Source organism: Trachurus japonicus, chromosome 3 (genome assembly GCF_045865225.1).
Source record: "Trachurus japonicus isolate A0001 chromosome 3, Traja_1.0".
Lineage (NCBI taxonomy): Eukaryota > Metazoa > Chordata > Actinopteri > Carangiformes > Carangidae > Trachurus > Trachurus japonicus.
This window is the reverse complement of record NC_140909.1, coordinates 30,277,861-30,420,870: the sequence shown is the minus strand read 5'-3', so window position 1 is coordinate 30,420,870 and position 143,010 is coordinate 30,277,861. Positions and strand designations below refer to the sequence as shown.

General features: G+C 41.3%; 7 protein-coding genes and 1 pseudogene across 35 annotated transcripts in view; 5 read left to right on the top strand and 3 right to left on the bottom strand.

The window, feature by feature from the left end:
• Positions 1-8,436, bottom strand: part of LOC146990140 (uncharacterized) — an 11,309-nt gene extending 2,873 nt beyond the window's left edge. The window contains exons 1-5 of the mRNA XM_085769582.1: positions 8,196-8,436; positions 2,029-2,231; positions 1,362-1,499; positions 1,082-1,220; positions 159-993 (exon numbers count right to left, since the gene is read on the bottom strand). Of these exons, the coding sequence (XP_085625708.1) occupies positions 159-993; positions 1,082-1,220; positions 1,362-1,499; positions 2,029-2,231; positions 8,196-8,318 (1,438 nt within the window). The 5' untranslated portion in view covers positions 8,319-8,436. The remainder of the gene's footprint in view (positions 1-158; positions 994-1,081; positions 1,221-1,361; positions 1,500-2,028; positions 2,232-8,195) is intronic.
• An 8,998-nt stretch (positions 8,437-17,434) lies between these two features.
• Positions 17,435-61,758, top strand: ppfia1 (PTPRF interacting protein alpha 1). 26 transcript variants are annotated; one of them, XM_085769354.1, is made up of 32 exons: positions 17,435-18,491; positions 20,209-20,478; positions 35,841-35,942; positions 36,873-37,037; positions 37,179-37,253; positions 38,821-38,922; positions 39,522-39,755; positions 39,901-40,047; positions 40,537-40,671; positions 42,096-42,137; positions 43,640-43,723; positions 43,833-43,964; positions 44,146-44,208; positions 44,304-44,383; positions 44,465-44,615; positions 45,253-45,476; positions 45,571-45,802; positions 48,127-48,156; positions 51,271-51,395; positions 51,482-51,654; positions 51,741-51,834; positions 52,289-52,300; positions 53,477-53,558; positions 53,656-53,856; positions 54,136-54,198; positions 55,508-55,534; positions 57,001-57,176; positions 57,290-57,387; positions 57,637-57,812; positions 58,991-59,059; positions 59,412-59,583; positions 60,116-61,758. In XM_085769354.1, the coding sequence occupies exons 2-32, from the start codon at positions 20,209-20,211 to the stop codon at positions 60,175-60,177; spliced, it is 3,798 nt and encodes a 1,265-aa protein (XP_085625480.1). In that variant the 5' UTR covers positions 17,435-18,491; the 3' UTR covers positions 60,178-61,758. The 26 variants fall into 26 exon arrangements, with proteins under 26 accessions (XP_085625480.1, XP_085625494.1, XP_085625487.1 ...); XM_085769368.1 differs by lacking the exon at positions 42,096-42,137; XM_085769361.1 differs by lacking the exon at positions 52,289-52,300.
• A 3,086-nt stretch (positions 61,759-64,844) lies between these two features.
• LOC146990138 (retinal cone rhodopsin-sensitive cGMP 3',5'-cyclic phosphodiesterase subunit gamma-like) lies at positions 64,845-67,005 on the top strand. Its single transcript, XM_085769334.1, has 4 exons — positions 64,845-64,927; positions 66,063-66,177; positions 66,648-66,682; positions 66,773-67,005. The coding sequence occupies exons 2-4, from the start codon at positions 66,065-66,067 to the stop codon at positions 66,847-66,849; spliced, it is 225 nt and encodes a 74-aa protein (XP_085625460.1). The 5' UTR covers positions 64,845-64,927; positions 66,063-66,064; the 3' UTR covers positions 66,850-67,005.
• Positions 67,006-76,167: 9,162 nt separating this feature from the next.
• On the bottom strand, positions 76,168-78,759 carry LOC146990137 (retinal cone rhodopsin-sensitive cGMP 3',5'-cyclic phosphodiesterase subunit gamma-like; annotated as a pseudogene).
• Positions 78,760-81,045: 2,286 nt separating this feature from the next.
• Positions 81,046-83,783, top strand: LOC146990136 (retinal cone rhodopsin-sensitive cGMP 3',5'-cyclic phosphodiesterase subunit gamma-like). The gene is made up of 4 exons (XM_085769345.1): positions 81,046-81,215; positions 82,455-82,572; positions 82,675-82,712; positions 83,145-83,783. The coding sequence occupies exons 2-4, from the start codon at positions 82,463-82,465 to the stop codon at positions 83,219-83,221; spliced, it is 225 nt and encodes a 74-aa protein (XP_085625471.1). The 5' UTR covers positions 81,046-81,215; positions 82,455-82,462; the 3' UTR covers positions 83,222-83,783.
• A 2,907-nt stretch (positions 83,784-86,690) lies between these two features.
• Positions 86,691-89,574, top strand: guca1g (guanylate cyclase activator 1g). The gene is made up of 4 exons (XM_085773135.1): positions 86,691-86,955; positions 87,045-87,194; positions 88,159-88,255; positions 88,862-89,574. The coding sequence occupies exons 1-4, from the start codon at positions 86,761-86,763 to the stop codon at positions 88,981-88,983; spliced, it is 564 nt and encodes a 187-aa protein (XP_085629261.1). The 5' UTR covers positions 86,691-86,760; the 3' UTR covers positions 88,984-89,574.
• Positions 89,575-94,655: 5,081 nt separating this feature from the next.
• On the bottom strand, positions 94,656-96,562 carry LOC146990134 (guanylyl cyclase-activating protein 2-like). Its single transcript, XM_085773133.1, has 4 exons — positions 96,092-96,562; positions 95,648-95,797; positions 95,043-95,142; positions 94,656-94,931 (listed from the first exon to the last, which is right to left on the bottom strand). The coding sequence occupies exons 1-4, from the start codon at positions 96,290-96,292 to the stop codon at positions 94,807-94,809; spliced, it is 576 nt and encodes a 191-aa protein (XP_085629259.1). The 5' UTR covers positions 96,293-96,562; the 3' UTR covers positions 94,656-94,806.
• A 3,899-nt stretch (positions 96,563-100,461) lies between these two features.
• On the top strand, positions 100,462-136,269 carry LOC146990133 (uncharacterized). 4 transcript variants are annotated; one of them, XM_085769321.1, is made up of 31 exons: positions 100,462-100,600; positions 102,117-102,176; positions 103,260-103,418; positions 105,433-105,570; positions 105,884-106,000; positions 106,768-106,914; positions 106,984-106,989; positions 107,082-107,261; positions 107,377-107,499; positions 107,724-107,837; positions 107,974-108,277; positions 108,737-108,852; positions 109,087-109,204; positions 109,323-109,414; positions 109,519-109,669; positions 113,900-114,051; positions 114,915-115,038; positions 116,534-116,667; positions 116,848-116,895; positions 117,301-117,410; positions 118,205-118,373; positions 118,482-118,586; positions 118,728-130,229; positions 130,511-130,575; positions 130,966-131,002; positions 131,092-131,238; positions 131,908-132,030; positions 133,431-133,528; positions 133,633-133,725; positions 133,823-133,937; positions 134,445-136,267. In XM_085769321.1, the coding sequence occupies exons 2-31, from the start codon at positions 102,132-102,134 to the stop codon at positions 134,601-134,603; spliced, it is 14,991 nt and encodes a 4,996-aa protein (XP_085625447.1). In that variant the 5' UTR covers positions 100,462-100,600; positions 102,117-102,131; the 3' UTR covers positions 134,604-136,267. The 4 variants fall into 4 exon arrangements, with proteins under 4 accessions (XP_085625447.1, XP_085625428.1, XP_085625417.1 ...); XM_085769302.1 differs by lacking the exons at positions 100,462-100,600; positions 102,117-102,176; positions 103,260-103,418; ... (2 more) ...; positions 106,768-106,914; positions 106,984-106,989 and having other exon boundaries at positions 107,085-107,261; positions 113,945-114,051; positions 114,915-115,005; positions 134,445-136,269; XM_085769291.1 differs by lacking the exons at positions 100,462-100,600; positions 102,117-102,176; positions 103,260-103,418; ... (2 more) ...; positions 106,768-106,914; positions 106,984-106,989 and having other exon boundaries at positions 107,085-107,261; positions 113,945-114,051; positions 134,445-136,269.
• Positions 136,270-143,010: the final 6,741 nt, after the last annotated feature.

Below are 143,010 nucleotides of genomic sequence, written 5' to 3'. Positions count from 1 at the left end.
TTATCTTAAAATGAGGATTTGATTTGATTCTGGATGTCAGCATATTCTAATAGTCTCTACAGGCTCATGTAATACTACACATCAAGGTTTTTCAACATGACTAAATAATGTGGATTACCTCACAGAAATATTGTCAAACATGTAACAATAATACTTACCAAGTAAAGAGAACTGCAAAGGTAGTTTACTGAAAGGAGCAGTGTTTGCATACGACGTTGTGTAATGTGTCGTGGTCCTGGTTGGGGTTATCGGTGCAGTTGTGGTTGTTGTGAACCACCACCATGGTATTGTTGTGTAATGTGTCGTGGTCCTGGTTGTGTATGGTGCAGCTGTGGTTGTAGACCACCACCACCATGATGTTGCAGTTGTGGTTGTCGTTGCAGCTGTGGTTGTTGTTGCAGCTGTGGTTGTCGTTGCAGCTGTGGTTGTCGTTGCAGCTGTTGTGGTTGTTGTTGCAGCTGTGGTTATTGTTGCAGTTGTGGTTGTCGGTGCAGCTGTGGTTGTAGAGTGCCACCACCACCACGGTGTTGTGGTTCTGGCTGTGGTTGTTGTTGCAGTTGTTGTTGTCGGTGCAGCTATGGTTGTAGAGGACCACCACCACCATGGTGTTGCAGTTGTGGTTGTCGTTGCAGCTGTTGTTGTGGTTGTTGTTGCAGCTGTGGTTGTTGTCGGTGCAACTGTGGTTGTTGTGGTTGTCGGTGCAGCTGTGGTTGTAGAGGACCACCACCACCATGATGATGCAGTGGTGGTTGACTGTGGGGTTGTAGTGAACCACCACCATGGGGTTGTTGAAGTCGATGGTGCGGTTGTCGTGGTCCAGGGATTCCATACTTGTCTTTTTCTCCTCCCTGTCATCAGTGGACTCCTTGAGGAGTGGGATCCATCGGTGTAGGCTAGAGTGATGTGGCCTCGTGGGAAATCCTCCACCACCAACTCAAATGCAAAAACTCTGGGGTTGGAACTGGCGCTTTGGTAGTGTAATGTACAGGAGTCCTAACAATGAGAACATTTTTAAAATAAGAGAGTTATAGTATCACTCCAATATTTTGCAATAAATTCATAAACAGATTTTTCAAATGACCTGATCTAAGTGGAAGCCTGAAGGCAGGTGGCAGTTGGTGCACTCTAAACCAGAGACCATTCCGTATCGGCATCGAACTCGGTCACCGTCAGGATCATACGACATCAGGTTGTATGTCCGTGGGCAGTTCTGAGGAACTCTTGAACAGACACATGAACATGAGTTAATAAGAAAAAATATCAAATCAGCTGTTGGAGAAGTGTGTTTGGATCTGAATATTGCAGATTTCCTTTAAAAAATAGCCAGTGGTGAGTAGTTTCAGGGTCAAGAGGAAGCTTACCGGAGGAAAGGTAGAATGGCAATGTCTGGTGATCTGTTTGGTTGTCTGGTGTCAGATCTTGTTCCCAAATCCACATGAGTCATCAGCCTCCAGCTACTGACTGCGTTGCGTGTTGGGATCCAGCAACAGCTAGCTGCCCTGATATGTGTAGAAATGACACTTCAAATACTGAAAGATGCACGGCAGATGTGTAGAACTAATAACTAGGGCTGTCAAACGATTAATTTTTTTAATCGCGATTAATCGCATTTTTTCCATAGTTAACTCGCGATTAATCTCTATTAAAAATATTATATATGGCGCTTTGGACTTTCAACCCTCCAAAGTGTTATAATCTCTAGACAAACAACTTTTAGACCACATGTGCATTTGTTGACAACAAAAAAATCAATGGATAGAGCTGTGGATATATGTTAGACTGTGTATATTTGTGTAGCAACCAACTTGAAGGTGCCTTACCGCCACCTACTGGACTGGAGGTCCCACACTCCAGTCCTCCAGTCCAGCAGACAGAGGACAAAATGGGCCGCGATTAACCGCGATTAAAAAATTTAATCGCGTTAATTTTTTTAATTAATCTAATCGCGATTAACGCGTTAACTCTGACAGCCCTACTAATAACATTTACATAAATGAACGCAAAAAAGAGAGAGGAAAAAATACCAACCTCTCTTGAAAAGGTCTATTACTCCAGAGTTTTTTTGTAATGACTGTTTCTGTTTCACACCACTGCGAGTTGTATTGTGGAGCACTGGTGCTCCTGTCAAGCACACCCGTCTGACTTGTGTTTTGGCCACAGTTGTGGAGGTAACAGCTCCAGGAGTGGTGGTACTGACACCCATCGAACGTGTTCCTGTTTCGAATAATTACCTGTGGAAAATTATTAAATTAAGCATTTGTGTGGATAAAACATTGGGCCCTAGTTTCCTAGACCGAGCGAAGTCTAAGCTCAGCGCAGCTTCGCCACGCCAACGAGGCATGTTCAGGTCCATTTCGCAAGTTTGGTGAGCAGCGCAGTCCGATCCAGGCCAGCGCAAGCCCTCCCCTCGTCCCTCCTACCGGCGCAAACGGCAAAGGGGGAGGAGAGAGGGCGAGAGGGAGACAGGAGGAGGAGAGAAAGGCCGATTCGGATCTTCACCAATCAAATAAGCTCCTCTCCTCACCTTTAACTGCGCCGCGGGCGATGCGCGCTGCAAGTTTGTCATTTTTTATACTTTGACATGGACGGAGGAGACAGCGACGCCAGTGGCTGAACCTCTCCCCGGAGGAAACAGCTGTTTTGGTCCGGAGGTCCAAGCTCAGAGTGACCGAATAATGAGTTTACTAATATCCTTAATCAGGTTTGATCTGATACACTGAGACCACTGCCCAGTGTAAAAAACAACAACTTAATAAACTAATGAAGAAACTCACATTTATTCAATTCAATTTATCATTCCCTGTGTAAGACAGATGAGAGGTGTACACTAATCACAACATAAACAAACACCATGCGGGATGAAATCAGCGTAAAGGACGCTCTCTCTCTCTCTCTCTCTCTGTCCTCCTCTCTTTTTTTTCTGTGATGAGAGATGCTGAGTATCAGCTATATACTGCCTATCTGACACCGAGGATGTTGTGGTGGGCTAAGAGAGATGATGATTTGTGTTTTGTTTTTCATTACGGCTGCGTGACGACGCGGTCGCTCGCCCTCTAATAAATTAATAAGTAAATAAATAAATAAAGCGGATCATCACAACGGCACAGTGCGTATCTCAACACGGCAGCAAAATGCAGTCCTCCACCCTGACAGTCCTGCTCTTGGGACATCCACAGCTGCTTATCAGTGCCAGTTCGTCCCTGCTGTGTTAATTCAGGTGGAGTTTCCATTACGCGTGCCGACAGCCTTTGATCTCTGCTTTGATCTGACGTCAGATGTGACGGGACAATCTATATAGATATAAATTCACGTGTTGATTCCATTAGTTGCATTAAATAGTGGTTATTGTGGATATTTATTGCATTGAAATGTGCCTGGAACTGTGGAAATCTGCCTGTGAGGTCTTGGGGACGTGTGTGCACTGCAGGTCAGTCAGCCAAACTTCCACTGCACCTGCTGCGCTTCGCCCTGCACTGAGAGTAGACCTGGTTTGAGGTGGCGAGCTTTCAGCGCACCTTCGGCGGGACATTTTCGCACGAAACTTCCACTGCACCAAGCTGAATCTGTGACGCCTCCCCCTGCTGCGCGGCCACGCCTATCTCAGCGCAGCGCGATCTGCCAATCTGCCAATCTGACTTTGCGCTTGGCTGCGCTGGTTGAAACTTGCATTACACCGGCTGCGCTACCTTGCGCCACCTGCGCTGCGCCACCAAACTAGGGCCCATGGACTCACCAGTTAAATCACTTTATAATGCTTCTTGCAAATAGCTATTGATCAGCAGTGATGGGAATAACAGCGTTACTAATGGTGCTACTTTTATTATTTTTTAAAAAGACACACATAACACAATAATTACTTTTCCCGGTAATTAATTACTTTTATCATGTAGTAATTCAGTTACTAACTAAGTTACTTTTTGGGGAAAGCAACTAGTAACTCTAACTAATTACTTTTTTAATGTGTCCGACACTGTTGATCACAGAGTGATACTTTACAACACAAAGTATCTTTGAGTATACTTAAGTTATTTTATTTAAAGCAGAAGTAAGTGGTCCGGTCGTTTTCGCTAATGCTGCGTTCCAGGCAGGCTTTTGAAATCGTAAATTACAGCTTCAAGTCACAACTTACGACTTTGTAGCGTTTCAGGCAACCCACTCATGTTTTTCCGACCTGTTTTACCGGTGAAAGTCACTATAACGGCCACTCGTAACTTCCGACCGGTGAACTCGTACCAGATTGAACTGGTACCACTTCACGGTCGGAAAAATACGAGTTTCCTTGAACGCACCATAACAGTTCTCGTCCCTACGTCGCCACATTCACGGCATTCCTTGGCTGCACACACAGCCCTTCATGCCGTTCTCTCTCCTCATTGGATAAAAACTGTAGGATACGATAAATGTTTTCTCTTCGGCTCAGAGCAGAGCAGAGGGACTGAGAGACCCGTGTTTCAGTCCAAACACTCTATGTAAGTGATTGCTGTCGGAAGATATAACTATTTAAGACTTATATTAACACAAATATATCACTTACTTCTGCTTTAATGTAAGAAAAAATGTTTTTTTAACAAACAACTTCAACAATCAACCTCTGTCTTAAGCAATAGTTTAGATAACTTAACTAGCTTCTAATGTTTGTCTTAAGTTACAGTTTAGCTAGTTTTGAGTAAATTAACAATGTCCAAATCGATTTGTGCTGAAAACTAAATTAAACTAATTACCAACTGTTGGTATAACAGCTAGTTTGATGCTTCTGCCCCAGTGGTATATGTAAATTTATTGCTTATACTTCTTCCATTCTACTACATTCCAGCTTTAGGTAAACTAACAAGATAGTAGATACTCTATGGATGTTAACTTTTCAATCCGTATACCATGGGTTACTTGGTTTCCTTGCATATTAGGAAAATAATTATTTAGGTATTTACATAAGTATCTTTCCCCCCTTCTTAATCCTTGAGGTGCTTATATTAATGAAATTCCTTGTAGCAATTCAGGACAAATACTGTGTTTGCACTTAAAATTGCTTAAAAAAAATAATTCTGTTATATTCTGTTCTAACATATATAATATGTTATATGAATATATATATATACACGTATATACATTTGAAAATGCTAAACACAAGGAAAAAGACTTAAAGAGCATATTGCAGGTTCTAGTTTACAAAATAAATATGTAATCTTGTGTGAAAAATACCACGTGAAAAGTTGAGTGAGGATTTAAAATGTTTTTCAAGACACAAAGGCACAAATTTAACCGAAAAAGTGACGGTTTTGAGCACAGTGCCTAAAAACTGTCTTTTTTTCAACATCGCGTCATATTACATCACGTGAGGGAGTCGTATGCTAGCCGCTGCCATAGATTAGTGTGGGAGCAAATGGCTGTCTGTCAGAGTGGTCGTGTTATCGTGAGTCAGTGTGTTTACAGCAGGTTTGGATTGCGTTGATTTGTCATGGACATGGTAAATTATTGAGTTTGTGGTGGTTTCGCAAGCTCCAGCCTGTCATGACACCGAGTCCACCGGTTTCCTAACAGAAAAAAACTGTGCTATCTTCCGCCTGCCTGCGTGTTGTACAGCTGAAGAGACGGGGCTTCACCTCTGCGTCAGCTACGGAAAACGCGAGTCTGTTGTGTCTGTGCTCACTTTACCTGAGGATTATCACTCCAGCGATCTGCCCCCCCATACGGTGCCTTCGGTGCCGACAGCCTCGTCCGGACCGCTGTCTGTCATCAGCAGCAGCAGCAGCAGCAGCAGCAGCGGTGCTGCTGCCCCAGCAGACACACGGATCAGCAGAGACTCAGTTGGACATAAACGTCAACAGCCACTCGTAAGTCTTGCTTTATTTGCTAACTACCTGTTTACTGAACGTAGTGAATTAATTCATGAGAAGCAACGTGACATGTAGGTTGTTGTAGAGCAGCGCAGCTAACGTTAGCTTGCTAATAAGCGAGCAATGCTAACTGATGCTAGCTAGCGTTAGCAACGTTTTTTGCTCAATATAAACTTGCCTTGCCTCAATCTATCTTATGAAAAGGCACTCGGTTTGCCAATATAATAAGTGTCAAGTTTAGTTACAGCCCAGTGACCCTGTTTGCATCGTTAAAAAAATCCCTAATGCATTTTAATGTGCTATATTTTGAAGGATTTGGGAGGTGCAGCAACAGGCTTTCCCTGGCTCCTCAGTTTCTGATGGAAAAGTATCATAACTTGTATTTTAGTTTGTATGTCTTGTGTTATTAATGTACTGTAATTTTCTGCCTTTCACATATGTCTCTCAGGTCTGTCAGCGTTTTTGGCTCCTCATGGGTTCTCTGAGAGTGGAATACTCCAGGTCATCACAGACTCTACGAGAGTGCAACACTGTCCTGTCCTACAGGACGTTGATACCTGCACAGAGGCTTTTCATATTCATAACACTCTATATATTTTTTAATGGGTCAGATGGTATATTTTTCTTTTTGATTATTAATAACATTTGGTACATCTGCATAATAATTGCAGTGTTTGGTAAGTTAACACTTAACATGTGTTGTACAGGATGTGCTTAATTGTGTTAACTTTAATTCAAGAACATAATTTATGAAGGACATGTTTGTTAGCAGTCTTAGGCTGCTGCTGCTGCTGCTGCATGCAGGTTTAACCCAGGGGGGCAGTTGTCGGTCTGAGAAGTGAAGCTCACTTCCGCGTTCAAAAAACTGCAATCCCCTCGAATTCCTCTGGGGGCTGGTGTCAGAAGGGAGCATTCCCCATAGACCCCCATGTTAAAATCGCCGACTTTACATCCTCAGTAAACATGTTAAAAGCCTGGTGTCAGAACGTTTTTTTGTCTCAATCGATAGTTTCTACCCCCGCACACACTCTGAGGGGGGTGAATTTTTTTTAACTCTACCGTTTTACTGTTATTAGGTTAAAATTCTGGCCAATTAGGGCGCGGAAACGTTGAGTGACAGGTATATTTGAGTCACAAAAACGACTCCCCAAAACCAATGGGTGACGTCACGGACGCTACGTCCATTCTTTTTACAGTCTATGGTTTAACCGTCAAATGCAGATCTGACTGTTGGTACCCTTGTGTTAAAGAAAGAAAACCCTATATGGGCTCGGCCCAGTGGACAATCTGTCTGCTGTATGCAGTGTAATGGTATTCCTTTATTTTTATTTTTCTCTTGCACTAATAGTATTTTAAAGATATTTATGCTGTTGCAAAATGTTGTTGTGTTACACTTATGTACTAAATGTCAATAAAAGTCTTAAGTCTGTGTGTGTGTGTGTGTGTGTGTGTGTGTGTGTGTGTGTGTGTGTGTGTGTGCACGCGTGCAACTGAAAGTTATTCCTAATATTTTGTTCACTCTATAATCATAGGCCAGGTGAAAAATATTAGGGACACTAGTCAATAATATTTTGCACCTGGCCTATGATTACAGAGTGAACAAAATATTAGGAATAACTTTCAATATACTGCATCTTTACAACACTATCACGATATCAGTAATAAACATTCAGTAGAAAGTCATAAAATAGAACTCAGAGTAATAAACTATGTCTATTTATATCCGTAGCTAATGCGTATTGCTAAGCCACCGGTCTCTGACCAACTCTCCACTGACTGTCCTGACACCACAGCTCAATTTCTCTCTCCTCTGGCCATTAATTCTCCCCCAGGTCTCTCTCTGCTCTCTAATGTGCACAATGGACTCGTAGTTTTACGGTTGTGGTCCGTCATATTTGTAATTATACACATTTAAAGTTTCCTCGGGGTCAGAACCAGCACCAGAATCCTGTTTTTCTATTGTTCAAATCGACCGGTCTCCCTCCGCCTACGTCACTTCCGGTCAAGCGTTTTTCGATGCGGAAGTACGTTTTTCTCACAAAAACGGCCCCCAAAGCCTAAATAGTGTATTTATAAATATAATTTTGATAAAAACTTGTTCCTACATTATTTTTCGAAGCATTGGTTTAAAGGGGGGTCTAACCTGCAATATGCTCTTTAAGAAGCAGTACATTTTTAAACTTAAATTTACATATTGTAAAATCACATGTACTTACCATATTCACGATAACAAGCAATGGTAAAAATAACAATTGCTGTACAAAATCAGAGGGGGTTTCTTGAATATGACCCCCCCCCCCCCAAAAAAAAAAAACCTGTGTTCTCATCATCTGTGCTACAGAACATAATAATTTCACTCACCTTATGCGATCCATCTGAGTTTCTTCCTTTGTAGGTGAATGTCACAGTTCCACCAAAGTGATGTGATGCAGACACCAGTGAGACCAGGAGCAGCGAAAGCAGGAGAACCAGTGCTGAAGCCATGATGGCCAGAACTTACCTCTGTCCTCAGATTCTCTGCTGCTCACATCCACCTGCAGCATCTTTATATAGCTTACACCCGAGACCTGCAAGAGAAGCTGCACACTGTCCTATTCAGTTCAATGGCATGTAAACAATGTTTGAGAACATAGTTCCAAATCCAAAAACTGGTTTTCATTGAACAAGAATATATTGTGGTGAAAGCGCCTTTTGTCAAAAGACTCGAACTGAAAGTGAATGTATATTACATTGGCTTGGGTTTTGATTCTTCTCATTATTTGTTGAGTGCTTGTTGTTAGGAAAATGAAACATAAGCACAACCATTATATAATATAGGCATTTTCAGAGCACATTTCTGCACAAATCCATAATTTAAACAGGTGTTTCAAACTGACATCATTAATATAATATAATATTCTGCAAACATTCACATTTTATGGCATGACATTTTCTAAAATTGGCTATATTTCGGTTTCTGACATGCTAATATATATTTCAGTTTTTACCTCCAATGGGAAATAAATGTGAAAAATCATTTTGATTATTTTTCAAAGAAATGTCACCACTACATCAGTCAAATAATACACCTTCTTCATGCACCATAATACAGTGATGTTGTGTAATCATGCATTGATACTTTGTTGTTCTTGGTTGTCATAGGCAACAGCGTGCTGCAAGGAGACATTAGGGTGGAAGAGCAATTAAAAAAAAGTTACCTATGACCCAAGCCACAAGCATATACCTGCAAAATGAAAACAATCAAACATTTTAACTTCAGACCACCAGGCATGGTCACTGCAACCTTTATTGAAGTTTTTAAAGTAGCCTAATGTTGATCATGGATTAGATTGTAGAGCTGGCAGAACACCAGACTGATCATTTATAAAGTGACAATTCACATCTAAAACCATCTCAAGGTAAAACCTGAAATGTAAAAACTTTGGGCTAATCAAAGGTTGGGGCAGAAAATAATGTTTTAAGCTTGGTTTGGAAAGTGGGGTCATAGGGAGACTCCTCACAGCAAAGGAGCCCCATAGGTAAATTCATTGCAGCCAGCTGATGCTTTTTAACTCCAGGAATAGGCAAATGTCATGAGTCCTGAGAGCAAAGAGCAATAGATACAGTATTAAATTTAATCAGATCAGACAGGTAGGACAGAGTGAGTCCCTTTAGAGTTTTATACTGTATATCAACAGAAGCAGCAAGTCTGATCTAGTACGAGCAGGACCCCAATGAAGGGATGGTAAAATTGGTGAAATGTTATGAAATTTCCTGGCTTTGGTTCTAGCTGCAGTATTCTGAAGTAAAGACTTTGACTCATCACTGAAACTTGACAACTTGAAAACAAGGAATGCTTGGCAGGACAGACACGACAGACAAAACAAAAGGACTATTTATTCATGAGGTAGAAGAAGTCAGTAGGTGTGTTTCCATTACCCCTAGAAATACGCAAAACCTAAATATCGAAATTAAAAACTGGTAATGGAAACACCTAGGCCTACATTTCGAAAAAACTCTCAAATATTGCTAAAAAGTTTTTATGCTCTCATGGGGTGGTTTTTCAGACATATTGATATAAATGTAGCCGATGTCATATCTGGCCCTCTGCGTTGTGTTTCTCACGGCCTGCCCTAAGTGAGGTTCCATCCCACGACCTCCCGCACCGGAGGCGACAATGCTAACCTCTTCGCCAAGAGGTTGACAACCACTTGGTGGGTTGGTTAGCACGTCACCAGTTACGGGTTGCCTGGAACGCACCATTAATTCCATGGCTGCAGATAATTTGGCCAAGAGGTGAGATTAGAGAAAAGAAAAGCAGAGGGCCAAGGACAGAACCGTGAGGTACAACATACTTTACATCAGAATACGATGATATTGTATATTTCAAAGCTACAGTCGGTAAGAACGACGAAATTCCAAGACTTGGTTGGAAATTTCAAAACGGTACAAAGTTCAGGTCCCTCCCTCAACTGGTGGAATAGCTCCGTGAGTTGTTTTTTTTGTAAATACAGTACAGGCTGTAGGTGGAGCCAGACGAGTTGGATTTTTTATCACTTTTTTTAAAATCAGATTATAGGGACAGTTCCAGCAAATCTAAGGGTGCTTTCACACCTGGATTGATTGGAGACGTTGTTCGGAACACGGAGCGATTTACGTCAGAGATCGATTCGTTTGGTCAAATGTGAACACAGCAATCACGCTCAGATGCGGAACAAAACAAGCAAGCTGAGATCACTTGAAAAGGTGGTCTCGGCTTGTTTTCAATCGAGCCGTGGAGCGATTTGTTATACCGTAACGTAATTGACACAGAAACCGACACACCGCACGCTGCTGGTCTTCAGTGGTTCTTATCGACCAGGCATGCTGGTTCGTACTGGCCCGACTGGACGCACTGATTCAGGCCGAGTTGGCTTCTTTTTTTTTTGCCGTGTTCGGGTCGGATTAGGGCTGAAAATATAAGATACACTCGGATTGGGTCAAGTCTGGGCTTCAACCACGGTTCGGACCGGATTTTAATTTTCAGCCCCATTGAGACCTCTCCTACATGGATTTTATTTTATTCTATTAAAGGGACTACAAGGAGTTTCGGAAAGCAAAGTGTTTTCACACTACATTTCCCATGAGCCTCCACACGCATGGTGAAATTCTTGGACCGGCCCAAGACGGACGAAAGTGAAGGCATTTTCCAAGAATGTTTTCATTAATCAAGAACGCAAGTCAGAGGTTCAAAGATGATCAGATACCGTTGTAGTTAAACGATGCCAACTAGCGATCCGGTGGCGTTATTCCCATGACCCGCCGGGCAGCGTCCAGGAAACTGAAACTAGGAAATGCTGGGCGAGTCGACCACTTAATAATAATATCAAAATGCAGCGATGGGTCGGGTCCGGACTATCTTTTGGCAAATTTAGACAAATTCTGAGCAACAAACAGGAGAATAGGAAGGCAGGACAGTTGACCTTATAATGATCAATGTGCACCAGTTGAGGATTGAACCCGCAACTTCTAGAACCAAAGACCATTGTCTGTCACACTGAGCTAATTTGCAAGTGGCAGTGCTACAGTGGCTTCACAAATTGAGTAAGCCATTCACTGTCGTGCAGGAAGATTTGAAACCACTGTAAAAAGAAAAGTCAGTTTTTGAGGTAAGATTCTTTTACAAAGACCATCTGGTATTTTGATGTGTTATCATCAACTCCCTCCTTGGGTCTTGAACCCACATCCTCTGACACCAAGAACCAGCTCCTATACTGTAACTCAGTGAGCTAATTGTCTGTGAGTGAGACCTGCTGTGTGTCTTCTCAAATAGACTCAGGGAGTCAAACCAGAGTGATTTTTCAGCCATGGGAACCATAAAGACAAAACAATATATTTATCGAAAATGGACCCATTAACCAGTGTGGGTAATGTAGATTCATCCACATTAATATGAGACTCTTTTATAACCAAAAGCAAACTCCTCGGGGTCTCTTTAATTTCTGACCAATAAGATAAGAATTTGTTAGCACATGACATTTGTTTACAACTTGGACCGTTTAACCTGTGTGAACACAAATGGACCCCAAAAAAGAATGCAACAGTTGTATCAGTTTAGTTGCTGAATCGGAACAAAGCAGGTGTGAGTATGCCCTAAATAACTGTTGCCAGCCGTAGCTTTGAGAGACAGACTGGGTTCTGTTCGATACACCAAAAATTGCTGTTGCATTTAATCTGCAAATAGTGGGCTATAGACAGAATTCTAAGGCCACCAAATTTGATCCTCTCCTGCCTATGAAAATCACGAAACAGGATTGGTCACAAGTGTAAAAGCTATAGCTACTGTAGGGAAGGAAATATTCATCAATATTTAACAATATCTCCCCAATACGTGTCTTGTCTTTCCGGTGTTTAGATGAGGTTTTCAAAATAAAGTAAAGTAAATACTTGTTTAATCTGACTCCATTTAAAAATAACTTTACTCTTTAAAAGTTAAAAGTTAATCAATCATTTAAAATATAAACACTTTAAGAATCAATTCTATTGTTAAGAAAACAGGAATCAATCTTAGTTCAGTGATGGTATAGATTATTAAAACCACTCAGTGACCTTCTTAACATAGAAGAATAGCCTTGATGCCTGGGTTGAAGTATTCAGAGGTATAAGAACATGATACTCAATCTTGTCTGTCCAACTCAGAGGTTAAGGGTGTGAATAGTGTCCAGTGAAACTTACCATATAACTAGAGACCAAATAAATAACAGATTCTTAATTATTTAGAACAAAGTCTCAATAAGGCAATATTAGAAATGAAGGGTTAACATTCCAGTTTATTGTGATATACAAAATGAACAAACTATAGCAAATAGTAACAATACTTAAGAAACAGATAATGCAACACACTCGATGTGTGGGAGCTCTGGTAAGCAGATCAACTCAAAGTGAGGTTCTTGCTCTTTCCCTTAAATATTCAACCAGAACAGAAACACCTCTAATTCACATAACAATTGGGACTTTGCATGGAGATACCATTCGCATCTGGAGACCTTTGATCATCAGGGGGTCTTTTCATACTATGACAATGAATCACCTACACCTTTGTACTTCTCGCACTGAGACACTTGAGTGATTAGAGACAGTCATCAAATGGTGAAACTCTAACAAAGATAATTGATTAAATCACTAATAACCAAAAGGTGTAGATACACAAAGAGGTTACATCCAGGCTGAGGTAAAACTTCCATTGTTTCAGAGACAACATTTCAGGGTGGGGGTCTCACTGTCTTACACTATCAGTCAAATGGTATTAATAAGAACAACACACACCTCCCTCTTGCTGTAACCAGCCTTTCTGCATTTCTGTACGCAGGACACTGCTGCTGATTATGATAAGTATTTGTCTTTTGTTTCTGTTTCTCTGTTGGCTTAATGTGAACAGACAACTGGTTACACCAGCTCCTTTGTTTATCTTTTAGATAAATTCCAGGGATTTGCTGTCCACCACTTCATTCAAATATCCAATGGAAGGTTTCAGGTAACACAAGTGTGTATAACATGTACCCACTTTTAGTCAGTCAAAGGTTTATTGACAGGACAATCCATCTACATGGAAGAAGGAAGTAAAGTACCACTCAGTCCAATAGACCTATCAGTGATTAAATGTCTTTTCACATGAAATGAAAGCAGAAAACAGAAACCTGAACACACACAATTAGCTGGTTATAAGCAGGGTAAATCCTGCTCACGGTTCAGTTCACCTGAATATCTGAGACACATGCTCGAAGAGAAATCAAAAGAGAGGCAGGATCTCTAAACTCTGATGTTAAAGAAAGATAAGTATCAGTTGCAAAATGATGGTTTTAAGGGTTAAACCTCCCATTGTCTATGTTCTCTATAAAATCAATCAATAAATTTTTGGATGGTCGTCTTAATTAATTCTAAACACTGATAACACTTTCTGTCCAAAAATAAATTTGCCTCATAACTTGTATTACCATTTATGGACTATGCTGATGTTGTCTATGAAAATGCATCCCAACTAACCTTCTACCTCTCAATACAGCAAACAATAATGTACTTTCACTCTTGGATGTCCCTCAAGTAGGCTACTCATCACTGTATAATGTAGCCTATAACTCTGTCACATGGCCACTCAGTATAACTCAATGATTGGTTGTTGTGGTTCATCTATAAATGTGGACATACAATCCTCATGACCTACAACAGTTTCTGGAACTGTTGAAACACTCAAAATAAAACAGTCAGAACAACAGCTAGAAAGAGAACATTGATATGTAACTTGCCTCAGACAAGAATACATTTTAATTTTAATACCATCATTTCACATCTTCCTGTGTGTTCACCAGTGCACTTTTCACTCTGAAGAAATTGTCCTGGGTGAGACAAGATAGCACACAACATCATTCAGTGTGGTGAAGAAAAGTTTGAAAGTCATAAAACAGTATAATATACAGATTATACCTGAGTAATCATAATAATAGTAGTAGTAGTAATGATAATGTGTCATGGGAGCAAGATCAAAAGATTAAAGATGATGGTTTTGCTTTAATTCTGGCCACCACTCACTGACCGGGTGCTGCAGACCTGAGAGACATATGGGCATAACACATATTTCTGAAATATATTTAGGGCCCAGACCTGACTTTCAGATAAACTAAACAATAACTTTAATCCTGTATCTGACTGACTGGAAATCTGTGCATAGACGTGAGAACTGGATAAATATGTTTGCTCATCTTTGATTTATTGAGAACTTGAGCAGCAGAAGTAAGATTTCGGCTTCAGCCTTGTTTGTTGTTTATTGTGTATCTGTTGTTTTTGTGTGTTTTTTTCTCTTATTTTTACCATTGTTTTCACTTTGTGTGTGTCATCATGGCAAAATCTGTTCTGTTTTTGTTTTGATGACTTATGCCTATAGTATTCATGTCTTTAATGTAGCAATATTTACTGAGCTTTCATAAGCTTGAATGAGTTTAAAGGGAGTCAGACTCCTGAGTGTGTCATGTTGCAATAGTGTCACCTGCAGTTGATTTGCTGTAAATGTTTACAGCTGCACTTTGTACTCCACAGGTAAGCTCAATGTGTCAACGCTCTTGATTAGATTTCAATTTATTCAATCAACAGCACCACCTGGTGGCAGAAGCTGTACAGTCACAAAAATCTATTTTGCACAAAGTACTAAATTATTAAGACAACAGCACAGAATTAATTTCACCTGTAGGATATAAATGTATCTACTTGTTTGTGTTGTGGTGTTTGTTAATATGCTCTACCATGGACTCTCACATCGTCCATCCAAGGACTTTCTTAGAACTGAAAAAGCCTTTCTGATGAGAGGGAAATATTCTTCAAGAAGTCCAGTTGCCCATGATTTCAGCACTTAACGACTACGGTGACCTGGAAGACTGAGATCACAGAAGAAACAAATGCTGTACCTTGGAAGACTATAATTAAAGTATGATGTAACAGAAATCTGCCTGAAAGTAGTGGAATGTTGAAAACTACATACAAAAATGTGACAGTCACCTTCCAGGAATGGTAGCCTATTTCTAAATTAGGCCTATTTTCACTTTTTATTTTATTTACTCTGGTATGTTAAGTTACATTTTCCAGCCTCAAAGCAAACTTGTACATTCTTGTATCCAAAAACAATATCTTGATACTCAAAAGATATGTCCAAGTCAAATATCATGATATACTTTATTATTAAAAAAAAAAAATCATTTTACAATTGTGCATTTTAATTCTTCTTTTCTTTCTTACAACTTGAATTTCTTTTATTATCCTGGCAACTGTAAAACATCTCATCATTCATTACACAATCTGCATAATACAGTAGACCAGGGGACCCACAAAGATGGAGCAGGGATCCTGCCCCATTGTATAAAATTGTGTTTTCCATTAAAGGTCCAGTGTGTAATAATTGGCAGAATCTGAATATACTACTCATGAACATATTTGTATAAGTGTATAATCGGCATGTTTGTACGGCAGCCCAAACAGATTAATCCAGCCAGCCAGAGAGCACGTTTTGCGAGTTTCACGTTCATAAATAAACCAACGAAAAAGAAGGCAGAAGGAAAGAAGGAGTAGGAAACAGCAGACATATCGTAAAATGGTTTAGATCTTCACCTCATCGCTCCATGCCCCTGAAATACTCCCAGTCGTGGTAAACAAGTTTTTTTGCCCTCAGAGGCTACTGTCACTTTGCTGACAGGAGGGATGAGTGCGAGCGAGCGAATGAGCGCTGCAATCAAGAATCTGAACGCTGGATGTCACGGTTCTCCCCCCATTTTACACACTGGACCTTTAAACTGGGCCAGGTGGGCTTATAGTGTCATAAATGTACCTTGTTATTGTGCATTCAATACCAAGCTATTCAAATAATACACAGGATATATTCATGTTTTTATTTTAAAGGTGTACAGAAATGGCCGTTTGTCCTGTTTGTCGCGCCGAGTTGTCACGAGCTGCAACACGAGTTTACCCGAGTAAGGAAAACGAATTTGATTGGTCGTTATCGAGCGGGCAGGATATTCAAAGCTTGGGGCGAGCCCGAGCTCCGTGTGTGTGTGCGTGTGTCAGACGTTTGAATGACGGATTACGGATCCAATATCAGTGGCTGGTGAATCGTGTACAGGCTGACGTATAATCCGTGCGCCTGCATTATCCAATGCGAGAAAAAAAACTACACTAAAATACACACTTTCATCCCGGATTTACTCAAAAATAGAATTTTGCACAAAGTTTGGCCTACATCGTCTGATAGATGAGTTATTACACTAATTTTATGACCCAGAGTGGGCTTAAATTCAATTTTCTTTTCTGTACACCTTTAAACATGTAGGCCTACAGGTACAGTGAATAGGGTGGTTGTACCAAGCTGACCGTGTTAACTGATACCAGTGCCAACATCAACAATGTCTGTCAATTGCATGATAATCATGCAGACAAGCTGTTCAAATTTATATTTTTATTTCAAACATATTGTGGAAACGGAAAAATGTAAAAATTGTCTAATCAACCAAAAAATGTCGTCCCCCCTGCAGTATAGTTAGGCGAACCCCCTAGGGGTCACGAACCACCTCTTGAAGATCTCTGCTAGTCAGTCTTTTTATACACTTTCTTTGTGTTGATGTGTAGCTGCGCCACAAGATGGCGCCACTGTTCTCTTAATTAAGAATACATTGACATGTATTGTTTTGTCAGCAGTTTCATCTGCTCCAGCTGAATGTAGGTCACTCAATGAAATAGTTAAATTTTTGTGACTCTGTTAATTAGGCTGCTACATAAAATGAAGATGAAGTCAATGGGTGGTCGCCTAAACTAAATAAATATAAAATGCAATATGAAATCAAATTGTAACATGTAGCCTAGGTAAAGTTTTCATTCAATATGTTGTTGCATTGAACTGATCTATCTTCAAAAATTCTGGGAAAAGGTTTATGATAGTATGACATCACATAGTTAAAACTTTGGATATTGGGGAAAGAAAATAAAACTTTTTCTGTGTAAATGTGCTGTTACCTGTGAGAGCAATCAGAGCAGCGGCTGGTCGTCCCCCTTCCTCCTGTTGCCGACCTGGGACGCGCTCCCTTCCCGTGGACTACCAGGCTAATGAGAGGCGCTAGCGACGCGGAGCCCACCATTGGCTGTCCCGACTGCCGAGGCTGGCAGGCAGTGGCGACAGGGAAGGACCGGACCGACGGACCTTTTGGTGGAAATACCGAGAGAACACCAGCAACTCGGACGGAAACGAAGGGAATATAAGTTTTTATTTGCGTGTTGGATCGTTCAGACGGACCACAAGCTCACTATCGCTGAGTGTCGGCTGGAAGTTTTCGCTCCGTGGTGTTGGTGACGCGACTTCACCGAATCGACGGGGAGCTAACGTTAGCCGATGTGCTAACGTTTACTTGATAGATTAATCATTTCAACGGAGCTTTGGAGTTTTATTTCAGGGTTTTAAACCTATTTTTTAGTATCCTCAGTAATGTAAGATAACTGTGTATGATATATTTTATCGTGTTGTCTACTTTTATACACACTAGAGCGTATCCTTAGATAACTGCCTGACGTTATCTAAGCTAAGTTAGTATATGAAACTAGCAGGCGTTAGCCACCTAGCTGGCTAGAAGCTAACGTTTAAACTGACTTAAAGCCAAAGATCTCTGCTCCAAATTAGCTACCGCTAGCAAAGGCTACAACTGTTTCCACGTCACCTAACTGTATCGACACATGTCTACCTGTTGTGTAATGTTATTTCCACCGAGTTTGACTTAATGTTTGAGGATGGATGTTTGTTTTGAAAAACAAAGATAAGACACTTTACTTCCAAATCCAGATATGCCATCATCGAGTCACCAGCTTACTTGATGCTAGCTTGCTAACGTTGGGTTAGCCGGCCAAACTTGGAGTACTGCCCCCTGCTCACTTTACGTGGGTTTCGCTTTGAGGCCTTTAGGAAATTATCAATTTTTTCACCGGGGATACATTTTTCACAGCCTTAATACTTCCCAGCCCCCGAAAGGAATTTACATGTTCTGAATGACTCTATATATTTCTAAGCTTGACAAGGTTGTGACATAAAATTGGAGTACCTGGACTTTGTTTACATTTACTTGGCATCGCAAAATATCGTGGACTACAAGACATTGGGAAAAACGGTTCTCTTCAAAGGTGAGCTGTAAACGCATGTGAAAAATGAGTACATGTGAGCTTAGGTTCGAGTATTGAGTTTGAAGTTTCCAATGTATTATCAGATGTGTTGTGTGTGTGATTGAATTACAGTGAGCATCAGTGATTGAACTGTGAATGGAAGTACTCCATACTGAACTGATCTTCCCGTTACATAGGGACCCTTAGTACACAACTACAAGATCAAAGGTTAAAAATTGATCGTGTTGATGCCAATAAATGCCATCATCAATGCCCGTGTTACATCCCTCAGCCGTCTGTCTTCAGAGGCTTGAAGTGTCCGGCCTCCAGATCTTTGTCTGTCATTTTTACTCTTTGACGTATGTCCTGTCCATGCTGCTAAATTACACTGGACCCACCATCTGTCACTCTCGTGGATGCTGAGTGACCCTCCCCCTCACAAACATTGTTGAGCCTGAGTGGCTTGACCTCGATATGCAGCGTTGGTTTTGTATTTTTCTCTTGATAAATTAGGTTAAGTTTGACTCCTTCCAACAGAAATAATGTTTAACCCAAATAACGTACATTACATATTTGCAGTTAATTAAAGCTGGCAGGTACTTTTGTTTGGATAATTTGCATGAACTAAGTATGATCCATCTCATTTCATCACACAGGGATGTTACTGGAAGATACAGTTGAGTGTAACACACCGAACTGAGCACAGTGTTTTCTGAAAGCAAACAGCTTTTGTCTTATCTAGTGATGCAAAGAATATGATGAAGGGGTTGCTCTGGCTGCTACTTATTTCCACTTGTTCCAATTTGTAAATTGTTGTTCCTTGTAGGTATGTTAAATCCAGCTCACATGATTCTTGGCTTTTTGTCTAGCAGTCTGTCTACAGGACCTAAGCCCCTCAGTGTGGAGAGTGGTTCTAATTCCTCAGACCTCTCTACCCAGCTGCTGTTAGATCCAGCGATACTCAACAAACCTCAGACAACACAGCTTTGATTTGGCTCTGTTTTCCATCTAGTCAATAACTTCTCATAGTGGAAAATGCTTTGGTGTCTGTCTCCAATGTATGCAGATTAAATCACCTTGGAGGTCCACTTATAGGTTTGCCCACCATCCTCTGTTTCATCTCTAATCTGTCACATTTTTGCCAACGAATACTGAACAACATTTATACATCTTAACATCAGATTTAAAGCCACTTCCTTTTACATTGTTGATATGTATTGGTCAGAAGCTGCATATTCAAATTCACTCATCATTTTGAAAAACCTGCCACCTTAGCTTTGCTTAGGCAGGTGTATTATTCTGTTACCAAATTTGTTTTGTGACTAAGACATAAATGCAGATTTGTGTTTTATTGAGTAGAAATTCCAGGTGTCTCTAACATTTTCATTTGGCTTTGCAATGAATGAAGTTTTGTTAGTGGCTCTGAAGAAAAAACATTTTTTTTTCCAAAAACAAAATCTGGGTTTTGCGGAATAATCTATAGACCATATTGCAAATAGTTCTCACTGTTATAGGTTTTTCTAATTTTGATTGGCAGAAGACCATTTGTGTAAGTTGATCCTTTTTAAGTGTATGTATGGATAGAGGATTTAGCCCATAGCCATTCAAATGAATATGTTACAGCTCGTAATGTGCCTGTGCTCACAGTTCAATACTTGTCCTGTTCTCTACCCCCCTTCCCCACCCTTCTCTTCCTTCATCCCTCAAACTACTACTTTACCTACTGTCATGGTTGTAGATGATGTGCGAAGTTATGCCCACCATCAGCGAGGCTGAAGGGCCTGGCGGGGGAGGCAGCAGCGGTCGACGGGGGTCTGGTTCACCACTGCAGTCGGACTCAGAGGGTCACTTTGAGTCGCTGATGGTGTCCATGCTGGAGGAGAGGGATCGTCTTCTGGAGACTCTGAGAGAGACTCAGGAAAACCTGGGCTTGACTCAGGGCAAACTACATGAAGTCAGCCATGAAAGGGACTCGCTGCAGAGACAACTTAACACTGCCCTGCCTCAGGTAAGTCAGAAAGAGCCTTTTCTCCACTATCACCAGAAACAGCCCACCATGTTGGACCTGTTGATAATAGACAGCTGTCAACTTGCTTCTCACTGACAGAAAAAAATTTAACTGCATGAAGTCTGCTGTATCGCATCAAATAATTTACCGGATAAAAGTTCAGTGTCACTCATATGTCTGGCTATCTGTACACTCACCCTCCTCTGATAGTCTGTTTGACGGTAGATTGGCTAAATGATAACATCAGTTAAAACATCATTAGCATTTAATGAACTCCCATCCCTGGTAGAAATCTCATTTTAGCAGCTTCAGACTCCTGCCTGATCCGTACAGACAGACGGCCAACCCGAGCCTCACCCTCATCACTGTGTGTGTCAACCTGAATGAGGGGGTATCACTTTAGTAGGAAAACAACAGTGTCCTGTGAAGCACCTTTCTTGCCTGGGGTCCTTGCAGCTCTGGAAGCTCAAGTGGCAGTTCCTCTTTTGTATGACAGCCCTAACAGATCTTTGGCTCCCGCAGTGGACAAAGTGAGCCCATAGTCTGGCATGATTTTGTGAGTTGTAAGGTTGACTGACTGCAAGGTGCAATGGAGTGTGCACAAAGGCAAATTAAGTCCACGGTGACATGCTATAAGCTATTTTATCATGACTAGAGATCATTTTTCCTGAGTAGTTTAGATTAAGATGGCACAATCACCATCATTATTTGAGATGATCTGGAGTTTGTAAATTGTTTTGAAAGTCAAATTTTAAATAAGTGAAGATGATGAAATAAGCCGTGAAGAAGAAGATGAATAATGTAATGTCTGCAGTAATCAAAAAATATTTCATCCTACTCCTAACAAATTGTAATGCAGAGTGATACCACGTGTTTGTATATGAAGTAAATTGTATTTGTATGCAATTGTAATACAATGGCTCCTGTTTTTGCCATTTGTATAATGTGGAGAGGGGATCTTGATCCCAGCCTCGTCCATCTGCTTGCAGGTCTCTGTTGTAGTATTGACTCATGTTTCTACCCTCTCTGTGGTCTTAAATTTAAAACAAAGGGATCAAGTTTCCAGCTTTTAATGATGCATAAGAGGCTGGTAATCAGTTAAGGGTTGTTGTAGTTTTGGTTGAGCTGACATCCAGTTTAGTAAGTCGCCATGGCGTTCAACTCACATTTTATTAAAATGTGTGTGGAGGTGGGGTGGGGGCCGGAGAGGCATGCATGACTGTAAGTGATTAGAGCTCAGAATATGACGGATCACTGTGTTCAAAGCAGAAAGGTCTGTGGACTGTGAGGGGCCAATGCATGAAGAAGACAAAGCTGAGATAGATGCAGATAGATGCTCTAACTCACTGTATCTGGACTTTCCTGGAATATCACAGAGTAAGAAGTGATGTTAAACACATTTGTGGGATGCCAGGGCTGTTTCTCTGCTGCTCTGTGTTGTGCAGCCAGGAAAAGCACATCCCAAGTCAAACATTCAGATACTGTGTTAGGACCCTGAGTTGTTAACGTAGTGCAGAGCAAATATATGGTGTTCAAGATGTAAAAGTAAAGCATTGTCATCAGTAGGATTAACACAAGCTTGTGTGTTTATGGATGTTGAATTATTGCAGTATTGAAGATTTACTACATGCAGCGTGTTTAAGTAAGACTCAGACGCCACCAGGCTTTGCATACATGGCAAACTGTTATTCTATTAATTCTTCTGTTCACACATACAGTTAATAGTGAGGACAAGTTTTAAATACAACCTGTTAGAAATACATAAATTACATTTATAAAATTATTTCTTAAAGGAGTCAGTCCTGTAACAAAGTGAGTTCATACATGTGCATTTCTGTGTGTGCATGCACGCTGCTGCTTATGTTCCTGTGGTGCTGTCAGCTGATCACCTGGCTATCTGCAAAATCTCCTCGGATTTGTATTTGGAAGCAAAATAAATCCAGCTGTTAAAAAAGTTGACTCATTTTTGATGCATTAAAAAGTTTTAAGTAAATAATTAAGAAGGGAGACGCACACACATATAGTGGCATGTGGTATTACTGGTCATATGCATGTTTGTTTGTTTGTGTGTGTGTGTAGCAGTGACTATTACTTTGTTTTGAATGAGGGTGTATTTAAAAAAAGGTTGCCTGAATGGAGTCTAATTTGTAGTGATACAGGCACTTAAACAAAGATGCAGAGGAGGACACATGCAGATGTGGATTAATTTTAGGAACCATGATACAGTGAATGTAAATGGATATTGTGAAAGAGTCTTGAGCCAAACTGGAGTTTGAATACGATCACAGTCTCCCTCTGCAACCCTTCCCTCGTGGTCCATCTTTCACACTGAACTGACGCCAGCCAGCCATGCATGCAAGTAGATTGTATCTAAACAAAAGGCTACGCTGTTGTGTAGATGTGTGATATAGTTATGTAAACAGGTCCTAGCTGATATGTAGCCTCTATTTGGAATAATAGAGGGTTGTCATGTTTACTAGTATTGCAGTATGGCCAAGTGCAACATCCAAATCGCCATGGTAAAATGTGTCACATCTGTGCATTGTCAGCACCATAAGTGGTGTCTTGCTACAGAAGCACTCTGGCCAACAAATCATATTCTCAGATACATAAAGAGACATGTCTTTTTGGTACAAGACCCACCAAGAATCACATCATCGATTTTATGTTTTTGGGAAATGGAAAGCAAACTTGATCATTTGCACTGACATAGCCATTGTAACAACTGCCCACGTATTAGCAGAAGAAGCAGTTTTGCATACCATGCAGCCCTAGTGTTCAGAACCGATGAGCAGATCCAAAAGTGTACTTTTTAGAGCTACTTGGTACTTCTTCTTATTGGAACAGAACTTCCAATTGACCACAATTGAACTCAAGTCTAATGTTTTTCCGCAAAATCTCCCTTTAATGTGTTTTACAGATTTGAGATCACACTGAAAGCTCTTCTCAAAATGTTAAAAAAAGTTTTGTTGCATGTTTTGGTTTTCTATTGCTGGGGTGCTGCTTGTTCTGTTTACTCTAACTAGATCTAGGTTTCTGCCAGCCTTTTGTTTACGTGCTCTATAGAGGAGAGAAGAAGGAACGTGTTCACTTCAAGCTGACCAGAGACTCCTCTGAAATGATGTTGCATTATGTTGGTGTTGGAGAGAGTCTAGGTCTTCAGGCTGGAGTAGGTAGGTGAAGGGGAGGTGAAATGTTCTCCCTTGTTCCCTCCCCCCTGGTGAGATACCCTTCTACTGGAATGCACAAACATTCCAGGGCAGCTTGCTCACAAGTCGACGGCTTTCTCAAACTGAGTCGTACCCTGTTGGATGGTGCTTATTGTTTTCTTTTTGTCTTCTTTTTTTGGTCTATGCGTTATGTGCACAGGCCAACTCAGTCCGATGCTCCATCAATCAAATATTGTCGTGTGGAGAGTTCATTGACACCAGTTGGGTAGTCCAGTTTTAGGGCCCACATGTTGCGGTAAAGTAAATGTCAGAGCTTCTGTGTCAGCCGACGCTCGTAATAGTTTTGCTTGAAGTGGGCATTACTGGGTGTGTTGTTTGTCTGCCGGCAGTGAAGATCCAGCTGTGTTGTACAACTGTGGTGAAGGTTGTTTAGGCAGTGGGAGAGGTAGAAGTGGTGCTGTTGGCTACACACTCCATGTTCTTTCATATGTTACTCCCACACACTTGTAGAAGAACGAAGGTACCAATCAAAACAACAAAAGACTTAGTTGCTGTGACCAGATTGCACCATCAGCAAGTTCAGAGGGAGTGAAATGAGGGAACTGTAAATCTGGTGGTGATTAATGCATTAATTAAAAACAAGTAGATGCTTATCTGCATATCACATCTGCAACTGTATTGTATTGCGGATTGTTACCCAGCATAAATGAAAATGTACCTTTTTATAAGACATTGATATGATTTATTTTATTTTTGGTGCGAAGGCTGACCTCCTGCCAGTTGCACAGTAGTACATCAGCTTCCTGCCCCGCTTGATACTGTCAACTAGAAATGCTAAAATGGTGTTAGTGGCCAATCAGACAAGAAATGACTCTGCATTAAGGCTGTTGCTTCAAGTACCATTTGAGGTTGTTTTGGGTAATAGATCATCCAGCCAGCCTGTTACTCTGAGGAATAATTGTTTCTTTTAGAGGGATGTCTCCTCACTGTTTTTGTCTGCCTTTTGTTCTCAAGGGTTTTAAATGCACTGCACTGTACTGTAAGTTGATTTGCAATGTCAGTGGGTTTGAAGGCTTATTTGATGCAAAACACTGCACAACAGAAAGGCATCAAGACACAATTTTACATCTTTCTCCTTCACAATCATGGATTCCAGTACAGATACATAACAACATATCACACTAAAGTAAGAAGTGCAAGTAATCGACAGAAATTTTGTGTGCTTCTATTATTGTGATTTTTCAACTGCTTTGTCTGTAAATCCTTTAAAATTTAAATCAAAGTAGGTACGTCAAGTCAGATAAGTATTTAAACATGAAAATCTACTTAATGAACAGTTAAATAGCTAAAAATATTCTGTTTTCCATCTGGTTGAGACTATTGTGCAAGATAAGAAACTGTTTAATGCAATAACAGTCAAAAAGAGGAAGAAAAAATAAGCAGACCTCCGTTTTCAGAGTGCTTTGGCAAATATTTCATATGCAAATAAACTCTGACACATTTTTATTAGGGATGTACACGGTTACCCGAGTACTGGAGTACCCGAGTAGGCAGTTTGCTAATCGGTTATGAATTATTATCCGGTTAACCTTAAAAAATGGCATGTTAGAGCGCAGTCTAGTGTTGTGACGTTCACCAACGAACCGATTCTGTTGAACGGCTCGTTAACATGAACGATGGGAACCGAGTCGCAGCTGGGAACCGTTCCTTTTTGTTCTTCTTTTTTTTTACATCTCTGTGTGTTCATAACAGTCAATTGAAGCTGCTCCACCGGCCACGTAAGTGGCGTGCACCTGCACGGGCGTCGTTGTGTTGCACAGCTGGTCTATTTTATTTCCTCAATGCGCAGCTATGCAGCCCTCCAACAGGTATAAACTACATACTGTCACGTCCTGGTCGCGCCACGTCCGTGCCTGTTCCCAGTGTAGCTACACTTCCCCTGTTACATGGGGAGGAATGCAGACCAGCTGCGGTGCTTATTAGATATGCAAATGGAAAATGACACTACCTGAGTTGTGCATGCTGCCTTCACTTGAGTGATCCAGAAAAAAAAAAAAAACAGAAACACGAATGCCCCTGCCTCAGAGAGCAGAGCAGCTGCAGCGTCTTAATATTTATGATGAATCCATTTCAGACCTTAAAATCTAGTCCACACATGAGGTTATAATCAGTATTTCAGAATAATTCAAACTCAGATATTAGTGGGATATGTAATTTTGTTATTTTGTTCCAAATCTCACCCCATTATTTCCGAGATAAAATAAGTTACCACCAGGCTGGCTTCTTAAAACTTAATAAATATAAAAATCAGTCAAATGAGCCAGTTTTTTGAACGGCTCTTTGAAAGGAACGGCTCACCAAGATCCGGCTCCCCTCAAAGAGCCATAAATCCCATCTCTAGCGCAGTCTAGCGTCAGATCAAACTACATAATCATGCCATGGTTCGGCTTTTTGTAGTGTTAAACAGTTTCGGATCAAGCAACATGATATCTTGCGGTGTAGCATTTTTGGATCGAACCTCGAACTTTCAGACCTTTTACAAGAATCTGTATCGTTCCCTCGGCATAAGCCGCCGGGAGGGAGACGACAGGTGTCATCAAGTCTGTTAGAAAATCGTCTTTCAGTTTACAAACATTCTGAAACATTCCCAGTTATTTCCTGAGACGATGCGAGGCAGAGAGAAGCGTAGTCGCCAAAATGTAGTGTGGACTAATAAATAAGCACCGCTAATGACTGAGGGGAAAAAAAAAAAAGGTTTTCTCCTCCGAGGCAGCCGGCGCATTTATGCCCCGGCATAAAGATGCACATATGCCCCATATGCATCTTAAACTCCAGTCTCTACTCTTATTATCCACCTGATATTTTGTCTGACGACGCTGTGTGTCAGTAATGCGGACTGTGTGACGGACAGAGTGCATTTATGCCCCGGCTGCACTCTGTCCGTCAGACATGACGTCATTTTATTTTTATTAAAGTAATCAGTTACCCGGGTAAGACCAGGTTAGGTTACTCGGTTAGAAAATTGCTCGAAATACCCATCCCTAATTTTTATGCAGCAAAAGTCAAAATTCACTCTTTATGTCATGTAACTTGAATGTGATAGAGTGAGATGATGCTGCATTCAATACACCTCGTAAACACGGGTCAAACCCGTCCTGTACTGGTTGAAAATGGGACGCGCTATTTAATCCTCTGACATGATGGGTGAGAACCCTTACTCCAATGTGGCTCTCCCCACATCACTCCTCAGAGTTATTATTATTATTCCTCAGAGTAACAGGATCTATTACTCAAACCAACCTCAAATGGTACTTGAAGCAACAGCCTTAAGGCAGAGACATACTATGTTGCACTGTACAGCCCTATGTGATATGTAATTCTGGGAGTTTTGGCATAATTCAGATTTTGCAGTGTTAAGGTGCTGATTTATTTAAATCCACAAATCCATCAGTTATCTCTCTTACGGACATCAGATCCTGAATCTCAAATAACTTCCTGATGCTGAAAGATGATAAAACTGTAGTAGTGGTGTTTCTCTGGGTTTGCACGTTGTAATCTGAGAACATTTTTCCTAAATCACATCAGTCAGAATCTGTTCAGGAATCAGGAATATCACTAACATTAGATGTTTGTATCACTCAGTGATGCACAAAGTCCCGTCCATGCCTCTGTCTCTCCCCATCAAGATGACTAACTCATTATTAGCTGGACTGCCCCAGAAATCAGTCAACCTTGTGCAACACACTGCAGCCAAAGCTTTTACAAGAGCTACAAATTATGAGCACGTTGGCCCTGTTCTTGCCTCTTTGCACTGGTTATCTGTTTTTCAGAACTGACTTTCAAATCATTGCTTGTCTGTGGGGTATCAAATCCACCAGGCTTATTGTGGAGCCCTTACCCCCACCCTGTCCTATATATTTATTTGTTTATTTGATTTTTAATACTTCTGTGTGCTTTTTGTTTATACACATTATAAACTTGACATATAAACATGCTTCATAAGTAAAGGATTATAGTGGAACTTTGCTCCTTATTTTGAAGGAGCCAATTGACCACACAAACCAAATTTGATATTCCAGTCTGTGGCACAATGACATGAATTGAGAGTGCACAGTGGCAAGGCAGATACAAAGGCTGACTTGTTCCAACCAGTGACATGAAAGTGACGGAGTGCAAGTGTTGTCTTTTGCCAAATTTGAGCTGAATTAGTAACATAAAAGGAAATGGATAGAAGATGTGAGGGAAGGCGGTGCTCCTCTGTTTAGTTTGGCGCAAAAGCCGAATGCTTTCTGCTGTCACCTCCCTACAACCTTTACCAAGCATCCTACAACCAGTGTTAGCTAAAACACTTATCTTCAATGAGGAATTACTCTGTGATTCCTAAATTCCTGTATAACTCACTGTCTCGTGCTTTACTTACGCTAATCAACATACAAAATTGTTAAAACCGAATTTTTCATGGGAGTGTAAGTTCCAATTTATTTCCAAATTACTTCTTGGAAAGAAGCATTGGTACCAAGGTAAAAATAGTAAGTGATCTGTTGCTACCCTTCCAGTTATTTCTTAATGCTGGCTGAGCACAAGCTACAGCCATTTATTCAGGGTAGCAAAAGTAGGATAGGATTAAATCAGATGTCTATATTTCATGACCACAATGCAGCAGTCCAGTCAAATTCATATAGATTCATACAACTCAACATTTTTATTTTGCTAACCCCCTCAGAACTCGACTTTGGCCTTCTCTGCCACCCTGTCATCTCACCTGTCAATCTCTGATGGTTTTCCAAACTACAGTGAACACTAGGGATGTAATGGTACACACAAGTCACAGTTCGGTACGGGTTCAGTACAACAGACACCAAAAATGTGAACCTAAAAACCATCTTCTGTAAAAGTCAGGGATGCAAACAGCGCACCGAAAAGCGCAACTCGCTCTTTTCATGACCAATTAGGTGACTTGTTCGAGTTTTTGTTTGGGGGTGGGGGTCTCACCGTCTCAGCTCGGGTCAGTAAAATGTTTTTCTAACAGGCTGACAGTGACAATCACGTGAAACTGAGGCAAACTCATTCATTGTTGCCTCTGATTATACTGATAACAGCCTACCTCCAATGTAGATGCGCGACATGCGCGCTCGTTACCCAAAGCGGCGAGTAGCCGCGTGCATTCGGTGCGACAACGACAGCATTTTTTCCCCCAAGTGCATGTCCGTGGAGCTGTGCGCCGCGGACACGCACGGTTCCCTACATACGTTGCTGTGTCAGGCAGCTGTTTCCCCACGGAGCTCTGCCCCGTTTCAGAGGTGAAGGAAATGGAAAGACGTCGCCTCCGTGATGTAGAATGTGTTCAATTCAAAAAGTGAAACTAAAATTCATTATCTCCTAAATTGAAATATTGCAAAGGAATTTTTTTTTAAGCATTTTTAATATAGAAATGTTGGCCTTCTGAAAACTATGTCCATCTATATGCACTCAATACTTGGTTGGGGTTGAACTTGAACGCTTTCCTGTTAAGGCGGCCGCCTTAACAGGAAAGTGCTGCGGGAAACCCTGAATTATTTGTTAATGGTGAGACCCCCCCCCCTCGCGCCAGACAATTCCCCTCTTTTTTGGTCCTGACCCGTTTGCATCCCTGAAAAGTAAAAAATCAATAAAATAAGTCAAGTCAGGATTTATTTGTAAAGCACATTTTAAAACTACAGCAGTCAACCAAAGTATTGCACATGGGTAGGTACAGAGTTAATAACATAAAACAAGTGTGTTAGGAATGTAATAATACCATAAAAACACCCTGGTACTGCCAACTGGCAGCTATTATGAAAAAAAAGAGAAACTAACATCAATGTCAATGTCATCAATGTCTTTTTTTTTTACACAGTTAATGTATATGCGGGCTATATGCTAGTTGCTTCAATTATGTTTTTGGTCCTGTCTGTGTTCATGTCAAGAGGCTTAAAAGCAGCAGGGATAAGTTGCTGAACACAAGTTGTCTTTTTCCTTGCACCAGTGATTGACATATCGGGGTGATGCTGTCTTATATGTGTTAACATGTTTGATGCGACGCACCGCACATCCGTGAAACATTGCTGACGGTCTGGCCGACCACTCGTGTGCCGTCGCCATTGTGTCATTCACTCAGAAGCCAAAGTGTTGCCACATGGGTGATATAAGTGAGGTGGTAGGCTCCTTATACAGTCTATGCTCCAACTAGAGAGTATTTTTGCTCTCGTCACTTATCTTCTTCGTCTGTTATGACGGTTGCTGGCAGCTTTTAGGCTCATTACCGCCACTACTACAAATTATGGATACTCGGCTTGCACCTAAAATACACTAAAACCTTTACAGGTGAAGTTGATTTAATTCTCTAACGAGGTGATTAACCACAAAAATCATAAGTGTCTGATCCTGTTCTGGTTCAATGACAGTTTGTACTGAAAGGGTCCTGTTCATCATTCTGTTCACATTTTTGACATCATGAGACCAAGACGACACCTAACAATCCATCAACAGTACCTTCGTTTAGATTCTAAGAGTTTTAAATTGTTTTCTTTAATAATTAACAATAAAATAGAAAAATAAAATTACAAAAAACAAACAAACAAACAATTGTTTATATCCTCAGTGCAAATTCAAGCAACTTTCAAAGACAACATCAACAAAATAGACATTGACTCAACCATTACCAATTATGCTCTAAGAAAAGAAAACAAAAAAAGGCACAAGAAATCACTGCAGTACTGTCTCTCAGTGCTGTCAGTGTTTTGGGGTCAGACATAAGCCTGCTGCACAGGTGACACTGGTTGTCTTCACAGAGCCATTATCACTTGCTTCGGTCTAAGGGTGTAACACAGGTAGTGTTTAGGTCGACCCAGTTGAACCGGGTGCAGTCTGTTTGGGTAAGTGTGCACACGGCCGCACCCGGGTGCACACCAGCCTGGTGTACGCCACAAGTTGGAGCTAAGTTTCTTTTTTTTTAACAATCGAAAGTCACGTAAACATTCAAACACTGTGTCTTTTTCTGGTCAGTCGTCCGAGCCCCGTTCACATTTTCTTTCAAGGGAACATTTATTTTCTTTTTTACTGGCTGCAGGGTTGACGTGTTGTGACTGAGTTACTCCAATGCATGTTCTTATGCTGTGTGCATCAACCTAACCTGGTGTGGCTCTATTACAGCCACATGATTGACGGCTTAACATCTGGTGAAGAATTGTACCCGAAGGAAGCAATATGGTCATTTGTTACATCTTATGTGCAACAAGACGGGATATATCGAGTACATTTAATAATGATACATTTTGTTTGTATAGCCCTTTTCAAAATACTCAAAGTTGCTTGATTTGATATGTCACCCCCAGCTAATATAAATAGATAAAGCATCAAGTATCGAGGATTCTCTAAAATCCTCGTGGCATGCGTCAATAGGGAGACCACAGCATCTTTTAACAACACAGTCAGGATAGTTATGAATGCATTTGCCTCTTTGTGATGTGTATTGGACAACATGGTTGTGACAGAAGGAAGTCAAATGTTGATGCAGCGTTTTGATGGACATTAGTTGAGGAAAAGAGGTGGTGCAAACCAGCGTTCATTAGCTCCTCCTTTACGTAGATTGACTTTTTCTCCCTGCCAGTGTGTGTTAGCGCAGCAGGCTAAACAGCTCTGAATAGAAGCCATTGTGGTGCCTAATTAGTTTTTGACGGTGAGTCCTCCTCCAGGAGAACAGATGCCCTCTGCACAGTGTCAGATTTCAGCACACGCTATAAGCTTTTAAGAACGGCTAAAGTCATTATGTAGGAGGGAGGCCTATTGGTTCTGATCTCAGCTCCAAATACAGCACAGTCTGACGATGGCACAGTGTTGGAAAGACGAAGAGATTATTCTATAGCGTCTGTTGCCGTCCCGTGAGATATTGACACATTTTTGAGAATCAATGAAGTATACCTGTACTTTCAAGTGTTAAACAAAATGATCCCACAGTGATGGTAGAGATGATGTTGTGTGCTTTCATAACTGAAACTACCAAATACTATTTACGTACGTCAAGTACTGTATGCTACTCTTTGACATTTTTGTCACACACAGACAGGATTCTCAAGGTTTAAGATTTATTTCACATTTGAGAACATTAATACATTTCAGTCGGTTGTTCAGTAGTATGGTATTTATGTTGTGTATGATTCAAGAAGCATTATATAGTCTCCTTGAATTTTATTTTTTACTACACTATGTAGAATCTGTATTTTCTTCAAACTTGGGACTAGGAAAGTTTACAGTTTTATATGTTACTATGAATGAATATAAGATGACAATGAACAAGATTAAAAAATAAAAATAAAGAATTCATTCACATACAGATAGAATCTTTGAGAATCTTTTGAAAGTAAATGACAACATCTTTCCAAATAATTCTTATTGATAATCTACATTCTTAAGGGGTAAAATGTATGCTTTGTTGAAACGGGCAGATTTCTTCATAGTGGTATACAATAATACAGATGCTTAATGTGCCAGGATGTTCTTCAACCTAAAGCTGAATGCTGAAACAACTGCACGAGTACACTTATCCCTGAAAAGCTTTTGTGTGTTCTCTGTGTTTTGGTACACTGTTCCTTTAATAGGTTGGCACACATATTCATGTACCCCCCCCCCCCCTCCTAATCCCCTCCCCTGTTTCGAAGGCTTAAGCCCTTTTCAGATAGGATGCGGTGTGCGCAGGCTGCGCACAGCTTCCCATTCAATGTGTATGTGTTGCGCGCTGCAAGCGTGCCTTTGGTCCGCGCAGAGCGGAGAGGCGCACTATGCTCACGCATGCCGCTCTTGCGCAGAAGTTGAGCCAGACTCAACTTGGGCGCAGCTTGTACGCTGTATCCTGCAGTGCGCATGGTAAACACTGCGTTCTAGACTGAAAAGGGCTTCGTAGAGTAGCTCAGTCCACGTCTTACCAGCATGTCACTCATCTACTGAGCCAGATACCAGTGTCCCTGCTGTAGGGAGAAATGGGATCAGGCTTAAATGCAGGTGGCTGTATTCACATGTGTACAAGCCTCATGTGTGAGGATCAAATTCTTCGATGTGGATCTACAATAACTGCTGAGTTCATTGATTAATTGATTTGTTGTTGTGTTCATTTTCAGTTATTTTCAAGCAAAAACTCTAAATGGTCACTGGTTAAAGCTTATTAAACCATAAACACTGAGTAATGTCCCGGCTGTCATTCATTTGGTGTCATTAATACCGTAAAATTCGGAATGTAAATCACACTGGAATGTAAGTCGCAGTATATTTTTGGGGGTCTCAAACTGGGGAAACAAGGTTTTCTATGCCTATTTAAAAAAAAAAAAAAAAAAAACATTATACAACTTATTCCACAAGTCTCCAACATGAAGTTTCTGTGCTGCATTGTAGCGCTTGTTATTTTAAATTTAAAAAAGAAATAGAGATTGCAGGGTAATTTGAATAGGCTACTGTACATTTAGTGCAATATAGCGCACGTGTGTGTGTGTGTGTGCACTTTAGAGAGAGACTGAGTCCAGCAGGAGGAGGGGCTGACTGACAGAGATGAGAGACGGTGAAACAGTGTTAAAAAAAAACACAACAATAAGATTATTTTCTGTGAGAGACTATGGCGGACCTAGAGCACTGGAAAAGAGAGTAACGACACGCATTGGTTCAATGGAAGCGCCTCCTGATGGAGGAATATGGGTATTGCAAAAGCGCCCAAGAACTGACATCTCTGCATTGTTGGTGAATGAGCAAGTGTGGTATTTTCAATAATTTAAGAACATTTATAGATCACCCATGTTAATAGCATCATTGAGGATCCTTTACAGATAAATATTAACACATAGGCGAGTAAAAAAAAATAGTTGTCTACATTAATGTTTCAATCTACATTTTGTAATAAACAAATTATAAGTTTAATTTGATATGACCAAGACACCTAAAAACAAAAACACGGCCGTTTTCATCAATTTACAAGCAAGTGGGCAACACACATACATTGGAGTGAATGAATTTTCTGGGCGCTTTTGCAATACCCATATCCTGCCACTCGGGGCGCAAAACCCTTACCACGGGAGTCAATGGTGGTGTCGTTACTCTCTTTTCCAGTGCTCTAGGCGGACCCAAACGAGTCTTGTTAATTAATCGGGGAAAAAAAACAAAAAACTCCCGCGTAGTTGTATGTGGATACAGAACACATCACCGTTTACACCGTTTACACCATTTACACCGGTCACAACGCGTCCATGACCACCTCCGGAGGTGGTTTGGCCGATCGGATCACTGTACTTTCATGTGGTCAAGCTCCATCTGATTGCAATCTGATCACTGAAAACACGGTGTAAACGGGGTTGAAATTTACCTTGGTCTATAGGTCTAGTGATTTATACACCGAATTTTACGGTATGTAGAATAATACCAATGAAATGATTCATCATCTGCCGAAAAGTCAATGCATCAAATGGTTTGATAGCCACTGAGCCCTGTGTGAGTGTTTTTCTATCGTTTAATTTCCTACACTTAAATCACTTAATTGCATTTCCATCATGTAAGTTTACAACCAAGTACAGAATTCTCCCTCTTTTCTGTGTGTGTTTAAATGATGAGTCGAGGAACATTAGAGGAAAAGAGGAGGTTTCATAAATGGTGGGAGAGCCTCGGAGAGATCTTAAGGTTGCTGCATAAGTCAACCTCAGCGCCTGCTCTGGAATGTAGGAAGTAAGCCACTCTGTAATTACCCTGGGCCCGCCTATCATGGTCTGTCATTGGCTAGCAGAGAGTGGAGACCTTGGTCGGAGCCAATAGAGGACTCCTTCCTTGCTCCTTTAGCAGAGCGGAATCTGTGCCAGTCGCTGGAAAAGCTCAGAGGCTGGAGTGAAGGGAAGGGAGAATAGTTGTGGTAGTGACTGAAAAGAACGATCAGTTCCAGAAGCCCACCACCCCCACCCCTCCCATCCATCCAGCCCCTACGCACACACACATCTCCCACCCTCTGAAACGTAGGAAGAAGGCCTCGCCACTCAGGGTGCTTGTGCTACAGGGCAAAAAATCAGGATGGCACATTCTTTAGATCCAACCATGCATGTAATTCTTAAAAGCAGTGTGTGTATTAGTGTGTGTGTGTGTGTATGTGCATGCAACTGCATTTGTTTGAGGAGAACCAGAGCAAGACATCGGAGTAATTTGAGGTTTATTAAAACAAGTCTGGTTACATTTATAGTAGTATAATGTAATCTCATATGTCTCCCGGAGGTATCTCTGATAGAGCTCCACCATCTTTCCTCTGTACTCTTCCCAATATTGACCTCTGTCATCATTGGTTTCCTCGGGTCGAATCTGTGTTAAGTCAGTGCCGACAGAATCTCTGCTGGACTATCACAGCTGATGGAAAGCACAAAGGAGTTAGTTGCATAGCTTACATGCAGGAAATGGTTGTTGTCTCCACCTCCATTGTTTCAGATGTAAACATGACCTTTGAGTTGTACTGTAGGTGGGTTTTGCTGCAGTGGCAAAGGAGACAGGACAGTAGTGTCACTGTCAGATTTAATGTTGGGTGAACTGCTACCTGATGACACCATCAAAAACAATAATATAATGTGATTTTAGTGGTACTTCTCCACCAGCTGTGAATAAATGTATCAGTGATGAAAAATGTCCTTTGATCTTATGATGATTTGAACTGGACCAATAAACAATGTTAATGACATTACGGTAGTGTATATATATATATATATATATATATATATATATATATATATATATATATATATATATATATATATATATATATATATATATATATATACATACATATACATATATATATATATATATATATATATATATATATATTTTCATAAATGTAAAAGTATTAAACAGTAATTTTCTCCAACAGTAGGTAGGGAGGTCTGTGTCTGACTGGAAACACAAACGGGCAGCAATATTTATGCCCTAGCCACTCAAAAATATACAACACCAGTGTTGCTTGGTGAGAGACGACCTAAGGTGTTTGTTGTGTCATCAGTCTGACAATACTTTTGCTGCAGAGGATTTAGAAGCCTCAGATATGTAAGCTTCTGGCCTCCACAATACTACCAGTTGTCATTTTTTTCTCAAGTGCAGCATCCTAAGACAATAACTGGGCTTAGTAATTAGCAGTTACATGTTACTGTATTTGTCCCTTTTCTATTCTAGGAGTTTGCTGCACTAACAAAGGAGGTGAACGTGTGCCGGGAACAGCTTCTGGAGAAAGAGGAGGAGATCGCAGAGCTGAAGGCAGAGAGAAACAACACACGGGTTAGTAGTATCACAACATACACATCCAAGCAGGACACAGTCTTCACCATGCACCAGTGATGGGCACAGTTTGTTTGATTTGTGTTCTCCTCTAGAAAACCCTGTCAGAGAGAAGTGTTTCTGTTTAGTGTATAGATGGTTGTCATAACACCAGCTGACAAGAGGTTTTCTGTCCTCCCATCCTAACCGTTGTCACAAGTTATGGGTGCTCTGCAAATTTCCCATTTACCAAAATATTTCAGCCACTGACAATAAATTTCACTGCAGACAGCCAGAGAAGTGTGTGTGCTGAGAAGAGCCAGGACTGTATATCAATGTGTGTGTTGTTAGTCCTATCATTGGCTGTGACCTCCTCACTCCCAGTTTCTCCTGTATAGAAAAACGTGTTGCTTTTTATATCTGTAACATATCTGAGGATGGTCGACAAGGTGAAAGCATCAGTCTGCCATACAAGAATTTTTTTATTTCAAAATAGTTCATCTTTATCTACAGTTGTATTACTTCATTTGGATCCCTGTTAGCCACTACCAAGGTATCAACTAATCTTTCTGGGCTTCACTCAAGTAAACATTATTGTAATGCAAACACTAATGTAAGTTGAAGTCAAGGACAGAAAATGGAAGTTAAAAATAACAAATACAAAGTAAAACTATTAAACACGCTAATCAATAACAAGTATCCACACTCAACAGCAATAACACCACCAGAAGCAGAATGCACTGTGACTGCAGAAACTGGCATCCTCCCATGTACTTTTTATTACTTGTGGAAAAAAGCAGCTGTGTGGTAGGATAGACTTCTGGGTGCTGTTTCTTCCTTGTGCTCATTGGTTTACTCGGTAGAAAATGATATTTCAAATGATGAGCAATGTGAGCCGATGGAGTCTCTAACCTTTTAACCCCAGTAACAATGTCTCTTGTGTGTGTGCAGCTCCTGTTGGAGCACTTGGAGTGCTTAGTGTCCCGCCACGAGCGCAGCCTGAGGATGACGGTGGTGAAGAGGCAGGCTCAGTCACCAGCAGGTGTCTCGAGTGAAGTGGAGGTCCTCAAAGCCCTAAAGTCACTTTTTGAACACCACAAAGCCCTTGACGAGAAGGTACAGCTGTGTTACTGGTTCTGAGTGAATGAATTTGGCGTCTGTAAGTGTCAAAATATATTTTGACATTGCTGGACAAAGAAAGGGAGAGGGCGAGAAAGGTCTGTGTAGCTAATTCATATTTGTTTCACTGGTTTTTAGGTAAGAGAGAGACTACGTGTCGCCTTGGAAAGATGCAGTGCATTGGAGGAACAGCTCACCATCTCTCACAAAGAAGTAAGCAAACACAACTTCCAATCAACTGAACAGAGATGAACTCAAGTCCAGCCTCTAATTCGTCACCAATGCAACACTTTCAAGTTTCCAAGTTGTCAGAATAACTAAAAACATCCAAACTTAACTATGTTTAAGTGACAGGGATATATATGCTGGAACAGTCATGACTTCAGATCACCTATTACAATTACCAAAATATTTCAGCCACTGACAATAAATTTCACTGCAGACAGCCAGAGAAGTGTGTGTGCTGAGAAGAGCCAGGACTGTATACCAATGTGTGTGTTGTTAGTCCTATCATTGGCTGTGACCTCTTCACTCCCAGTTTCTCCTGTATAGAAAAACGTGTTGCTTTTTATATCTGTAACATATCTGAGGACGGTCGACAAGGTGAAAGCATCAGTCTGTCATACAAAAAATCATTATTTCAAAATAGTTCATCTTCATCTACAGTCATGACTTCAGATCACCTACCTTGCCTCAAATGCAGTTTGTTCGCCAGGTGACTGATACATTTAGGCTTAGATTTAACATCCAGATAAACATTCACTAATTCAACCACAGAGAAAATACAGTAAGTAGTTTTGTGCAGTCTTGAACCTGGTTACCATTGTGTTTTAATTCCATCATCTAAACCAGTAGGTCAAAAGTGAAAAAAAACTACAAAAAATATTGCTCACTTCACGCACTGACTGATAAATTCATCCGTGTCATTTAGCTTCCATAATCTGAATGGTAAACTTGTTTGCTGTGCGGCTTTTACAGTCAAATATACTGTCTGATCTTCCTTTTTTTTCCTTTTTTTTTAGTTTTTCATCAAATTAGTTTAGGATTACAGCAGCGAAGTAGACAGCGCACTGATGGAAACCTACAAAATGATGACAAAAATACTTGAATATAAATTATATAATATGTACACTCGAATACTTTTTATGTTATAGTACTACTAGACATTTTAGTTAGATGGTATTGAATTGTATTTGTAACTGTATGTGTATTAACACACAATCTAAGAAAGAGACTCACTCAACTCTAAAGTCTACACATGTGCACATGCATGTAAAGGGAGGACGAGTCATGAGTTCACTGTGTATTGAATGGGATTAAGATTGACAAAAGGCCCAGAGGATCGTGTGGAAGTGTCCTAGATTTCCTCTCTGCTTCATGCTACAGTCATCTTTTGTTCCTTGGAATCAGCCTGCGACCACACACACACACAAACACATAAAATCAACCACTTGCCATGCTTTTATTAGGAACCTTACCTCCTAGGCAATTCAGCTTTTTGCTGTTTTGTTTTTCCACGGTTTGGCCATTTGGTACAGAGACATTCATCCATGTAGTGTATCCATGCGTGTGTGCAACCAGAACAGTTGTGGTTTGAACACAGCTTTGGACACACACTCACACACATCACACACATAGGGAATACATCACAAATGATTAAACGGTAGCAGCAAACCAGTTTAGTGCCCTTGGTTTAGCGGTTAACCAAAGCTCTGTTACTTGGTTATCACTTGCAAATGAATGACTCCATTGATAAGGTGTTGACGGGTGTTTTCTCCAGTTGGCATACCTCAGGGAGCAGGGCAGCATGAAGAGAGGGCTGGCAGATGGAACCAGTGAGGTCAACCACAACTCTGAAAACACACCAAGCACTAATGGCAAGGTGAGGTTACTCAACAGCATGTGCAGAATGATGTGTGTGGAAGCCTAGTGGGAGATGAGGCCAAGGTGGCTTATGTGTCACAAGTGCCTACCATCTGTTCAGTTAATGAAGTCAAATCATAATTGATGGCATTAATTCAGGGTATGTGTGATGTAATTTACTGTATTATGTTGTAATGTGAACATTCTGACCTGAAACCTGATGAAAACATAAGAAAGAGTAGGTCAAACAAACTGCAATATGGATTTCTGTCCTGGTATGCACTGATTATTTCTGCTATTTCATCTGCATACATGCACAGACAAGATGCAAATTCTGGAAGAGGAGTGCTGGTGGAAAAAGTCTGGGTTATTGCCAGCAGCTTGTTCTGCAGCAAGTCTCTGCTTAAGATAATAAAACTCTGGCCTCAGTTATTCTGAGTGGTTGAGCAGCAGGTGTTGCATGAAAATAAGCAAATCAAATCTATCTGTTGTATGAGTCTCCTGATAGTTATCTGTGTAATAGGTTTGTTCAATTGTGGTTTTAGCAGCAATTTAACTTGGGCGAGTTGAGTCCTGCATGTTTTTTGTATCTAACACTGTTAATTAATTTACCCGCAGCGGTCCTCGGATGGCTCACTGAGCCAGGAGGAGGAGTCGGGACCTGGGTTTGGGAAGGTCGGCGAGCTCCAGGAAGTGGTGGACCGTCAGATGGCCGATCTGGGCCAAATGAAGGAGCGCATGGCCGCCATGTCGTCACGCATCAGTGAGCTAGAGGAAGACCTCGACACAGCCAGAAAGGACCTCATCAAGTCCGAAGACATGAACACACGGCTACAAAGAGACCTGAGAGAGGTAGGGAGGGTGGGAAATGTTTTCGGCACAAAGGTGTCTCAAAGTAAAATCTAGGGAGCCCTTTTTTTAGATGCAGCTATTTAATCATATTTCAACCATAATGGTAGAAGACACTCATGCCAGTCTTGCTTTTATGTGCGTTTAGTCTGTGGCTCAGAAGGAAGACATGGAGGAGAGGATCACCACCCTGGAGAAGCGCTACCTGGCAGCTCAGCGGGAGGCTACCTCCGTCCACGACCTCAACGACAAGCTGGAGAACGAAGTGGCCAACAAGGAGTCCCTCTTCAGACAAGTAGGCCCCATGCTCTTTGAATGAATTGTCAAAAAAAAAAAATCCCTTTGTTTGCGATTGGTGCTTCAGTCTTCAAGTTGTGTGCCAGCAGGAATTGCCTGCAGTTTCTCTTTGGCAGTTTTCAGATTCCTGCTAATGAATTCCCTCTGTATTCACACACTGACCGGCGCAGCATGCTCTGAATGGGAAGCCTCGAAGACACTGGCTTGTCTCTTTACATGTACTCACTGAGATGGAGATGTCTCTTTTCTCTTTTCTTGTGGGTTTTGTCTGTCTTTGTGCCATCATGAATGCTCTCTTCCTCACTTCCTTCCCTCCCCACCCTGACCCGTACCCACTGCCCGTCTCACTTTGTCTCGCTCTTTTTCTCTCACCACTCTCTGCACCTTGTGGAACTGAAAGCCAACCCTGAGGCTAGCACACAACACAGAAGAGTCTTCAACATGCTTGCTAATGACTTTTTCTGTCCCGTTTGTTTGTTTGTTGCAGTCTGAGGACAGAAGCCGACAGCTCCAGGAGAAGCTGGAGTTGGCTGAGCAGAAGCTGCAGCAGACCATCCGCAAGGCAGAGACTCTGCCGGAGGTGGAAGCTGAGTTAGCTCAGAGAGTCGCTGCCCTCACAAAGGTATCATCACCAGTTCACTGCCCTGTGTACCATTTAACCATTCAACTTTGACATAATAAAGTGTCAATCATCATTCAGAGGTCCTTGAAAATCCCAAGCCTTCATATGTGGAAAAACTGCAAATATAGCAGCACACATAATACAATCGCGGCTATTAGATAAGTTCCTTTACAGTGAAACAGCTAGGAGCTCCCAGAGGAAGCTACCGTGGAAGCCATTGTTTATGTTACTCCAAATATCCACAGAGACCTATTTTTAGACCTTTGGCCCATGTTTTTATCCATTTATAGTTTTAGCCTTTGTCTTGGACAACACTTACTGCTGCTGAACTTTCACTAACATCTTTGCCCCTCTTTAGCAGTAATACATTCACTTTTTGAAGCGGTACATTTCCATTTCACTTTTCCGGTATTCTGCATGCATGCATTTAACTGAAGAGTTGAATGAGTGCACAGCTGAAGGCAGGGTTTTACAAATACACACAGGTCTAGTATCAGGGATTGAAGGACATGCTCCCCTGAAAAAATGTTAAATTCTCCTTATCTACACACAGTATGTCTATAAAGACACAAGAACAAAAGCTGTAAACTGTACCATGTAAAAATGTGCCTTAAACATACAATATATTTATACAATGATACAATGATATAATATTAGGCCATTATTAAGGCCATTGAGTCTAAGTCAGTCTGACGGTCAAGGAATGGAATTAATGGTAACTAAGTTAATTCAGTTCGGTTAAGTGAACCTAACCAGCTGGTATCATGATAAATGGCCACTGTTGGAATAGAGCATAGTCAAACAGGAGCTTCAGGTTTATGATGTGATATGCTGATTTAGTTATTGTAGCATTTAGACAATACATTAACTGTACATTAAGTTTTCTTTTTTTTCTTTTAATTGTTTACTTATATCACCTGTGTGTGTCCAAAGCCATTTCCCCCCATGCATTTATAATGACCCTCACTCTAGAGCTTAAGCCACATGCTGATATATAGATAATGACAGAGAGACAGACATGTTTCGAAAGCCTTGGTATGTTTTATATCGCCTCCGCACAGTTTCCAAGGCATCATCATGAAGGATCCAGTCCTCCTTCCACTCAACTTGGTGGAGAATTTGGTACAATTACTCCATCATCAACCTCAGTCTATAACATCCATCAGTGTATTATTCTCTTCTAACACAGCATGTTGTCTGCCTGTCCACATGCTCTGTCTTGGAATTGAAGTGGCAACAATTCTCTTAAGTCCCTTTAAGTGTGTTGTCTTATTTTCTCCATTTAGCCACTGTGCTAATTGTTCTCATGTTAAACCAACACTATTCTCTCCTCTGTCTCTGTCTGTCTGTCTGTCTGTCTGTCCATCTGCCTGCCATGCTGTTTATGTGTGGTCTTCCTGCCACCTCCTTATCAAACCCCCTAGTGTGTTCTGTGTGGCTCTAAAAGCTCTAAGACTCAGAAGAAGGTAGACCAGATTTATTCGCAAAACTAGACCTGTCCGTTTAGATGCTGGAATACAACGCTTGACTCAAGCTCTGTTTCTGAACTTAACCAGAGCTGTACAAAATAATGGCAATTAGAAATACTGAAGAAAAAGCAATCTGATCTGCTTTCCTTGATTCATTATTGGTGTTTTATCCTGTACGAGACAAGTGCCTGGTTAAGTGCAGTACCGGACTAGATCTAAACATGGTAGTATCTTATGAAGCCTGACACCTGCTGCTGACCTCTCTTCCTCAGTCAGCCTGTGTGTTCTGCTTTGTGCCGGTGAAAGTTAATCAATCCTTCATGTTCGTACCTCTCCCCCCCTTTTTTTTTCACTCAAACACAGAAAACTCTAATGTTTAGTGTCCAACACAAACAGGAAGTGCCAGCTGATTTGCTCAAAGACTTTTAGAGACCCTGCCCAGTAGAGCTGCTAGAAAACTGGAACAGGAAGTGTCGCAGAGAAATATTTACCACTCTATTGACTCTTCCATGAAAACGAGCCAATAGACTGATAATATCTGCTGCGAACACTGATCGTGTTTTTCAGCATTACCAAAATATTGGATTAAGTTCATTTATTTATTATTATTTTTATTTGCAAAAACATGTCTCTAGTTGAACGTAGAACCTCTTCTGTGGTAGATGTGCATTGTGGGAAGTATCTGCTACTCCATTTGTGGGTTGTACTTTGCTCTCCTCTCCAAATACAGCTGATTTCAGATTCTCTACCTGGCTGTGGGTGTTGTTTTCTCCATCTGCTTGAAAGACTTCAGCTTTGTCACTAAAACCATAAACAGGACCTTCCTGAGCCAAGTCCATCTCCAGGATGGACGACCAACACTGTGGAGGGGAGATCAAAGCAGGCCTAGCTTTAGAGGGACTCCCGTTAGCTCTGAGGACTCAATATACTGATTCAGTGGAATTAGGGGTGGGCAAAAATATCGATATGGCAATATATCGCGATACTTTATACCGCGATACGATATCGATATTCAGTATTTAACTAGCGATTTTTTTTTCAAATAAAAAAAAAAAAATTTTTTTTTTTCAAATAATAAATCATGTTTCAGACGTAAATCCAGTATGACTTCCGCACCTCTGCTCTGCGAGGTGTCACTGTACTGCTACCTCAGACAGTGTGTTGTACATGCAAATATGTTGTTGTAACTTGCACTTGTATAAAATGGCATGGATAATTTGAATTACATTGTTTTGACTGTTTGTCCCATGAATTATCACTATCGTCTGATGTACATACAACTCGGATTTTAAGATGCATAATGCCTTTTACATTTTTCAGTGAACTATGTAGAATATCGTAGAATATCGCAATATATCGCGATATATCGCAAAATTTGGATACCGCAATATCGTATCGTATCGTGACTCAAGTATCGTGATGCGTATCGTATCGTGAGGTCCTTGGCAATACCCACCCCTAAGTGGAATAAATTTTTTGTCAAAAATGTTTTTTTTCAGGCAGAGGAACGTCATGGCAATGTGGAGGAGAGATTGAGGCAGCTGGAGTCTCAGCTGGAGGAAAAGCACCAGGAACTGCTCAGGGTGAGACAGAGGGATGAGGGGAGGATCTGCTGTCGCTACAATGGGCCCACTCCTTTAAACAGTTTCAAGACTTGCTTTCTTTTAAAATGCTCTTGTTGCTTTAATATAGGCACGGCAGCGAGAGAAGATGAATGAGGAGCACAACAAGAGGCTGTCTGAGACAGTGGACAAGCTCCTTTCAGAGTCCAACGAGAGACTCCAGCTCCACCTCAAAGAGAGGATGTCAGCTCTGGAGGACAAGGTATAAAGAGGCAAACAGACCGACGGCACTGTATTCTTAGCCATATAAATATTTGCCGTTTCTTCACAGTGTCGTCAGTCCCATGACTGTTAAGTTGTGATCTCGTCTGTCACGGTGCAGGGTTAGAGGCTCAGTTAATGTTTACTTTCCAGTGTGTCAGCTTGTGTCTGCCTCTCCTCAGAATGCCCTGATAAGAGAACTGGACCACACCAAGAAGCTGATTGAGGAGTCTCACCATGAGAAAGTGAGGGTTTGGTTTAAGTATCAGGTGATCCTTGTTGCTACAGACATTGTTTCCTCCGCAGTCAACTGACCGATCTAAATTGTCCTCCGCTACAGGAGCAGCTTCTGATCCAGATTGAGACTATGAGGGCAGAGAACGAGCAGGGCCGAAGCAGGAGCAACTCCTTACTACATGGGTAAGTCAAGCAGGTTGGAGCTCACAGTGTCACCCTCTAACCTCTCGGAGTGTCTCTAATTGCCTGTATGTGTTCTTGCAGTAGGTCTCAGCTGGGCAGCACTCCAGATTTCAGGTATCCAGTGTCGGCTTCCTCTATGATGGACAGTAACTCAGACCACTATGGCAGTGCTCTTGTGCTACGGCGACCTCAAAAGGGACGTGTGGCCGCGCTGCGGGATGAGCCATCCAAGGTTAGCACCCAGCTTATTTGCTGGTGTCTTATTCGTTGATGTCATATACACCACACATTGAAAAACTGTAGTATCATAGTTGGCTGAGCTCAATGCAGAATGACCCCTTGTTATTTACATTGACACCTGGAGACAGTTTATGTTGCTCAACCCCTGAATCCTCAAATTAAAAAGTGACACAGCATCTGAAATTATGTTTATGTCTAGTTTTGGAAATTTTGCAGATGAACAGATCCTATCAACTACTTCAACCTGCAGAAATCAATTTCTTCTTATGTTTTTGTCTTGTCGTCTTCATAACACATGCTACCTGTATGCTGTGCCTTTGTCCTTCTTCCACCTGTTTCAGTCTAATTTTTGACTTCTCTCTGATGATTTTCTTCTTCTCTATTTTTCTCTCTGTTGCTTCCACTCTGGACATCAGCGACATGTAAGTTAGTGTGGTGGAGAGAGCCGTGGCGGTTATTTGTGCCTGTGTGGTGTAATGAATATCAAGCTAACCATTTATCTCTGTCACCTCTGCTTCTCTCACACACCTCTGGATTTTTATCCCTTTTCTACTTTCAATATCTGCCTTAATCTCTCCCCCCCCACCCTCTCTCCTTTTCTTGTGTCATACCTGCATGCCTTCATACAGGTGCAGACTTTAAACGAGCAGGAGTGGGAGCGAATGCAGCAGGCGAATGTGCTGGCAAACGTGGCCCAGGCCTTTGAGAGCGACATGGATGCCTCGGACCTGGAGGAGGACCGGGAGACGATTTTCAGTTCGGTGGATCTGCTGTCCCCTGGTGGCCAGGCTGATGCACAGACCCTTGCCTTAATGCTTCAGGAGCAGCTGGATGCCATCAACAATGAAATTAGGTACCAGCCGCTACACAGCTATGAGAGCAAGCACACCTAAACCTTGCTCCATTGAACTGAACATTTTTACATTTGCCTTTTCTTTTCTATGCAGGATGATCCAAGAGGAGAAGGAGAGCACAGCGATCCGGGCAGAGGAGATCGAGTGCCGGGTGGGCAGTGGCGACAGCCTCGGAGGACGTTTCCGCTCCATGAGCTCCATCCCTCCGTCACTGTGTGCGGGCTCCTCGCTGGGCAGCTCTCCCCCGGGCTCTGGTCACTCCACCCCCAGACGCATTCCCCGCAGCCCCAACAGAGAGCTGGACCGCATGGGTGTCATGACCTTGGTAACACTTCCTTTGCTTTTGATTCCCCGACAGGATAATACAACTACACCGAAGAGCATATTTAACTCCTTATTTGAAACGACACTAATTTCTGACGTAATTTAATTCGTAACAAGCCCGAATTATTTCCTTTCGCTTATTTTTATTGTGGTTTGTTGTGTTCATGTTTGTCCCAATATTCTTTAACACTTTACACATTTTGTTGCTTTTTATGTTGTAAATGTTATTGGTGTGATTCATGTACTAATATGTTGTGTTTATGTGTGTCAGTACATAACCTTGTGCATATGTAACTGCCCCCTGCTTGTAGCAATATTGCTATGACCCCTACATCATCCAGAGCTCCCTCTCCCAGCAGACCCTAACTTACCTACCCTATGGTGCAACTGGCTTCAGAGCCCCTCCTCAAGCCTTTAGCTATGCTCCCTACTTTCAGGTATCTCTCTATAACAGCTCCCTGCATTTCTTCCTTCCTCGGGTGGGTGCAGTCGGCCTCTGCCACACAGCTCATTTTCCCGCTGTGTTCACAGTGCATAACTTACTGTGATGATTGTAATGTTGTGCAGAAAGAACACGTGTAGGAAACTAACAACAACAAGAAACTGAAGCCAGATTATATTAGTTTTAACAAAAACAATTAGAGCCTTTGTTATAATGAAATCATTTTTGGTTTATCTTCCCCTCTTTATGACAGCAAAATTCAGTCATTATTGAGGATTGAATTGAAGTCTTGTGTTGAAATCTAGCCATGATGACATTGTGAAATTCAGTTCTCCAGGTGGAGGTTGCACACACACCTGGCAGCTAAAGGTTTATATGGGATAGACTTTGTTTTGGAGAAAGTCTTCTACATGTTGCAGTACATCACAGGATAGAAAGATGAGCTGGGTGACTTATAACTACAGTTCACACACTCACACTTGGCCCTATGTCAATAATCTAGACCCCCCGTTTCCAGAATTTTTTTTAAACACACTATTGTGTTTAAAGAAGTAACACTGAACTGGGCTGGGAACTTCAATTCTCTGGGCCGTTTGTTGCCTTTGCTTTTCCTGTTAACACTAGTGCTGGAATTACTCATCAGTCAGTCCTTCAAGGAATTTTGATCTTGTGATTGCGGGAATTGATTCAAGTTGAAGCAGTCCCCGCATTTGTTCAGTACTTTCAAGATTTCTGGGTGTTGAAGATCATCAATCACCCCCTTTGCTTTAATGTGTCAGAAAAAAAAAATACAATGGATTGATTGCAGGGCAGTTACTGTCTTGTTCAGTGTTCAGTGAGGGACTGTAAGGGAAAGTTCATGAAGTTTATTGAAGCATGGCTGTAAGAAGGAGTGCTGCGTTCAATTATTGAATTAATGCCTGAAAAACAATTGTCCATTGTGTCAGCTTTTCTGTGTTTCTGGTTTCAATCTGTCACATCTGTCTTGGAAGCATCAGTGATCATTTTTCCTAAAAAGAAGGAAGAAACAGAAGATCTTGAGTGATCAAATTAATTTTTTTGCTCGCCCACTCAATTTCCTCTTCCTGTTTCCCTTTTATAGTTCACTAATCTCTTCCTTGCTGTGGCCTCACTGTGTCAGTTTAGAAAAGGAAATGAGTGATTAGGTATTTTCTCCCCTGGGGGCAGGAGAAACTCCCATAGAAATGTGGCATGCTGATGGTTTATTTGCTCTGCTAATGCCAGGCCTGTGAGGAATGCAGCATGGAAAAATCCTCCAGCTTTTAAGGTGCACAGTGGAAAAAGTGACGAGAACAGCTCTGGTTTGTGAAGTCAGGTGTCGCACTGCCAAGTGTTTAATAGCACATAAAGCTACAGCAGCCAGCGAGCTCATAGCTCTGTCAGCTGTGATTTCAGCCCAGTGATGTGAATCAGAAGTGACCACGTAGCTCCTCAGCTGTTCAACCCGGTAAATTAGTCAAATAAATGTCACCAAGGCTTTCACTCTAGTGAAATGTTAGAGCTAGTTTAAAAGTCTGGCCTTCTGATTTCTTGAATTACCTCCAACTAGGCTGCACCCATCCTAACTCATCCTGACCCAACCTCCAGTGTTGTTTTGCAGTGACTCCTGTTCGGGCGGGGTGGCGCCTCTTGAGACTTTTCTTTTTCCAAGAATTGCACGTCTTCACTCCACATTTAAAAAAACTGATGATTCGTGTGTGTGTGTGTGTGTGTGTGTGCGTGCTGAGTACACTGGGTAAATGTATAAATCTCTGTCCTGACTTCCTGCTGTTGTGTGTCTTTGCATGGCTTGGTTTCACTGCTGGTCTGTTGTGCGTCTGACTAACTGCTTCTCTCCTCTCTCCTTTTTTGCCATGCTTCAGCCTAGTGACCTGCGCAAGCACCGCAGGAAGGTAAACTAGAGACCTTCTGTGCTGGGCTCTGTCAGCCACCCATTACCCCCTCTTCCCTCATGCCCCAACTGAAACCCAATGAGTGTAATGAAGTTCAGCTATAGTTTCTTGATGCCAGTTATCCTTGTGCGTAATAAATATAAACATTAGAGTTTGTGAAGGTCATGAGGAGGCACCAATGAATGACCAACGAAATCCTACCAATTTCCTTTTCATATGTCATAGCTGATTGTACCTACTCCGATATCCAGGTTCTCTGGAATCCTTGGGGCTATTGCACAAAAGTGGAAGTAAGAATTCGGGATAACTGAAAAAGTGAGGCTTGACAAAGCCTCATCCGTGTATCCTAAGTTAAAGGGATAGTAGCATTTTTTTAAAGTGGGGTTGTATGATCTACAAATAGCCCCTAAGTACTTTAATTGCAGTAGAAGACTCTCTGCACTCCTCCTGTTAGCAACGCCAGCCCATAGCCCTGCCCAGAGATTTACAACATACATTGTTGTGAGCAGACCCAAAAAAACGGCCTATTTTCGCGGCCTAAAAGAGGTTTTACGTGAAAAAAAAAATACACAGTTCCATTGTTCGCTATAATATAATTTTTTCCAGCCCTTCAAAGTGCAGGAAAAACACAGTTTTTATTTGGACCTAACCAACTCACGTATCCCTCCGGCCCAGGGTTAGCGCCGGCCGATCAGCAGTTGGTTAGCTCCAAATAAAAACTGCGTTTTTCCTGCACTTTGAGGGGCTGGAAAAAATTATAGCGAACAATGGAACTGTGTATTTCTCAGGGATGCAAACAGCGCGCCGAAAAGAGAAACTCGCTTTTTTCATGACCAATTAGGTGACTTGTGTGAATCGTTCAGATCCGAAGAGTTTTTGTTTTTGGGAGGGGGGGGGTCTCAGTGTCTCAGTGTCTCAGCTGGGGTCGGTAAAATGTTTTTCTAACAGGCTGACAGTGACAATCACGTGAAACTGAGGCGAACTCATTCATGGTTGTCTCTGATTATACTGGTAACAGCCTACCTACAAAGTAGACGCGCGACATGCGCGCTCATTAAAGCGGCGCGTATCCGCGTGCAGTCGGTGCGACGGCGACGCCGTTTTATCCCCCCGTGCATGTCTGTGGAGCTGTGCGCCGCGGACATGCACGGTTCTCTACGTTGCTGTGTCAGGCAGGTGTTTCCCACGGAGCTCTGCCCCGTTTCAGAGGTGCAGGAAGCCCTAGTGGAAAGACGTCGCCTCCGCGATGTAGAATGTGTTCAATTAAAGTGAAACTAACACATAATATAGGCCTATATGTCCATTACACACTGAATGAAACATCCCATGTCTTTATTTATTCAGTTTATTTTAATAGTAATAATTATGACTAACATTCAGTGAAGACCTAAAATTCAGTATCTCCAAAATTGAAATATTGCAAAGGATCTTTTTTAAAAAAGCATTTTTAATATAGAAATGTTGGCCTTCTGAAAACTATGTCTATAATCAATCAATCAATACTTGGTTGGGCGGTTGAACTACTGGAACTTGACTTTTCCATGATATTGTAATGTAATCATTTGTTAATGGTGAGCACCACCCACCCCCCACCCCCCCCCCCCCCACGCCAGACAATTCCTCTCTTTTTTGGTCCTGACCCGTTTGCATCCCTGATTTTTTTTTCAGGTAAAACCTCTTTTAGGCCGCGAAGATAGGCTGTTTCTTTGGGTCCATTCACAACAATGTATGTTGTAAATCTCTGGGCAGGGCTATGGGCTGGCATTGCTAACGGGAGGAGTGTAGAGAGTCTCCTGCTGCAATTAAAGTACTTAGGGGCTATTTGTAGATCATACAACCCCACTTTTAAAAAAAATGCTACTATCCCTTTAAGCCCGTTGCACATTTTTCTATCCAGCATAACTGGGCGCAGATATGTCAAACCAGGTCTAAGTAATTCGAATATGAGCACATCCATGCTCGAACAGACCACGGTATTGATCACTGATTGTGATTGTGTCACTGATTGTGATCAATACCGCCGCTGTCCTCAGGATAAGAGAAAAACCCTGACAATAGTGAAACAACTGAAATATTGACATCCTAACAGTGAAAGGAAATAATCAAAAGCAGAGTTAAATGGAGAGAAAAAATGCATTCGAATAAAGATTATCTCTGTACATACATAACTAATGTACTGTTTATAAAATCTCCTCTACGTGTTTCTGAGGGACATTTACTACAGACCTGTGATTAGTCAGTTTCACCAGTGACGTCATCAGTGAAAACTGTGACACAGAACAGGCTGATGAGCAGCTGCTGTGAGTGTGCTGTAATGTGACACGTCTTTTATAATCTATGATGCATGTAACTGGCAGTTTTGTAAAAAAAAAAAATGAAGAAGGTGTGTGCCAAACATTTATATGGCAAGCTCACACTTCTGATGAAATAACTGTAAAACACATTTATCTGACTAGACTGACAGCTGCCTGAACCAAAACCAAAACATCAGGATAAGTTAAGCCTGGCTGTTAGCCTGGTCAGTAGCAGGCTAGCTGAAAAGAGTAAATCTCCATGGTAACAAATGTGCCTCTGTTTTCGTGCAACCAAGTCCTACTTAAATTGAGCTAGGATAGAGGGAAATCGTGACTTAATCCGCTATCTTGGTTTTGTGCAACAGCCCCCTGATCTGTTTGCCGCTATGATTTCTGCATTATTACTATTTTTGTGGTCACATATGTTGTTTGACTTATTATTTCCATTTTGGCAGGCAGTTGAGAGGAAAGCAATAATCAATAAACAGTGGCAATAGATCTAATCATGCAAACAAATTGAGAAAATCTAATCCAGGTCTCGTATCAGTTCAGGTGTGCTCTAATAGGTTGAGGAGCTCAGGCCTGCTTTCCTGGGACCAGGCAGAAGTCAGGTTTTCAATAAAACAGCTTCAGCCACTTTCTCCGAGGGCAGAAAGTTCAGAAATATGTGTGGAGACCATTTGCTGTTTCGCTGCTCGTAGCATTTAACAGTGTATTATGTAGCCTGACTGAATCAGTTTCTGTGTCACAGCTATGTTTTGGTCAGTACAAAGTGAAATGATCCACCTCACTAACACATGTTTGTCCCACTGTTGCGCAGTCTGCTCAGGATGACAAGGCCACCATTCGATGTGAGACCTCACCCCCCACCACTCCACGCTCCATGCGCCTGAACAGAGACGTGGGGCACGCTGCCAGCCACGAGGACATCAGAGACATCCGAGGGTAAGACCTGCTCCCGTCACCCTCCTCTGTCCTCCTCCCTCCGTCTTCTATGTGTCTCCCTAACGACTCGACCTTTGGCCCAACAGTCTAGTCGGGCTGCAGGACGGCCAGGGTAGCAACCCCAGCAGCAGCAACAGTAGCCAGGACTCCCTCAACAAAGCAGCGAAGAAGAAGAGCATCAAGTCTTCTATTGGACGCCTCTTTGGAAAGAAGGAGAAGGGCCGACCCAGCATTCCTGGGAAGGACTCCCCCAGCCAAGGTCGGACACAAGGCATGTTTGTGTGTAAGCAAACAGTGTAGCTGTTCCATATCAGTGCTGAACAAGATGTCTGTTTACCTTCCCAGCTGGCACTCCCGAGGCAGAGAGCTCTCCTAAAGACGGCCTAGGAATGGGCACTCTGGGAGGCCCCGCGGAGAAGAACCGCAAGCTGCAGAAGAAGTAAGTTTCTCTCCAACGGCTCCATGACACTCAGCTGTTTCCACAGAATATTGTTGAAAGATAACAAGATAACCACCAGCTGTTCTGTACTGCCTATACTCGACTACACTGTTAATAATGTAAATGTCCATGAGTGTTGTTGTGGGCTCAGTGCTCCTGCTGACGTCCAGGCCTGGCTCACAAGCTCCCTCCCTGCCACCTGGCTCACGCTCACTCCTATCAGCTCATCCTCCTTTCACCCCACGCCCAGTCGTTTCCATTGCCCTCCCCCACCCCCTACAAAGATTTTATGTTTTTTCCTTCATTCTTAGTTTTGTGAAACATGTGCCAACGTCATAAATGTTGTTTTTGCTTCATGTAGCGCTTAAAATAGCATCAATTCATTCTTTCTCTTTGTTGTTTTGCCAACCTCCCCCTTCTTTGTTTTATCATCCCCCTCTCATTCCATGTATAGTCCAAAGACAGGGTAAGTTGGTTCATATTGCTTTTCCTTTACTTTTTATCTTCTTCCCTCACTTGGCTTCACGTTGACCTCACCATTAACTCAGGACCCCAAAGAAATGTCCCTCTGAATGTCTGATGGCTTTTCCACGCTGCTTTTTACCCTGCTTTCCACAGAGGAGCTTAACTAACAGGAATGTGTGTGTGCTGATTTTTAGTGAGTGACAAATTTTCCTCTCGCAGTTTTCCTACCGGAGCATGAAGTTATGCACTACAACTACAGGAAAGATTGTAAATGGAGGAATTTCAACCGAATAGTTTGAATGCAAAAGTCAGACATTGCACATTGTTGCTTAACAACCTCTGGAATTAATTAAAACAACAGCAACCTGGCTTTGAACATCTGTTAATCTTTGTGGAGGCAGACACAGGCCAAACACAGGATGAGTTTGTTTGTGCAGCCCCATCTAGTGGCCAACTTCAATCGTTTCCTTCATTTTATAGCACCAGTTCAGTTGACTTGTATCCATGGTAGTGAAGTGAGAGAGATCTTAAATAACCTGAATCAGAGGCTGCCTCCCTCCAACATCCCCACAAACCCCCCAGACTCATGTTTTTCTTCTTTCATTACAAACTGAGAATGTGCATGAAATGAACGAGCAATATTTAGAAAGGTACTGCAAGAGTTTCTCTGTCCTTCCCTCTGTGCATGAAATAGCACCTGCAGTTGTAGAGCAATGCATCCATACTAAGTGGACTCTGTAAGTGGACTCTCAAAGCACTGGTTCTGGGAGAAAACTTGACTAATAAAGTCGCTCAGTCCTGAGGCCCCTGGCTGTGACCCAGAGTCACCTCCCAGTGGCTTAACAAAAGACCCATCTGGTTAAACCTGGGCAGTTAAGGCTGGAAAAAGACAGAGAGGTTTTCACAGACACTTTTTCAACAATGACATCCTCTCAAAGGTTTTCCAGATGAGTACATCTCTGAGTTTCTGGGTTTCAATCTCTGTTTTCTCTCAAACTCCTGCTCTCTGTTTCGAGTGTGCATGGCAATCAATGTCTTGCGGTTGTGTATACTGTGTATGTTAAAAAGGTGAATTTGATTGCGTGCATATCAGACTCTTTGGATTTGGGTGTGTTTTTTTTGTTTGTTTTTTTTGGAAAAGGAAACTTGTATCTAATTTTTTAATTTCGTGTCTCAGGCATGAATTACTTGAAGAGGCTCGGCGACAGGGCCTGCCATTTGCCCAGTGGGACGGACCGACTGTTGTGGTTTGGTTGGAGGTACGGCACACACACATAGCTGATGTGAAATGGTTTAAAAAATAATAAAATAATTTATCATTTGTTCTGCTTCACTGATTGCACTGTCTCTGTCCAGCTCTGGGTGGGCATGCCAGCCTGGTATGTGGCTGCGTGCCGCGCCAACGTCAAGAGTGGAGCAATCATGTCAGCGCTGTCGGACACGGAGATCCAAAGGGAGATCGGCATCAGTAACCCGCTGCACCGCTTAAAACTCCGTCTTGCCATCCAGGAAATCATGTCCCTCACCAGCCCCTCAGCCCCGCCCACCTCAAGAACGGTATTTACCTGTTGGGTTAACATGTTGACAAGTGCACACACGGCATACAGATACTGGATTTGATCGTGCCTCTGTCTGTACATTGAGCCTGATGCATTTCAATCACTTATATTCTTAACATTTACTAATGATGGCATAAAATGTTTTACTTCATTCCTTTGCTAACAATAATAACAGTATTTGAAGAAACATCTCTTGATTTTTCTCTCCATCTTGTTCTTTGTCTGTCCTTTATCGCTCCTTCTCTCACTTATGATTGGGGGTTTGTTACACGATCAGACCACAGGAAATGTTTGGGTCACTCACGAAGAAATGGAAACTTTGGCAGCTACGCCCCCCACGGTTAGTTTGCCCTGATTGGCTCGACGCTGTTGGCCCTCTAGCATCTGTGGCAGCTGTCGAGGCTTGCTCCAAGTTGCCTTCAGAGCAGCCAGACCTCACTCATTAGTGTTTTGATCTCTTCTGTATCTATCAAAAATATAGTAACAAAATACAATTTCTGGCTCACAAGGCAACTTGGGAAAAAGCCTTTTGTGTCCTATTTGGGATTAGCAGGTTTCACATCCCTTCCTTTTAGACCCGTGTGTGTGTTTATAGTAGCTAGTGTTTAGTTTTGTGTACTTGTGTGTTAGTTTTGTTTAGTATATTCAATAACAGCTGTTACAACTGCAGTTCTTCTTTGGTGGGTTTGTATGTTGTGTTTAGTTTGATATTTGTTAGTCAGAACATTGTATCAGAAATACAGGATACCTTTTTCTGATAGATAATAGATAACAAGCATGAAAGACTCCCTCATAGGGATGCACATTTTCAGACCAATAACCGACGCTTCTTAACCAACCAATAACCGTTAACTGGTAAGATTAAAATGCTCAATTGAGTGTCTGTGACTAGGCTTGTGCCGTTTGGTAATCTGATCGTCTGTCGGCGAGTGAGAGGACAACCCACACAGTCCCACACTGTACTCCTTTTTGCTCGCTTCATTTTTGCTGCGATATATGTGTATGGCTGAAGGCACGAGTGTTAGTCAGCACATGTGGACACGCCCTCATGAGTTGATTCACATAAGTAAAAATAAATCTATATTCATCAGTCAAAGCTTTTGTCATCAGTTAACGGTTATTCATGTGCATCCCTACTCCCTCACACCGCCATCTTTGTGTTGTTTTTTCTATTTTTTTTAGACATAGTCTTTTTTTAGACTGCATGCACTAGGTTTGGGCAAGATGTTTATATTAACTGTGAAACTATTGAAATTGGTCAGTTGTCAGATATTGCCTTATCTTTATCTTGGCAATTTCTCCATTTAAATATCTCATCATAATCTCTCTGTAAATCAATTATTTCTGTATCATTGTGATGCAGATATTTGCTAATTTTGCTTCATTTTACACCAATAGTTTTCATCAAATTGCAGCTAATTTGCGACGACATCCTCGTAATAAATGAATCCATTTTGCCCACTCCTACCATGATTCGGCTTTTCACTTCTTTCCTGCTGTACTGTTTCCAGTTGGTGTGGTTTGTTGTTCTGTTACTTTAGATAATATTTTCGATTTGACGCTACTCTAACCTCCCGGCACTGCTGCATCACTAACCCCCCGCCTGTCTTCTCTTCTCACCATGCTCACTCTAACCATGCTAACACCAGGAGGATGAGGAGGGTAGCTGGGCACAGGTTTGCACACGTTCCCCCAAAAAACCCACTTCTGGTCACCTTCTTGTTCTGCTGTTCTTTACCCCATCTTATTTTCTTTCTTATACAATTATCTTAGAAGAGATCTCACAGTTTTCCCTCCATTTTTTTCTGGATCACTTTGCTTCTACAGTGAGAGCGCTGAGTGGTTTGGTCGAATTGTACAGTTTTATTTGGTTTATTTGTACAGTAGAATTGGATTACCACAAATTACTAACTGCAGTTGGACACCTGGCTGGTGTTCTCCTTCAACAAGACTGTGGTGTTTTCATCGGTACACACAACATTTCATCTAAAACATCTGTAAGAAATAACCAAGAAAACAGCTTCATGCCTGATTAGATAATAAACATCATCATATATATTGTGAAATGTAACAAAGAGAGGTCAATAATAAAAAATGTTAATCCTAATGAATTAACTAACAAATAAAGTCTTTCCAATTTGGTTTAATCTCAAGGAAATTAATTGTAAAATATTTGATTCTTATTTTCAAAGCTCCATAATTTTAAGAATTGAATAAGACACCACCTGCCTCTGCAAACAACATTGATTTGGATTCTAGTAGATCATAACAGCAGGTAAATAGTGGCGATGTCACAACACCAGAAATTCAGTCAGCGCTACCAACCAGAATTCTCAACTATGTGAGCTGAGCTCTAACAACAATAGAAGTTGTCACTGTGCAGTTCTGCAGAGTTGGTAAGAGCTGCCGTTTTGTTAGCCTGAACGAGCTAACAGTTTCCTCGATGAAGATTGTTGGTGAGTGTTGCTACAACAGATGTCAGTAACAGAAACATTTCAGGACATGAACATGCTGCAGACAAGCCAATGTGAAGTGATTGTTGTTAATGTGGACTGTTTCTGCCATCCTCTTCTCTTGAAGGTTGTTGTACTTTAGGAGAATTCCTATTCATAACAATATATGTGGTAACTTTGGTACAGTGCAGTAGAAAAACAAGTACCACCAGAATTTTGCATTGACTTGTTGCCAAAGCCGTGGTTATCGTGACATCCCACAGTAAACGCCCCAGTGAAGCATCAAAACACTGACATTGTGATCTCTGATCCAGCGTTCCACAAATGTAGCCGCTTACAAACTCAGACTTTTATAAATGTAGACCAACCTGTAGTGCATTTTTATATAAGTTTCAGCTACACTTTGTTGTACTACTGTACTTACTGTACGTGTACAGCTCAATAATGTCATCTAGTGGTCATCTGGATGAAGTACAAGGAGAAAGCTGTGGTGACTGCTCGGTCAGCTTTCACAATTTTAGAATTGTACAGATAGACAACAAAAGATAGAACAAAGTTCAAAGTATTACATATACTTTTTCTCTAGACCTGTCCATGTACATTAGTTTCTTACATTTATACAACACTTGCCGTCCTACAAACACACACAGGCGCACACAATGGTTAAGCCCTCTTTTTTCTGACCGTAGACGTTGGCGTATGGAGACATGAACCACGAGTGGATTGGTAACGAGTGGCTGCCAAGTTTAGGATTGCCCCAGTACCGCTCCTACTTCATGGAGTCCCTGGTGGACGCCCGCATGCTCGACCACCTCACCAAGAAGGACCTCAGGGGACAGCTCAAAATGGTGGACAGCTTCCACAGGTAAGACACCTGTCTTTATCTCTTCATTTTCTGTCTGTCAAATGTCTGCGTGTCTCAGCTTGATGCTGCTTGTTCTTCTGAGCCACTGAGCGCTGCTTTACACTGTGTAACAGGAACAGTTTCCAGTGTGGAGTGATGTCTCTGAGGAGGCTCAACTATGACAGGAAGGAGCTGGAGAGGAAAAGGGAGGAGTGTCAGGTTGAGCTGAGAGGTAACAAAGTTTTTTTTTCTGTTAGTTTTGTAAATACACAATACAGTGTCAGTTGTGATTTTAGTTGCCCCATGTTTATTTTTTATTTTAGTTAACAATAGTCTTTTCACACGTAGCTGCCGTTGCCCTATTAGTTTACAATAAAAATCATGTCCCACTTTTTCAGTGGCTGAACTATTTAAGCGACACTTGAAAATACAGCATTGTGTGTTGTTGTGAATTAACTCTAAGCTGCATCTCTGGCTCCAGACGTGCTGGTGTGGAGCAACGAGCGTGTGATCAGCTGGGTTCAGGCCATTGGGCTGAAGGAATACAGTGGAAACCTCTATGAGAGCGGAGTCCACGGAGCGCTGCTCGCCCTGGATGAAACCTTTGACCACAACGCCCTGGCCCTGCTGCTACAGATCCCCACACAGAACACACAGGTACACACTCTGATGGCTGTAGTTTCAAATACCGGTTCATTAAAAATGTCTTCAGCATCAGAAACAAGACGAGAGCTTTACAGAGGACATAAGACATTTAACATAGGCCATTAAGGAAATCAATTATTTATATAGTGCATTTAAAAGATAATTACTAACCACTGTAATATGAAGTGTAAAACATTAAAAATTAAACCTTAATGTGTTAGATGTCAATGTCAAATCAATTGCAAAACGCTTTGGAGGCGACCTTTTGTTAGATATTGAACACATCCTACACATCAGACAAAAAACCTCTGTTGATAATTTGTAATTTTTTTGTTCTTGTTAATTAATCCTATCTCCACTGAGTATTTCTTTTTGTTGTTTTTTCATTTCATTTCATTTATTCCAACCAAGAGTAGACACGGTCGCGCACATCCAGTTCAAAAGGTGCTGGCCTCAAAATTGTAGACAGGAAAGGCAAAAAAAGGAGACCGCACACATCAGCTCTTATGTGCAGATTTATTACCACATCAATAGTAACGTTTCGAGCGCATTGCTCTTCATCAGACAGTCTGATGAAGAGCAATGCGCTCGAAACGTGTTGATGTGCTAATAAATCTGCACATAAGGGAGCTGATGTGTGCGGTCTCCTTTTTTTTGCATTTATTCCAACCAAGGCATAGGTTTTCATAGTTTTATGTCGTAATATTGCCCCTATATAACCTTTATTTCAGTTATTGGACTTATACTTTATTGTTTGCTTTTAATGTGTAATTTCTGTTTTTATAATTATATTATTATACCACTTTGAGTTTCAATTGAAAGGCGATTATATAAGTTGAGTTTATTGTTATTGTTGTTATAGACGTAACATTGAAAATGTATTTAAAATTCAGAATTAAATAAATAGTTGATGAAGTTCAGTTTTAAACCCTGATCTGAATGAGCCAATAGTTTCAATAGAGCTCAGATCTTCAGGACGCTCGTTCCACAGGTGAGGAAACTAGAAATTGCTTCATCTGCTTAGTTTTGATCCTGTGAACACCAAGTTAGTCTGTCCTGTCCCAGTCAGAGCTCAGGTGCAGGTCAGTAGGAAGCTGCACTTATCTGATGTAGGAGGAGTTGGTCCCTGCTTTTAATTTAGACTTAAATAAATCATTTGAGCTCTGTTTGTCCTCTCATCTCTTCTCTAGGCCAGAGCAACGCTGGAGCGTGAATTAACCAGTCTGCTGGCCATCGGCACAGACAGGAGAATGGAAGAGGTGACTAACAAGCACTCTCTCTCACACACACACACACACACACACACACACACACACACACACACAGTCGGTATATTTACATGACATCCTGTTAGACATGCTACAGGTTTGTTGCAAACTGACTGGACTGTTGTTATTGGTTGACCAGAAAAAGGTCCAACAGTAACAAGCTGAAAAGCAGCAGGTCACCACTTATTGGACAGAGTTTGGGTAGAAAATCAGTTCCCCTCCTGTGGTTGTAAAGTGGATCGGAGACAGTTGGAGGTGTTACCATAGCAATACTTAACCGGACTTAACTTGCTCTCTTCTTCACACCTTTCTCCTCCCTCTTTCCTCGCCGCCTCTCCTCCAGGACGATGATAAGAACTTCCGCCGAGCTCCCTCATGGAGGAAGAAGTTCAGGCCCAAAGACATGAGGGGCGGGTCCCTGGGCGCGTCGGACACACTCCCCGCCAACTTCAGAGTGACCAGCAGCAGCAGCGCCGCGTCTCCCTCCACACAGCCAAAGAGGAGCCCGATGGACGGTAAGTAGAGGAAGGAGTGCCACAAGCGTGTGTGTGCGTGTGTGTGTGTGAGCATGTGTGCTCTCTACTTCCTCAGTTGCCCGTAGTTCTCCTTCTTTGCTGCTTTGCTGTTTGTTGACGATGCTGTGACTAACGGCATGTCTCTGCATGTGATTTCTGCTGCCGTGGACGCACAGGGAGTCAGTCTATACAGAGGCTGGACACGGCCACAGTCAGGACCTACTCTTGTTAACACACAACAACGGTAAGATCCCACGCACCCACGCTGTACCGCCGCACCGTTCGGCCGTTTCCTCACTGCAGAGCTGCAGCCTCCGTCTCCGGGCGGACCGCAGCCTTCTTATACCACAGTTCTCTGCTCCAATAACGCACGTGTTACGCCTCTCCTCTCTTTCTCCAACCCCCCTCTACCTCCTCCTCCCCTTTCCTTCTTCCATTCATCCATCCCTCGGCTTCCGCCCTGCTTCCCCCCCTCTCTTGCCCGTTCATCTCTCTCTTCCCCCTTCTCAGTTTATCCTCATTATTTCTATAGGTAACCGCTGGTCAGAGGATGAAGGGGAATTCCCTGCATTCAAGACCAGGATGATGAACTGAAATCACTTTTAAGGACACTAAAAGATGTTTGTTTGTTTGTTTGTTTGTTTGTTTGTTTGTCATCACAGAGAGAGACTTTACTCACCGATCTCAGTATCCCTAGAGGAAACAGTCTAGATCTATTATTTGTTATATTTATGTAAACCAATGGGACATTTAATTGATTTTAGAATTACTATGTAATCCCTTTTTTGCCTCTATTCCCTTAATCAACCCACTTTCTAAAAGAATAAACATTTCTCCACTGTGCCCATATTAAGCTCAGCTCTCAGATGTATGTAACTAAATGTTTCGATTATCTGGAGTTTGTATATTTCTACCAACAGACATTTTATCTAATCTTTTTTATAATCCTGATTCTATTGACCAGATGTATGTTTTGTTTTCCTCTATAATTTGAATTCTAATCATTGAATTTATGCTTAAGTGACTTTGATATGTGATATAACTTAATTCATATCTTCTGCCCTTTTAAACTGTTGTAATTTTTTGTAGTTCTTACCTGTGATTTGTGTGTAAATGCAGCTCTTAGGTCAATGGATGTGTGAGTATCAGACAAATTGCTGAAGTTGTTGGACTGTTTCACAGACTGCTCAGCACTGTGAGTCGTCCATCACCTGTGAAATACCTGCTGGCAAGACAGGTGATGGCGACAACAGGTATCATGTGAAACACACACTATATTTTCCTTTTCTCCTCTTTATTTTTCCATATCTGCGAAACCAAAATGAAACTCTTGAATTTAAGAATTAAAGCCATATCACAGTAGCGTTTTAAATACGAAACAAAAAAACAAAAAACAGGGCTACGTTCGGATGCAAGTGAAAACAGAATTCCAGGTTGTCTCGAGTTGACCTTGCATGCAGAAGCTTACTCCACTTACCCCCCAGCCCCACACACAACTCTATTTAGCCCTTTAATAAAAAGCAAGCCTCCTTCACCTCTGGAGAAACACGCAAAGACTCGGACACACTTCAAACGAACAGAGTCGACACGTGGAAACTCCTGCGATGGACCAACTTCACTGAGGCCTCAGTCGATCCCCGCTGTGACGCAAAGACCCTGAAGGCGGCGCGATCCACCCACAGACCTTTTTTTTATTATTATTTTAAACAAAAGAAAAAACACTTTGTACGGAGACTTCATATCAAGCCTTATCATTTCTTAACTCCTCTGTCATCAGTTCCTATTTATTTCTCATTCTTGTTGTTTCGTCAGAGTCTGTTCCTCTGAACGTGGCCACGCTCCTCACGTCTTCGTCTGTCCCGTCTCCTTCCACAACACTGGTTCCTCCATTAGTTTTCACAGCAAATGAGAAGGAACCAAAGAGTTTTTCTTTGTTTTTTCTCCACACTACACATTTAGTTCAAGCTTCAAGTAGAAACGCTTTTTTTCCCTGTTTGTGATGTAGTCACGTAGGCACAATGCAAATCATGTTGCTGTTGTTTATTCCTGCTCTTCCCATTGAATTTTCTGATCTTGTAACAATGATGTACAGTCTGAGTACTTATAAACTATTTTTATCACAGTATTATTTATTGCTTACTTTCAATAAAATACTGAAACTTATTTTCCACTGCAGAGCAAAAGACTAAAGCTTCTCTTTTCAAGAACAGTATTGATTTCCTGAAGTCAAAGCTGTGTGTTTCTACTTATGTGTTTTATCCATGAAAAGATATAAAAACCATCTCTTCGTTTTCCATCTCCGCTCTCAGTTTCTCTCTGCAATGTTAGCAACAACAGTTAGCAACAACAGGTTGCTGTCAGCCAATCAGAAGAGGGGAGGCTCTGGGCCTCTCCTCTGATTGGCTGACAGTTTTATGAGTGATCCAATAAGAATAGAGCAGATTACAGGTAAAACACCTATAGAAACCAAATCCTGCAGATAGACATTTCTGTTGCCTGTAGCCTAGGAGACAGATGAGGTTGAAGAGGAGTTGAGCAACAGGCTGGGATCTGCTTCATTGATGTGTCCTTTTCTTATTCTTACGTACTGTATGGTTTTACACCATAAACAACCACCACATGTAAAAGGACTGCAGAAAAATGAGCATGCATTAAAAATGTTCTGACCTCAAACTGTATAATACTGCACTTTACTATACTCTCACTTTACAACTTGATAGAAATGTGTATATGAGAGTTTCAATTCAGTGTTTTATTTTGTAGCTCTGGCAATTTTGGCTCTATGTGTGTGTGCAGAGTGTTGAAAAAATAAGGGCCAGATTTAGAAATTCGCAGCAGTTGTGAATAAAAAAACTTTGAGTTAAATCAATGAATTAACTGACAAAAACAAAATGATAAACAACTACGGATCGTAAACACACAAAATTGTCAAATTAAGAGTTAAGAGTGGCATTAAAAGGTGTGACAACTAACTACATCAAATCAAATGAGAAAAACTATAATTCAACATGTCACTGGCCTTCCACTGCTGCCACCTTTGATTTAGGGTTAAAGTTTTTGTCATTCAATAAAGGTAAATGTGACTGAGCCAGGGATCAAATTATTCACTTACAAAAATCCACGTTTTACTCTGGTTTTTCCAGCTCTATATGTGACTTGGGAAAATGCATCTGCCTTTTGAATGAGGTATTTGTAACACAGGGTCTTCTTAAGATGTCAGTATTCAACTTGTGTTTTTTACATGTCAAGTCACAAGTGACACATATATACATTATCCTCATCTTCTCAGAGTCGAAACAGCAACAGTTAAAAAAAAAAAAAAAGTGCCATGGCCATGGGTCAAAGTGTCAAGTCAGAGTGCAGTGTTCTGAGTTTAAAAATATAAATACAAATAAAAGCACACACTGGTGCCCCTGTTGTGACTAAATCTGTTTTTTAATCATATTTAGATATGATCATTTTCAGCTCATGTAATGTGATTTTTGTCTTTACTCTGATATATTTTAACGCTTCTCTTGCTACAACCCTGTGTGCTGTGTTTTCATCTGCTGTTATCTCTCAGAGAAAACATCTCACTTTATAACTCATGTTTAAAACCTCACAAACATAGAAGGTATTTGGTGTTATACAATTAATGATAATAATTGTCCGCCTCAGTTCTTATGTCACACTGACATGTTTGTCCACCTGACTGACGAGGTAACAGTCGTGTTGTTGTGTAAGTAACAAAGTGGTGTTGGGTGCACATTGAAGATTACATCAGTCCCTCATAATTCAGGGCAGCAGGTGTAATCCAATCTAAACACTTACCACCTCCTTCCAAATATACTTCTGTCTGTGATGTGGTTGTCCTCAGTCGACCCCATGAACTCTGTTAAGGCTATTTTAACACTTCAAAACTATTCAGATTTAACATAACAGATATCAACTACAGCAGTTTGACTAGTAATTACTTTTTTTTCTCTTAATTTCACTCTGACCATAACATCACATTACAGTACACTTAACTTACACTTAATGGACACAACACCAAATCCAGTCAAGTCAAAGCTCTATTTTTGAGATGTCTGTCAATTACATTATGAATTGGCAGAGTCAAAGTTTAAGATATCTCCAATTTGAGATATCTTGAAAACACATGAAAATATTGAAGATGTGTCCAACTGAAATTAGTCGCAGAAATCCAAATCTAACAGTTAAAGATATCTGGAAGGTATCATGGAAATGAAGCTGTGGACTCTAAAATGTTCACTTTGACTTGGAAGAAGTGAATAATATTGATCTGTAATATCAGACTAGTTACCGGTATTCAATTTTTAAATGTCTGGCAGCAGTCTGTCTGTCGGTGTCTGTGTTCTCTGAGACATGGTGTGTTTGTCATTGTGCTCTAATCTAACCTGATCTAATAGTTTCTAATCTAATTAATCTAATGTGATGCTACAGTATTTTATCTAATCCAGTTAAATCTGACTTAATCTGTGCTATAGTATGATAGACTGAGAGAAAGAGCTGATTGTGATTTTATAAGTGTGTCTGACTTTGTCAGAGTCTTACTCATACAGGTTTTATAAGTGATCAGTCTGTCTAAACCCACATTTTTTTGTTAGCAGTGAGTCCTCGAATATGTCTTATGTTATCTTTAACTGTAAAATAATAAATAACTTTGCAGCACTGCAGTAAACGCTTGGGAAATGTCAATAAAATAAAACAAAATAACTAGAAAACTAACAAAAGCTTGTAATGAATAATTACACATTTTCTTTTCACAAGTCCCTGTCAGTCCTACAATGTGTGGGACTTTGTAGGACTGACACCAAGAGCTGAGACTATAGTCTTTACATCAGCTGTTGGTGACTCATACTGGTATGATGGAGACGGACTCAGATCAGACAATTGGATCAGTTATTATGAAAAGTATTATTTCCACCTTTGTTTTCATCTGTCATTAACTCTATTGTCGTGCCCCTCTGACCCCTGCTCACTTGTCCATCCACTGCTTTGTGTTTCCTCATCTCTATTTTTAACACTCTACATAAATAACGTCGACCTCTGTGATGAGCTGTCAGCTTAATGACCCAAAATTCCTCAGGTCTGGTATAAACACCCATCCATGTGGGGTCCTGACGTGGTACGGGCTGTTCTCACGGTCTCAAGATTATCCTTGAAAATAATCCACTTCAACTCCATTAACAGCTTTGTGTATGGTGGGTATATAAACGCAGCATTGGAGGGAGGACGCCGGACAGAGAGACTGCAAAAAGAAAGAGGACCTTCTCTTTGTTTTGCTTCTTCTTCCAGGCAGCTTCACTAAACCTCCTCCCAATTCCAACTCCAACACCAACAGGTGAGACTCTTATTGAGTATAACTGCTGCATTTACTTATAAGTTTATTTGTAAGGGACAACACATGTGGTAACTTTAGAAAATGACATACAATTTTTAATGATATTAAGTGGAATAGAGAAAACATTAACTGCATGTAGGACTTTCTTTTAAAAGCTTTGTTGTCATATTAGATGATACATAGTTCATCTTTGAGTTGTGACATTTACAAAATGTTGATATATTGTAAAATATTTTGTATTGGATCAGAAATACAGAGTTTATAATGTGATGCTGAAAACTTAAAAGCAGAAGTAAGCGGAATGTTTGTGTTAATATAAGTCTTAAATAGTTCTATCTTCCAACAGCAATCACTTACATAGAGTGTTTGGTCTGAAACACGGGTCTGTCAGTGCTCTGCTCTGCTGTAAGCCGAGGAGAAAACTTTCCTTGTATCCTACAACCTTTATCCAATGAGGAGAGAGAACGGCATAAAGGGGCGGTCCTCTCTGTGTGTGCAGCCAAGGGATGCGCGTGAATGTGGTGACGTAGGGACGAGGGCGGGGACTGCTAACCAAAACGACCCGATCGCTTACTTCTGCTTTAATCGAATAAGCAAATGTGTATGTTTTTATTTTTAAAACAGCCAACTTTGTTCTTCATGTCACTTGTGCTGTTGTTTTCTACAATAACTGATTTATTGTAAATTACTGCCCAGATTAGATGTCTTGTCCCACAGGTTTCAGATTAATGATAATGTTGTTGTTTTGTTGTTGTTTTTGTTTCTTCTCATCTCATCTCAATTTTCCAAAACTGTCAACTTACACTTTCATGTCTCAGGTTTTTTGTATTTACATCTCAAACTTAATATTCATAGAGTGGCTCTCACACCATCCTTCAATCTATTATTAGCAAATTTTACGTCGGTGACATAATAAACATAACTGCCAGGTAGTATATATAGTTGCCTAATTATGAGTTACTGGAGTAAGAGTTTAGACCTGAGACAATCAGACTAAGTGGATTAGCTGAGGTTGAGGTAGTAAGAAAACTATCAGGGAGAAAACAAACAAACTTCTCAGTACTTCTCTGTTCCTGTTCTCCTTCACCTCAGAGCATTTGTACTTTTTAATCCTGGAAATCTGTTGTTTCCATAGAAATGAACGCAGCAGCAGTAGCAGCACCCGGAGGCACCAAGGCCGCCCCCCCAAAGTTCAAGCAGAAGGAGACCAGGCAGTTCAAGAGCAAGGCTCCCAAAGCTGGACAGAAGGGGTGAGTAGAGAAGAAAACATCACTGCAAAGGGTCGACTACGGTGGCCCTGAACGTTCAACCCTCTACACCTTAAAAAAAACTCATAACAACAGAAGTGTTTCTGGGGACACAAAAAAGCGAGAGACTAATGTTAAGCTAGCCATGATATCTGAACATCTGAATCATGTGATATTGATTTTATTATAAACCAAACAAACTCAACTTTTTTTCAAACACCAGTTCCTAACGGGTAGCTGCCGTCACAACTTCTAAAGTCAAGAAGCTTTGAATAAAAACCAGGTCCGCCACTTTTTTTGAGTCTGTACAGAAACACATGAATTTTTGCAAAGTGAATTTGTAGTGTGCCTGTGTCTTTGTAAATGTTTTTATGAGTTGTGGTCTGTTGAGATCTAGAGCCACTGTATTAACTAAACACTGTATGTATAATAATCAAGATGATGCTCATCTCAGCTTCACTCTCTGTCTTTAGATTTGATGATGTCCCAGGAATGGAGGGTCTGGGAGGTAACTAATAATTAAACAGTAATTTATGCAGTGAACAATAAGTCGTTCTAGATAGGGCAGGCGGTTTAACGTGTGGTTCTGGTCCTGTAGGTGCGGAGGTCATCTGCCCCTGGGAGGCGTTCGGGGACATGGAGCTGAGTGATCTGGCCCAGTTTGGCATTGTTTAGACCGTGTGCCGCATGGAAACCGTTCATTCCTGGTGGCTGCGAGCCAGCAGCTTTTTGTTGTTTTGCTCTCCTCATGGATCGTGGTTGATGAGCCTGATGTTGGCACCTTGTCGGCTGATGGTCGATCCTTGATAAGTGGGGGATGAAGCTCTTGGACAGCAGCCCCGAGCCACCAGAAGTCTTAGCATCTCTCTGAGATCTCTAACAAATGTATTTACATCTGAATGAGGTCTCAGGAAGTCTCTGTTGTTGTCTCCTTGTTGTCCTGTTTAGCCCTGCACCTGTGTAAAAGTGTAACACACTGTACCACTGCAGAGGTTTGACCTCAGGGACGATTGGGGAAGAACTGGGGATCAACACATCTTTCACCTAAAGAGGGTAGAAACTAGGTCACAAAATTAACTGTAAATAATGTGCTGTAAATATCTATCTATCTATCTATCTATCTATCTATCTATCTATCTATCTATCTATCTATCTATCTATCTATCTATCTATCTATCTAATATAATAAAGTGTATTTTAGTCAACACATTCATTCATTTATTCATTCTCAGGATCATACCTCCCTTCATGTGTAAAGTGAAAGTACAGTAAAAGACACACAGTTGCTGTGTTGCTGTTGTTTCATGTAGCAACTTATAGTCCAGTGGATTTTGTTGTTGGTTCAAAAAAGAAGCCAAATTGTTCAAAAATCTTTAACATAAGGAGCTTGTGTATGGGTTCAAATATGGATAAGTCTGGCTACACACTAGACAAATGTCAAATTCACAGTATTTAAAAACATGGGAGACCACAGTCATCAGGAGAGTTTTAACCTTAAACTTGCATGATGAAACATGACTTTGTTAGCGTTAGCCTGTTACTGCCACTCACCTGGTACATTGAATACCAACACAATTCCTGCCCATGCCTTTTCCTTTCCTGCGATACTATGGTCTGTGTCACTTGTGTTGTTTCCTAAATTCCACCAGCTGCTCTTCTTTATGTTTGTGATCTGTTACGTAAATTAGCAACATGTGGTTGGTGAAGCTCTTCGATCTTCCTGCTCTCATTGGCAGGTATTTCTGTTGAAGGAAGCCCGACCTTGACTTATAAATATCAAACATGTTTGATGTTCTGATATTTATGAGTCCAGATCAGATTTCCTTCCTTAAATCAGACCTAAAATCATCTTAGTCGCTCATGTAGCCAACCTAGAATAGTTTGTCTTGAATTTGTCATCCATTTATCAACAGCAAGTAAAATATTCTTTAGCCTACTGTAAGAGAAGAATAAAGGCTGAAAAGCTTCATGAAGCAGCGTAATTATGAGAAACGAAACCTAATCAACCACTCAAGTTAAGAAGAACAGGTCCAATTTGATGAGGCTGAAATGGTGACATCTGCTGGCAATACTTAAGCAATAGCCTATATCACGACAGGCCGTGGTCATTATACCACGGCTAAGGGGCGTTGTTCGGCCCGACGCGAAGCGGGTATAATGAGCTAGGTACCACGGACTGGAGTGATATATTGCTTTTATAAAACGGTTACGAATAAAGGCAATATAAAAGAGGGATACGCAATCAATTTCATGTAGTTTTATTCAACCAGAAATATATATTATCAAATAAAATAGCCTCACTGTGAAAAAATAGTCCCACCTCTCCAGACGTTAGCTCCAAGTTAGCTCTGTATCTCGTCTTTTCCTCCGCATTTTTTCAGGTGAAAGTCACTGCTCAGTCCCCTCTACCATTGTTAACCCTCCCCGGAGGTGAAAGTTCACCTTAAACATGTGAATTCAACTACTTTAGTCCATTTTTTAACATCGTAAAAACATCAGTCTTTTGCGACGGACTGCAACAGTCCGTTGTCATGGATACATGACAACAACTTCCATTCATCGGTCATTCCAGAATTGGAGGACATTTAAGGACTGAAACACCTCAAAATTTTACTATTTATTTGATCATTTTCTGCTATATATTTAAGAAATACAGGTAATTAATCATCAAATAATTATGTTTGGCCAGCTCAGGACTCAAAGTGACACTTTTTATTAGATATTTTATATATTGTGTGTGCTGCTTGGTGCAACCCTGTTACCAATACTCAGGAACCTGTAAAGGTATTATATAAGTATTTATCTATAAATATTTGCCAAAATACATAATAAATATAATCATACACACTACCAAAATGACAATAGGATAAACCCTCATGAGCTGATACAGTCATTTAAGATAATTTTAAGATAAATTACACAGTAACAGGGTTGAAATTAGAGTAACAGGGTTGAACAAAGTAACAGGGTTGAATAGATTCATTACTTTTGATTGTAGATTATGACATAAATCGCAACCCTGTTACTCTGGAGTAACAGGGTTGCAAGTAACAGGGTTGCAAATCAATGCTTATGTCAGCTGTTTAACAGAAGAAAGATGCTAGCTATGGAATGTAATGTTACTGTAAGGTTGAGAACAAACTTAGTTATTTAAAGGAACAAAGAAAACTTTGAAAATATTTTGCCTTATTCTGGTAATATGAGTAACAGGGTTGCATTGGTTAGAGTGACGCACTCAATCAGGGCAGACGAAATATGAAAAATATGAAAAATAGAAGAGAGGACTTACTTTGTGTCTACCCATGCTATTATCTAACAGTTTGATAATACAAATTATTTTGTGTCATGTGTCTCATACTTCTTTTTCTTCTTCTTCTCTGCTAAAAAGGTTTTGGTAACAGGGTTGCGTGGATGTTGTGGGACACAACTTTAGTGCAAAATTACTTTTATTTAAAATATGTTTATGATTAAACTAAGTGTTTTTACACTTACAAAAGACATAAATCAACAAAATCATACAAAAAAATTAAAATTTTAAACTTATTTTAACCGGTTTATTTGACATGCATGTTGGCCATTAAGAGGGTGGGACAAGAGAAAAAGGCCATTTTAGGGGGTGCTTAGAGTTATTTTGTATTTTAAATAATATTTTGGAACCAGTTTTTGTATAACTATATTTATATTTTGTCTCAGAGTAATTATAATTTTCACCACAAATGCAAGTTTTGGAATTTCATGCATGATTTATTGAAAATGAATGGGTGGGACATGAAATGTCCTCCAATTCTGGAATAATACCAGTCATACGTGCTGTGCATTCACACATCTGATTCACACCAAGCTTCCAAAGCGTCAAAAACGCTCAAGGGTGGGCGTCAGACAAGACAGCTCCCAAAACGGCAAATATTTTCAGCCGCTTTGGCCGCTTGTCACGTGACTGACGTCAAAGTTCGATCGCGCTGGTCATTGGGGAGCCGAAATACCCAAAAAAAGAGAAAAAAAAGGCAGCCGACGGACATAGCTAATTACCCTAAAGTTAAACCTGGCTCAACTTCTCATCTGGTGACGCTTTGGACGCTTTGGAAGCTTTGGACGCTTTGGAAGCGCGGCGACGCCTGTTGACGCTTTGGACGCTCACGCCTAGGATCCACTGGCGTCAATGCGATTTCTTGCCGGACGCGACGCCTCCAAAAAGACGCTTCGGTAGGCGGGAACACAGACCGGCGAGTTAACGGACAGTGGACAAACAGACCCCCGCCCCCCCGAGCTGTTCTCTATCTCCCCATTGGACAGTGACCCTGCGTCGGACGCATTCATTTGCATAAAGTTGAGCTGCGGTCAACTTTTGGACGCGCCGCAACTGCTCGAATGGATGCGCCGCCTACCCAGAATGCTTTGCGGGCGCGTCATAGCGGTTTGACGCGTCCCATAGAAAATGAACTGGCAGCCGCGGCGCGTCGGACGAAACGAACGCCAGTGGATCCCAGGCGTCAGTGTCGCCAGGCTCTCATTGAAAATTAATTGACTTCCGGCGTTTTTGACGCTTTGGAAGCTTTTGGTGTGAACGCACAGTTACAGTCTATGTACGTGCCTGACGCGGAGTGATAGATAGCCTACGCTGTGATAAGGTTTTAGAATAGTAGCCGTGGTACGGTTAACAACCAATCAGATCGCCGGATTTCACCTTTCCGTTTTATAGAGTGCCGAAGCGGAAGCAGGAAGTAACGGCCCCATGGGTCCTCAATTCGAAAAAAGGCTCCATAGAAATGAACGAGACTGCAAGATTTATTTCGTGATCCGTTTGAATTGTGCCATGACAAAAAAATATGTCCTCTACCTGTTTAAAACATCACGTTTCATGCCGAGAAATCAGCAGTTTATCGTAAAACGGCAACAGAAGAATGTATTTTGTGTGACGACGCTCTACGGACTACAGATCTGCGTCCCACAAAAAATACGTCACCAACTGACACGGGAAAGGGCGGCATTTGGTGTGTGACGTCACCTACGCGACTTGTAGTCTTTCTGGTTACGGATTCTTCCGAATTTTATTTTACAATGGTTTTACAACAAACTGCTGATTTCTCGGGATGAAACGTGATGTTTTGAACAGGTAGAGGACATATTTTTTTCTCATGGCACAAACGAAATAAATCTTGCAGTCTCGTTCATTTCTATGGAGCCTTTTTTCGAATTGAGGACCCATGGGGCCGTTACTTCCTGCTTCCGCTTCGGCACTCTATAATATTCATGGGTTGCAGTGACGTCACGTCGAAGGGACCGCCGCCATATTTGTGTCCGATTTGACAGGTCTCCTCATATGACAGTGTAACGGATGTGCACTCACTCCACCCATAAAAGACGTGCTAACCAACCTGCCAAGTGGTTGTCAACCTCTTGGCTTCCGGTTTGCCGGTTTGGTGGAATTTTACGTTTACGTTTCCATGGTTTTCAGGCGTTGTCATAGTTGCGGTAAACGCATGGATCTATCCACCACTTTCCGGAGAACGACGCTGGGTGTCGCCATGACGATCCATTCCACCGTTACTGTATTGTTGATAGCATAGACTGGTTGATAGACATCGGCCGTGATGACTTTATTTATAATCATCACCTCATTTTAATGAGAACAATACGGACGAGGTTTTAGCTTTATGTCACATTTTCACGTCACTATATCACCGTTGTGACTACTCTGATGTTTATGAAGTCTATAAAACTAATTGTTGAACAAACATTTTAGATTAGCTGGGGCTGGGCTAACTAGCTGTTAGCCGTTAGCAGTGTCTTAAATAACTCAAACGGCCCATGAAATAAATATTTTCTCCAGCGGATATCCTAGTTCCAACATGACTGAGCTAACTGGAGTAGTTTCATGTCGTGTCCCACAACGGGAGGGTTTTAACAGCTGACGTCCTGATGTTAGCTTAGCTGCTGCTGTTAGCTGTCAGCAGCAGCAAAGCTAACAACTATGATAACCATGACTAATTACAAAAACATGCACACAGAAATAGTAATGTTTGTTCAATAATTCGTTTTCTAGACTTAACAAACATCAGATTTAGTCAAAACGGTTTTGGCAGCCCAGAGCCCCCACATTTAGTCCCTACACCGGTGGCTAACGCTACCAGTTAGCCACTCGCTAGAATGCTACTAAAACCCACTTCCTTTGTGGTGTGACGCAATGGATCATGGGAAAATAAAGTGGTGGATTAACGCTGGCTTTTAACACAGATGTCAATTTGTGTGATATCCACTAAAAGCTGCTGTGATGATCCATGCGTTTTACAGATTTTCATTGGGGGGAAAAAAAAAAATCCATGCATTTACCGCGGCTACTGAAACCATGGAACGTAAACATAACATTCCAAAACCGGCAAAACAGGCTACGTTTTTGATGTTCGGAGGATAATGTATTCATGGGTTGCAGTGACGTCACGTCGAAGGGACCGCCGCTCGGAGGTTGTTATGGAGAAATAAAACCCGACAGTTTGTATGGAATCCCGACGGTTTTTATTTAGTAGCATATGGGCGTTGTTGTCGTGTGATATGGGACGTGTACGTGACAAGGATTGATCGGTAAAGTTTTTATTTAGTAGGCCTATATTGAATTGGACGTTATTGATGGTGAAATTTGATAGTGTGAATGGGACATGTTAAACATGGATTGGTCGGTAAAGTTTCTATTTAGTATTTATATTGAATTGAACGTTGCCATATGGTAAAATTTGATAGTGTGAATGGGACATCTCTTGGGATGTTAAACGTGCAGCTCGCATTTGGCTGTGGCTCCTGTGGCTCCAAGGCTGACACACCTGTAAAAAAAAAAAAAGATAAAAAATCATTTCACAGCGAGTCGTAAGCCAGCGCTTTATCAGAGTGATGTGCTAAACCTACTATTGCTTTTCTCGGAAGACAGGATCTTGCTCCATTTCTCCCGATCGGTGGTGGACGGCGTCCAGTAGCTCTTCAGGCTGCTCTCACACCTGTGTCCAGTCACAGACATGATCTGACGACTTTCAAGGCCGGCCTGAGAGAGGAGCTGGACAGCGGTGCTTCTTACGCTGTGGTTGGTGTAACGCTTTGAAAGTCCAGCTGTCTTGCTTATTCTGCTCATCATTTGTCCCAGGAACTTGTGTCCCATCGGCTCCCGTGAAAACCACACTGATTGCCTGTTCAGTAGCTGCTGGTCTTTTTTTAACGGGTGAAGATAAAACGCGTTTGCGTCAGGAGGGCACAGAGACAGATATTTTTTTAAACTGGCGACGGGGCAGTTTGGGTTGTCAGGCTCAGCAAATATGAAACCTCTGTAATTTTCTTTACATGGATCATTTGGGTCTTTGTGGTTTTTTGTCTCGGCGTTGTGGGCCAGAGAAATATATTCATTGCCCTTATCATCCTGCCTCAGATCAAAGGAGTCTCTCTTCATGTCTCGATTGCCCTCTCTCCCTCGCCATGCCAAATGCAAAGTTGCATTTGTCGGACTGGTCCAAAAAGTGTGGCACATCGAACCACACTTTTTGGACCAGTCCGACAGCTGTATGTGGAGACAGCACTGCTGAGGACCTGAGAAGCTCCATGTCTGTCGCTGAGATCGGGGGATGATGATGACTCCTGTCCTTCCCGTCTTTGCGGAGTTTTTTAATGACTGATTTAAATACCCCATTACTCGATTTGAAGACAACACTGTTCATTATGTCAAACTTTGAGAAGTGTCGACTTATACCAGCTCTGATTGACGTGTAGCTGGCAACGGAGTACGTTTCTCCGTTATTGTTTTGGACTGACGGATAAAATGCCCGCAGCACCTGGTTTAGGTTTTCTGCCTCATACTTATCCAAATCGGTTACCATCTTCTTCTCAGTGAGCCAGTCCTTAAATAGTGTCAAGGCCCATGATGTGCTCCGTTTTGTGTTGATTTCATGCCTCTGGTCTTCAATTTCATCTCATCGTGATTCAGGATCTTGTGTCTATTTCCTTTCTGTGCAGGTGCCTTGTCCTTTTCTTGTCCAGCCTTCTTCTCCGCCATATCGTCCGCCGATAACCATGACTCAAATGTTGCATTTTCCCCAAATGATCCATTTTTAAAAGGCTACTAATGGTGTGTTCCAGGCAACCCGTAACTCGTGTTTTTCCGACCTGTTCCTATGGTTACCCATTAGAACGTACAGTCAAACTCGTAACTTCCCACCTGTGAACTCGTACTAGATCGATCTACTCCCAGTTCCCAGTTCGTAACTCGTAACTTGCCTGGAACGCTACAAACTCGTAACTGGTGACTTGAAGTCGTGACTTACGGGTTAAAAAGCCTGCCTGGAACGCACCATATGTTGCCAGGGATCAGAGCGCTGTCCCTAGCAACGGTCTGTTATACTTGACGACGGTCCGTTATCCACCTTTTTCCGAACGTCAAAAACGTAGCCTGTTTTGCCGGTTTTGGAATGTTATGTTTACGTTTCCATGGTTTCAGTAGCCGCGGTAAATGCATGGATTTTTTTTTTTTCTCCCCAATGAAAATCTGTAAAACGCATGGATCATCACAGCAGCTTTTAACAGTGGATATCACACAAATTGACATCTGTGTTAAAAGCCAGCGTTAATAGATCCATGCGTTTACCGCAACTATGACGCCTGAAAACCATGGAAACGTAAACGTAAAATTCCAGCAAACCGGAAGCCAGTTTTGACCATAGATGACGCGTGTCACTACCCGATTTGCAACGCTACCCGATTGTGACAGCCACGTACAGCAACTCCACTTGGACAATAGTTGAATTGACTTAGGATCACTGCCCTATGTGCGTCGCCAGAGACGGTTTATCTTTTTATTTATTTTTGAGGGTTGGTTGTGGTGGTCTGGATCTTGATGCTCAGAAAACAGGAACACAGGCGGACTTTTAATGTTTACTGTCCTTGTCAGTGCCCGATCCGTACCCGGAACACGATCCGCAGACCAGTTTTGTCACAGATCGGGTAGCGTCGCAAATCGGGTAGTGACATGGCGTTCGGAAACTTGTGGATACAGAAATAACAGACCGCAGAACGCAGCGCTGGACCAATCAGAGAGCAGCATTCAATAGAGCCGTGTAATAACATGTGTTTGGATTTAAAATGGGTAAATCAAAGTTAACAATGCAGGTATTATCATTATTCTTTGTATTGTAATAGAGTGATCTTATTTGCAGTTTTCAGCTACCACCTTGTGGAAAACTTACACCGATGTAGTTGTGGTGTGTTACTATATGGCTGGCCTGAAACAACAATTAACGGTGTGTATGCTCAGCCAAGCAGCAACCTGTTGGTTCAGTTGTGTTTCCTGGAGTCACTAAGTAAAGACGTATTATGGATTACAACCCTGGCCTGATTATTGACTCCGGCAGAAATAAAGCTTATTATATATTGACTCCTGGACAATATAAAGCTTATTATAAAGTTACATTTCTATTATCATACAAAAATACAAACTGTGCCTCACTGTGAAACATTATCATTCCCCTAACCTGGACCACTTTTTATCTTCCATACCCGTGTCTGAAAATCACCAAACTACCTTTATGCTCAAGTCAAAGCATGAATTGTAGTTTCCTTGTTCAGGTGATGAGAAACCAACAAGCTGTTATGAGACAAAAATGATTCCAGACACTGATGACTTTTAAAAATCATGTTTTATTTAGGAAAATGAAGTTTCTGTAAATTGCATGCAGCTGAATATTCATAGCAGTAATATTCAGTTGTCTGTTACTCTACAAACAAAGAAGTAAGACTTTTACAATTTTAACGTGGAAAACATTCACAATCTCATTAATTGGCTTCACAATTTAGAAATAATGGAGTCCTTGAAGATATAACACAAAGACAGCTGTCAAACAAGCTTTCGCCACTGTCTGTCCATCTGACCATGTAGCTACTGTAAAATACCAAAGCCATGGACTTCTACTCTTCTACTGCTTCATACAGGATAGTTTGTGTAAAAGTGCTGAGGATCTAATGTCTCTACACGATGCCAAACTGAGCCAGGTCGCTCAGCTCCATGTCCCCAAACGCCTCCCAGGGGCAGACCACAGCAGAGTCTGCAGGACAGAGGACCAAGTCACAAATGGGTCAAACAGATCAATTTCACAAATCCACCCACCGGCCACTTCATCAGGTCCACCTTGCTAGCACCAGGTTTAGCGCGCTGCCTCAGAACTGCTTTACGTAATTTTGGTGTCAAAGATTCAACAAGGAGCTGGAAACGTTCCCCAGTCTTTTGGTCTATAATGACACATACATTACACTGTGTTGGTACAGCTGCTGCAGATCTGTCAGCTGCACATCCATGATGAGACTCTCCTATCCTGAAGTTAGTTACTGGCGACTTTCTATCAGCTTCAACCAGTCTGGACAGTCTCCTCTGACCTCTGACCTTTGACATCAACAGGTTAATTTCTCCCAGAGAACTGCTGCCACTGGATATTTTCTCTTTTGGGACTGCTCTTTGTTAAACTCAAGAGATGGTTGTGGTGAAAATCTCACACTCAGACCAGCAACCATGCTGCGTCACTTACTGTACATCACTTCTTCATTCTGATGCTCAGTTCAGCAGATCATCTTCACCATGTCTACTTGACTAAATGCATTGTTACATATTTGTCTTTACGAGCAGCTGAACATGTGTACCTAATAAAGTGGCCAATGAGCAAATCTATACATTTACAGTAAAAAGAAGACTTTCTCCTACTATGTAATTTACTAACGTAGACTAGTGTGTGATGCATTACTGTGAAGAAAAAAAAAGATTCCTCCAAGACCGTCCATGCCTGGTACATCGTTGTCAAACCTGTTGTAAACAAGTATTGAAATCATCACATGTGCTATGTGGAGTCACATCTTCAGTAGTCCAGTAATTTTAAGACAAAAAAGGGGTCAACGTTGAACAAATTGCAACAGAAGCAAATTCAACTAATTTTGTATCCTCAACATGTCCTGAATGAGGGAAAAAAAGCCCCGAAGAATCCCATTAGGGGAAAGTTTCGAAAAAGACCCAAATATAGCCCATTCATACGCCTATTAATTATTTTTCTCACATGAATAGGGTAAAATCTATACCTTTAGATATCTCCATGAAAATTACTGAGTTGATTACTTACATTAAGACAAACAAAAAATGTATTACAAGTTTTTTGAAATTCTTTGTTAACATGAGCAAATTTGCATAAATTTGCATAAATTCCACCGTTTTGACGGCACATGTATATAAAGGTGCTGTGGTGGTACCAACATGAAAATTGGAATGAGTTGACTCCATCGGTCAACCAACAAGAAACCACTTTAAATTTCAAGATGACTGCAATTTTTCAAGAATCCGTTGCTGCGGGAAGCACTCGTTTTACATGGTAGCCTAAGTGCCCTGGCTCATTAAAGCTACAGTTGGTAAGCTGACGAAGGTGAAAGTAAACTCTGTGACTTGGTCCAAAATTTCAAGACAATACACAGGTCCCGTTATGAAGCTCTGGAGTTAACTCATTCCAATTTTCAAGCTGGTACCACCACAGCACCTTACGCCGTAAAAACGGTGGAATTTATGCAAATGTATGCAAATTTGCTCATGTTAACAAAGAATTTCAAAAAACTTGTAATACATTTTTTGTTTGTCTTAATGTAAGTAATCAACTCAGTAATTTTTATGGAGATATCTAAAGGGTAAAAAATGTACCCTATTCACGTGAGAAAAATAATTAATAGGTGTATGAATGGGCTATATTTGGGTCTTTTTCGAAACTTTCCCCTAATGGGATTCTTCAGGGCTTTTTTCCCTCACTCAGGTCATGTTGAGGATACAAAATCAGTTGAGTTTGCTTCTGTTGCAATTTGTTCAACCTTTTTCCATAAAATGACTGGACTACAGTGGGTGAAGTGATAATGTCTCACCCCTTCTGTCCAGCTTTGGGAGCTTTGCTCTTGAACTGCCTGGTCTCCTTCTGCTTGAACTTTGGGGGGGGCAGCCTTGGTGCCTTCACCTGCTGCTGCTGTGTTCATTTCTGCAGCGTGAAAAAAACAAACACGTACAATGGGTTTCATCTGTTACATCCACTAAGACAGAAATCATATCGCCAATAACTGTAAAGACTCAAAGCTTCAAGTCACCGATGCATCTAAAGACAAAAGTGTTTATACTCTATTTTTGTGCCCTGACATTTGTATTTTATGTCACATTTATATGTTCATAAAACAAGTAAAAAATAAGAATGAAAGAAACAGTTTTAAAGAGCTATAGGTGGAAGGGGTTAGAGGGAGTTCAGACACTGTTAGATGATCTAAAAACCCTCAGTTAAAGGATAATGAGTCTTTATAGTAAAGAGATTACTGTGAGCTACACCACAGCTCAAATACAAACACAAACAAGGAGGAGACACAAGGAAGAAGTTGTCTACTATCTAGAACTAACTCTTCCTGAAGTTAAATTTTTGGTTATACTTTAGAATAACACTTTTAATGCCTAATTCACCAGTTAAACCGTTCTTACTACATTGATACACAACTTCTAACATTTACTTCTGACTGCTTACCCAAAGGTGTAGCCCACTGCACGTGCCTACCGGCCATTCACAGACTGCAAGACAAACGGATGATATAAGCTTTTGTGTGTTACTGATTCAGTCCTTCATTAAATTAAATTAAATTCAGAAATAACTGATACATTTTCATATGTCAGTAGAAGGACCAGAAGTCACTTTCTCAATAAACAACATTTTTTTGTTTTCTTATTATTTATTTTCTATTTAGAGTTTGATATTTAGTGCTATATTATTTGGATGATTATCATATACTTTCAACCATTAAAGAAAGAAAAATGGCTCGAAGATCAATCAGATTCTACTTCAACTCTTATTCTGTCTCTATTTATCTGTTCCTATAACAACACATCGTCCAGAGGAGAGCTGTACACTTTGAAAAGTTCTCTGTCTTCACCTCCACCATTTATACACCAGACACACTTGTGTATAATCCACTCATTCATCAAGCCTGTGCTGGAGGCGTGGGTGTATTTTCAAGTGACTTTATGGATAATCCAGCTCAGGTGAAAGCAGACGTGGTTGTTGTCAGTTTTACATTGCGTAATCTTCATAGATTATGTAAAATGAAAATGTTCAGTCATAGTCACTAAAATATACAAATTAAATTATTAATCGATTCACTGTTAAGAGCTCATACTATGCAGAGTGTGTTGTGTGTGATTGTCAAATTACTGTAAAAGGAACACTGAAAATGGTTTGTGTACATCAATGTAAACAACTCTTTACTTTGTATTAGTCCAATAGATTAACTGTTCACAGTCTACTATCAAAACATATTTTAAAGGTGTGTTGTTAAGGCTCTGATGAGTCCATCTTGTGTAGGCTATATATTTATAATAATAAAATAATATAATGACTTGAATTTGCACTTTTTGAAACAATTTTACAAAGAGCTTTCCCTAATTTAAAACATAAAAAGGCAGCACTTTTAACCATTGAACATAAAAGTCTATATAACATATATTACAATAATAACCATATCATAGAGGACTTTCTACCAGCATGTCCATGGAGAACTGTACTCCTACTTGAAAATATATTAATAATTTCTGACATCTATTCTAAAACTCACAGATGACCAGCACCTGTAATTCGTTAAGAGCTGCAGCCTTTTGTATTTGTGAGACAGGAGACATAGCATCACAATGGGATCGCTCTGATTTTTAGGATCGGTTGAATGTCCACAGATTATCATAGTATTTTTTCAGACACTCCAATGGAGCAGCACTTTGAATTCATGAGATGTTTTTTTTGCAAAGAACTTAAAAGGACTCTGGACCAACCATAGCATTTAAAGCTCTTGCATCTTTAGAATCTAAACCTCTTCTATCACCCCCTATGTTATAGTTTGTAGCCTACATATAGAATCTGATGTTTTACATAAATTCCTCACCGTCAGTTTAGTGTAAAAATGTGTCACATCAGTTGTGTGTTTGTCACTGAGTCATTTTGGAATGACAGTTGGTATTTTTGGTGTGTTTGTGTGTCATTATGAAGCCTGTTGTTTACTCACATGGTTGGTGTTCCTCAAGTTGCATCACCGCTTTGATGCTTCTCATTGGATCATTGAAAGCCGAACACGTCTCATACAGTTTAGCACTTATATCTTCCATGTTATGCAGAAGGTCTCATGTTGCCCCTTGACTTTACAGCCTGAACCACGGAGTGAGATTATGACCAGTAATCCTCTGATTTCTCACAGTGGTGACCTCACATGGACCCGACCTGTACTGCTGTAAATTAATGAGCACATGCATTAATTGAGTTTTGTTTATTGTATCATTTAATAATCAGGCTTACACAATCCTTAATTCTTTTAGAATCAAATACTTAATTGATCACCATGGGGGGTTATGTCATGTTATTGTTGCATTAGGAAAGGAGAACATGAAGAGGAAAGAGATAAGATTGATGCATATTCACCTATACAATATGATCAGTATACATAAAAAAATCTGTACTTATACCATAAGGAACATGAGAATAATCGACAGAAATGAGGTACCTGGGTGGATAAGTATTAAGTTGTTCAAAGTTCTTTACATAGAAGATTAAATCATTGTGCAAATGTTAATAAGGATTTTGAGATTTTAAATATTTGCAATTTTTATATAATTTATATGTAAAATCGTCTCTACTATTGTTTATTTTTTCCTGCAGGACATCTTAGTATGTGACATAAACATTATCTGAACAGCTATTAGCTAATGTACATAGGAGTCTCTCATGTCCCTGTGATTATCTTTGACTTATCCTACTCCTCACTTGTAAGCCTTCACTCAAAATACCCCCTTCGCCCCTGTGGTCTTCTGACCAACATGTTTCCACCTAGCAGTGAGGGAGGGGGTTAAACCAAAGCTATAAAGTCAGGGGGGAAGACCTGTGAGGACACACAACAGACACTGCAAGAAGAAAGAGGACTCATCTTTGTCTTGCAGTTGCTTTTTTGCTTCTTCTTTGACGCCCAGTCAACCAGAAAAACAAGTAAGTGCAATTTCTACAATGAGCACAAGCTTCATTTAGTAAATCTTTAGTAATTATTATTATTGTTATTAGTAATAATAACAATTATCATTAATAATAATAAACAATAATAATAACTTTATTTGTACAGAACTTTTTGAATAGTGCTTTCCATAAAATGAAATGTAGAATTAATGAAGATGAAATTTAAAAAGTCAACAAAACAGTGAAACAATGTAACAGTAGCAAAAAATAAATAAAGAAGAAAAAAATCTTTCTCATTCTTCATGCCTTATTCTTATTAAAGTATAACAAATTGTATTTTATAGTGTTAACACTTAAAAAAAAATGTTGTTTGTCTAATGCAGGAGATGAGCAAAGCAAAATCCTCACTGATTTTCAATATGAAATATCGATTTTTGATAAATCATATGACACTACGTTTAACTTGTTTATCCAATAATCTCCTTAAATATCCTTTAATTTTAATATTTCCCATAATATTTCACACATTTAATTTGACAAAACATGAGTATAGGTTGCGGGAAGAGACCAAACTGTCACTTCAGCATCTCCTTCCTCATTTTCACAGATATTTGCTCTGACGGCCGATATCTAAAGATAAAGAAGAGAACAATGTGATTTATACTGTATACTGTAAACTTAAACAAACAAAAATTTATTTAAATTATCTGATGTTTTCCCATGATCAATATAACTGTCTTCTTTGTACGGCTCTTCAATCAAACTTTGTTTTGATCATTTACACAATCTTTCAGTTTTAACTACAGATTTCTTATTATCTTAAATTATAATTTTGAAATGACCAGAGGATATTTTCTGTGTCATTAGTGTGAACGTGTGTGATCACAATTTTCATGTATAGACGTTGTAATGTGGCTTCTCTGGAGGTGGTCAGGTGACCAGGCTCAGGGATGCTCAGCTGCAAAATCAGATGAATATTATCTTTGAAAAATAGATTATAATCCTTGTCATAATCCAGTTTCTGACCAGAAATTGACATGGATTAGTGAAATCTTGTTTGGGCACAGATTTCGAAAGCCATACTGATCCCTGACCCTCCGATATGTTGTGACCCTGAATCACCTGAGCTCTGGTTTAGGCTCTAACAGGATTAGGAGAAAAATATGGAGAGCATTCATGACACGTAGGCAGCACAAGCATGACGATGAAAGGTGTTAGAAATTACATAAACAGATAAATAGTGAGTCTGTTTGTATGTTTCTTTGTGTTGTCCAGTCTCCAAGATGAACGCAGCAGCAGCAGCAGGTGAAGGCAACAAGGCCGCCCCCCCGAAGTTCAAGCAAAAGGAGGCCAGGCAGTTCAAGAGCAAGGCTCCCAAAGCTGGACAGAAGGGGTGAGTCCAGTTGTCTCCTGCTCACCTTCATCTTCACCCACCAACAACAGTGACTTTTGTGGAAAAAAGTAATTTTGGTTTCCGTTTATTTTCTCAAAACAGGTTCGACAACGACGTCCCAGGGATGGAAGGTCTTGGAGGTGAGGGTCTTTCTTGGTCTAGACCATTTCTTCATGACAGTATTTACAGAGACACGACAGTGGCAGAAAAACTTCAGAAATGGTGCCTGGTTTATTGTAGAAACAAGGAAATGACCTAATAAAAAAATTACAGTAATCTTTTTGATGTTGTTTTTAATTAAACTTTTCAAGTTTTATACAAGACCAAGCAAAACATATGTGCATAAGTGCATATGATGAATACTGCAATGGTAATATTAGTAATGGTAACTGTAACTGTTGTTTTTCCTAATGATACAAGTGCTGATGAAAACTGATACATTAATAATTATTATAATTAGGTATAGCAGAATTGAGCAGCAGCTGTTAGACAGGTGGATTTATGTTCAGCAGGAGCTTTTCCAGGTTCAGCTTTTTCTTCTTCTTCCTCATCTTCTTCCCTCTGTCCTGCAGACTCTGCAGTGGTCTGCCCCTGGGAGGCGTTTGGTGACATGGAGCTGAGCGACCTGGCTCAGTTTGGCATCGTGTAGAGCTGTTAGACAACGGCCCTGGCTCTGGACAGACGTGACCTCACGGTGTCGTTGTGGTTTAATGGGAACTGAAGATGAAGAGCTGAAGAAATGATTTCACTAAGTGTCGGAGCAACAAGTCTCTGTGAGACACGTCTGTGCAGCGTCAGGGTCCTTTGAGTCTATTCTTGTCACTGCCAAACACAGTAGAGAAATATTATTCTATCATATTTATTTTTGTAGTTGCTGTTTGAATGTATCTATGTATATTATTTTGCAATAATCCTGAAAGAGAAGCTACCTCTTACTCCAACTATCCTCATTGTTTCTTTGACATTTATCCATCTAAATAGTGTACTATCCATGTTGGTTTTGTTTTCTTTAGATCATCTGTTACTCTTCACACAGCGGATGTGTGTCATTACAAAATGTATAAAATCATTTCTATAAAAGTTATTTTCCTCAAGCTTCATGTGTTTGTTCCACTTGTTGATACAGTTTCATTATCTGTTGACCTTTATGACCACAGTGCATCCAGTAACTCTGGCAGGTAACTGGAAACTGGGGATTAGTGTTGATCTCACAGATTAAAGAACACTGTACGATTTCCTGCTCACAACTATCCTGTTCATAATTCCTCTATAGTAATAAAATTAAAAGGATCGTCATCATTAAGTTAAAGATGTATTTATGTTTGCTTTGTGTTGGAGTTTATATTTATTCTCATATATCAGTATCACCATATAACTTTTTTTTATTGTATGCACTTTACATTTTAGCACCCAACAACTGCCATCTAGCTTGGGATGGGCAAATTATTCCAAAAAGGGTTTATGTGGATGCAGGGTTTGTTTTTTTTTGTTCCAACCAAGCAGTAGCACACCTGACCTGACTCATTCAATCGATTGGTCAAACTGTGTGCCCTTGATTGGCTGGAACAAAAACTTGCAGCAACATGGGCCCATTGTGGAATAAGTTGCCCATTATCTGAGGTAAGTGCTGGGGTATTTCTTAATTACAATTTAAGAGCGAGGAGGCTCTGAATCATCAGAGGCAGTAAAACACATTTGAGGATTGTTGTTTACTACACTTTAGAGAATTACAGCGTTAATGTCAGTTAATACTGTAGGTTTGCAGAGGAATGTGAAATTCCTTCACAGTAACATTGACACGATGAAGGTCAACATGTTGCCCTCTGCTGTGGCCACAGCTTCATTTCCTGTGCTGTTACATCTTGTGGCCAAGGGTTTAGTAATATATCTTTATTTATCCACCTGGTGGCATTGAGGGCTCAACACAGTGCAACACATGAGCTGCAAAAATTCACAACACAACAGGGTTATAGGGTTACAACAAAGAGTGACGGACCCATTTAAAGATTAACGTACAATAACATGTAAATTATGTGAAATTAATGTTAACAAAGCAAGCAAACTCACCTTATTATCAAACAAAACAGGTAGCTGTCTTGACAACTAAAGTCAGGTAGCTGTTTAAAACTAAAGTCAATCAACACTGAACAAAATTTTCCCCCAACCAAGGCTGTCTTGTCCATTGTTTTTGTTTGTTTTTTGTATATTAACAAAGTCTTGAGAGGCCATACATTTAAAGGGATACTTTATCCAAAATCAATAATTCACCAATTTTCTACTCACCGTCATGAAGGGTTTGGAGAACTTTCGAGTTATCAAAACGCTTTTGGAGTTCCAGAGGGGGTCTGGCTGGCAACATGTTTACATCATACATCCAGTGGTTTACGATGATGAACGAACATCTCACAGCATGCACTCAAACTTCAACAGAGCCACTGGGAGCTGCTGCTACAACAAGGCTCAAAACAGAGATCAAAAAATTTTTTTCCGAACACCTTTTGCACGTCGTGGCTTCAGGACACTTGGGTCAGTACAGACGAGCAGTATGGAGGTATCTGGACGTTTCATCGTGTGTGTTTTGGATGATTCAAAAGTGAGCACTATCAGGGCTTTTAGTTAGGGCTGGTTCAGGTAGCTCTGAACCATTTTATAGCTACGCTGCTATAGGCTTAGACTGCTGGGGACACATCTGGTTACACAGAGCCCTCTCCTTTCCCCTCCTCTCCTTTCCTCTCCTCTCCTCTCCTCTCCCCTCCTCTCCTCTCCTCAGTATATTTTTGAACTGTCATTTTCTGCTGCACTTCGTAGTTTGGCCTTGGTGTCTCGCACTCTCTCTGTGTTTCCGCAGATCCACCGGAGCTCCATCTCTCTGCACCAGCCGCCGCCTGCATCGCCCCCCTCCCACCCCTTCCCCTGCTGTTAGACCGGCCTCCCCTCCCTTCCCATGGACCAGTCTACCACCCAGTCCTCCCATCGAGCTGGCCAGCCCCCCCCCCTCAGCAGAGACTGCCTTCATCAACTCCTGCTAACATTTCCATATTTCGCACATTCTGTGACAAACTGTAAACTGTTTTCTTGTCTGTAACAACATCTATTGCACGTCTGTCCGTCCTGGGTGAGGGATCCCTCCTCTGTTGCTCACCCTGAGGTTTCTCCGATTTTTCCCTGTTAAAAGGGTTTCCATGGAGTTTTTCCTCAGTCGAAGTGAGGGTCTAAGGACAGAGGATGTTGTTACGATGCCATGTAAAGCCCTTTGAGACAAACTGTTTGTAAAAACGGGCTATACAAATAAAATTGCCTTGCCTTGCCTATCCACCGCCATTATATGAAAATCCGTTGCCAGCCGGACCCCCCCTGGAACTTTAAAAGCGTTTTGATGACTCCAAAATCTCTCCAAACCCTTCCTTGGCATGATGATGAGTAGAAAATTGGTCAATTATCGATTTTTGTGAAGTAACCCTTTAACATTTTATTTCCTCCAATTTCCTGAAATATCTGGATACTTTTCTCTAGAAATGTAAGACCTTAATAATTAGAGCCTTGCCTTTTCCCATCACACAGAGGGTGGCAGTGTGCTGATCAGTGTCCAGCGTGTGGAAGCTGGTCAGCTATGTAGTTAACGACGACTGTTGTACCATTATCTCCAGATCTCCAATTAATTATGTCGTTAACTCGGAAAAACAAAGTTAAGTTTGAGAAAACGATCTCATTATCTCAAGGGAGGAGTATAGCAGCTTGGGGCTTCTCTACCTAACTAGCAGGTGGATAAAAATAACTCACACACACACACACACACCTCCCACCCATCCTGTGAATGGACATGGACACGCACCTCACTGTGATATAATCATGTAGTAAATTGGAGATGTGCTTTAGAGTTTTATTCTGAAAACAAGTTAAAATGTTTCGATGTTCTGAGTGTGGTCTGAACCTCTGTTTTCTCTTTTTGGTGCTTGGTTACAACATTCATGATATATTTTCAGACCTAGCCTACTTGGACGACACCTTCACAGCTAAAGATAAAGTGATTAAGGAGTTAATCTGAGCGACCTCTGACCTCTCCGTGGCTCAGAGAGTGACAGGACGCCGGTGCAGAGCTCTTCTTGGATGTGACTAGAGTGTGACCTGCAGACGAGGAGCCAGCATCTTCACCGACACCTTCAGCACAGTGACCAGTGACCAGAGATCATGGGACAAGAGGAGAGCCACAACGAGGAGATGGACCTAGCTCAGATCCAGGACCTGTGCATCATGTTCATGAAGGAGTGCCCGAGCGGCTCCCTGCACCTCCATGAGCTGAAGAGGATCTTCGGGGTGGCAAGCAGCTCTGCGGAGGAGTCCCTCTATGTGGAGACTGTGTTCCGCTCCTTTGATACAAACCAGGTAAAAAAAAAAAAAAACAGCAGCTTCTAATGGTACAGTAGATGTTGATTCTTGTTCAAACTCCCAATCTCTGCCTTGTTTCCCTCCAGGACAATACACTTGACTTCCTCGAGTATGTGGCAGCACTTCACCTGATCTTCAGGGGGAATCTTGAGGATCGACTCAAGTGGTCGTTCAAGATGTACGACAAGGACGGCAACGGCAAGCTGGACAGGCAGGAGGTGAAACGGCTCATAAGGGTGAGAAAAAAACTTTAATTTTATTCACTACTTATACAGTAAGTTTTAGTTGTAGAGATGAAGTCCATATGGTCGTATTTTCAGCTCAGGTCTGAAATTAACCAAAAGAGCCAGGTTTCATAACACAAATCCTCTCAAGACAGATTACTTTACTGTCCCAGTGATGAGGCTTAGGGTCACAGCAGGTCCTCACTCTGTTAGATAAGGAGTGGGTGGTCTCCACTCTTGAGGCTATTCTGGACCTCTTTAGGAGACTTTACAGTAAGCCTCTAAACTAGGAGACATAAATTTAGCCCTCAGTGCCCATCATCTGCTTCACCTGACAAGGAATAAGGTCAAATTTAAAACATGCAAGACAATCAATCCATCTATATGTATATCTATTTATGAATATATAACAAGTACATTTACAATAGAAGCAATTTCATATCTTGACACTTGTAGATGTTTCTATTGTAGACGTATATGTTATATAAATATACTGTTCATCCATCACCTGTCAGTACAACAACATCAGTAATCTCATCAATAATAATAGTGATAATAAAAAGAACTTCATTTGTAAAGCACATACAAAGACAGCTTTACAGAGTGTTTCATAACAATTTGCTTCTCAATAGAATACAAAGATGTAATTGAGAAAGCAAAGAATAAGAATAAATAGAATAAAAGAGGGATAACACAAACAAAGAACCCTCAGAGAAAAACTTGAAAAGGAAAAGCTATGAAAAAATATTTTAACAGAACTATCAGAGATGTGAAGGGGGGCCAAGAAGGGCTTTAAAAATAACAAGTAAAATCTTAAAATTGGTCCTGAAGTTGACTTTAGACTATAGACTTTAGACATTTATTGTCCCTCTAGGGAAATTCTTTTTCACATGACCATTTACATTTCGTTTCACCAGACACATACAAGTTGATGATATATCCAGACACACTTCTCACATTTGTTCATCTCACACAGATAATTTACAAAATCAAGGCCCAGACGGGAGACGTCAGCATGTCTCCATCTGAGATCTGTGACCGGATTTTTGAGTTGGTCGACCAGAACAACGACGGTACGTTAGTCACAAGTGCACATTTGTGTGATTAATGGACTGTTTTTGATGTGCTGATGTGTTTGCACATGTACATTAGAGTCTTTGTTTGTCTGTAAGGAAAATACTATTCACAATTAATGCACCCTTTATGCCTCTGCTTATCTATCTATCGGTTGGTGGAGCCAACAATGTACTTTTCATTTTCATTTCATTTATTTGTTTATTTGTAACGGGACTCTACATATTCATGAACATACAAAATGTAAATATGCCAGATTTAGCTCTGATTCAAAACTTTTGGAGTTAAGATTCATAACTTTATTTTTTATATGTTATACTGCCTCACACAAGCTTTGACAAACCTCAGGGCTACATTTTTGGAAAAAACAACAACAACTCTTTTACTCTAATGCACATTTTTGCAAATATCATCAATGTTAGAAGAAACTGATCATAACTGGATTATTATTAGTAGATCCTGCTTTTGAAGATAAATGTACCTTCAATTTTTTTGACTGTTCCTGTCTAAAGCTAATGAGTTTCCCTATATAAACTGGATTCATTTAAATGTGTTTCATATCATTCCTTGCAGTCATCAGTGCTGGTGGTGTTTTGTCCCCACAGGTCAGATAACCTTATCTGAGTTCATGGAGGGAGCACAGAAGGATGAATGGGTCATGAACCTGCTCAAGTTGGACGTCAACGCCACCGGCTGGGTCACCCAGAACTGTGTGAAACTACCGTGACTGGGAGGCTCAGTGGGGTCGCCACCCATCTGACGGTGAGGTGTTGTCCTCATGGGGTTTGAAGCTTTGCCTGCGTCTCTTTGTGGAGCTTCCTGTGACATGAAGCTGGAGAGCGCTGTGCTTTTTCATGGCTGCAGCTCAGCCATTGGTTGGACGGCTGGTCCAAAGGTACGAGCCTCTGCTGTTCTGGTCGGTTTTGGCAGCAAGTTCATGTCTCTATCGAAAGATAGAGTGTGTTGTTAAACAGCTGTACAGTCAGCTATTGTATATTTCAACACATTTTAATGCACATATCTTTACTTTAGAGATGACAGCCATACATTTGTTAACAAATAAATAACCCATAAGTAAAGAGTCAACTGTAAATTATCAAATTAATCAAATCATTTTTTATTCTTATTCGTCAATGTGGTAAAATTGGTTATAAGCTAGTTATTGCTCAGTGATTTAGACATACACAATTTAAAACTTGGTTTAATATGTTGTAGTCATTGTATGACATAAAATGTATATGATATATCTTGATAACATCATATTGTGCTAATTTGTAAATCCAGCTCGTGGTCCTTTTGCCCAGTCAGTATGATTCAAGTCAGCATTCTTTTTTTTCTTGGTGCCACCACCACAACAACAACAAAAACGACAACAGTGAGCTGTTGTTACATTATGTGTGATAACTGACAGTTCAGTCAGACAACTCTGGATTGACTTCAGTATTTTTTTATTGAGCACAAACATTTGCAGAACGACTGAAGCACAATAGTGTCAGGCTCTGTCTCAATGAATTCATTCCCTGAAAAATGACAGCAGCAAGCAGCAGCAGAGTAGCCAGGAATGATCAGGTAAGCATGGGGGTTCAAATATCCCACCATAATTAAATAAACTGTATGCCTGAACTGGCTTCAGTTGCTTTCTGTACTGTCAGACCGAAAGGGGTGAGCATGAAGAAAACTGCTAGCAAGTTTGTTGGGAGCTCTGGGTTTTGCAAACTTTATTTAAAGGCCATGCAAAACAAATACTCATGTCATCCGTCATCTTTGTAGTAGGTCAGCAGTGTGCAACAGGGGTCATATCCTGGTAAGCTACACCACATTGAATTCTTTCTTTTATTTCTGGATCAAAAGCACCAGATTGCACCCGTAGGGCCCTGGCAATGTTGGCGCTTGCGCTTCCTGCCTTGTGTGCCTAATCATCAAAGCAGAGCTCGGCTACTGTCTTGCATATAATAAATATCCTGCAGTAATCAGTCACATACATCATATCATGACATGATGCAGAGTTCATCATGTTGTGTTAACTTATGACTGATGGGGTGGAGTTGTGCTGTTTATGTAATGCAAAGTCTGTTTTTGTCAGTGTAACAATGATTGATAAAAAAAAATGTTGCTGACACACTCTGCTGCATCAGAAGAGAGAGGCAACACTTCTGTGTAGCCACGGGACGGTCCACTCCATATTTTGCCCTTAGCGCCTATGCCCCTGGTCGCCCTGTGCACCTGTGTGGGCTCTGCTGGTATTGTCTTTATTTTTCTCACCATCAGTACTGTATGTGACTTTTTCTGTTGATGTTTCACCACAAAAAATGGCAAAAATGTTTTATTGCCATTTCATATAGTTAGGCCTATACTCACTTAACTCACATGGCTACTTGTAAACTTCAATAGTAAGTACATTTGAAAAAACTTGACCCATGGTAACTCCCAGGGACATCCAACGGTAACAGTTTGTTCCTGTGTTGTTTATCAACTGGTGCCATCTACTGGCAGGAATATGAGATGCATTCATTGTAGTAGAAACTGAACAGTCACAGGTGTAGATATCAGATGGAGAGAGAAGGAATGGATACAAAAGTTTAAATGGTTGTGTTCCCTGGCACTTCTACAGTTTGGACTAGTTGCTTGATGTTGAGCTGCATCAGAAATTATTACCATACTCTGACCTGCTGCCAGGAGACTCCCGTAGGAAAGTGACAGACTTCCTGTCACTTGGACATTTATGCTGCTTTCGGTCTGAACGTACAGTCACACAGAGCTCAGACAGTGCAGCATCAGTTTTGTTTGAAATGCCTACATTCACCCCTCTGTCACAAACCTGTGATGAATCTCTGGCTCTTCGACCTCTACATGTTCCACTTCACTTCCTTCACCAGCTCATCTCCAACCGTGTCTGTCACTCACTCAGTACTGGGCAAATGCTGAACAGCTGGTTCACAAGAGAGTATTTGCTGCCTATACATCCGAAAATGAGGAGAACCGTGACACAGTTTGTTAAAACATTGTACATAATGTAATTTTACCTGTTTTTTTTGTCTGTTTTTTTCTTTTTTTGTACAAGCCTGAGGAGAAGAAAAATGTTGCATTTGAGGGGAAACTTGTGTTGTATTCGCTTCAGATACCCATTTATTTTGTTATTAAAACATATTTTTACATAAACATTTTGTGGGGTTTTTTTTTTTTCAATTTCTGTCAACTTAACGTTGTTGATTGTGCCACAAGGCGGCGCCAGAATGAAAACATCACCCCTGCAACCCTTCGTCTCTGGTCAAGGCTGCCTGAGGCTCATCAGTTTGTCTATGTCTATATTGTCAATACACAAAGTGAAATAGACTGCAGCCCACCCACATTTCAAAGTCATTACTGTATCATGACTATTGTGATAATTCTCTGTATTGGTGATGCCACTGGTTTCAGGCAGTAATTATTTGTTCAGGGTGAGGGATAGAGGGCAGAAGAAGTGCACAGAGCATTCACTGCATGCAGACTGCAGCCTGAGACAAAGAGCTGATTATGTTATCTGGATGTTTTATATTTGATGCAAGTTCAAATTTGATCTTGTAAGACATTAGTCACATGTTGGAACTCTAGTGTTTCATATTGAGCTCTTATCGTTTGATTTGTGTCTCATAATTTGTCAAACTCATGAAATATGACCTGTCCAAAGGTGTGAAGCTGCTGGCGTTGTGTTATGGTCTGTTTCCCTCCACCTTAACCTGAATATAATCCTTTTCTGACCCAGTCACAGAGGGAAACAGACTCTGTCACAGTTTTGCAAAATTACACAAATAGATGATTCTCAGTTCCTTAAAGATCACCACTGGAAATGTGGGCATGTAACAGAGCCAATATAAACAAAATACATTCTTGAAACTTACTGTAATGAGTATTTAATAATGTGTCAACAAAATACTTAAAAACACATTAAAAAGAGGGCCTCAAGATAAATCGTACTAATAATCAGTAATGTTACAATTATGGAAATCTGAGAGGCCACACCAACATTTGACATGTAGTTGGAGGAATAAGAGATGTCATCTAGAAAATAGCTGATTTAACATGTCAAACAAAGAGGGTCTGTTTCAGATAAGATGAATGGTTAATGGTAATCATTATAATGTTTTTTATGTGTTGCTGCCAATAATTTTAAATTAAAAACCATTAAATAGATTTTACAAAAATAATGGGGAAAGACTGCCTTGAGACAGTTAACATTTCTGTTTAAACTGCACTTAGTCGTGTCAGAAACAATCATCGTCAATGATGCAGGATGACAGCCTCAGCTCAGTTAATTTTGCTAGGTGTCTAACCCATTCATTCACTCTGCATTTTACTCACTGGATTGTTACCAGAAGCAAACTTAGCAATAATGATGCATTTGAAGCTCAGTGAGGTGCACATGCGCACATTGCAGTCACCAGACCCCGTAGGACCTTGGCATATGGATTTAACCTTTCTCACTAAGGCTCTTTGCCTCACAGTATGTGTGGCTCTCATTGGTCTCACTGTGAGACTCAAGGATATTATTCTGCTTAAAGAGTCTTACAGACCAAGAATAGAAAGTCGGGTTAAAGCAATATTGTAGAAGGTCCCATGAAGCCTCCATACTTCAGAGTTGTTGTTTGTTTGTATTCTGGAATAAAGTATGTGATAATAGAGAGGAATAAAATAAGAATACACATCGGTATACTCTTGTTTATTTCAAACATAAACCTTTTACAATGCATTAGCTGATGATCCACAGGGCTTTTAGACAAAAAAAAAAGCTACCATGTGGCTGAAGAGATAAACTATTACTGACAAAAAGACTAATTTGCATGGCTGAATAAATTCCTGGTCGAACTCACCTACTTCTGCAGTTATCCTCTCCTCACATTTGTGCTACTTCACTAATCATGTATTCAGACAATCTATCAAAACAATAGCTCAGATTCAAAAAGAAGACATGTATCTGGGTTTTAAACCAGGCACACAGTGGTAAGGCTGCTTCAGTCTGCACGAGTGAGCAACACAGTGTTTGTCAGTTGGCCTCCTAAACATTTAACCCTTAGATAGTTCAGGTAGTTTGAGGCAGAGGTTCAAACACTGAAATAGAGACTGTTTACAGGTTCTGTCAACAAGATTTTAAACAGCAGTGGCAGACTATGGTGGCCCTGAGGGCTCAGTACACTGCAGCTTATGAAAACACATGCAAGTGTTTACTTGTCGACTGCATACAAATAATCCTTGGCTGCAGCCTGCAGAACAGGGCAAGGTTCAAATTTAAGCATGTAGCCCCACCCATTGTGATTTCATTGTTTTAACTGAGAAATTTGGGCGTGGATAAACATTCAAAAAGTAATCATCTAAAAACTTATGTTTAACAATAGCTATGAGACATGCAGTGGAATAAAAAGTAGCCTAGGCTACAATACCATCAAGAAGTTACACATGTAGTTAACACCTCATTTTCAAGGTCATACAACACAGTGTTTAAAAGTATGAAATATGAAACGTGTTGAATTTACCCTGTAGGTATAAGCTTCAAACTTAGATTCTACAGTCAAACCACTGAAATCAGATGTAGGCAGGCTTAAAAGTCTGTTAAACCAATGAAATCCAAATGAGGAGGAGTTAAACCTTCAATGGTCAAGTCAAAGTCAGTAACTCCACCCTTTCTGCAGGCTGCGGCCAGCTTCATCGACAGACAAGGAGGCAAGAATAGAAAATGTAATCATAATAAACAAATAAACAAATACAGTTTTTGCCAACCGTAATGAAGCAGGTTCCACAACAGAAGTAGAAAACATACTAACTGATCTGAGAGTTTTGCTGTTGTGTGCATTGTCATAGTTGTACTTTCCAAAAAAAAGTGCTACTGGGGGGAAAATGTGAGCATGATCTGCAAGCTTCAGTGTAGAAGTAGAGTAGTTATCAGTGCGACTTAGTATCATTTGCTCACTGCAAATGTGAAGACTTTGTTGTCTAACATGAACAAATTGGTTTTCCTCACAAAAATAAACCATTTGTCTTTATTTTCTGTGGAATGAATGAAATTAAATATTTAGTGAGACTTAAAAGTGTAATGTGTTGTGAAATTGTTAAAACAAGAAGCTGTGTCTCTCAGATTCTACTTACAGTGCAAAAAACTGGACCGAAACACTTGTTATACACACATGTTATAGTTAAACCGAATGAAGAGGCCTCAGGTTGTGAACCCTGTCTGAGTCTTTTTTTCTGGACGTTACAACAGATGGATATTTAATTTCACTCAGGACGAGCTTAGGGATATTTGAATGAAGAAGGTTGGTGACCGCTGCTGGTCACGATGCAATCATGGGCTAATGGTTGTTTTTTAGGCTCTTGTGCATTGACTCGGTTGTCCATCTTGAGTGATCAACAGCTCTTTTCACTGCACTCTGTAACACCTGAAGATTTTTAGACATTAGGCTGTACTTCCACACGGTCTGATGGTGGCTGAGATTATCCCGCATCCCAGATCTCTCTCCCAGATCAACTGATGCAGGTTATCTATCAATCTAGCAAGCTATGCATCCAGTTAATTGTGTGATTATTTCTCATTAATCTTCTGTTGTCCAATGTACCAATCACAGGGCCCAATGTCCAGTTTCAGCTGGTCCAGAACCCATGGGTCCTTTTCAGCCCCCTCAATAAATTCCTCCAAAGAAATCTGACCTGGACAGTTCACAAGAGACACACAGTGATACACAAATTAAAGAACTTATGACAGTAGGTTTATAATGTATCCACCTATCTGTATCAAATATAAATCATCCTGGCACTTACTGTCATTATTCTTGTCCACCAGTTCAAATATTCTGTCACAGATGTCATCAATGTTCACTGTGATGCTAGGATCATTGTGCCTCTTTATCTTGTAGATGATCTGAAAGGATGAGGAGAGAGACAAAGAAATGTCAGTTTACATGTTTTAGAGAACATATTCTGATACTTGCCATGTTTAATTCTGTTGTGCTGACACCTGCAATGCAACACTTACTATGTGAAAAAAAGAAAAGAAAAAGGAAGAGCAAGCAAAGCAGAGACGCACCTATTCTTTTTCAACTCACAGAAATAGACAATGCATAGGCATGCAGAGGTTTTCATATATTTGCAAATGAAATAAAAGGAAATGCTTTGCATTTGTTGAAGGAGTGTTATATTTACAGATTACAAGTTTAAACATGAATTGTTCAACTGTTCACACTGGTAATACTGTGACAAATACCCCTCATACTTGTGCCTGTAGTTCAGGGAGTATTTATGGAAAGTTTGAAACATTCAGATGAAATAGTCCACATGAAAGTCATCTACTAGTTAGAGGTCCACCCTGAAAAAATAGTCACTTATGCAAACATCATTGTGATTTATTAATGGAACTGAACACTTACTTTGACAACTTGTCTTACTTCCTGTCGGTCCAGACAGCCATTTCCATCTCTGTCGTAAACTTTAAAAGACCATTTCAGTTTGTCCTCTAGTTTTCCGCGAAGAACGAGATGCACTGCAGCCACATACTCCATGAAGTCTATTTTACCATCCTAAGAGGAAAGCAGCACAATGGATGGATCAGTCAGTCCCAGCTGCCTCCCAGCAACAATAAGAATTTATTCTTAGCAACTTTTGCCTGGTTAAATAAAGGTTAATGAATGAATAATGAACAACCGACATAATGAAAACACTGACAAATATTCATTCTGATTATCAAAATAAAGTTAACTTTACTAAATGTACCTTTTGAATTCTAGCTTCTCTGCCATTTCCACTTTTAATTATACAGCAGGCTAGTATTTCTATTATATGTCTAACAACACATCACTGTCTTGTTACATTACCTGATTTATGTCAAAGGATCGAAACACATTTTCCATGTAAGCAGTTTCTTCTTCTGTGGAGCTGCTGGTGATACCAAAGATTTTCTTGAATTCATGTAAGTGCAGATTTCCACTCGGACACTCGCTTGTAAATTTACGGTAGAGTTCCTGAATGTGTTGAAGAGTCACTTCCTTATCTTCGACACCCTGTACTTGACCCATGATAATTCAGTAATAGAAAAAAGCTTGTAAAATAATTAAAAATCCTTGTAGAGGTGGTCAAGCACATTCATCCCTGTGCGCAAGCCAAGCACCCATGGCTTGTGCTGTCAGTAGAAAACAGTGTGTGGGCTATTTCCAGGTAACCTGTGGACAAATCCAATTGACTTTTCAGTGATCGTCTCTAAATCCCTCAACATAATAACCTTTGCTCTTCAATATTTCTGCCCCCTTAACTCTGACAAAACTACTCCACACTGGTTTTAGGAAAAAAATCTGATAGACCAACATCTGAGCTCAAATCAATTTGTTTGTGAACAGCAAATCTATCAGCTCCTTGACTGCAGAGATGGGGGGATTGATCAATCCAGACAAAAGGTTACCACCCAGCTCCCAGAGAGATTAAAGCCCAGCTGACGTCAAAATCCTGCCTGAACGTGGTCGTGGTAAAACTGTTGATCCACTGAGGTTCTTCTGAGGACAATCTACCCAACCCAACCTGCCTGATGGCCTTACAGCAAAACATAAACCAGGTTATGAACATCCTACTGCAGTGATCATACCTGGAAACATAGATTTCAGTAGTGGGGATCAACTGTATATGACCGTCCTGTATTAAAGGGATTCTCTGTATAATCAATTTGTTTTTGACAATAAATTGTTTGGAGTCTGCCTTTAAATGGTTAAGGGAAAAAATGTGAATTTTGTCTGTTCCTCACAGCTTTTGACAGAGGACTCAGTCTTTATATTAATTAACCTCATACAAGTCAGGTGGACATTAAAAAAAATATTTTCAAATGTTCTTGAAATACAGTACAAGATGCAACTTTCTTACATTTTTGCAATTCAGTCAACACTTCTGAGTATGAGTCTCTGCCACAGAACAAACAAACCAAGTATGCAACTTGTTTTTCCAACAGGTTTACATACATGTGTGGCAAGGTGAAGAGGGCCCGGGCGGGGATTGAACCCACACCTCCCGGGTAAGAGTCATGCGCGCTTGCCAGTCACCCAAAGGGACATCCCCTTGGACAAGTAGCCAGGGCACATGATCAATTGGAGGCATAGTGACAGGAACCTCAACTGTCACATCTCTCCCCCTCTTTTCACAAGCACGTCCTCGTGCTTCCGCGCAGGCTGCCACACATTAGGAATCCATGGACCCACCACTAGTACTACATGGATCCTGCCAACAACGCCAGAATGTGGCAAGGTGAAGAGGGCCCGGGCGGGGATTGAACCCACACCTCCCGGGTAAGAGTCATGCGCGCTTGCCAGTCACCCAAAGGGTAGCCAGGGCACATGATCAATTGGAGGCATAGTGACAGGAACCTCAACTGTCACACATGTTTTGTGTTTGCACTCCATGTCATTCTCTTCCTCCATAGTGCTCAGATTGTTGCCCTTGCGCACATATGAAATAGGCTGCACAGTAGGCCTACTGTGTCTGCAACACAACTTCTTCAGTGTTGAATCTTCCAAATAATTTAAATGGGTCAACTTTGATTTCCAATCAGGGATCCCAATAATATATTAGCATCAGTGTGAGAGGTCTAACAAAACTTCTCTGGACTGTGAATTCTGACTTATCGTAGCAGGTAAAGCACACATTTAGGCTAATCTTACCAATAACAACATGTTCTGGTCAACGGACTCTACAGCATCATTCACTTGTTGCTTAAGTGAAACTTTTTCTCTGAGTGAGAGTTCAAGTTTACTATAGAAATCAACTCTCAAGCGTACATGTACTTAAACTTCCAGTGTTGGGAGTAAAACAACAAGTAGGGTAGAGCGGGGTAAGTTGCCCCCCTTAAGAACAATGTCCATTTTCTCTGAAAATATAAATAATTTGAATGTCAACATAATATGTACAAGATGTATGCCTAGTTAACACATTTAGAGGGTAATCAAATCACACCAGACTACAACTTTGTTATTATAAAACAAAATGTAAAATCTTGAAAAGGGGCATCTTACCCCAGGGCCTGGGGAAGACGCCCCCCCTAGACTACCCTCTCTCTGCCTCCCCCTTTCTATCTCACGGTGCTATCAAATAAAGGCAAAAACGCCAAAAAATATACTTAAAAAAAAAAAAAAAAAAATTCCCAACTCGGATATCATCTGGGGGTCCAAAGGGAGTCCAACGCAGAAGGTTTGGTTGAAATCGGGCCAGTGGTTTTGGAGAAAATGGAGAGGGGGGCGGAGAGGGGCGTACCCCGCTCTACCCTAATGCATTGCTAATTCCACTACTTTTTGCAGCAACAAGTAGTGTAACTAATTACTTTTTCAAAATAAGTAACACAATTACAACTATCTCAATTCTAATTGACTTGTTACTGTAGCCTATGTGAAACCACAGAGGATTATATAAAGAACAGATGGAAAACAGTGATGCAGCGTTACTTTCCAAAGCAACATAGCCTACCTACTTTACAGTTATTTGTAAAGTAATTTGATTAATTACTTTTTGGGGAAAATAGCTTGTAACTGTAGCTGACTAATTTACAGTCTTCTTTTTTTTTTAACGAGAGGGGGTCTGTTATTTTAAAAGATAATCTGCATTGAGCGTTGTTATTGTAAATAATAGGCTATTAAAATGTGTAGGCTACTCCATTGCTTCAAATAATAATATTTTAAACCAATTCAGTTTCCATGAAATACGGTATTCAGGAGGAAACAATACAACTTTGTATTTTCACAATATGCTATAATACCCAGGGGGCAAAATCCCAGTTTTTTGAAAAACGGACACGGAGCGTTGTAAAAGGTTTGACACCAGAAATGATATCTAGGAACTTCAAGGATTAAAACCTGGGTGGACAACCCGGTCAACTAGCTGCTGGAAAGCTACAGGGGGCCAAAACCCCTTTCTGGGGTCATTTTGCTGGCGAAATGATGTAAATGCAAATATTTAGGTACTACAATGGCATAAATAGTCATACAACTATAAAATTTGGCAGAGAGTATCTTGACACATAGGGGGAGGCATGAAAAAAACATTCTGGGGTTTGTTGCAACTCAATTTTAAGATATCACCCTCAACATCCCAAAAAAGACCAAAAAAAGTACTGTTCGCCTGACAAATTCTCATGAAAATTATTATTTTTCAGCACTTTATGGAGAATATCTATGCTTAACATGTATATAGAAAAATTCCTTAATTCATAAGCTTCCATTTGAGTCCAAGATAGCCTTTCTACTAGCTACTGGAAAGCTACAGGCTGTCTCCAAACAATGCAACACCTATTGTGAAAAACTACATGTTAACTGGCCTGATCAGAAACCATTCTATTTCTGGTCTCCCCAAAGTGAACAGATAGATAGAGAAGACCGTTGGCCACAGCAAGTGGAGCTTTTGAGATAGAAAGGCTATCTTGGACTCAAATGGAAGCTTATGATTTAAGGAATTTTTCTATATACATGTTAAGCATAGATATTCTCCATAAAGTGCTGAAAAATAATAATTTTCATGAGAATTTGTCAGGCGAACAGTACTTTTTTTGGTATTTTTTGGGATGTTGAGGGTGATATCTTAAAATTGAGTTGCAACAAACCCCAGAATGTTTTTTTCATGCCTCCCCCTATGTGTCAAGATACTCTCTGCCAAATTTTACAGTTGTATGACTATTTATGCCATTGTAGTACCTAAATATTTGCATTTACATCATTTCGCCAGCAAAATGACCCCAGAAAGGGGTTTTGGCCCCCTGTAGCTTTCCAGCAGCTAGTTGACCGGGTTGTCCACCCAGGTTTTAATCCTTGAAGTTCCTAGATATCATTTCTGGTGTCAAAGCTTTTACAACGCTCCGTGTCCGTTTTTTTGCTTTGCCCCCTGGGTATAAGGTGAAATCAAACTGGCGACTTCTTGCTGAATCAAACTAGCTGTGCATCCTTTTGAGGCAGAGATGTCCTCTGGAGTCCGCTTGAACGAAAACGGAAATGAAATGCAGTTAGTGATCTTGGTATTTTCGTCCTCTTGTATTCGCATTTGACGGGACAATGGACCTGTTCTGGAGAAAAGAAAACAACAACGTCAACACCATGAGATAAAGATTACATCAAGTAACCGCTCTTCTCACAATCACGGCCTTCATACATTATTTCATCGCTTCGTAGCCGATGACAGTCTTATCGGTCAGTTTGATATGTTTGCGCATGCGCAGTTCCTTTCGGTTTTCTGTTGACAAACGTGACGGATGCATCTCTGTCCCGTTTGCAATTTCGTCGTCAAGTGGAATAAAATGTAATTCTACGGGACTTTTGTCGACGTGCCGAGATGTCAGGTGGATTCTTCGTGAAGTTGTGAATCCGGTAAACACTCAAAAGTATTATTTTACTGGTTGCGAGCTAATTTATCAAGTGAATAGCTAAGATACAGGTCAGCGCTAGCTACGTTAGCAGGTAGCTACATAGCTGGCAAGATAAAGTTAGCTAGCAGGATCATCGTTAGCCATAACTGCAGTTTATTAAAATAGCCGGTGGACCTGCCGACGCCCACCCCGGCTCCCGAGGCCTTGTCTTGGTACAAGTGTGAGGCCTTTTTGTGTCAATTGTTGGTGTCCAACTGGTGTGAATAGAGGCTGGTAAATTTAGCCAGTGTCAATTCCTCGGCGACCTGCACACAACTTTAAATGAACCAGAGTGTAAGAAACGCTGTGTTTGAGATGGGAATGGTCTCCAGCCCAGGACTATTTGATATGTCTTTCCTTATTTCATTTTTTAAAGCTGTGATTATCATCAGCAGAATGAGACTTAAAGATAGCTGCATGTTTAGTATAGCGTTAGCATCTCTCTGCAGTATAGGCTATTTCATTGTGCTCTGTGTTGAACCTTGAAATGTATACTAACATCTCAGTGTAACATTTCTCAGAGTGGAGGATTTGATAACAAACCCCCTGTCACAGTCGGATAAAGTTTCTTTGGCACAGTTCGCCTGTCAACGAGCTTGATGCTTGTGATCCCGACATTCATTAAAGGTACCAGGAAGCCACTGTGCTCGTGCAGGGTCCTGCTGTGGTATGCGTGACAGAACCAGTTTGACCTGATTTTTCTTCTGCGTCACGTGTGCTGGACTGTGCAGCAGGCTGAATGAATCTGGTTGATCATGCAACCTCAATGGACTAATCACATGTCAGGCTCCAAAATCTTGTCCAAATTAATCCTGTAAGACCTGACGGGCTACTTGTAAACAAAGTTGTGCCTCTTGTCTGCAGTTGAAACTGAGCTGTCCCCTGCTGAAACATGAAGAGGCCTTTATGATTAGGTTGGACTCTCCCAGCCATCACCTGACTATCTTGGCAGACCTGTGGCCTGCTTTCTCAGTTTGTCAGATGAAGTGACCTGTAAGCCTGCACTTCTCAGCCTGTTGTCTGCTGGGATGACCATGAATATTTTAAGGAAAGAAAGAACACAGTGAGAGCATAGTTGTGCATATCCTCAGATCTGCTCATTTATCTCAATACTTCGTTGGCTTAAAACTAATATTTGTTATCTCAGACTGTTAAAAGACAATGAAATTGCATTTTAATGCTTAACAATTAGCATACATTGAATTTATTCTATTCTTATTCTGCAGGGTGTAAAAATCATTCAGATGTTGTAATCAATAAAACGTGGAGTTAGTGTTTCATTTGATTTTCTTGGATGGATTCTTAACTGTCTTGGCTTGGATTGCTGGGGTAGTCATGTTGTAACGATGGAGAGGATTAAAATTAAGGCAGAGTTGACTCTGATAATAAATTTGTGATGAGCTGTCCTATATCAACACCACCAGTAATAATTTCTAGGTTCTGAATAATGTAAATGCCTTTGTTTGTGTGTGTATCAGGTCCAAACTGAAACCATGCTGAAGTGGTTTTCCAGTGAAGAGGGAGAGCCTGGCTCTGGAGTAAGTATACATGTGCTCTTCTTTCCATTGTGTATAGTGGCATTGTAAGCAGTGTCTGGTGACTGGGATTGTGCTATTTGTCTCACAACTTGTTTCCTGTGAACCGTTTGTTGCTGTAATATTCATGAATTTGTTTTGAATTAAAATGAGTGCCCCTGAGTGGCCATTGACTTTGGTCAGTATTAACAACTTAATTAGCTCAAAGGAAACCCAGTGGAAGCTTTGCAGTGTGTTTCATGTCCAGATAAACTGGAATTAGGTAGACTGCTGAGCACAGGGCTTTGACTCAGACGACCGGAGCTCACACTTCCTGTTAGGGGGGAACCACTGCACCAGCTTAAACCCCTCTGTCCCCTCAGTCTACACTTACTCGGCTGCCTACATGCTATCCTTAATTTTTAAGAGATGCTTGCTTGCTTATTATGAATGCAATAAAACTGCTCAAACTATTCACAACCATTTGACTCAGAGCAGCGTTTTTCACGCCCTTCACCTGCACCTCATCTCTGTTCTTCTGAATTCCTCTCCACTGATGAGCCCGCTCCTTCTATTGGACTGACACAAACACCGGATGAAACAAAACTAAACAAACAAAAACTAAAATTTCCATAAGCCGACTATTGTTGTGTGAATGTCTTCACTGCTAGTGGTGTTAGGGATTATTTCACCTCGTGATTCTACACATTATTTGCCCACATGTTATGAATTGCAGTCATAGAGTAACAGTTGACCTTGCTTGTTTTGATCATAGATAGAAATATAATAAGATATGACACCTGAGCCTCAGAGTTTCTGTCGTTTATGTTACAAGGGTTAGAGTTACCATCACAACTTTATTTCAGAGCTGTGGAGACTGGGACATGATGCAGCTTCAGTGTCTCTCCCTACTTAAACTTGAACAATTTCTCATTGAGAGGCTTTTTGTTTTTATTGGTTGCTATTTTGGAGGCTATACGCACAACCATAATCCCAAGATCTTTATCTGAGACTCAGCTGTTGATTTGTTCACCTGAAGTTTGGTAACTGGCTCCTTAATAATTAAGAACAGCAAACTGTGTATCATAGATGTCTGTCTCTCCTCAGGGGCCGGGCTCTCCCCAACGTGCTGCTGGCGTTGCAGGAGAGGTCGCTGTGGAGGAAATGGCAGAGCGGCTTACACAAACCGAGCAACTTGTCACTCAGCTGAAGGAGATGATCCGCGAAAAGGATGCAACACTTCGCACCAAAGATGAACAACTTAAGGTGAGGATACGTTTCTCAAAGCTCTTGCATCCGACCTGTTCTGTCTGTTCCTCTGTTCGCTCTGGGTTTGCTGCTCAGGTGTTTGATCGCTAGACTCTCCTGTCCTGTTCATCAGGGCAGCAGTGGTGGATCATTGAGTTTCCCCTCCTTGCAGTACTACTATAGTAGTATCTAGTATGTGTGTTGAGACCTCATGTTACTCCATGGAATCATCTCCCTTTATCTGTGGCTGGGACTGTCAGGGTCTTCGTTTTCCGACCTGTCTTCCCCGACTCGGCCGTGGAGCTGTTTCCACCGTGCGTTATCTTAGCACTCTGCGTGCTCCAGGTTTCCCCCGCCCACTGCTGGGAGTTTTTACCTCTCCAAATGGTGCCGCTAAACAGCCGCTCCATAGCGAACAAATCATTTGTGCTACTGTACTGATATGTCCACCACACATACAGTGTACGACAATCAACATCTTGCTGCTATAAGCACTTTGCACTTTGTCTACAATTTCTTTTTTGGTGTTCTGTGTTCCTCCACTCTGAATGAGGAGATGTATGTCTGTGTTTTCAATGTTGTCCCCCTGTTGTCCACGTGGCTACTTGTGCGGCGGTGTGTGTGTTGCCTCTGTGCCGTCCAAGAGTTCACCTATGTCTTGGGTTTCTCCTGTATTTTACTGTGATCTGTATTTTTCTGCGATCTGTATTTTATTGTGATTTGTATTGTGAGTTTTATTTTGGGACTACAGATGGAAATTAGCCCTAGTGGCTAAATCTGGTACAACCATCTCTTCATTGTTCTAAAATTGATTAATGGTATTGTACACTGTCCTGTGATAATAAACTAATAATAATAAACTAAATGATTTTATCCTATCCAAGAACCTGGACTTCGATTAGGTTCATTATGTCTCCGGTTAGAGACGATGAGTGTTTTGTTCTTTTCGACAGACATATGAAGGATTGAAATTTGTCTGTGAGACACTTAAGATCTGCGGACACTTTATTATCTTTTCATTATCTAAACCATGAAACAAAAAAAAGCCTGCTTTTGTTTTCAGTTCATCGGTGTCTTTTATTTTGTAGTTGCATATTATCCATAAGAAACTCCATTGTTGTTATATTGGCATCAAACCTAGAACTGCTTTTTACATTCCTTACACTCCTACTCACTGTTTACAATAGTGACCTGATAGTTCCATGTGGTATAATTTTGGATATTTAAATATAATTTCCCCTGCACTGCTCACAGCAGTGTGAGCTCTGAGGTGTGTGTGACAGGGATCTGTGTCTGACTGATCCAAGCACAGTTGGTGGTCACATGTGTTTTTCTAATATGGCTTTTAATGCTGAAGGTCAGGGCTTGTTATTTACAGTTAATCACTGACTGAGACCATTTTTTTAAATCCCTGATAGAGTTAACTATTAAACTTCCAAGTCAAAGTCTGTCATTGCATAGTGATAAAGACAGGAATGTGAGATTAGAGCTCTGCCACAACACAGTAGATGTTTTGGCCTCATTGCAGTTGTGGAGTGTAATTACCTTTAATGGTACTCAGGTAAATAACAGGCGCACCACTCACGGACAGCACACAACCTTTATTTACAAGCTGAAGCCTACGTAACAGGAAAAGACAACCAAGCCTATGTAACTGGCAGACACATTACTCACTAGTTCAGCAACAAGTTGTTGAGTTCAGGGTCTGTCTTCATTCCTGTCTTCCCTCTGAGTTATCGAGTAAAAGCCAGTCCAAGATTTTCCCTTGTCCAGTCGCTTACCCGGCTTCTCTTCTCCTCTTCCTCCATCAGCGTCTGCCTCAGTGCCTCAGTGCCATGACGTACATAACGAACAGACTGAGAATAATGGGCTTGCTAGCTAACAATAGTAATATTACTATAGCAGGCAGCCATGGATGTATGAAGGAGGAGCAGCTAGTATGCAAGAGTATATTTCAGACTGCAAACACCACTGTTCTGGCAAAAGAGAAGAACAGAATTTGAATTGATGTAACAAATTGTCTGTGACTCAGGTGGAGAAGGAGGCGTGTGAGGCCAAACTGTCAAAGCTGCGTCTTCAGAACAAGGCCAAGGTGACATCGCTCACGACACAGCTGGAGGAGCTGAAGAAACAGCAGGGAGGACAGGGCACGCCAACGCATGGCAAAAAGGTACAAGCACACACATTCACACTGGTATGGTTAGATAAGTTTCCTAAAACTCACCCCTGTGTGTCTGACATTATCCATATATTGTTTAATTACAGTATCTTTCAGATCTAGTGACACAAAAGCTTCACTAAAAAGTCTCTGTAACATATTTACCATTGTCCTTAATGACCAATACAGTGGGTCCCCACTTTTAAAAAACTGCAGACTCAGAATATAAGAACTACATTTGAGTCATGTATCTGCTCTTCTGGAAAAAAGTTGTCCGAAATGTGTCATTGGATATTTCCAACACTGTCCTGGTGTTTCCCTGTAGGGGTCATCAGAAGGAGGAGGGGAGCAGGCCAGTCGGGGTAAGATCGTCCTGCTAAAGAAGAAAGTTGAGGAACTGGAACAGCAGCTTGCTCAGAGAGACGAGGAACTGGCAAACAAGGTAAAGTTTGTCCCCGTCTCCCAGTTACAGACACATGAGATGGAGTCGTCCTCCTCATGATCTGACAGTTGATCTGTTTTTTGGTTACTGGTACAAAATTATTCACAGATGTTTTGGCCTCAAACAAGCATTACTCTGCTGTGTTTGTTGGACATGTATTTTGAGTGTCACTGTGAGAACGGACAATATACTGTACTGTAAATGTGTATTGATGAATCTGATGTCACTGTCACAGTATTGTTCAGAGACTTCTGGGTATCTGACAAATAAATAGATTTTATCAAAAGTTGAATTAACCGTCAACACCTTAGTTTTTACATGCTGTTGACAAATCCCAGAAGCTTAAATGAATGTTTTCCAATAAAGCAGTTGTAGTGTTAATGCACCTGTCATATTTCGTCACAATCCTAATTTAATGATTAATTGTCCATCCCTGTCTCTATAAATGGTGTTAAAATCAAAGTGACTGGAGTTATAGTTATTAACAGATCTGCTGGTCTGTTTTGTATATTTAGCTGATGGATAGATAACAAGTTCAAACATTCTCTCTCTGTGTATACGACAGGAACTGAGCAATATAACACTTCACTGAGCAAGGTGCCCTTCGGCAAACATGTGTTACAACATTTCTTTATATTGTGCCTTGTTTGTGAGATTTAATTAAGCCCTTTCTATCCCAGTGAATCGCCTGTGAGAGGCAGAAATCTGTTTTAAAATGTGGCTGTCTCTTAATTTCTCTAACTGGCTTTATTACTAATTAATTCTAGCGGAAGGAGGTGGAGTTTCAGCGTCAGCGAGGCGAGGAAATGGACAGCATGCTAACAGAGAAGGACAGGAAACTGGCAGAAAAAGAGGCTTACATCGTCCACCTGCAGACAGCGTTGGCAGGAGATCAGCCCATGACACCTGCAAAGGTTTGAACATTGTGTATTAACACTTTTCTCTGCCATTTGCCACTGTAAACAAATTCAAATCAACTGCAGCAGCAAGTTGGAAAAGAAGCCATACATTTATATTTCTTGCAAACTCTTGGACATTGTAACAGCACTCACTGATGCTGACTTGTACTGTTTCCCCGCAGGCGGCGGAGGACAGTGGAGCGATGCAGGAGCTCCAGCTGCTGGTGCAGAGTCTGACCAGGAAGGTGGGTGAAGCAGATGAGCGCTACAGTTTGCTGCAGGAGCAGAGCGACAGCCTCAAAGAGCTGCTGGCCACAGAGAAGGAGCAGTACAGTCAGAAGGAGACCATGTACAAACAAAACGTAGGTTTTTCAAAGCATTCGCCTGTCACACCGACATCATTCTGATCAGAAGTGAGGCTTTTACTGTGGAGTTAGATGCTAGTGTTTGTTATGATGCCCCGCTTTTTTGTTTCAGATCCAGACGTTCAAAGACATCATTCTGCAGAAAGACAACCAGCTGATGGAGATCAACCAGATGCACGAGCAGGAGCTTTTCAAACTAGCAGCAAAGTCTGATGCCAGTGCAGACTTGGAGCAGGTAAAGACTCCACCCGCTATTTAAGCAGCAGCATGTCACTCGTTTATTTCGGTCTAGAGGGAACATAACAGAGCCACAGCCCAGTCACTGCAGTAGTCATGTGATCCATTCCAACAATTATCAAGAGTCTATGTGATGGAGTTCGTCTCAGTAAATCAGTCTGACTGTATTAGTGTTTAGGCAGCAGCTTGTTGGTGTAACAGATGTTCACTGTGTCCTCTCAGCTGTTGAAGGCTCTAAAACAGAAGCTCCATGAGAAAGAGGAGGTGCTGCTGGGTAAGACCCAGGTCATCGATGTTCTTCAGGGGGAGGTGGACGGCAGGGACCAACAGATAAAGGTCAGAAGAGACATTTCATCACTTTAAACATCTCTGTCCTCTTGCATCCCCTGTGTGTACATCATATTTTGTAATGTCGTGATGAGGATTTCTGTCTTCTTGTTTTGGTCACATCCTGAACTGTCCTCAACCACAGGAGCTCAACGAGCGGCTCCGACGGCTACAGGTTGAACGAGAGAGCCTGGAGTCCAAGATGGAAGCAGAGAAGCATGTGATGCGCGCCCAACTTCGTGACCTGATGGAGAAACAGCAGGCGGAGGTGCGGCGAATGACCGAGCAGCATCAAACACAGATAGACCAAATCCAGCAGGATCTCCTGGGGCAGATGGAGGAGCTGAGGAAGTCTTCGGCAGTGGCACCGCCTGCCCCCGAGGAGGCTGCGGGAGGTGGAAGTGAGCCCGCTGATCGAGCCTCTATCCAAAGAATAGCTGAACTCGAAGGTTTGATGATTCACTTACATCATTGTCTTTTAATTATTCAGTCTACGTGTCCCAGAAATGCAGGGTAAATTTCATGGTTGTTGAAGATGGTCAGCAGTTATTCAGATTTTTAACAGGGGGACTCTGCCTTCATGAATTTATTTAAACAAACTATACAACAACAAAAAAGCCAGATTATAACATGTAAGCCTGAAACCAGATTTTAAATCTTGAGAGTCCAAAACCTGTGTTTTGAACTCCAGGATTTTCACTTTATAATTGATATATAAAGTATTTATAAAAATATATTTGAATTATTGTATTTTTAAATATAATCCACCTATTTTGACATGTAATAAATGTTTCTAAAACAATTTTTATTAGTACATTTGATTATAACATTATGACCAATAAATGCAATGGCAAAAGTGAATCAGTGGGATCCCTGATCAGAAACGGCTTCCCTCTCTTGTTTTGCAGCCCAAGCAAAGCAGAAGACAGATGAAGCCGGCAGATCAGAAGCCAAGTTCCTAAAAATGAAAGCCTGGTCTAAAAATCGGATCAGACAGTTGGAGGAGGAGTTGAAGAAAAGCCAGGTATGATGACTTCCTAAGAGGCCTTGTTGTTGAATGAACCCGTTATTCACTGAAAGGTGTAAAGCAGACTTTATGTTAATAATGGACATATTTTATTAATTGGTCTGAAAGGAATAACTGTAAACTCTGCAGTAGGCCAGTGACTTTTTGTTCTCCAGAGTAAAATGTTAAAATGCGTCAAAATGCAATGTAAAAGGATGAGACCCATTTAAAAGATAACCGTGCCCCCTTCAGGCTGGAGTCGCCCCCCCAGACCTGACCGCCCTGAGGAGCCGCATCACAGAGCTGGAGGAGGAGAGAGAGGAAAACCTCTGGAAAGTTGAGCAGTATGAGGAGCTAAAAACAAAGAATGGTAATGAACTCAAAGCTGAAACACTAACACAACAGTGAATTCTTAGTAATAAAAAAAGTCACTTAAATCAATGTGAAATCTTTGATGTGAAACTTGTACGTTTGATGCTTTGTGTTAGAAATGCTGGAGGCCAAGCTGGTGGTGTATGAAGAGCAACAGAGGACACTACAAGCCGACCTAGAGCAGTTCACCAAGAGAGCTGCCTCCCAGGTCAGGGAACCACAGTGTTTTAAAAATCCTCCTGTTCTCAGTGTGTTGATGAAGAGCGCTGAGTGTAGGTGTCCTGTCTGTCCTGTGCTCCCCTCCTGTCACAGGCGAGTGAGTCCGGCAGTGCCGACGACACTCAGAGCCAGGTCCTGGAGTGGCAGGAGATGGTAGCCGAGGCGGTCAGTGCCAGGGACCGGGCCAGAGAGGAGAAGGCTGCCATGGTGCTCCGCATCAGCCACATGGAGGAGGAAAGAGAGGGTAAGGCATTTTCTAGAGGATGAAACGATGTCCTTTCTGTGGTATGAGTGAATGAAGGTGGAATCACAAGGTTAAACTCAGTTGTTAACTTCCACTAAGCAGATGTGGAACATATCAGAGTGGGAATGAAGAGACAGTAGAGTAGACCTTTCTATATAGGACAGGTGAGCTGTGACTTACCACCTACTGATTTTAAAATGGAAGTTTTCTCCATGTGAACGTTGTAGTCATTAGTTTTGGAAACTGTATATGAAGTGAGTTGTATATGTAGAAAATAATAACCCCCCTCCCCATCAAGTCTTTTGGAGAGAGCTTTGTATTTCTTGTTGATATGTCAATCTGCTCTGACACAGAGGAATCAGGCATATTGTCAAGGAAACAAGAAGATAATAAATCTGAGATCATTTGGAAATTATTATATATCTGTCCATCTTGAGCTATCATAAAGTTGTCACGATGCCTCGTAGTGGTCTAATGTTTCATAAGGAGTGAGTCAGGTGGCATTGTCCCAAGACGTTCGGCTATTTAGAGTTTATGTTCTCATGACTCTTTGTCACCACAGTCACCAAGCAGCTACAGTGAGAACATTGCATCTCCAGAAACGTCTTAGTTGCTGGTTTATTAGACTACAAAATATCAAAAACAATTTATAGTATCATTCAATAACTCTAATAAACTGGCAAGTGAGTCTAAATTTCACTTCAGGCTGTATTTTGTCTCGACCCCCCTCCCCGACCCCGACCCCGACCCCACTACCTGCAGCAGAGAGATTCACAGTTTGTGTTGTACCATGTGTCGCCTGTTGTCTCACTCAACATTACTTTCTGTTTCTTTATTTTTTTCCCTTGCCCTCACCTTTGTTAATGGGGAGCATTTGGTTGCCCCCCCCCCGTGCTGCCTCCCATCTCATGGACAACCCCCCGCCCCCCACACACACTCTCCCACTCCAGCCCCTGCTCCAGGGATGGGAGCAGCCACACAGAACAGTTTCCCATCAGTTTTGTGCACGCAGGCTCCGCCAAACCATCAGTGCAGCTCTCAGTCACTGTGCTGCCGGTCGGTTCCCCTCGCTTTGTCTTCACTGGGGTCGAACCACGGGCAGCACAGTGACGGGCTGCATGTTAGAGTCTGCCATTTTGTTTCTCCTTTCCTCTCCCCACTCTCCCGTGTTGTTCCTCTTTTCCATCCCTTCATCCCCTTCTGTTCTTCTGTCCTTCTGTTTCTTCTTTTTTCCCATGATTATTGGTGTGGCCACACTAAGAAACCGTGGTATAACTATCAATAATAACAATAATATTCTGATATCAATCAAATAAAATCAAACAATGCTGTTATCTTTCTTCTGTGGTGGGAATGGCTAGATTTGCACTAACTCTGGGAAGAGGACCGCTGAGTGTCACCCTTCAAAAGTTGTCAGGCAAGAGTTTGTGTAGCCTGTGAAGAATCAGCTGCAAACACAAATAACATTTATATAGATTGTCTTGATTCGTGGGGGCGAATATCACAGTAGATGGACAAGTAATCTCTGTAATTGTTTTTAGTCATTACTGATAAAGCTCACATGGACCAGTAAAGCTGTGTTATTTGGGAGAGTTCACATTCAATCAAATCTTTGATTGCCTAAAGAAATTCACATAATTCCACATCACATCCAGCTGTTTAAGAGTGATGCAAAATGTATTCCTCAGACATATTTCATAAAGTAAAATTAGGTCTGATGCTGCTCAGAATAAAGTGTCTAATCGTCCCTTTTTATGTTGTTTATCGCTGCTGATTCTGTTGAACTACTGGCTGTTAAATTAGTGTGTTGAAGGTGAAGTGGAGTAGACATTAATGAACCCACTGTGAATAATAAGACTCAAAAGCCTCACAACTCAACTCAAGGGCCTTGCAGTAATTAACACTTTTCATGAAGCTCTACTGCAGTTAATTTGTCGCCAGAGTTTCATGGAGCCGTGCCGCTCCCTTCACCACTGCTGCTAACGCTGACTGAAAACCAGCAGCCTGTCTCAAAGCTTCACGTCCTTTCTCGGATCTTGTTAGTACAATGAGTTTGTTTTTACCTCTGCGTTTCTATCCAATCAGTTTCATTAATGTAATTTCTGTGATTTAAATCAGGTGCACATGCAGTTGCTCTGATCAGCTGTCAGGATGACAATAGTGTGCAAGGTGTTACACTGAGAAAATGGTGTTTACATTACAGCTTTGTATTTGCTATAAATAAGATCTAAAGACACAATGGCTTCAACATCAGCTCCTGCTTTGCTTTCGCTTTTCTGTTTACCTGCTGCAGCTGAAAATATCTTTACCACCAGCAACTCTTAGGTTCTTTCTAGACCTGGTATGAACACCTGTCTCAGGTTATCTGAACACAAATGGACATGACCAAGTTCAGGTGTGAACACACCTCAGACACACTTGATTGTTTCTGAGAACATACATTTGAATTTATTAAAGGATAGCCCCTTGAGATGTAGCATCTCATTTTCAAGGGGGTCCCACACACACATCTTAGAAATAAAGCAGAGAAGTCACTTGAAACGTTTTGTTGCCAGAGATGAACTGAAGAACTTGGATCACATGAGGCAGATGTTAATACCAGGTCTGAACGGGGCTAACATTACAATGTCCATTGTAATAAAAGATGCGATTTGGTTGACATTACTAATCATCCTCCCTCTTGAAAGTCTGAACAGCAGATATCCACGCTGGCCCTGAGGGCTCAATGCACTGCAGCTTAAGAAAGCACATGCAAAGACACAAACATGATACAAATTCAGAAAATGTCTTCAGAGATTTGACAACACATGCTCTGCAAAAACTCACAACACAACAGAGGCATCTCAAAAAGTGATGGACCTGGCTAAAGACTAGTGCTAAGCAAACAGTACACATCTGTGTTAATATCTGAATAATGTGATATTGACATTATTATAAACCAAACAAACTCACCTTAATTACAAACACCACTAACAGGTAGACAATTTTTTGTGTCCCCGGAAACACTTCTGTTGTGTAGTGAGTTTTTGAGTTTTTGCATTTGTGACATTTGTGTCTTTGCATGTTTTTTTTTAAGTTGCATGTGCATGCAAGTTGCATGGCACAAGATGAAGAAATGCAGCAGATTTGAGCAAAAAATTAAAAAAAACTCACTGCTTTGACTTCATGAATAAATCCAGTGTCTCTTCTGCTCTGATCCCGATCCTCCATACACAACCTCTGCTGCTGTGGTCAGTGTAGGTGAAACACCCAGTATGAGGCAGACTGGCTTTATACATCATCATTTATATAACAGTCCTAATGCATGCTCTGAATCATGTTCAACACTATGCAGTTGTAATGATGTTCTGTTATACGCATGGTCCTTTTGAATAGAGCCCATTACCGCTTTACTCTGCTCATACACTGACCCCACACTGACCACTGCTTAACCCACTGAACTCCTCCTCTTTTCCTGCCCCACCTTCTGCTTTGAGCTGCCTCCCTCTCCCTTCCCCTGACATCAGAATCAGCCTGTTGTCACAAAACAGATGGGAACATGTTTTGTTCATCCTAATAAATCTGGCGTTGCCCTGCTTGCATCCTGTGCTGCTAAGTGAAAAGAAAATCCATATAGTATAAACCGTGCACCGTGAGAGTCCCTCCCCCTGAGATCTCCACCTGTCTGGTGTTGCTCTATATAACTGTCTGGTTTCCCTGTTGATAAAACATTGGCTTCAAGTGTGACTCATGAAAATGGCCCCTCTCGTTCCTCCCACAGCCACTTTTGCATCCTCGTCTCCCACATGTTTGAATGCTGTTTTCTTTTGCTATGTAAATTAGATGTGCATGGCTCTGACCAGAATGTTGCTTTTGAAGTGTTTGAAAGGTCCACATAACTTACGCAAATACAGAATTGAACACAAACCTGGAGGTTGAGTAACTTCCTCTCTCTCTCCATCGTTGATTCCCTCAGTCTGTCTCCACACTCTTCTTACAGTCTGTCTATCTTGTTATATGAAACTGTTCTTCTATGTCACAAAGTTTATCTGTGGTGTTGAAAGTGCCTCATCTCCCTCTTCATCAAAACCATCAACACCATCATCACACTTCTTGTCTGCTCGACATCTCTGTCATCCTGTCTTCAAAACCTCTCTGCCATCACTCTGTCCAGTCCATTTTTATACCCACCTCCCATCCATAAATACATCCTCAATCCAACCCAACCTCCCCCCTTTCCCTGTGGCACAAAACTGATTGAGGATGACTGGTTCTTTCCTGGCTGCTCCGATCCAGCACTGGCCACTCGGCAGCAGGAGTTGGAGGAGGAGCTGGCTCAAACTCGGGGGCTCGGCCAACACAGAACCAAGAAGTCAACGGCTCCGGCCCAGCGGAGCCTGCAGGTAGGTGGTTGGGCTAACGTTACCTACCATACCTACTGTACCAGCACACCTTCAGTCAGTGACAGTATTCCAGTTTAAGTCAAACTTGAAAACAGAAATTTGTGTCTTTATTTTTTGTCCCATGAAATCTTCAACAAAAAAAAAATCTGTCCCAGTTGCAATTAATTGTAACTTAATCAAAACCTGTAAGCCTAAATATAACAATATTGGCAGCTATTCCTGGGCTGAATATCCCCAAGTAGTAGTCCCAAAATAATTTGTTCTGTAAATTTGAACCTCCAAATTAAAACCAAGTCCATTTTATTCATTGAACTTTTTGGATGCAGTGGCAGAGCCAGGCTGCAAATGATGTGAGTTTGAATTCTGGGCTGGATAACTTTCTGTAAAGACTAATGGCTACCCACTAATGCAGGAAGTTGCAGGTTCCTATGGAAACTTCAATGTTTTTCTGGTTAGATGTAATTGATTTTTTTTTTGTGAATTACACAAGGTTACACAATGTGCTCAATAAGTCCTTTGAAGTATATTGATTGCAGTGGTTTCACAGGATACTGGTGGGACTGGTCAGTCATGTTGACTCCTTTTAATAGCTCAGTATGTCTGATGTGCATTGTCTGCCTTGCTAAGAGTTTGGAAATGGATGCCGGTCATGTCTGTGAGCTCGAGCCAGGAGGTGAGCTTAGAGACTGTAAGCATGTGAAACAGTTACCTGACTTTTTCCAAAGATGGAAAAAGTAGCCACATTTTATTTAACTGATCTGTACAAAATGGAGAATAGAGTCTGTTTTTTGTTAGTCCGTTAATTTAAAGATGCTTTGTAATCTGTCACTGCTTTGGCTGAGTCGACTTTGTCCCACTTGCAGGAGGATTTTGAGTTTGACGGGCAGGTCCCGTTCCAGGACCCTCGCAGCATCTCGGAGAGCACGACCCCGATGGAGGGAGAGAACATGGGAGGTTGGTGGCCCGAGTACAGTACTCCTGATACAGGTGTGATACCCGCTGGACAGTTTACACTGGCATGCACATGGTCATCTGCACTTTACTTTGGGAAACTTGAGTTGTCTTTGGGTTGATATTTTGTTGTTTTTACCATAACACTCCAAACTTATGTTATTGAGTGTTGGACTGTGGCTGTTGGTTGGTTTTGTCTTTTTTCACCTAACCTGCCAATACTGTGAATGTACAGTAAGGCCTGGGTTTTCTATATTGGGTTATTGTGTTTACATATTCACAAGATCAGCTTGGTTCAGCTTCTTTTCTACCCGTGGATTTTTTTTTACCAGGGTCACACTGTAGCAAGCTGAATTTAAGCTTATCACTATTTTATTGGGACAATGACTGGATCCAAGAGTTCAACATTCATTCATTGGTTCGTCATCGTCATCTGTCTCCAGTATTTTCTTTTGACACGTGCATGCTGGTTGAGCTGGCTAGTGTTTGTTGGGATTTGTCCACTGAATGCATTGAATTCTTGAGGGCATATAAATTTAGGCGGCAGGATTCTCTCCATCTGTGGTAAGTTTTGTTTTTTGTTTTGTTTGCATGTTCTGCAACCTTTTCTTCATTTCCTGTTTTTTGCCTTTTAAGCTGCTTTTTGCCAAAAAACACATCAGCAAATATCAAAAAAGAAAAAGAAAAACAATACATTGAAATGAAATTGAAATACGGTAATAGTAGTTGAGTTGCGCGAACTGACTGATGTGAGTTTTGGTTACTTGCCGCTAAACATCCTGTAATTTCACCGCCTGTGTTTTAATGAATGAATCTGTCAATTTTCCTTTAACTAGCCCATGTTCTTTAGAGACAAATGTTTCTGGTAGACTTTACATCTTGTAAATATTTCCTACAGATGTTAAACTATCCTTCCTGTACCAATACAGCATGGCTTTCACTCAAAAATATCAGGTGCCAACCAAATTAGTTTGAATTAGTGCAACTGCAACCCTCCTAACTCGATCATAAAATAGGTTGTAGTAGTTCTGTTATTTGTGGTGACATGAGGAAGAAGCTATGGGTAATTAAATTAATGTGTAAATTAAGATTTACAATTACCTGTGTACATGACACTAAGTATGTTGTGCTTATTTACCAAACATTTGGATGGATGAATAAATCAATAAATAATATTATATTGTTAACTTTTCTTTCCATTTTTGAACAAAAGTGTGACGGCCATGCTGTATGTTAATTTTCAAGTAGATTTTCCATTTGAGCATCTGAAAAGCATTTAGTCTGAAATACCAGTAAAACATTGGTAATAATACCGTACATTAGTGATTTCAAAAGCAGAGAAGACAGTGTTTCTGTGCATAGAGAACCTCAGATCGAATTACATGATTATTGCTTTACTGATGAAATCAGAGTAGTGGAAATTAACTTTTTGCTGTATGAGTATGTTGTCAGCTCCACCCTCCCTCTGTTGCCTTATCACACAAGGTCCCCACTACCTGTTCTCACCTGTTTTTTGTCTGGATGGTTTCAGATGGTTTGCGCTCTGTTGTGGAGGAGCTGGAGCTGGAGAGGAACCAGCTGCAGGAGCAGATACTGAGTCTGGAGGAGCACTGTCAGGACCTGGAGGATCGACTACAGCTGCAGGCACGCATCGAGGCATTACAGGTACCCTTACCAAATCCAACAACACACTATCTCACAGTCCCTGGGCTGAATTAAGCCAGTTTGTCTATTTGCATATTGTCTTACAATGTGAATATATAACTTACCTACTTCACACTGAGTGAAATGCATGTCCCCCCCCCCCCGAGAACTAGGATTTTGTAACAGACCCTTCTAACACAGGTGACGTTTGATGTAGATGAAGATGAGCAGCCATATTGGGTCTCTCAGGTGTGTTGGGTCCCTCATGTGTTGTGTGCGCTGGAGAGCACCTCTGGCGGTGACGGCTAATGGTGTGGTGTGTTCGTTTAATCCTGGACACGTTTGTCAAATAATGTTTTTGAGCAAGTGCAGCGTTCTGTCGCAGACTCACTGGGTGCTGTAAACTTCACTTCAATGTTTAAACCTGTAACTGGCAAACTTCAAGTGTTCATCATTACCACATGAACAGGGAAAATAAAACTCTAATAGATTTAATGACAACAGCGACAACAGTGACAGGTAATTAGAAATCTCCTGTTGCTGTTCTCCAGCGGGTCTGCTTTCACCCACGTCTGTGTGCAGTGAGACTTTCTGTATCCAGTTTTTTACGAATTTAATCTTTGAATATTGATCTTTATTTTTGTGACACTGCAGAACGAGTCAGAAAAACTTCAAAGCCAACTGGCCAGCGTTCGAAGTCAACAGAGCAGAGATGCAGAGAAGCATCAGCTCCTGGTTACCAGCCTCAACGAGCAACTCAAAGGGTGAGCCACTCTGCGCAGTTTGAAAGATCATTAACAGGCACTACACATTTGTTTCTAATACAGAGCCATTTAATAATTGCTCTTAACAAAGGTTTCTGTAGTCGTCTAGAACGTGCATAGAAAATAAAAGATGCTTTTAGTAGACAGTAGAGAAAGGAATAGAAATGAGAAGAGAGCAGGATAGTGGTCCTCATCCAGAATGAGAGCAGGGGATGGTGCTACTATGGTGGTGCTTGGTCTGTGCCCATGAAGTATTTAATTTCCTCCATTTTTAGTCAAATTAATTTAGCAGTTGCTAAATAAAACTGTTTTTCCTGCCAATTAAGTTTCCCACAAATTTGCTCCACCCACCACACTTTAAATGGATTCCTCTGCTCCTCTGCAGTAATAGCTCATAAACAGAAATATGAAACCGTAAAGTGTCTCTTGCCGTGATGTGTGATAGTGTGCCGGAGAAGATAGAGAAACAAAATGCCAGCATTGCTCGTATAATCATCACTGCTCAATGGATCTTTAAAGGGGAACTTTGCATCTTCATCATTCTATAAACTAAATCAAAATAAGTACTTCTTTTTTTCTTTTTTTTTTAGCAAATGCTTTTACAGTTTAGTTTTCATCATCTAGTTGCTGGAAAAGATATAAACATTAAGTGGGCTGTATCTCTGTAATGAATCTCCCAATCCCAAAGAGTTTAAACATCCTTGCACCTGTGCACAGTGTGAGCTACTTTTTCAGTTTGACATCTATCTCGTCTTTTGAGTTGAAGTGTTAAAGGTGTTGAGTTTGTTTTCTAGGTTGAGTGACACACAGGAGAGTCTGGAGAGTTCCCTCATTGAGAAGGAGAACACTTTGGCCAAGACCTCAGAAAAACTGGAGCTGATCAACAGCCTCAGAGAATCTCTGAGTGAGAAAGAGACCCAGTGCAAAGAGGTTTCTGACAAACTCCTTCAGACTGAGTACACTGTGAGTGTTCTTTTTTCTTTTTTTGTTGTTGTTGTTGTTTTTGACTATTCACCATTGATCATTGTGCAGCTGTAGTTAATCAGTTTTGTTTGTTTTTCCTCCGTTCAGCTTGAAAATGTCTCCAAGAAGTGTAGCAGCTCAGAGAAACAATGTTCTGAGCTAAAAACAGAAGTTGCCGACCTCACGCAGAAGTTGAGCCTGCTAAAGGAGAAGGTAGGGATAACTGAATGAAAACTTCAGTCCTCTTATTTTCAGTATAACCTAATTAAAGTGTACTTGATTATGTTTTTGTCCATTCATTTCAGTTATGTCATATATGACTTCATTGTTGTTGTGTATTTCTTTTTCTTTTAGACACAAAAACAGGAAGTTTCCATAGAAACTTTGCAGACAGAGCTTGATCAGACAAACGAGGAGCTGGACAAATTAAACACAGCTCACCTGGAAGAACGAGCCCAACTTATTCATGACCTTCAAACCTGTGAGCGGGAAATCGATAGTCTTAAAGACGTCTTGTTGGAAAAAGACAAGGAGATATCAACACTCTCTGCAAACATGGTGGAGTACACAGAGCAGGTCACAATGCTGAAGCAGGAGATCAAACTTAAAGAAGAGAACCTGGTTCATGTGGAAACTGCACTGAGGAAAGCTGAGCAGGAGGCCACAATCTTGAGAGAGTCTCAGAATTCAGACCAGCAGGCGCTGAATAACAAGGTCACAGAGGTGATTGGGAAGCTTAAAGATGCTGAGATGGAGTTAGTGCAGGCCAAAGAGGAGAGAGAGTCTAAAGCGGCTGAGGTGGAACAGCTGATAAAGCAGACAGAGGAGGATAAGAAAACCCTTCAGGAGCTGCGAGGGGAGATCCAGAAACAGGCCGCAAGCCATCGCAATCATCTTTCTGAATGTGAAACACGCATCACCTCACTAAAGGAACAGCTGGCTTCATCCACCCAGAAACTGCAGGAGTCAGAGGGGCTCATCTCACAGCTCAGGAATGAAAATACCAACAAAGACACATTACAGCAGGAGCTTCATGAGAAAGAACTGAAGTCATTCAAGGACGAGCAAAACAAACTTCTGGCACAAGTGGAAAAATACAACAATGAAATGCAGACTATGTCCAAACAGTTAGAGGAACAAGTACAGAGTGGAGAACACACTCAGAAAGAGCTGCAAGAGAAACTGGAAACAATAGCATCTTTGGAAAACCAGCTGAAGTCAAATGATCAACATGCTGAAGATGAAAGGCAGAAATTCAACAGTGAGTTGCAGGTGCGAGATTCAGAGAATCAGAAGTTGAGCAATGATCTTAAAAGCAAATCTGACAACATCTCTAAACTGAAGAACCTCCTAAAAAATACAAAGACTGAGAAACAACAGTTACAAGAAAAGCTCAAAGGACTAACACAGGAGCTGGAGCTGCAGAAGGAGAGCATGAAAGAACTTACTGGAAAGGTTACGTCTGCTCTTGAACTTAACAGCACCCTGGAGAATCGAGTACTTTGCCTTACAGAAGAAAAAGAGCGATTTGAACTAGAAGTGACTCAAAGTGTCAAAACCATTTCAGAGGTTAAAGCTGAAAAGGAGTCACTTCAAGTCACAATCTCCTCATTGGAAAAGCAGCATTCCCAAAATGACAAAATGATTGAAGGGCTTCAGAGAGATAAAGAGGAGTTGACTCTTCAAGTGAACGAGCTAAAGGGAGTTCTTGAGCAAAGCACACACTCAAACTCTGAGCTGCTGCTGGCTAAAACAAATGAATGTAGTAATCTCAACCAGTTACTCAGGGAGACAACAAATCATGTGACCCAGCTGCAGGAACAAGTGCAAAGTTTGACTTCTCAGGTCAACCAGCTCCAGCGTGACACAGCAGAGAAAGAGCAGACTGCTGCTGATCTTCGAGTCCAACTAGACGCCCAACAAAACCAGCACACACAGCTTCAGGAAACACTGTCTCTGCTCCGAGAACAGGAGCACAGTCTGAAATCTGGGCTCATGGAGACAGATACGATGCTGAAAGAGAAGCAGGAAGAGCATCTCAGATTGCAGAATGAAATTACAGCTCAGAGGAATATTGTGTGCAAGCTTCAAGCTGAGGCTGAGTCTCGTAATGAAGAACTCTCACAACTCAGGCAGCAACTTCAAGAGAGAGAAGAAGTGTTGAAAAACACATCTCAACAGTGTCAGAAACACAAAGAGGAGCTGAATGATACGAACAAGATGGTCAAGTCTCTGAGCAACCAAATCAGTGTCATGGAGGAAAACGCCAAAAAGCTTGAGAGTGAAACCGAGCTGCAGCGAACAGAGCTGACGGGCTTAAACAAACACATTCAGGCTCTCACCGAGGAAAACCAGCAACTTCATGCTGCCTGTGAATCTACTGCGAAGGAACTCACACAGCAGACGGGGGTCGCATCTGAGCTTGATGCACAGCTGAAAGCGACTGTGGATCAGAACTCCACACTGAGCGTGAAGATCAGCAGCTTAACAGAGGATCATAAGAGACTACAGGAAGAGTTAGCTCAGAACGTGAGGTCAGTTGCTGATCTAACCAGTGAGAGGAGCTCACTCCAAGAGAAAACCTCTGAGCTCGAAATCCAGATCGCGGACAATCAGAAAACAATCAGCAGCTTGTTGAAGGAGAAGGAGGATCTTACTATCGCAGCTGATGAGTTACAAAATGTCCTGAAGCAAAGTGAAATGTCAAATTCTGCAGATTTGTTTGAGAAAACAAATGAATGTATTCATCTGTCTAAACTGTTGAGGGAGAGAGAAGAAGAGCTTCAGGGTTTACATGAACAAGTTGACGGCTTTAAAGTGCAAGTTAGTCAACTCAACGTGTCCTTGAATGAGAGAGAACAAACGTTATCAGAATCAAGCTCTCAGCTGAAGGCTCAGCAGAACCAACTGCTGCAACTGCAAGACACTATATCCATGCTTCAAGAGCAAGGATCTGCCTTTAAGGCTGGGCTGATGGAGAAAGACACCATGTTTCAACAGAAAGCACAGGAGTGTAGTGCTTATCAAAATGAGGTCACGCAGCAGAAAGATCTCATATCACAGCTACAGGCTGAGGTGGAGGCACTTAGGCAAGAAAGCTCGCTGGCCAAACAGCAGATAAAGGAAAAAGACCAGACATTAAGAGAATTAACAAACAAGTTCCAAAGCCACAAGGATGAGCTGAACAAACGAAACGAATCTGTGATTTCACTCAGCAGCCAGCTCGGTGCCATGAATGAGAACACTGCAGAGATGGAGGCTGAGATCACCAACCTGAAGGCGGCTGTGCAGAAACTCACTGCCGAAATTCATCAGCTGAAGCAGGAAGACGAGCAGAGGAAAGCACAGATAATTGATTTCAAAGACAGCATTCAGGCACTGAATGAGCAGAATACCAAATTAAAATCAGAACTTCTCAACACAGTCACTATTCTCTCTGAAGCACAAGAAGAAGTCACAAGTCTCAAGAGGTCAGTCACTGACAAGGACAATGAACTCAAAACGGCCCACTCGGAGAAGGAGACACTTAACGAGAGTGTAAGAGGAAAAGATGATGCCCTGAAACAGCAGGAGAATTTGATCGAGGAACTCAACAGAAGGGTTGCTGAGCAGGAGCAGCAGCTGAAACAGAAATCAGATGACAACATCAGTTTAAGTGCAAAAGTTTCGGAGCTTGAAGATTCTGCCATGAAGCTCAGGGGTCAAGTTGACAGTCTGACATCAGAGACATCGATCCTGAAAAATACCCTAGAGAAAAAGGAACAGTCAAGTCTTGAATATCAGAGTAATTCTTCAGCTGCTGTAGAAAGTCTTAACTCAAATCTTCAAGCCAAAGACGTAGAATGTCAGAGCTTGAAAGAACAGATTTCACACCTAGAAGAATCTGTCGCAAGGCTCAACAACAACCTGCAGGTCCAGATGACTGAGGCAGAGAATATGAAGAAGCTGCTGGCCAATAAAGAGGCAGCTTTTGTGGACCAATCGAAGTCTCTTCAGGACATCCAGATAAGAGCAGATGAAGCTCTGCTCTTCAAAACTCAGTTCACAGAGAGCACAGAATTGGTGTCACAGCTGCAGAGTAAAATTCAGTTACTGTCCGCTGAGTCTGGGAACCTCAGAAAGTCGGCAGAGGAAACCCAAGGTGCCTTCAACAACTTACAGGAGAAATATGCTGCTAACTTGGAGGAGTTGCAGGACGTGAGGAAGCAACTCTCCCAAACAACTGACGAAGTGTCCAGCCTTCGTAAGTCACTGGATGATTCCAATAACGAACATCAGACGGCAAAGAGCACCATAGAAACACTGAGACATGAGCTATCAGCCGTCCATCACAAACTAGAGAAGTCTGAAGACTTAAACTCCAGTTTGTCCAGAGAAAAGGATGAAGCGTTTTCTTCTAACCAAACAAGTGTGTCGCTGCTCACTGTTGAATTAGAAAGACTCAAATCACAACATCTTCAAGTTGTCTCAAAAATGAATGCATTAACAGAAAACCTGGAGCAGAGGGAAATGGCTCTCCATGCCATTAATAGCCAGTACACAGCCCAGGCCAAACACGCCTCTCAGCTCGTCTCAGAAATGCAGAAGCTAGAAGAGCATAACAAGAGACTGAGTGAGGAGTTGAATGTGTCAAAAGAGGATCATCATAAACATCTCACTGCCATCAGTAATGAGAATTCACATTTGCAAGAGGAAGTTAGGAAACTTGTTGCAGAGAAGGAAGAGATTGAAAGGAGAGACCATCAGATAAGGACATCACAGGGGGAGCTGCAGATTCAAATGGAGCAACAGTCCAGCAGCATGAATGAACTAATGGAGAAAATGGTCTCGGAGAAGGAGAGCCTTCAAGCCAAGGTTAGTGCCAAAGATGAAGACATTTCTCAGTTAAAAGAAAACGTTCTTAAGATAGAGCAGATTTTGCAGGACTCTGAGAAAGAGTGGCTGTTAGTTTTGGATAGAGAAAAACAGGATAAAAATCTACTTGCTGAACAATTGAAAAGTGTTGAAAATGAAATGAAATCTAAAGATGTTAAAGTTAATGCTTTGAAACAAGACTTGGACAATTTGCAGGAGAAACTGGCCGAGACTTCGTCTGCTGTCAGGCAAGGTTCTGATCAACTGAGTGCTAAAGAGGTGGAGGCATCAGCATCCAGGATTCAACTGGAGAAGGTGTTAGCATCTTTTCAGGAGAAGGATAAAGAGAACAATAGTTTGCAACAGGCTCTGAAAACTGTGGAATATGAATTACATAAACTTGTAATGAGAAACAACGATACTGACAAAGATTCCTCCTCTGAAAGACAAATGTCTGTACAGGATATGATAAAACAATTACAAGAGAGACATCAGTCTGAGGTAGATGCTTTGAAAAATGAGTTGAATGAAACAGTAGCAAAATTAAATGAAGCACAGAATACACTTGGTGAAGGAAAGAGGAGTAATGAGGAGAGGGGTCAACAAGTTACTCTTCTACAAGAAACAATAGAGCATTTACAGGTGCAGCTCAACGCTGAGTCAGAGAAAGTGAAAGAAGCTGTTGTCAAATACTCATCTCTACACAGTGAATTGCAAGCAAAAGACGAGCAAATCAGCTGTATCAACATTCAGATAAGTCAGCAGAGGGAATTACTGGCGGGGCTCAGTCAGCAAATAAGGGATAAAGACGCGTCCATTGCCCAGGTCATTGAATCTGCTTCCAATGAAAGAATGAAATTCCGTGAGGAAAAGACATCTCTAATAGCCCAGTTACAGAGTGCAGAGCAAGCACACACAACCACCTCAAAACGGCTTGAAGAGGTTTTAGAGCAGCTAGAGGATCACATTTCACGCTCCAAAAGTGAAATTGACTCCATGAATTCAGAGAAGCTTGAGCTGATAAAGAAAAATGACGATCTTAAAGGTGATCTGGCGAAAGTGTCAAAAGAGAAAGATGCAATGAAGAAGAAGCTTCAAGCTGCTCTTCTTCTAAGAAAGGACTTATTGAAAAAAATAGAGCAGTATGAAAATCAGAAAGAAGAGACTGTAAACAATGAAACTGAGCTTTCATGTTTACAGGACAAATTCTCTGAGCTAACCAACCAGGCTCAGGAAGCAGAAAAAATGTATCAAGAAAAGGTTTCTCTGCTTGAACAGAAGATTGTTGATAAGGAGGCAGAGATTGTTCAACACAAAACAGACAGTGAAACACTTGCTGAACAGTTACAGTCAGAAAAACAAACTTTTAAAGATACATTACATGAGAAAGATGTGTGTTTGTCAGAAAAACTGCAAGTACTCAGTGAGAAAAACGCTGTCATTGAGCAGCTTCAGTCCAGTGTCACTGAAAAAGGAGAGGCATTTGAGAGAGACAGAATCAGCTTGACGCAGAAATTACAAGAACTTCAAGATGAACTCCAAACATGTAAAGATGAGCTGAAGGACAAATCTTCCTCCACCACCTCCGCTGTTGATTTAGAAAACAAACTTGCACAGATGAAGTCAGAGAAAGCAATACTACAGAAAAAGGCCCAGGCTGCTTTGCTTACACGCAAAGAAACGCTAAAGAAAGCTCAGGAAAGTGAAAAGAGGTTAACTCAAGAACTGTCTGAACTGAAAGACGACTACAAGGCTCTGTTGGAACAACACTGTCAGCAGACGAACGAACTGAACGCTGTCCAGTTGAGCTCAGACGAGAAAGTGAGGGAACTGGAGGAGCTCCACAAAACCTCCTTGTCTTATCAGGATGAACTAGACACTTTAAGACAGCTGGTGGAGGAGAGGGATAAAACTCTTCAAGATCTGAAGATGTCTCTGGCAGAGAAGGAGAGTCAGTGTCATTCTCTATCACACCTGCAAGCAGAGCTGGAAACACTGAAATTCAAAGCTGAGAACATGTCTCATGAGATGGCAAGTAAAGACGAGGCTCTGGTGGTCATGGAGCAAAAAACAGAAGCGTTGAAGTCAAAACTTCACATGGTGGGGAATGCCTTGGAGAAAGCCCATGCAGAAACAAAAGAGAAAACAGAAGAGATTGAGAAACAGAGAAAAACAATCAATGATGCAGAAGTAAAGACTGAACATGAGAAGCAACTTCTATTGGAGGAACAGATATGTGCAAATAAAGAAAAGTATTGTGTTTTAATGGAAGAAAAGGAGGCTGTTCAGGAGCAGAGTAATAGGATAAAAGTGGAACTTGAGGCAGCTCTTGCTTTAGTTTCCCAGAAAACTTCAGAGGTTTTAACCATCCAACAGACATTATCAGAAACTCAGCAGCAACTCAATGAGAACAAAGTAACTCTGACTGAGGAGCTTGAAAAAGCTCAGCTGCATTTTACTGAAACCGAGAGAAATTTCGATTTGTTGAAGCAAGAAAAGGAAAATGCTTCTAGATTAATTGATGAGCTCAGAGGTGAGGTAACAACACTGAACAAGCAACTGGAGGAGACAGCGAAAGTAAATGAGCAGCTTCATCAAAAGATGCCTGAAAGTAGCATCAGACAGGAAGACGTTAATGCAAGCACAGTTAGTTCATCTTGCAATTGTGCTGAAACCTTCAACATTATACTTAAAGAGAGAGATGATGCCTTATCAGTTTCTCAGGCTCATGTTACAGAAAAGGAAGGACTAATTGCTGCACTGGAACTTCAGCTACAGCAGCAGATGAAAATGCATGAAACTGCTATTGAAAAAATGAGAGTAGAAGCTGGTGAGCTTCAGAAATCTCGAGAAGGTGACAACAAGACTGATGATCACAACTACCAAAGCAAAATTTCTATCCTAACCAGGAAACTTCAGGCAGCTTTAGTTTCCAGGAAAGAGCTCATGAAGGAAAATGCAACACTTAAGGAGGAAGCAGAGAAGCTCTTAGCCAAACATGAAGCCAGAGAAGCTGAATATTTTACTCTGGAATCGTCTGTTTTGAAGCTGAAACAACAAAACATGGAGCTGGAAAGGTCTGTCTCATCTCTAAACGAGGAGAAAGGAAAGCTCAGCAGTGAAGTCGATCACATCCTTAATGATAATGGCAGTCTATCAGCAGCCTGCGAGAGCTTGAAACTTACCATAGAGAACATTACACAGCAGAAACAAGCCTTTTCATGCCAGCTTGAATCTCTGAAAGACTCTCAAACAGATGAGCTGTCCAAGTGGAAGTCAAAGCATGCTGAGCTGAAACAAGAGTATGAGTCTCTTCTACAAGCTTACGAAAATGTTAGCAGCGAAATGGATAAGATGAGACAGGTTTTGGAGGGAGCCAAAAGAGACAGACAGGAAGCCTTAAGGAAAATACACAAACATGAGGCCGAGATGGAAAATCTGGAAAAGCAGGCCAGAGAAATGGAGGAGGAAAATGACAGAATTAAAGAGAGGATGCGCACAGCTTCCAAAGAGAAACGGCAGAGGATAGAGGAGCTGGAGGAAGAGAATCAGAAAATGAGAAAAGAATTGACTGAGCATGAAGGAAAACACAAATTGGCAATGTGCGAACTGACTGACAAAAATAAAGAATTGGAGGCTGAGATTTGCAGCCTTAAAGAGTCCACAGAGGACCTGGGAGTGAAACTGACACAGATCCAGGCTGAAAATAGCGAACTGGCAGAAAAACTGGGAGAGGCTAGCTGTTCGTTGGAGGAGAAACACATGGAATCGAATACATACACAAACAACATGCAGCTGAAACTGGACGAAGCACTCAGTTTGAATAATTCACTCACTGCCCAGATTGAGGCCCAGAAAACAGAGCTTGGTGCTCAGCTGGAAATCAACAAGCTCTTACAAAAGGAGAAGCAAAATCTGTGTGAGAGAATTGACAAGATACAGAACGACCATGAAGTGCAGTTGGGAATGAAAGACGATGTTGTTAAAGAGCTAAAAGATATCATCAACCGACACAGCCAAGATACAATAAGCCTGAATGAGAAGGTAAGAATCCTGGAGGATGACAAGTCTCTTCTGCAAGAGGAGCTGGAAAATGTCCAAGAGATCTCAGACAAAGTGAAAATTGAAAATGAATATTTGGAAACTGTAATCCTCAAGAACTCAGAAAGAATCGATGAACTGACCGAATCCATCAATATTTTGCAAACCCAGAATGCACAGTTGTCTTCTCAGTTGGCAGCGAGTAAGGAGATGAGCAATCAGGTTCGTCAAGAGAAAGAGGAGGAGCAGCTCAAACTCGTCAGAGAGTTCGAGGAGAAACTCAAGACAGTTCAGAGAGGCAACGAGGGCTCCAAGAACGTGAGGAAAGAACTGCAAGAGCTGCTCAAAGAAAAGCATCAGGAGATAAATCAGCTGCAGCGGAACTGCATCAAATACCAGGAAGTAATTTTAGATCAAGAAAGCTCTCTGAAGAGCTCACAGTCAGCCTGTGAACAGTTGGAAAAAGAAATGAAGAAGAGCTCTGAGAAAATGTCATGTCTGCAAGAGAAATGTGAACAATTTGAAGCTGAGCTGATGACTCAGAAAAATCTTCTCCAAGAGGCTAAAGAAAAGGTAGTGAGTGTTGAGTCTGAAAGAGACCATCTGGCTCTGGAAATATCAAGGCAAAGCCAACAGTCTGAGGTTCAGGAGAGGATTAAATCCCAAAGTGTAGACGAGAAACAAATGCATACTTACATGGAGAATCAGTTTATGTTGCAGCAACAGATAGAAGACCTCAATATTTTAAAAGAGCAGGAAAGTCAAAAGGTGAATGAGCTGAGACAACATGTAGATTCTCAAGATCTACAGATAAATTCTCTAAAGAGAGCGGCTGGGACTAATGAAGCGAAGCTGTTTGCTTTGTCCTCCACCCCTGAGGGGGCAGATGCCTCAAAACTCTGGAATGATTTGTACCAGCGAACATTAAACGAGAAGGATAACCAACTCCTGGAGCAGGGCTTTGTGATCAAAAGGTTCTTAGAAGACATGAGGGTTAAAGATAAAGAGGTGAATGAGTTGCGAGTCACCAAGTCAAGACTGGAGAGGACTCTGAATGAGTACTCTGTGGCTGCAGCTGCACAGCAGAGACAGCTGTTTGTGATGAGTGCGAGCAACGCCGAGCTGGCCGAGTCCGTCGAGCTCATGGCGGTGCAGGTGAAGGAACTGAGTGCTCAAGTGGAGAGACAAGATCAGGATAAAAACATGCTGAGCCGACAGCTCACAGACAAAGAGGACGTGATTTCCCAGCTACAGCTAAATCTCCAGCAAACAGAGAAGATAAATGCAGACACTGACACTCAGCTGCTCCTTCTACAAACTCAAAATGACAAACTTCAAGCTGACTTTGAGAAGCAGGAGGGAATATCTCTGCAACTGAAAACACTGCTTCAGAGCAAGGACACTGAGATCTCTTCTCTGTTATCCTGCAAAGATGGACAAATGTCAGGGTATCTAGAACAACTCCAGGCTAACTATCGTTCCCAGGTGGCAGTCTACGAGGATAGGTTAACGTCACTACGCTACCAAAGGGAGAAGGCTGATAAAGAGCTGAGAGGGCTCGAAGCCAAGGTCAAAAGTCTGCAAATTAAAGCAAACAGATCCGTCCAGGAGAAGGAGCAGATGGCAGCTAAGATGGAGTCGTTTAAGAACTCAATGGTGTCTTTACAGAGTGAACGGGAGCGACTGATGTCAGAATACAGGATCCTTGAGGCAAAAAGCGAGTTGGGCTTAAAGGGCAAAGAGGGCTCTGTTGATGGGGAAGGTGGTGCAGCCAAAGGTCTTAAACATGAAATAAGGAAACTGTTACATCAGATGGATGATCTCAACTCAGAGAACGCAATGCTCCGGGCTCAGCTGGTCCGGTACAGAGAGGATCTGAATCAGGTTTTGTCTCTGAAAGACAACCAGCTGAAGGTTCTGCTGAAGAAGCAGCAGGACATGATCAAAAACCTGGAAACCCAAAAGGTTGCAGCTGAGAAGCAGCAGAGAGAGTCTCGCTTGGAGCTGCAGAGGGAGGAGGAGGCAAACAACACGTTGAAAGCAGAGGCTTCTAAACTCAGAGCTCAGGTTTCCAAACTGGAAACAGAAATATCGACTCAGAAAAAGGACAGAGCCACGACAAATGAGGGAAAAGTGATTGCTGATTTGCAAGAAGCCGTGGCAGCCAAAGCAGCTGAGTGCAATGAGCTACAGCAAAAACTCCTCTCGCAGAAAACCTTAACTGATGAATTTAAGGGAAAATTGCAGCAGGTGGAAAATGAGACAGACAAAAAATTATCTGAGGCTGAAGACAAATACAACTCCGAGCTGGACACCTTTGAGCGAGAGGTGGAGCTGATGAGGGGCGAGCAAGAGACAGCTGATCAGAGGGTGGCAGAGCTGGCCAAAGACCTTCTGGAAATGGAACAACAGTTATCAGAGGCCAGAACTCTGAATAAAGATGTAAAGGCTCAGAATGAGTCTCTGTGCAAAGCCATGGCTGCTTTGCAGAACGACCGCGACCAACTCATCGAAGACTTCAAGATCCTGAGAAACAGATATGATGAAGAACTGAGAGAAACTCAGGCGGCTTTGAACAAGATGGAGCGCAGCCTTCAGGACGCCACGTCTGACCTGGCCATGTTCGCCAAAGAGAGGGACGTCCTCGTTCGTAAACTGACTGCTTTAGAGAGCAAAGACCCTCAGGCGGAGTTAAACAAGTTGTTGGACGAGCTGTCGAAGGACGTGTCTGAGAAAGAGAAGAAACTGAAGCAGGCTGTCTCCGAAAACAACACGTACATCAGGCAGCTGTCGGCGTTCTCCAGATCCATGGCCAGCCTCCAGAACGATCGGGACAGGCTGATGGATGAGTTGGCCGGGACCAAACGAGTGGTAGAGTCCAGGCAGGGCTCAAGCCCAGAGAGTGTGGACAAGTCTAAAGGAAGTGGCGTCAGAGCCCTCCAGACTGAGAGTGATGGGCTGGTAAGTCAAGTCATCAGCTGTGTGTTTAGTTTGGCTGTTGCTTGCACTTCCTCTCTCTGCTGTGGTTTTATGTTGCAGACGGCATGAAGGGTCAAGTTTGATTTATTCATATTCATTTTCCGACATACCATTGCTTTGACTTGGTGCATGGTTTTTGTTTTGTTTTTTTGGTTGGGATGCACATGATCAGGGTGTCTGTGAAATTATCAGTTTAATAACATTTTTAACAAGAAATTGTTTTATATTTGTGACTGAACACTTGCTTCTCTTTTATGTTTTAGCAAACACTGGATGAGCTGCAAACTAACAGAACGTCACCTGACGAAGCAGAAGCAGAAAATCTGGGGTAAAATCAACTGAACATATATCAAGCTAAATAAATCTGTATATTTCACTTTAAAGTGCAATGTAACCAAAGATCATGGACACTGACCTCATGTGTTTTAAAATGTGATGTTGGATGGTACAGTGTACGCATAATTTTTACAGTATGGCTGACAACAGCAGGGTGTCCTCTCACAAAACCTCTTGGCGAAGATGCTTTTCATGAAAAGATGTCACACACTTTGGCAGCAGGTCTGATATTTGACCAAACTGTAAGGAGCTCACAGACTGATTGACTTGATTAGCTGTGGTTTGTAGCTGGGAGCTTTTGCACGTGGAAGAGACGAAACAAACTGATGGATCAGACATTTGATGTTTTTGCTCCTCACACTAAAAGATTTCTGTTGGGCAGGTCTGATGGAGGGAGGAAGGACAAAGCTTCAGTCAAGGTTAGTTTACTCGCAAGAATATTTTATAATACCTGGAATGTTTTTATCTATATTAGATATATTCATATTTATATCCCACCATGCAACAGGAGACAGTGGGTCTGGCTGGTCAGAGTGGGATGGAGGAGGTGGTGAGTCGGTTGGAGGCTGAGAGGGTTCAGCTGCACAGAGACCTGCAGCGCTGTCTGTATGAGATCCAACAGCGAGACCAGTACTTCCAGCAGCTTAACACCAAGGTATGAAACAGCCGAGTGCGTGTGTGTGTGATTTGTCACATCAGAAAAACAAACCATAACACCTCAGGTTTAATTACCTGACATTTCTACCCACTGGTTACTGTGGGTTTCTACAGAAGTCCCACACGCTCCCCTCACCTGCAAAATGAACGTATTTATTAAAAGGATAGTTCAACATTTTGGCAGATTGCCCCATTGCTATAATCCCTATAGTTTTAGGAGTAGGTTCGTTACCTTTAATTGTCGGTGTAAGTTATTTTTAGAACTGCAGAGCAGAGCCGCGAGCTGCTCAGAGCATCATCAAATACACAATCCAACAACTCCAAATGTTTGACATCAAAGTTTTAATCATGAGATCAACCAAACTTTTGGTTGGTTTCACTCTGTCATTGTTAACAAATTGCAGTATTTGCCTTAGAACCAGAGTTAATAAATACATTCTTTTTGCAAGTGAAGAAAGTGTGCAGAAGTTAAAAATAGTTTGTCGGACAATTTTCCCTCCTACAAACCTGTCTGTTCATAATAGATAATGCAGAGTTTTTTTTTCAGGAGAAAAGTAAGAATCAAAGTGTCTCCTTCATGATACAAAGATGTAGTAACCCATCACCATTGATGCTAAAATATACTAAATCAGACATGAATACTCTTCCTCACTCCTTCCTCCTCCAGCTGCAGCAGGCCATGGAGGAAAAAGGTGCTGTTGCAGCTCAGATGAGGGCGGTTTCACAAACCCTGAGGGAAACACAGAACCGCTGCCACTGGCTGGAGAACCAGGTCCAGGGCCAGGCTCAGGTAAATCATTCTAAATGTGGATGGATCTATGTTGTGTTTGTCTAAACTGTTTATGCGGTTTCTCTTATTACAGTACTTAAAGCGTCTTATGTAGAGTTGCACGATACCCACGGTAGCCGCGGTACCCCGCGGTGCCAAAACGTGACGGTTCCTACTATACTAGAAATTCTACACGACGGTACTACCTTGGATTACTACTACGGCGCCAGTTTCCGCTACATAGCGGCCGCCTCTCCTCTCCTCCCGGCTTCTCACTGCACGCACTCCCTTGTAAACAAAACCCACATGCACCCACTGCAACCTAACTATACAGCTGCTGAATGATTGGCTGTTTCCCTGTTACTGGTGATGTCCGGGGATATGATAGGCTGTTTCCGCATGCTGGATCCGCCCGTCTGTTATCTGATTGGCTGTTCATGGTTCATGCCGACAAGAACAGACTCCATGAAGACAGCTGAGACAGCTCCGCTTCGATAGAAATTCGCTTCAAAACAAACAACGAGCTAAAGTTCTGTCTCGCCCAGACGCGCACACGGCTTCACAAACACGAGACAACACACTCACCACGGCAGAAGCACCGGGCGCGAGCGGCGAGTCTGCCGCGGTGTCGTCGTCAGTGGCACTTAATTAATTTAGCTGTTTATTTTCTCATTGGCTAATATCAGGCTATATGCTCCGTGTACAGGCTGAGGAATAAAGAGTTAAAGGATGTCCAAGTATAAAGCACCTAGAAATTGCATAAAAATATAGTTTTCACAGGGAGTCAGTTCCTGTTCATTGTATTTTGTCCTCTATGATTTATTATGTTGGAGAAGAAGTATTATTGTCAAATAGTTTTTTTTTTTTTTAACGACAGTGGATTTGTTTTTTATCCTAAGTTGATTATTTATATTTGTTAAGCATAAATTAATGTGCAAGAGACTGAATGGTTATTTATTTTCAACCATATAAACTTCATTTATTTGTTTTTTATTGCTTATTTTAAAATATTTGTTTCAGTCTAATTCCTACTTCACCAGTATTATGTTTATCATGCACCAAACAACATTATAAGTAGCCTAATTAATAAGTATTTATAACTTGTACAAATACATTGCAGTTCATAAAAATAATAATAATAAAAAAAGGTTGCAGTATCGTGATATTACCCGGAACCGTGATACTTTGTCTGGTATAGTACCGTGGTTACTCATTTTGGTATCGTGACAACTCTAGTCTTATGTTGACATTATTCTCAGACATCCAGTTAATGGTTTTGTCCTGACCTTTGACATCAGATTAATAGTGAATGTTTGGTGGTTTATGCAAATTCACAAGTCTCTGTAGATCTTTGCACATGACTTTGTTGTACTGTAATACTGACATTTATACATACCTGTGAATGGTGTCATCACCACCAGGGGTCAGTGCATGCTGAGGTGGCACCAGGAGCTCCACAGGAGAGAAACAACGACCTCATTATCACTGAAACAGCTGAAGCCGCTCAGCTCCGAGAGAGGTGAGCCTACGCCTCTGTGTGATGTTCTCCAGGTGTCTCTGTGTGGCATTGGTTGACTTCATGGATATGTTAACGTGTTCTGTGTATGCGTGATGTGTGTTCAGGCTGCTCGAGGTGGAGCAGAGTCTTGCAGATGAGAGAGCCAGGAGGGAGACGGCTGAGGAGGCTCTGCGTCTGGCTGAGGAGGCCGCAAAGAGGTGAGACCCAAATTCAACCACTTATCTGTCTGCCTATCTGACACATCAAACACTCTTTGAGCAGTGCAGAACCTTTTCAATTATCTCTGTTGTGCAGTGTGGGCTCCAGTCTGTCCAGAGACGGCCAGAGGGATTTCAGCATTGAGATGGAGACAGAGGAGGAGTGGGAGGCTCTCAGTCTGAACCCAAATCAGCCTCTGATAACACGAAAGGTATATTTTATTCCCTCAACCATGGTCCTAATTATCATGTTTACTGCAAATAAAACGGTATGATCTTGAGTGGGGCTGGGCTTTAAAAAAATAGATTTTCCGATTCATGTTGATCTTCATTTGAAAGATCCGATAGCAATTCTTAAAATCCTCAGATCAATCTTTTGACATACCATTGGACTGTTGCACTGGAGTGGGTCATGTTAAATAAATGTGCATCAATGTAACTGCTTTTCGGCCAATTGAATGTAAACATGAATATTTTTAATAAAACACCAGGTAAGAGAGTTCCATCTTTGTACAATTTGCAACATTAGTTTCATGAAAATCTCTTTTATAGACAAACAAATTGGTATTAAAACTGAAACATCTCTAAATGAATCAATATCGAACCGAATCGGGACCTACTAGTGAATCGGAATCAAATCAATTCAGTAAATCAGTAGTGATATTAATCTTGAGTGTGTTTCTGTGTTTCTCATGACCGTGTGTTGTGTGTCCCTGCAGGTGAAAGGTGGGATGGTTGCGTGTCGGCGCTGGCTCAGAGGGCGGAGCCTCTACTTCTCCAGGCTGCTGACTGGCCGCGCCCGCTCTCGATATTTCTTCCTGGCCTACTTACTCACGGTCCACATGCTGGTCCTCATGTGCCTCACTGGCGCCCTGTAGCGAGGTCATGCTGGAAACAGGCCAGCTCAAGGTCAAAACCCAAAGCCCGAGTCTGCATGAAACACTACAACTGGAGGCGAAGATGCTCCCGGTGATTGTTGCCAGGGAATGAATGTTGACATTGATGTCACCTGCATAGTCGATTATGCTAATCTGATGGGTGCCAAGAGTGGAGATGCTCTGCCTGTTGCTGACACTGACAACAAAGTAAACGTTAAAGATTTAATTCTCCGGTTAATGTAATGTTCAGTTTCTTTGATTTGCTTTTTCTTTATTTTGTTAACGTCTGGACACAGATGAATTATTTATTAGATGTCTGAGCACTGGTTTGGACAGTGTGGCTTCAAATACAATGTTTGTTTTTCTAGACATCTTGTATGGTAAACCAAGCCTTAAAGCATGATCCTCCCTCCTCTGTCTTCGCTGTCTTTCTCAAAACAAGCAGGTGGAGTCCTTAATTATCACGGCCTGTCGCCCACAGTTTGTTTTTGATCCACGTTAGAGAGGAGACGAGGAGAGAAGCTTCATTTTTGACACACAAAAGCCTCAAGAGGGAGTTTGGGAAAGCCAGACTTGAACTGCGATGTAACCAAGAAGGTGCAGAAAGCCATATCCATTCTCTGTCGACACTACTGTATAAGTCTTGTTATGAATTCCTCCCCACCTTGTTGCCCCTCCTCCCTGAGCTGGGAGCAAACATCTGTCTGTCTGTTCTGTTTGCTCCACATCCAAATCACAAACGCTGGCACCAGCTGCTGCTTTACCTGCCTGGTCTCACACCTTGCACATAATCGTGATGCTGAGTAAAAACTATGCACTGATCCTCCCAAATGTAAATGTAATCATCTCATCTAAGCTCAGAGGCACTACAGCTCTCCCGCCCTGTTCCCTTTAAACCGTGAAGCCAAAGGCGTGTGTGTCCTGACCTTGGCAGTTTGAATAAGTTCTGTCATGCCGTTTAAGTGAGTGGGAGGTTTAAACCATTGGTTTGAAAATATCTTTTGCTCCAGTATCATGGCGTGCCATTTGAAAGTTTACTGCAAAAAAAACAAAAAACAAAGGATACGAGAATACATACTGTATGTATTTAAAGTTTTTCTGTATTTATGCGTGCATCCTCAGAAAGTATAGTGTACAGTTATGGACTGTATGTATGTATATATGCATTTCTATCCACTCTGCCTGATGTATGATGACTGTACATTTCTTCTTCACTGTTAAAGAGGTGGAAAATTTGACGAGACATGAGGTTTTCACAATACAAACTCAACTAACAAGACAAAAGAAAGATAATATATTAATAGATTTTTTTTTTTTTTAAGTGGAGAAAAGTGAATGAAAGATGACTGAGCTTGTTTTTTGGTCTGGTATTGTTGAAAACCTCGGTGGAGTACAAGTTTGATATATAATTGTAATGATCTGTACATAAAGGTGACTGATGGACAAAACAATGAACTGAATCTATTTATGAAAAAAAAGAGGTTAACTACTGATAAATGTTCAGATGGCATATTTTCTCTATTGCCTCTATTTTTAAGCGTTAGTGATGCTGTTGGCCTTCTGGTGACATTAGGCTTCACTTGGTGCAATACTGTGTCAGAGGTGAACATTTTCAGCTCACCCTTCACCATCCCAGAAGACATTTAATAAAGCTTATTGGACATTTCTTCAGTTTGCCCAGATGGTGTGTATTTTACTAACAACCTGTATCACAGTCCACTCGTTGGGTTTGATGATAAACTACACAGTGGGGTTAACAAACTTGAACTGTATGTGTTCATTATTGAATGTATTTATTTGGATCCCTGTTTGCCACTGCCGAAAAAAATTACCCATTCAGTTATATCATAGTTTTTAAAAAAAACTGAAAGAATGCTATTATTATTAACAATAACAAATATGCAACAGGCAATTAAACATCTGATACAGGTCCAAAAACAATAAAGCAATTACCACCAGCAGACACAGTGACTGAAGCAAAATTAATGAAATAAGGCACAAAAAAAGAAAAGAAAATTGAACCATTTATCATCACATAGTAGCATGTAGTGAATAACAGACTTGTGTCTGATTGAGCCGAATGGTCTAAAACAGCGGTACTCAATTCACCACTTTATTTTCCCATGATCCATTGCGTCACACCACCCCGGAAGTCGGTTGTTTACGTAGCAACAGCTAGCGGCTAACGTAGCAACCGGACATCCACAATAGAGGCTGACATTTTATCGGGATTCCCGCGGGAGTCAATTTATTTTGAATCACGTGATCGGGACGTGACGGGAAAAAATGTAAACGGGAGTGAACGGGACCGGGAGTCAAAGCGCGACATTCAAAGAAGCACAAGCCAGGATGGTGCGCTCAAAACGGTCCAAAAGTTTTAAGTGTGTGGACTGATGCACACTGCACACCCTCAGTGATCACTGTCCTGGCTCCGTAGAGGTGTGTAACCTGTGTAAATCAACATACCGGTAGGCAATTAAACGTTTTCCGCCAGTCAGAGGAGTCAGCTGATGCGGCGGCGGCCTAATCTCCACCTCGCATTAAACAGCTGATGCAGACAAGCAAAAAATAAAGAAAGAAAAAGAGAGAGAGGGAGAGAGAAAGGACGAGGAGGGCGTTCATTATCACTAATTGAAATAAGTTAACAAAACAAGACGGTAGATGTGTTTGACGCCACAATCTACCGTCTTGTTTTGTCTGTCATTCAGCCTGCAGTGCGCTGAGGGGAGAGAGAGGGAGGGGGGGATCTATGATGACTGTGTTCATAGAAAAAATCGGGAACAGGACGGGATCGGGAGTGATTTATTCGGGATTTGAACGGGACAGGATTTTTTTTTTACTTTGTCACGGGACCGGGGCGGGATTGAAAAAACACTCCCGTGTCAGCCTCTAATCCACAACTGTTGCGATTGGCTTTATGGTCGTTACAGGCTCCATTCATAAAATCTTTAACTTTCCTTGAGTTGTTTGTGCATCCAACAACAGCACATGTCGTACCGGAGGACATTCTATGAACTTGTAATAATAATAAAAACACTTCTAAGACAGACTGCTAGGCTAGCTCCATTCTGCTTGAAGTGAGACAGAAGTGCGAAACCGACTTGTCGGTGAATTGAGTGTCATGGCGACGCCCAGCGGCGTTCTACGGAAAGTGGTGAATAGGCGGCCCGCGGGCCGCATCCGGCCCGCCGAACCTTCCAATCAGGCCCGCGACTGAGTTCTACTAGTTTACATATTACTGTATACTGTATTTTCGGGCTCCGTGCGCCTGTAAGTCAAAGCGCTGGGACTTACAGCTTGTGTGGGTTTGTGTGTGCCTGTGAGGCGCTGCACTGGGATACAGAAACACTAGTCTGGGGCCGTTGACTTGCTGTTTTGGTAGGAAACGGATCCAGGGCGAGAGAGACAGACCTTTCCTTCAAAATAAAAGCACCAAGCTAATAAAATGCGGTAAAACTCTTTTATTTAAGGAATATAATTTACAAGAACGTCCCCGAGCCATTAAGTTAACATTTTGCTTTTATTGTATTACAAGTTAATGTTTATTTTCTAAGTTTTATGTTGGTGAATACTTTTATTTTGGTGAATTTGGTGATTTCAGTATCCGCTACAGACAGGAACCAGAATGCAGACTAATTGGGAGGTAACTGACACCAGGCTCTTCGCTTGTCTGAAGAGCCTGGTGATGCGAGGCTACAGAAACACTGACGAACCCAAATCACCATGCGCGAGTGTTTGGGGAGCGGGCTGGACTGCAGGGTTTTCCCTGCCTGTCTGCAGAGACCGTGGGTGATTTTCACCGCCGTCTTGGTTCAACTGTGTGTGCATCATGCATGGGGGGCCGTTCAGATCAGATGAAGCGTCTTTTGCGCGCGCTCAAACCCATTCAATGTAGCCGCGAGTCATGCACGCTCACAACTCAAAGCCGTAGCCGCGCGCATTTGATGAGACGCAATTGTTTTTTCGTGCACGTCTGCGGTGCACAGCCAAAGACGGTTTATAAACCAAGACCTTTCATGACGAGTCAGCTTCCTGTATGCATGTCACGTGGGCTTCTGCTCGGCCACGCCCCTTTAGAGAGACCAGAGGCAGTTTGGAGTGTATTGATTCCTATGGGACAATTTAATGTGAACACCGATTATGGTCGGGCCTTTCTCCCCACGGTCACTGAAGCAAATTTTGGACTCATTTTTCACAAGCCACATCTCTTCTGAACAGTTTGACACCAAAATGGTAATTTTCAGACGGAGAGATCCGGAGAAAATCCACTTTGTTCAAGACCTGTCTCTGTCTCTACGACACACTCTCGCGAGATTTGGCACAGATCTCCTAGGCAACGTCAAACAAACGGCCGCGAAATCCCGTGAAAATGATTTAAATTATTTTTGTCATGCTAAATATTACTGTTAGTAGTGTAAATATTTAATGTTATCATAAGAAAATATAAATATCTCACTTTCATCCACCTACAAATTGTATAAATCCACACACACGTTCACAGACGAGGTGGTGACGGTTGGCCACGCCCATTTAGAGAGACAGGAAGTGTATACCATTTCATATCATTGGAGCAGCCGCTCATGGAGTATCTACAACGTCTCTGGTATCTTTCCATTTATTGAATATCTTTGGCACAGCTGCACGACCTGCTTCTCCCCCGGTGTTGTGTCCCGGTGCCCTCGGTCTGTGTCTCCTACTGTTTCCCACTGAGCTCTGCCTCGTTTGACAGGTGAAGGAAGCCCATGTGTGGAAAGACGTCGCCTCCGAGATGTAGAATGTGTGTTATAGAAGAGAAACACATTTCAGGACCAATGACTTGTATCCTCAGAACAGAGTCAGACGTCCTGTGATGGTCAGGTCATATTTAAATTGAAAATCACAGGGCATGTCTGAGGATACAAGTCAGCAGTGTAAAGCTCCAGCATGATATGTAAATGATGATATGACAATGTCAAGATTTTTCATTTTATATCATACAAAACACCATGAAGTGTATAAATAAAAATTATGTGCTTACAAGTAAAATAAAAAATATTTAAATTATTAGACGAAAAAGGTGAATTTAATTTCAATCTAGGCCTATTTGAATGTGCGGCCCCCAAGGTGTCTGTTAAGAAAAATTCTGGCCCTTCGAAAAATGTATTTGAGTACCCCTGGTCTAAAAAATACAAAAACACTGGAAGGAAGAGTGTTCTGGTCAGTATCACATGATTCACATATTACTGTTAGCTTAGCACTAGTCTTTGACCCGGACCATCACTTTTTTGGGTCAATACAAACTTCTGTTGTGAGTTTTTGCAGCACATTTGTGTATTTGCTGGTTTTGTGAGTTATTGCAGTAGGTAGTCCTATGCACTTTTCCTGAATGGTTTTGTCTTGTCAGTGTGTTGAGCTCTCGTGGCCACCGTAGAGGATTCCTCAGACACAGACCAGTTCCCCTGGAGAACAGAAGAGGCCAACTTCTCCTTTGAAGTGCTAATACGCAGTTTGGATTGAAACTGCTGTGCTTTGGCTCTAGTCTGCACTTCCACAATATTACACAGTTTAAGTGTGAGTTGAATACTAAATGAAATATATTAGAAGCTCTATATTCAGTTCAAAGAAATTCACAGACTGTAGTTTCCTTATGCCAAAAATATTAAGTCTTAATTGCCAAAAATGAAAAGTCCAAAATAGTTGTCCTGTGAATGTTTTTTGTTGGGTTTTTTTTTTCCATACACTGAAAGCACTGTGTCCCATCTACAGAGAGATGTTCAGCTGCTGCAGGCTTTTGAAGTCCACACTCACTTATATATCCCTTTATTTCTTCTTCACATCCAATTAATATCTGCTGCTGTGGATGACTAAGACTTTTCCTCACAGGGATCATTAAAGTTTCAGACAATCTTTTCTCCTCTTCAGAGGGATAAGAGCCAACTGCAGGCACCCATTAGTCGAGTGGAAAACGTGCACATGGGGAAATGCACAGTGGTCCAATTCATGTTCTTCAGTGTAGATGAATCAAACACTATTATCGGCTGACAATAACCAATGACATTTTGACCACAAGAAGCCTCTTCTTTACATCCTCCAGCTATTATCAGTGACTAAATCTCAGTTCTGCTTTGCAGGTTTATCCTCACGCACACAACAGTTGTAACTCCAAAGTCCATTCTTTTTGCAGTTTTCAAGCAAAGCACATGATCGTCATCAGCAGATACAGAGTAAAGCACAGAATCCTAGAGACTTATAGATGCTTTATTTGAGGAAAAGTCATTCACATTATTTGACACATGCAACACAATGATGTAATATAACAATTACATTTCTTTCATTTCAATTCCCATTGACCAAACACAATAATTAAAATGCTAATATGTCTAAGGAGCAGAAAGAAGAACAATCTCATAGAATCTCTTTCTTTTTTTAAATAATTAAAATAGCTGCAGTCTCACACCTTATACCAAAACCAGTCACAACAAAACAAAACTCAGTGTATTTCCACTGACATTACATACTGTCTTTATTTTGTTTTTATTTTTTAATCTATACATAATCCATGTCAGAAAGGACAATAACATTTAAAAAAAAAAAAAGTCAGAATTATACCTATGTAAAAGTTCAAAATTATTCACAGCAAAATGAACTGAAACAATCAAAAGGCTTAACACTTTTTGCAATTTTTTTCAATACCTGAAAAACCATTCACTCTGGAAAGTTATAAACTTTAATGTGTCTGTTACTGAATTAATGTATTGAATTGTCTTCATGAAATATGTAGGCCACAGTTTGCAAAATGTCTAATAAATTGCTGAAAATTAAAGGTATTATTTAGCATATCATTATTTTGACTGTACCAATTTCTTTTCTTCTTCTTTTTGAATCACTTATGTTGATTACTTTACATGGAAGAAGGGAAGCTGTGAAGTTATAATGTAACAAAATGATGATTAGCTACTTAATCCCAGGACGTTTCGATTATGTCTGTTAGATGTAATGTGCGGATGCGGCCACTAGATGGCAAAGTTGACTCATTTACTGCTGGAAGCACAAAGCAGATCCTCACAGAGCTGCTCTGTGTCACTGTTACCTGAGATCATCATGAGTGGATCCAACAAGGCGAATTCACACAAACTTTGTGGCTTTGCCCCATTAGTCTTCTTAAAGCAGCTGCAGCTACAACAGCTGATTTTATTAACATTCTCTCTTTTGAGCAGATCTCATCTCACACAACACAATGAATGTCTTGTCACAGGCAAAGGGGCAAATATGAAGAGGGGTACAATCCGGTTTTCTCACTCTCTCCAACCTCCAACCTTTGTTATCTTTCACAATAAAAGCCCCCTGTCCACTGATCAACAGGGAATCACATCTCTCTACATTCAAGTTTCTTTTTCTTGTCAGTTTGTTTTGTGTTGTGTGTGTGTAGAAATGTGGCACAGTCCAGGATTAGACTTCCCTGTCTTTTACTGACACGGGTGAGTCACAAATTTCCACATTTATAAGCCTGGACGGCACAAATTTTACACTTTACACTGACAGGAAGTTACTGGGTTTGGATCTGGAGGCTGCAGGAAACTAGGTCCTGATCTTTTTTTTTTTTTTTAAACCTGCATCTCTCTCTCTCTCTTTCTCTCTCCCTCCCTCCTTCCCTCCCTCCCTCCACAGTCCTCCAGTTGCTGGTGACCCACTTGCCTCCAGCACCAGAGGAAGAGAACTGGAGGAGTAGGAGAAAAAGGGCGGGAGGAGGTAGAGGTGAAAACATGTGGGAGACTGCTATGATTAATGTGCTTTCAGAGATGGAGTGAGTGAGAGAGGTAGAGAGCCAGTGAACGAGGGCAGCTGTGATGTGTGGTGGTGGTGATGGTGGTGGTGGAAAGAGAACAAGCTCAGGTTCTGGAACTCAACAAACACATGACCCTGTCTTCATCTTAATGCATCAACGTGAAACACTGGAGCTTGTCAGGAGAAACTCTCCTGCAATTACATCTGCAGAGGACAGATGGACATGCTCGGGGTGGGGGTGTTTGCTCACTGATGGTGTGACAGTGTTGATGATGAAACAACATGGTGGGGAAGCAGCCGGGGCCACATCCGGGGGGGAAAACCCATCCAAGAGCCAATGATTTTTTTCATCCCTCCAGGGAAACAGGCAGGATTCTCTACAGATAAATCAGCAGGGATGCAATGATCAGTCATCCCACTTTGATCCTCCCAATACCCACAGGATCCAGAGGATCCATGGCATCAGTGGTGACCTCTTCCTCCTCCTCCTCCCCCGGAGCAGTGGAGGGAATCTTAACACTCTGATCTGCCTCAGCACATTAACATGTTTAGAGTCTGGTACAAAAACTGTTTTGGTCTTTACAGCTGATTGTCTCCTTAAAGCAGAAGTAAGCGATCCGGTGGTTTTGGCTAACTTCCTGTC

Coding starts and splice junctions, on each gene's coding strand:
- ppfia1 (XM_085769354.1), top strand. CDS start 20,209: ATGATGTGCGAAGTTATGCCCACCATCAGCGAGGCTGAAGGGCCTGGC. Junction 40,048..40,536: donor AGGAGTCCCTCTTCAGACAA/GTAGGCCCCATG, acceptor TGTTTGTTGCAG/TCTGAGGACAGAAGCCGACA. Junction 54,199..55,507: donor TGGCAGCTACGCCCCCCACG/GTTAGTTTGCCC, acceptor TGCTAACACCAG/GAGGATGAGGAGGGTAGCTG.
- LOC146990138 (XM_085769334.1), top strand. CDS start 66,065: ATGAACGCAGCAGCAGTAGCAGCACCCGGAGGCACCAAGGCCGCCCCC. Junction 66,178..66,647: donor CCCAAAGCTGGACAGAAGGG/GTGAGTAGAGAA, acceptor CTCTGTCTTTAG/ATTTGATGATGTCCCAGGAA. Junction 66,683..66,772: donor AGGAATGGAGGGTCTGGGAG/GTAACTAATAAT, acceptor CTGGTCCTGTAG/GTGCGGAGGTCATCTGCCCC.
- LOC146990136 (XM_085769345.1), top strand. CDS start 82,463: ATGAACGCAGCAGCAGCAGCAGGTGAAGGCAACAAGGCCGCCCCCCCG. Junction 82,573..82,674: donor CCCAAAGCTGGACAGAAGGG/GTGAGTCCAGTT, acceptor TTCTCAAAACAG/GTTCGACAACGACGTCCCAG. Junction 82,713..83,144: donor AGGGATGGAAGGTCTTGGAG/GTGAGGGTCTTT, acceptor TCTGTCCTGCAG/ACTCTGCAGTGGTCTGCCCC.
- guca1g (XM_085773135.1), top strand. CDS start 86,761: ATGGGACAAGAGGAGAGCCACAACGAGGAGATGGACCTAGCTCAGATC. Junction 86,956..87,044: donor GCTCCTTTGATACAAACCAG/GTAAAAAAAAAA, acceptor GTTTCCCTCCAG/GACAATACACTTGACTTCCT. Junction 88,256..88,861: donor GGTCGACCAGAACAACGACG/GTACGTTAGTCA, acceptor TTGTCCCCACAG/GTCAGATAACCTTATCTGAG.
- LOC146990134 (XM_085773133.1), bottom strand. CDS start 96,292: ATGGGTCAAGTACAGGGTGTCGAAGATAAGGAAGTGACTCTTCAACAC. Junction 95,798..96,091: donor GATCCTTTGACATAAATCAG/GTAATGTAACAA, acceptor CTTTCCTCTTAG/GATGGTAAAATAGACTTCAT. Junction 95,143..95,647: donor AAGTAAGACAAGTTGTCAAA/GTAAGTGTTCAG, acceptor TCATCCTTTCAG/ATCATCTACAAGATAAAGAG.
- LOC146990133 (XM_085769321.1), top strand. CDS start 102,132: ATGCTGAAGTGGTTTTCCAGTGAAGAGGGAGAGCCTGGCTCTGGA. Junction 109,415..109,518: donor CCAAGAGAGCTGCCTCCCAG/GTCAGGGAACCA, acceptor CTCCTGTCACAG/GCGAGTGAGTCCGGCAGTGC. Junction 114,052..114,914: donor CGGCCCAGCGGAGCCTGCAG/GTAGGTGGTTGG, acceptor TCCCACTTGCAG/GAGGATTTTGAGTTTGACGG.